Source organism: Daucus carota, chromosome 4 (genome assembly GCF_001625215.2).
Source record: "Daucus carota subsp. sativus chromosome 4, DH1 v3.0, whole genome shotgun sequence".
NCBI classification, from domain to species: domain Eukaryota; kingdom Viridiplantae; phylum Streptophyta; class Magnoliopsida; order Apiales; family Apiaceae; genus Daucus; species Daucus carota.
In genome coordinates, this window is record NC_030384.2 from 41822851 (window position 1) to 41961542 (window position 138692).

Below are 138692 nucleotides of genomic sequence, written 5' to 3' on the forward strand. Positions count from 1 at the left end.
GTATATTAGCTAGTGGTACATTGGAAATGATAAACAAAAGAGGTTGAGAATGGAAAATTGTTGATAAATATGCATTGAAAAGTGAGAGACTCAACTATTTTTGAGATAATATTTTTTTTTAAAAAAAAATCATCTAATTTGAGATGGAGGAATTATACCCCTACACCCGCGAAAGAAAAAATCCTTAATCAATTTGTCTTGCAGGAAGATGTTCCGTATGAATATGCTTTTGTATTTCTGGTGAGGAAAAGATGTTTGACATGAACGTAAGTATTTTTATTTTTTTATTACAAAAATGTCCATCATATATGAAATTTTCGGAAGCACGCGTTGAATATTTGGCGTAACGGATTCTAATTTCCTGCTCTACAGAGCCACCATACGCAAGTTGTTTACTTTGTCGTGGTGCGACGGCTACAGGCTCCACGTATCCGGGACATAAATACATGAGTATATTAAATTGTTGTAATAAATTTGTCATGGTTTTTTGGGAACCCGATCACGAGGGATTATATAATTTACTTTCAGTAGTAATTTGTTAGGAGAAAAAAAACAACAATTTATATTTTTAAGTTTTATATCATTTTTTAAATCTTCTACTTTAAATTATATTATTAAGATCGATATAAAATATTACTCTTGTGTTCATAACTTCTAACCAATATAATTTTTCCTACGATTACCCTTCAATAAGCCACCACCTAAATTTCGAAAGCTTAAAATGTAGTAATATAATAAGAAAAAGATCAATTAATTTCTAATAATTATTAGATCTAGTACAAATAAAATTGAAAATGCCGACAATTAAAACGGGAAGAAGAAAAAAGTATGATATGAAATATCACACGTTACCAATAATATTACAAAATTTATATGACAATTATCCAAAATTTTGAAATATCCATGATATACATCACTTCAACTAGTATTTCATTTAAATTATCCCGCTAAACTGAACTTGGTATACTATACCACCGACCATTTGTAATTTGTTCTTCTTTTAAATTATCAGGCTTGTAGAATTAAAATTATAATAAATTTAAACTTAAATAATCATATAAATTTAGTATATTTTAATCTATTTATTTTGATTTATCACCCCATTGATTTTAATTAAAAGTATTGATGTGAATAAAAAATTAACTAAAAGAACATTGCACAATTAATTAGAATCTTCATGGTTTATGTGTGTCAAATTATGAGATCTCTCAGTGCAATGAAATTCACATTCGGCTTGTTATAAATTTATAAACTTAATTCTAGACTGCTTTAAATGCTCATCTTAAAATCTTCATAGTTTGTCTTTGTCAGACAGATTATGAGACCTCTGGATCAGGATGGACCAAGACTTGGATTGGTTGGTTCAAGCACGGTAATCTCGCAACCTTCCCAGAAGTACCGTGTTGGTCGCAGTTACTCCCTCCTCATTTGATGATTTTTTTAATACAAATTTCACATATATTAATAAATATTGAATATGATATTTTTTTTTATTATTATCATCATTAAAATTATAATTAATTATACGAATATATTCAAATTTTCATTTATTTTATTTGAATTTCATATTTATTTGCTTAAAAAATTTTAAAAATTGTGTAAATTAACGGTAGTCAAAATTGATATTAATATGATATTGCATTGAACAAAGAAGAGGATAAATACTAAGAGCATCTCCAACCATCGAAAAACCCTCACCTAAAAACTTAAAATAAAAAAATTTAGCAAACAGCTCGAAAAATTCAACTTCAACCATACTCAACTGTTGTCTATAAATTTAGCCAACCTCTTAGAGCATCTCCAACCATCTAAAACCCTTGGCTAAAAGGTGAATTGACTTACTTAAAATAAAAAAATTTAGCCAACAGCTCCAAAAACTGAACTCCAACCATGCTCACCTGTTGTCTATAAATTTAGCCAACCTCCTATGGATGGCTAAATTTGTCGAACCTGTAAGAAAATCTGTAGGAAGATTGTACATCATTTATTACCATATTGAACTGATATATTCTATTTTAACAATTTAAAATATTAATAACATACTATTTTTAAATTATAGCCAACCAATATAGCCAGTACCATTGAAGCAAAATGTCTTGCAGGTTCAGCAAATTTTACATAATGTCTTACAGGTCCAATTTAGCCAACGATTATAGCCAACGCCGTTGGAGATACTCTTATGGACGGCTAAATTTGTCGAACATCTACAGGTCTGTAAGAAATCTGTAGGAAGATGGCATATCATTTATTACCATATGAACTGATATATTCTATTTTAACAATCTAAAATATTAATAACATACTATTTTTAAGTTATAAGAAATCTGTAGGAAAATTGCATATCATTTATTACCATATGAACTGATATATTCTATTTTAACAATCTAAAATATTAATAACATACTATTTTTAAGTTATAGCCAGTATCATTGAAGCAAAATGTCTTACATGTTCAACAAATTTTACATAATATTTTACAGGTACCATTTAGCCAACGATTATAACCAACATTGTCGGAGATACTCTGACTACCGATCAAGATTTAATCTATACTATCCGGTCATGTGGGGATTAAAGATCTATGTTCCCATATTAGTTTATTTTAATATTAACTAGTCGAGGTTCTCCTGTATATAATCCCAAACGCAGTTTTATTTTTTTGAACCGTGACTCTAGTTCTAAAATACATTTTTGATTCCCAACTTAGATGCTGAGTAGAAAACGCAAACACTTTTACTTAAAATATAACTAGAAAACAAACAAAAACACTTGTGTGCATGTTTAAAATACAAACTAGAATAGCACGATTGGATAACCCAGCGGTGGGTTTATCTTCTGTTGTCCCCGGAAATCCGGATTCGACTCTGGCTCACCCCGAGAATTATTGGAACAGATATTAATTTGTATGGCATATTAAGCATTCGTGAGTTTTTTCAAGAAATTTTTGGCCTGAGAATAAGAGTCTCGACGGCTTGGCTAGACAGCTAGACTTAGTTATTAGATCATAGGATATCAAAAAAGAACTTCATCTACATTGCTGTTAAAAAATCTACCTTGAATTGCTGATAGTAGTGCTGCCTATAACTTGCACTCTTTCATCGAATTTTGTCAATTCTAACCCAATATTAGTCTCACAAAAAAAATAAATTATTGACATGCATATTCTGCCTTCAGCTAGACTCAAACTATTAGTTATTAAAGACAAGGAATATCATCTAGCTGCGGGTCTTAAAAATTAAGAACGGGAGATCAATAAATTTTATTAGTGTAACAAGGGACTGATAGTGGTTTTTAGGGCAGCTAAAGAATTGATGGAATTTGGTCAAAAAGGTATAATTTGTAGCAAAAAAAAAAAATTTACTAATGCAAAGTAAATTTCTTAAGGCTATGAATATCTGAGTGATACTAGCCAAAAATTAAAGGACACTAAGTAGAATTAATAAACTCTCAGATGAGAATACAAAAAAAAGCTAATGTAGTCAAGAAAGGCTGTTGGGTGGTCATTGTTTCCTGTTGGTGACATGATTGCCCGGCTTATCAAGATAAACCATGCAAGATTGCAAGTTAAAATCTCATCCATTAACAAGGAATATAAGGATAAAGAATAGAGATAACAGGCGGTACACACTTGATGACTATGAATCTATGAGGATGTGTACGTAGGAGATGTGAATGCCATTGCCCCCATTTTTCAGTTGCACCTGATTTCTGGGTTCTCTAAAATAAGAAAAACTATTTCTCTGAGCACAACAATAAATGTCTGGAATTAATTTTGTAACCAATTACATATCCCAGTTCCCAACAAGATCAAAATAATTGAACTGGGCTCATATCAATAATTTACCATAGAAATAGTCCTACAGTCATAATACCACATAACTAATTTACACTAAAACAGAAATCATGTAATAACAACTTTGGCAATAACAATATATGGTTATTCCTTTATAAAAACTTACGTCTGCAATAAAACAAGCTGATGGCAATGAATGAAACCAACAACTATATATTAAAAAGAAAAACAGATAAATATGGTAGAAAATCAGCCTTTGCAGAAGTGAAAAACTATCACCCAGTTTTCATTTCTTGGACTGGGATGGTTGACTCATTTGCAAGGGATTGGCAGTAGTAGCGGATTTCTCCAAGATTTTTAGTGCTTTCATTCTCTGCAACTCTTTTCCTGCAAAGAGGAATGATTAAAAACTTATAGCATGCTTTGTTGGGTCATCATGCCAAGTTCTGTTCACTATAACATCTGTCATCACTTGGCCGAATTGTGAGATATGGTTTAAATGCGGAAGGAAAATAGTGTATTTGACCTAATGGTATCCAATAACTCGAATCACTAAACAAACTGGCCTTACTAATCTATGTTCAGGCAATCAAAATAAAATTCATATCCAAAATTGTCTGCCAGAAACAAGGTACAACAATGTCATCCAAATGCAACTCAATTTGTTAGGAAAATCATGGTAGCAGAAAAATTCAAAAAGCATGTAGTCAACCTCACAAATTACCCATATTGCACCATAACATTTGGTATTAGATAGATTATTCAAGGAGAAAAAATGGTAATACAATATCATAGAGTTGAGACAATAACAGCGAAGAATGATGTTATACATCCAATATGATATACTGACACTGTCATATGCGATTACATTAAACATAGATGGAGACTGCGCCAACTGAATGATGAAAAGAATCTAGAGTTCATTTTTGCTAAACTACCGATGGTAAAGGCTTCTGTAATATACTTGCTTTGATTTATACTTTCATTTTGAGTTGCTAAGGTCTGTCAACAGTTATCTGCATTTTTTATTTTTTTTATTTATTGAAGGACTTGAAGTTAATTCAGTTATTAGATCTTAGGCATATTTTATGTGATTCCTGGTCTTAAAGTGGAGATTATAAATTGTTTCAATTTAGGCATGAGAAATTAAGATGATAAAGAGAATGATTTCTTAGATTCTAGGCTATTTGTTGCATCTCTTCTGTTCTGCATCACTTGCCTCTATTGAATAAAAATATGATGCCCTACTTGCATATACATCTACCTAACAGCATGTTTGGAAACTTAAATTTCATTGAAATTCTGGATTTGATCAAATGACATGTTTGGATACACAAAAAAAAAAAGTTGGGTTTGAATTTCATTTGAAATTTAGGACATTCAAATATTAGTATAATGCTGAGAATTTAAAATGACGCCTCAAATCATGTCATTTGAAATCTAAAATTTGAAATGAAATACATGTTCCCAAACGCAATCTTAAGGAAGTCTACACTACGCTGCTAACTAATTTTGTATCCCAAAATATGCATACATAAGAAAACAGGAGTAAATACCTTCTTCTATTGTTAATTGGATTGCTCTTCTCTCCAGTTCAACTGCATATATGCTAAGTTCTGCTGGGGTAAGATGACGAAGCTCTGTTAAGAATAAAAGACAACAAAATGAGTACACCTTTCAAATTGTACAAAATAATAGTGCTTGGCAATATCTCGTCAACTAGTAATAGTAGTAGAGTATAACAACTCACTCTGAACGTGATCCCTGCAGATAGATTCGTCATCACACATTTTCAAGAAGTTCTGTAAATGAATGTACCGTTCCTCCCATTTCCTGTCATCCACCCTCCTAGAATGAGCTGAAATAGGTACCTTTGAGATGACTTTAGAGCAATCATTTTCAGCAGGTCCCATGCCATTACCAGGATTAGCAAGAGAAATGGGTAATGAGTCTAATGGTGAATTTAAATAAGAACATGTATTCTTTGGAATGGTGTGATTAGACGTAGCCATAGAAACATGATTTGTATTATCCTCCAACACCAGAGTTTGTTTTGGGAGAATTTCTTGCTGCATATTGTGATGAGGCTTCGGAAGAGGATTGCTTACACTTCTATCAGCGTTGTGCCCAGATTTCCCATTCCCTTGGACAGGCTCAAGTTTCTTGCTAGTATACACAAGATGCTCCTTAGTAGTTGTGCGATCAGAGAGTGGACGAAAAGGGTGGCTTGTAAGCGACTCAGGTATGGGTCTCTTAGTTCCGCAAATCTTTGATTTATCTGCGATGGGTCCTCCATCCGTAGAAAACAAACTTTCTCGATGATATTGCAACACCCTATTGTCATTTTGAACATCTGTCAACGCCAACTTCTTTGTTGATATAGGTGGCTGCTTGTGGGATATACAAGTGTCCAACTCCAACCCACTGTTGCCTAGCTGATCTTTTTTGAGTTCTGAATTAATCATTCTCGATTCCAGACCTAAGAACTACTGAATTAATAAATAACATATTTTAATGCACATTATAAACCAGCTAATATGCATTCAAGATTTTTATGTTAAAATTTATATATCTATTGTCAACAAAAAATAGATGTAAAAGTACGGCTGAAAATTATAATAGCAAATAGGGTGGAAAAGTAAGAAAGCTATGTTAAATTCTAATGACATCAATTACAACATAAAAATGCAGAGAATTTAAACTTATAAATTTTATCTCAAATTAGTTAACGCCAATGCCCAATCCTGACTATAACTAAATAATGTTTTACCAACTACTAATAATAGTTCAAGACAGTCAAATCTGACACACGTCTACTGGGGAGTATAAGTAAAGAGGCCAGAACCTAATAAACCTATTTCAGAGTAAATTACTGGATGACACCAACAGCTTACAAGCAAGCAGACTTTACCGGCATAAAAGCACCAGATGAAATATAACAAAGTTTAACAAATAAACATTCATAAAACATATAGGAGTTGAGACTCGAGGAAAACTGAAACTACTTTTTTTTCTTATCAGCAAAACTGAAACTACTTGAACTAAAAAAATTACTGTAGCACAATTCAACTCCAGGCTTGTAGACCAAGTGGCTACCCAGCCTACCCCTCGACAAGAAATGGAGCGTTCAATCCCCGGGTAGGGCTACTAGGCAAGCAAGTGTGAGTACAGCAGCATTTAATTTCAACATTCAACTTACCAAAACAAGGACCCATTAACCTTCATTTATTAATTTATTACGTGTTTAGTATAATGCTCCAGTGTTCTCCAGTTTTGTCAAGTTAGGCTCCAGTCTCCACAGGGAAACTAATCAGTAACCTAACATTGTATAACACTTCTAAACTAGTAATGAACACAAACAAAACTACAATATGATAAGCTCTCAATATTCCCCCAAATTCCAGATAAAGTAAAAAAATAAAAATTACCCAAACAAACATAACCATAAAGTAAATAACCACCGTCGATTAATCCTAGTTTGAACCACCCTATTTTACCGCACTAAATCATCCCCTTTATGAATTCAAGGTCGGAAAAACAATAAATAAACAAGAGAGATATTATATATTGATTCTGAGTGTGAATATTCAAGGAGGGGGTGTTTACCTTTTGAAGCTATAGGAAGATGAAACAAACAGATCTGTCTGGGACTCTGGGAGTGTGTATGTAGTTATTATATTATCTATAAAAAGTTAAAAACGCGGCGCGGGAGAGATGGGTAGGGGGGAGATAAATGGTGGGCTTTTTTCAAAAGAGGGAAGCATTTTGCCTCCAAAAATAACATCTTAGGGAAGGTTTGTGCCTTGTGGGCCGTTTTTTCTAGGCTTGTTGCGAGAATGGAGTCTTTTGTTTGTGAGTATGCAATTTGTTTAAACAAGGCTGGAGTCGGGGCCGGACGGATTTCCGGGAGAAAAAGACTTGAGTGTTGTTATTTTATAAGTAATGCTATTTATTTCAAATTATTCTAAAAAAAATGTTTTCAAATAGGTCATGTGTCAATCTCGGATGATTATACTGGTGATATTGCTATAATTGCAGGAGGCTCATGTTTGTTAAATGATTGAAATCTAATAGAAAGATAAAATTTTTATTCCGTAATTATGATGATAATCTTTTTTTCTAGTCTTGTCACTTGTGTGTGGGGGTTATTTTTGGATGAATCCAAATATTTTTCTTCTTTATATATGAGTTTACTGGCGTTTTCCAGACTAGCTTGGCTAGTCTAAGCAAAACTCGTGAAGGAGTAGATTATTTAGTCCGATTTGTTGTGATCCTGATATCGAAATGGCATGATATAAGCGAACTGCCAATACAAGCACCTATATGGACATGTCATGACCACGTGGACGATCCTCACATCATGTTTGGGGTTCGACCCTACGATGGGGAGCTGAGGAGCCGAAGAGAATTAAGGATCACAATTCGCGGAGAGTGAGCTGTTACATAACAGTCAATTTCAAAAGGCCGGAGAGTTAGGAACATTTGTAGGCAATCAAGAGGTTACATTAGATGTCTTGAATTCGATGAACATATTTAAACTTGAAGGTTATGTTTTAAGTTGCTCAGGAATGGAGGCAGAGAGCGAATCCACAAACTAAAGAGGGGGAAATTCGTTTATATAAAAAAATCATGTGATAAGTACTTTTCGTATAACAACATATTAATATAAAAAAAAAATAGTAAGGTAGATTAAAATTTCACAACGGGGCTTAAATATAAAATATTTTAAATTAGAATTTTTCTACAGGAGTTTAGATGTTTAAGCCGTAAGCACTTCTAAATCTGTTTGGATTGGAATAGTCCAATCAACAATCATAGAGGATAACAGAGCTCAAATCAACTTCCAAGCTGAGTATGACTATGGGACTAATCTGTTTGGGAGTGCTGTTAAAAATTGCTGTGCTGTCAGAAAAAGTGCTGGTAAAATAAGTGCTGTTGTAGAAATCAGATAACTGTTTGGTAATTTTTTGATATTTGCTTATTTTGAGTTATAATATTAAAAAAATAATGTTTTTGATGAGATTTGATAATGAAATCTGTAACAGCTTTCTGCAAAAGCTGAAAAGCAGATTTTTCTAAAAGCATGGGAGGACTTGCTTTCTCCAACAGCAGCTTTTCAGCTAAAAACTGCTGTTCGGAAAAGCTGCTTTTAGATTTACCAAACAGTTTTTCACCTGCTTTTCAGCAAAAAGCTGCTGTTGCTGTCTGCAACAGCAACCCCAAACGGTACCTAAAAAAGTTCATTTGCACATGCAAATTGTACCCGTTTCTAAATTTCAGTTTCGAAATTTCTGAAAAATGAAAATATATATGTATTTAGACTACTGCACTTTGAATTAGTTCATAGTCATCATCGTGAATGTACTAAGTGCTGTCGTGATCCATTCCAAAGCAACCTCATATGAGAGGTGTTGAAACAACAGTTACAAGAGTTCCCATTTCAGGCAACACATGTATTGCAAGTTTCATAATTCCGGTGTACAATGAGTAGCTTTCGAGCACAAATACTACCATTTTTTACCTTCACTTGAAAGAATTATCATATCATTTCCGGTGATGAGAGAGACACTTGTTGCGGATAGGGTGGATGTAACAAAAGAGGGGACATGCGTCCCCTGACTTTTTTTTTTTATAATATTTTTTCAGAATTTTGCATAATTATAGAAGTACTCTTAATAAATTTGAAAATATACATGTTTTTCATAAATTTGCTTGGTACCTCTAAGAAAGCAATCATAAATCTATCCACAATTTTAAAAGCTCTGTGAACATTGTGAAGTTCGAAACACCTGAAAACTGCATAAAGTTTTGGACATTAAGATTTAAGGAGGAGACATATAATAATTTTTTTGTGTTATATCAAGTATAACTAAATTCTGCATACAAGTCAACAATCACACGGTGATCTAGGGGTGTACACGGGTCGCTCAAACCGTTCAACCCGACCCAAACCGGTCCTATTTTTGGCCGAACCAAACCGAAAATTATAAACCGTTATTTGAATGGGTTGAAATGGCTCCAACCCGGCTTTAATGGGTTGGGTATGGTTTTAAATTTTATTAGGCCAACCCAACCCAACCAGAAGATATTATACTTATGTATTTCAATTTATATTATAGCCCACCTTAAAAAGAAAAGAAAAATAAAACTAGTCACTTTACATGCGATGGATAAGTGGTGCTGAACATCCTATTTTCTTCTGAACTAAGGACCTGCCAATTTTGTTTTCTGTTTTGGCTTCGTTTTAGTGAAGTTATATTAGAGTAACAAGTTATATCAGTAAGCATGGCATGTAAGGATGGAAACATTCAGTAGACTGTATAGCAAACTAGCAGTACTATATGTAAAAACAAAAAAAATAAACTAGCCTAAAACAACGGAGTATATGCAGAAGCGTTTGAGTGAGTTTAAAATAAGTATTTCTTAGTTACAGTGAGAAAAGTGAAGTATATGCAGGGGCCGTTTGGCTTAAGTCTGTTTTTCTTATAGAGCAGTTTTTTTATTTTTAGAGTTTAACAGTAAGTTAATAACCCGTACAAACCGGCCAAACCAACCCAACCCGAAATACGACAAATCAGGTTGGATTGGAAATTAATTTTAATGGATCGGGTTTAAAAATTGACAAACCGAATTTAATGTGTTCGGTCAGAAAAAAACTTAAACCGGGCTAACCCGGCCGCGTACACCCCTGCTGTGATTAGGCCTGTCAATGGAGCGGAGACCCGACCCGATCCGATCCGATCCGGGGTCTTTTTAGCGGATATGGATTCCTCGAAAAAAAAAACCGATCCGAAAGTTGATCTGATAAGAAAAATCCGATTATAAATAGAGCAGATATGGATTTAAGGTGATCCGATCCGTTAATGACCCGATCCGGTAGAATATATATAAATATATAAATATATATATATATAAATATATAATAAATATAAATAAATAAATATATTATATTTTTTTAGTTGCAGTAGTTATTTTTAGTTATAATAGTCCCTGATATTATTTATGTGAGTCGTGGGTTGTGATTGTGTTTGATTAATCGTTTAATTAACTAGTATGAATGAGTTGTAAAGTTATAGCAAATTGTATTGGTATCTTGAAAATTCTATCATTTTGTGTATTTTCCTTCTTAATTTGTGATTTTAATAGAATAAAAATGTAAGAAGCTTCTTTGATCACGACATCTCATTTCATCCTATCCTTCCTCTAAGAATCGCTGACATGATTTTTAAAAAAAAATATTTTTAAATCTAAGTAAAAAAAACTAAATGGATCCGGATATCCGATTCGTGATCCGTGATCCTAATGGATTCGGATATGGATCGGCCTGTAAAAAATCCAATCCCGATCTGATCCGAATCCGATAAAATAAATGGATATGAATATGGATTTAGGCTGATCCGATCCGAACCCGATCCATTGACAGGCTAGCTGTGATCAATCCTTGGTGACATTTGAATGGTTTGATCAGTTGCTTAAACATGAGCCGGTGCAATAAAAATAATTATAGGAGGCCATAATACAATATAAATCAAAATTTTAAATTTATAATTATTATAATTTTTACAATATCATATTTATTTTACAAGATATAATAATATATGATTTAATTAAAAATGATACGCAGTACAATGATCACAAGCAACCCCGTTATCTAACGAGTATCGCACAAAAAGCTGACCTCTTGTGTTATCTATTGTCTCTCCGCGTCTTTCTTCGATACAAACTTGATCGCGGTTGACACGTATGTAAATTAGCATCCATTAATTAAAATTTAAAAATAGGTTACTTATACACAATACACAGATACATACAGATCTCGTAAAAGCTTTCTCTTCGATATCATCACCGTCCGACTTGATGGCCAACGATTTCAAGTTCCCGCCGGTCGTTTTCCCATCGGGCGGCAACCCGGGTCCGGGAAGCCAACGCCGACCCGCGACGGCGCCGTTTCAATCCCCCCGTTCCTCAAACCCCGGAATCCCCTTTCTCTCCTTCGACGTCGGCGCCGCCGCCACGTCATTCCCGCCGCCCCAATTCTCCAGTTCCGGCAGTATCCCCGGCGGATTCGAAGACGAACCACCCCTTCTTGAAGAACTGGGTATCAACACCAAACAAATCTGGAACAAAACCATGTCGATTCTCAACCCGTTTAGAGTCAAACCCGATTTGCACGAAGATTCGGATCTTTCGGGCCCGTTTCTATTCTTAATGGCATTTGGGCTTTTCCAATTACTCGCTGGGAAGCTGCATTTTGGGATCATATTGGGCTGGGTCACTGTCTCCGCTTTGTTTTTGTACGTTGTTTTTAACATGTTAGCGGGTCGGAATGGGAACTTGGATCTTTACAGGTGTCTGAGTTTGATTGGTTATTGTATGCTGCCTATTGTGATTTTGTCTGCCTTGTCATTGTTTGTTCCGCAAGGTGGAGGTGTTATTTTGGGAGTTACCGGTGTTTTTGTCATATGGTCGACAAGGGTTTGTACGAGGCTTTTGGTTGAGTTGGCTTCGTGTGGAGATGAGCATCGCGGCTTGATTGCTTACGCTTGTTTTTTGATTTATGTTCTGTTTTCGTTGTTAGTTGTGTTTTGAACTCAAATGATTTTGTATGGATTTTTGCTGATTTCTAATAACTGATGATAGTTTGTTTTTCTTTTCGGTTATTGGCATTTATCATGTTGATAAAGGTTTTACACTGCCCGGTTAAAATTGTGATTATGAATCCGAGCATTCGACTAGGTTCATACAAGAAAGTAACTTCATGACGGGGCTTCTTGTTTATCGAAAGAGTTACAACTAGATTCACAATTTGTTAGAGCAACTCTAATGCACCCATTCCTTACCTATATTTGATCTACATGGACAAGATTTGAGAATTGAGAAAAAAAAGAGCTCCTCCAACGCAACTACCTATCCTTATTTGAGGGATGAAAGCAAAATAACTTTTTTGATCCCCAATATTTTAAATAACCATTAATATATATAATATTTTAGGGGTTGAAAATAGGGAATTGCATTGGGCTTGCTCTTAGAACAAGAAACAGAGTTACATAATTTGTTAGAATAACAAACAGAGTTATGCAAGTTTTTACCAGTTAATATTAAAAGGGTTTGTCTAGTGTGTGCCCATGGGCACATGTTAAGCGCGGATTTTGAGATGTTTGGGAGATTTTGATTGGTGTGGTTGTTGCATTTGCAGGGGGGGTCCACCATTATTAAGATAGGAGAGCCAATCAAAATCTCCTAAACTTATAAACTTCCGCGCTTAGCATGTGCTCATGGGCACACACTAGAAAAACCGATATTAAAAATCTTTTACGTTTTTTGGTATTATTTTTTAACTTATTATATTGGACGGATGTGCATGACCGTTTCTCAGTGTAATGAAAATGATGAAAATGACCAACGCATAATAAATTTTGCACGGTAGTTTCTCACTAGAATGAAAATGATGTGAACAGCGTACAATAAAGTTTAGTCTACACAGTAATTCACTAAAAATGATGAAAATGACCAAAGCACAATAAATTTTGCACGGTAGTTTCTCATTAGAGTGAAAATAGTGTGAACAGCGTACAATAAATTTTAGTCTACACAGTAATTCACCGTTGGACTTTAGGATAAGTCCCGACCAACTTTCTCACTTCTTTCACCGATTAACTATTATTTTTCTGTATATTTCAGTGAAATTTTTTTCCCCAACTTTAGCCAAATTTTTACCTTCTAACTTCACCCAAAAAAACCTCCTATAAAATAATATATATATATATATAGTTAAGTTTTATGGAGTAGACAAAAACATTTGAGTATTAGAGTACGAGTTATAATTTTTCAGTTTAATAAAAAGTAATATTTTTCATTATCCAAATTTTCATGTAATTTATCATTTATAAGGTGTCTTAAATAAAATTATCAATCAATCAGTAATATTTTTCAACTATGACAAATATTAAGATTCATGTTCAGCTTATTAGTTATATGGCAATACATAGTATTTTTTAATTTATAAAAATAATTACTATCATAGATACTTTTCTTTTAATTTTTTTTTACGAGTTTATCGTCGGTCTCGGGACGTATTAAATAGGGGAAAAAATGAAATGATCGTCTCTGATCGTCTCTGTTAACAACATAATTCACATGATATCGACTAAATAACAATTATTGTTAACAGTGAATGCTCACAACTTAATGATTAATAATTTCATTATTTGTTAACAATAAACGATTACACCTTAATGATATTATCATTTTATAATGTGTATGTATTATAAAACTATGAATAAAATCGCCCACAATCTTCTTTATATTTTATTTGAGACTAGTCTTCTTTATATTTAAAAAAGTATTATTCAAATAGAAGACATAATTATCATTTATAGATTTTTATATCTTTCAAATATCGCTACTTACTTTATCTTCATATTAATGTCAAAATTATTCCAAAATATTATTAATATCTGAAAAATCCTCATGATTCTACTTTTTCTTCTCCAGTGATATTAATATATTATTATTACATTAAATTCTCCAGTCACACAATAAATGATATCCATAAGATTACAAAAAGATAACAAATAAAATCTACAATATTTTGTAAAATTTCATTGATTGCAATATCGCAGATATCATAATAGACAATCTGGAGATATGATTCTATCATTAAGAATTAAATTCGATGATCGGACGGTCGTTATTTGTTAAAGTAGCCGTTCCTTTCAAATTGTGAAGAGGAAAGACATTTCACCGACCTCTATATATACCACTCTGCAGACAACTTAAGGCTTGTGCATAGAGAGAGAGAGACTGAGATCATAGAGAGAGTGTATCTTTGGATTTAATTGAATTTTGTCACCGTCTCACTCCGATTTGTTTCTCATTTACAAGAAAGGGTTATTAATTTCTTCCTTATTAATTTTGTTTCTGTAAATATGACACCGAATTTTGGGTTTACATATATGTATGTGTTTTTAATAATGATCTACATGGATTCTTCAAATCTTATAACTTGAGTTTTGTTTATGATGAAAGATATGTTTTGTTTGTTTCCATTCATTACGATTCTTGGCTTTTAAATTTCATGATGATTGATTGGTGATGTTTATATTTTTTGCATGGCCCTTTGATTTTATATGTTTTATCTGTTGTGAATTAATGTTCTTAGGTGATGTTTGGATTTTGTAGATAATCTCAATGGCTGGTTCAAATGAAAACTGTGTTGGTGACGTTAGGCCCTCGATTTCTCAAGGTAAAATGAACTTGGATTTAGATTAATGTACAAGTTTTCCGGTGTATTTATTTAATAACGTACAGTAGATATTTGTCTATATTCTTCCATGTGAACTCTATGCCATTGTAGGGGGTTTCCTAAAAACTGCCACTCAGAGGGCTGACGAGGGAATCGGCCCGACCAGGAGGGCATTGAGTGTAATAAACCTAAATGGTGCTAGATACGCTCCGTATGTGGCTACCAAGAGAGACGCCTTGCGCGAGTAACTTCTAAGAACTGATAATTTTTCTATGTTCTCGATATTCCTAATTTGAAAACCTAGTTTGATATCTGAATTACCTGTCTTGTAATTTTATACAGAAAGAATGCAGTTTCTAGTACAAATGTACTGCAGAATTCCAAGGTGCATCGACCACTGACCAGGTTTGTAAATGGCACTTAAGGAGTCTCATTTCATGAAAATAGTTTAATGTTGTGCTCTGTTATCTCGATGTTGAGACTTGTTTATATTTATAATAATTTGGTGAATTCAGGAACTTTGCTGCACAGCTAGTGGCCAAGCAGCATCAACCATTGGTTGAGGTATATTAATTTACCTATTTAAGTTAAAATCTTTGTTATCTTAGACAAGGAAGCTAGTTGTGTATAATCTTATAGTTTGATCACATTGACATAGGAAATTAAGCAGCCAGTCCCGTCACTTCCAAAAACAATGAAAATATATTGTTCTATGATTGATGTGGATGAATATAAGGCCAGAGACAATTTTCCTGACCAGTCTTTGTGCAAAATGAACTAACAATGAGATGAATTTTCATTGATTTGTTACTTTATACTTCTAATGGTGTTAGAGAAGACTTCATTATGACTTTTATCTATAGGATGACGAAATCGAGATGGTAGATGCTGACATGGACATTGATGCGGGTGAAAAGAAAGATCCCCTTGCCGAGTACAAGGATGATTTGTACGTGTACTGCAAGGATGTAGAGGTATATCACTTGTTAAGGAAACACGTGGTGCTTGTATCTCATATAGTTGTTCTTTCAGATTACTTGAGTTTAAGCTTTTTGGTCTGCACATAGTAGTTTTTTATCTTCCACTTTTTACTTAATTGCCAAATTGCAATTTGAACATGCATTATATATTAGTATGACTATGTTGCTCTTAATATGAATGTCGATACGAGAATTTGGAGCATATGCAAGCTAATTTTTTATGTGATAAGCTTTAACTGTTAAGTCATTTTCTTGATGTAGATTTCTTTTTGCGCTCCACCAAACTACATGAGCAGTCAACTTGATATCAATGAAAGAATGCGACGGGTTCTGATTGACTGGTTAATTGAGGTTAGCATCAAAGTGAAAGTTTATTACAATGTTAATTAATATGCAGCAAATATTATTAACACTTTGATGAAATGAGCAGGTACATGACAAGTTCAGTTTGAGGCCGGAGACCCTATATTTGACTGTCAATCTGATGGACAGGTTCTTAGCTGTTCAACAAATCACAAGGAAAAAGTTGCAGCTGGTTGGGGTCACCGCAATGCTTATTGCAAGCAAATATGAAGAAATCTCAGCACCTTCTGTCGAAGATCTCATCTCGATAACTGACAGAGCCTTCACCAGAACTGAGGTTCTTCAAATGGTAATATCTAAAACATGTTTTCCTTTGCTTATTATATAATTTCTGTTGTAATCAGCTTTAGATATTCTAACTTCCTACTCGCAGGAGATTTTGATGGTCAACAAGCTTCAGTTTGACCTTTCCATTCCAACTGTGTATGTATTTGTGAGGAGGTTCCTGGAAGCTGCCAAATCTGGCAATGAGGTTTGTTCTTATTTTCATAGAATTGATGTACAAACGTATTCTGTATTTAGTTTATAATTAAGCTGGACTTAATACGAGAAGCTTTTAACTTAACCAGATGGAGCGCCTTGCATTTTATATGATCGACCTTTGCCTGGTCGAGTATCAGATGCTCAAGTTTCCACCATCTATGTTAGCAGCAGCTGCTGTTTTCACTGCGCAGTGTACTCTCGGGAAGGCAGCTGAATGGAGCACGCTGAGCGAGCAACTTACAGATTACAAGAATCATGAACTAAAGTATTTTTAACATCATTACCGTCCTTGATACTTAAGAGTTGAAGACTAAGTAGCTGTTTACTTGTTTCTACAGGGAATGCTCGCAGCTGATGGTTGGATTTCATCGCAGGGCCGCGGCAGGCAAAGTAACAGCTGTTTTCAGGAAGTACAACTCGTACAAATATGGATATGCTGCAAGCGCAGAGCCTGCACATTTTCTGTTGGATCCTTCCATTTCATCTGTTTTGTCTAGCCATCGGGCGGCAACCTGAGTCCAGGAAGCCAACAACGCCGACCCGCAACGGCACCGTTTCAATCCCCCCGTTCCTCGAACCCCGGAATCCCCTTTCTCTCCTTCGACGTCGGCGCCGCCGCCACGTCATTCCCGCCGCCCCAATTCTCCAGTTCCGGCAGTATCCCCGGCGGATTCGAAGACGAACCACCCCTTCTTGAAGAACTGGGTATCAACACCAAACAAATCTGGAACAAAACCATGTCGATTCTCAACCCGTTTAGAGTCAAACCCGATTTGCACGAAGATTCGGATCTTTCGGGCCCGTTTCTATTCTTAATGGCATTTGGGCTTTTCCAATTACTCGCTGGGAAGCTGCATTTTGGGATCATATTGGGCTGGGTCACTGTCTCCGCTTTGTTTTTGTACGTTGTTTTTAACATGTTAGCGGGTCGGAATGGGAACTTGGATCTTTACAGGTGTCTGAGTTTGATTGGTTATTGTATGCTGCCTATTGTGATTTTGTCTGCCTTGTCATTGTTTGTTCCGCAAGGTGGAGGTGTTATTTTGGGAGTTACCGGTGTTTTTGTCATATGGTCGACAAGGGTTTGTACGAGGCTTTTGGTTGAGTTGGCTTCGTGTGGAGATGAGCATCGCGGCTTGATTGCTTACGCTTGTTTTTTGATTTATGTTCTGTTTTCGTTGTTAGTTGTGTTTTGAACTCAAATGATTTTGTATGGATTTTTGCTGATTTCTAATAACTGATGATAGTTTGTTTTTCTTTTCGGTTATTGGCACTGGCATTTATCATGTTGATAAAGTTTTTACATTGACTGGTTAGAAATTGTGATTATACGAGACATAATTCGAGCATTCCACTGTGTTCATATAATTCACAATTTGCGAGACCGAGTACGATAGTTATGTCGATTATTACTATTTAATAGTATCAAAAATCTTTTGGGTTCTCTGGCATTATTCTTCGACTTATTAAAATAGATGAGTGTGCATGGTAGTTTGTAGGTGGAATGAAAATGGTTGCAGGGATATGGCTCGAGAAGACGAGGTGATATTGACAGAGAGAGTTCCAGAATGATCAGTAAAGAATGAGTGAGATAGGCTAGTTGAAATGCTAATCAATGGATCATGATTTTGTTTCATTTTAATTGGAGATATTAATTTTATGATATTAATTATATTCAATCCAGATATCAAAAAAAGTAAAATTTGTTTTCAATCAAACATTATAATTTAGTATCCAGATCCAAGTAAAATAATATGATCCCACCCGATCTTAGTCAAATAAAAATTTGATTAAAATAATACTCCCCTCAGTCCCAATTTATTTCTCTTGTTTGACTTTTTAGTGTCTAATTAACCAAATTTTGACTAAAATTTATATATATACAACAATTAGAAAAAATTATGACAAAAAATTATTACTAGAATCTACATCTATTCAACTTTAATGTATTTTTTCGATTTTCAAGATCATGTAATAATAATTTTACCGATCAAAGTTTGGTCAATATGATCACAAAAAGTCAAACAAGACATATAAATTGGAACGGAAGGAATATAACTCAGCTTGTCTCGTCCATATAAAAGTTTAATTAAACTATTAAAATAATATGTCAAACTCGTATTACCCAATATAAAGTTAATTAAAATAATATGATTCAACTCGTTTTATCGAGATAAAAGTCCAACTAAAATAATATAGCACAATCACGTTTATCCAAATAAAAGTCCAATTAAAATAATATGGCACAATCACGTTTTATGCAAATAAAAACTCGAAAATTAATCTATACTATATTATAATAAGCCAACATAGGTATAATTTGTAGTCGTACAAATTTTTGGTTTGTTTAGTTTGGTACTCTTTCGATAGAATTAGAAGTCTACAAGTCTACAATATATCAAGATTGTTAAACAATTTTAAATACTAAAAACACTCTATCTTGTATTACAAGACAAAAACTTTATCATTATCTTCATTTATAATTATAAAAGCTAAATTTTCATTAGAAAATAAAATTAGTTGATTAATATAATTTAATTAAATCCAATTCATTAATCAATAATACTAAGATAATATTAAAATTTAAATTATAAATAATAAATTAAGAATTATATAGTCGCCCGTGCTTCGCACGGGTTAAAGGCTAGTATTAAATAAAATCTGACCTGAACGTTCGTTGTAATATAAGACTTTTTACATATTTCTGGTAAGTTTGTCATCACGTAAAGTAATCTTAATAAAATATATTACAAATGTTTAAAAATGTTAATCAAAATACACAATCCTAAGAATATAGGATATTGAGATAATTTATGTTGACGAACATTTTCACTGAATAATGCAATATATATAAAAGTGGTTAATATCATAAATAACTTCTCTTTTATAATCTTTTTCGAGTTTTTCATCATAAGTCTCACAATATGTTAAGCGGAAAAAAAAGTGAAATATCAGACTTTGTGGACGACATAATTCATACGATATCGACTTAATAATTTAGATTTTATCATTTTATAGCGCTTATGCACTATAAAATAAAATTCATTCCAAGATATTACTTTTATTCGAAAATTTTTCATGATTCTACTTTTTCATCTACAATGCGATTAATATATCATTATTACATCAAATTCCCACATCAAACAATTATAACATCGATCAAGATTATAAAAAGATAACAAATAAAATCTAGAATAACTTTTATAATTCTATTGATTGCAATATTCTATACTCAACAAAGATAATCCACGCTATCCTTAAACAATAGACAATCTAGAGATTCGATCATTGATTAAAAAGAATTAAATTCGATAATCGGACGGTTGTTATTCGTTAAAGTAGCCGTTCCTTTAAAATTGCGAAGAGGATAGACATTTCACTGACCTCTATAAATACCACACTGCAGGCAACTTAAGGCTTGTGCAGAGACAGAGTGAGAGTAACAGAGAGAGAGAGAAATTAATCATATTTTTGGATTGATTAATTTAATTTTCACCATCTCACTCCGATTTGTTTCTCGTTTACAAGAAAGGGTAATTGATTTCTTCCTTGTTTATTTTGTTTCTGTATATATGACACCGAATTTTGGGTTTAAATATATGTGCGTGTTTCTAATACTGATCTACATGAATTCTTCAAATCTTATAACCTGAGTTTTGTTTATGATGCAAGATATGTTTTGTGTGTTTCCATTTCTTACAGTTCTTGGTTTTTAAATTTTTATGATGATTGATTGGTGATGTTTATATATTTTGCATGGCCCTTTAATTATATATATATATTATCTGTTGTGAATTAATGTTCTTAGGTGATGTTTGGATTTTGTAGATAATCTCAATGGCTGGTTCAAATGAAAACCGTGTTGGTGATGTTAGGCCCTCGATTTTGCTAGGTAAAATGAACTTAGATTTAAGATTTATGTATAAGTTTTCCAGTGTATTTATTTAATTACGCACAGTAGATATTTGTCTATATTCGTCCATGTGAACTCTATACCATTGCAGGGGGTTTCCTAAAAACTGCTATTCAGAGGGCTGACGTGGGAATCGGCCCGACCAGGAGGGCTTTGAGCGTAATAAACCTAAATGGTGGTAGATACGCTCCGTATGAGGCTACCAAGAGAGACTTGCGCGAGTAACTTCTAAGAACTGATAATTTTTCTTTGTTCTTGATATTCCTAATTTGGAAATTTAGTTTGATATCTGATTACCTGTCTTGTAATTTTATACAGCAAGAATGCAGTTTGTCATACAAATGTACTTCAGAATTCCATGGTGCACCGACCATTGACCAGGTTTGTAAATGGCACATAAGGAGTCTCGTTTCATGAAAATAGTTTAATGTTGTGCTCTGTTGATCTCGATGTTGGGACTTGTTTATATTTATAATAATTTGGTGAATTCAGGAAGTTTGCTGCCCAGCTAGCCGCCAAGCAGCATCAACCATTGGTTGAGGTATTAATTTATCTATTAAAATGAAATCTTTGTTATCTTAGACATGGAAGCCAGTTTTGTATAATCTTATAGTTTGATTACATTGACATAGGAAATTAAGCAGCCAGTCCCTTCATTTCCAGAAACAATGAAAATAAATTGTTCTATAATTGATGTAGATGAATACAAGGCCAGAGACAGTTTTCCTGAGCCTGTCTTTGTCCAAAATGAACTAACAATATGATCATTTTTCCTTGACTTGTTACTTTATACTTCTAATGGTGTCAGAGAAGACTTCATTATGACTTTTATCTATAGGATGACGATATCGAGATGGCAGATGCTGACATGGACATTGGTGCTGGTGAAAAGAAAGATCCCCTTGTCGAGTACAAGGATGATTTGTACGTGTACTACAAGAATGTAGAGGTATTTCGCTTGTTAAGGAAACATATGGTGCTTGCATCTCATATAGTTGTTCATTCAAGTTTGGTCTGTACATAGTAGTTTTTTTATCTTCCACTCTTTACTTGCCAAAATGCAGTTTGAACATGCGTTCTATATTAGTATGCCTATAACTGCTCTTCACTATGACTGTTGATATGAGACTTTGGAGCATATGCAAGCTAATTTGTATGTGATAAGCTTTAACTGTACAGTCGTATTCTTAATGTAGATTTCTTTTTGTGCTCCACCAAACTACATGACCGGTCAATATGATATCAATGAAAGAATGCGACGTATTCTGATTGACTGGTTAATTGAGGTTAGTATCGAGTGAAAGTTTAGTACAATGTTAATTTATATGCAGCAATTATTATTAACACTTTGATGGAATGAGCAGGTACATGACAAGTTCAATCTGAGGCCGGAGACCCTATATTTGACTGTCAATCTGATTGACAGGTTCTTAGCTGTTCAACCAATTATGAGGCAAAAGTTCCAGCTGGTTGGGGTCACCGCAATGCTTATTGCAAGCAAATATGAAGAGATCTCAGCACCTGCTGTGGAAGATCTCATCTTGATATCTGACAGAGCCTTCACCAGAAATGAGGTTCTTCAAATGGTAGTATCTAAACATGTTTTCCTTCGCTATTTTATAATTTCTGTTGTAATCAGCTCTAGATATTCTAACTTCCTACTTGCAGGAGATTTTGATGGTCAGCAAGCTTCAGTTTCACCTTTCGATTCCAACTGTGTACGTATTTGTGAAGAGGTTCCTGGAAGCTGGCAAATCTGGCAATGAGGTTTGTTCTTACTTTCATACGACATGTTATAGCAGAATAGATGTACAAACGTATACTGTATTTAGTTTATAATTAAACTAGAATAATATACAAGAATCCTTTATCTTGACCAGATGGAGCGCCTTGCATTTTATATGATCGACCTTTGCCTGGTCGAGTATCAGATGCTCAAGTTTCCACCATCTATGTTAGCAGCAGCTGCTGTTTTCACTGCGCAGTGTACTCTTGGGAAGGCAGCTGAATGGAGCAGGCTGAGCGAGAAAATTACAGATTACAAGAATCACGAACTAAAGTATTTTTAACGTTATTACTCGTCCTACATACTTAGGAGTTGAAGACTAAGTAGTTGTTACTTGTTTCTACAGGGAATGCTCGCAGCTGATGGCTGGATTTCATCGCAGGGCCGCGGCAGGGAAAGTAACGAGTGTTTTCAGGAAGTACAACTCGTACAAATATGGATATGCTGCGAGTGCAGAACCTGCTCATTTTCTGTTGGATCCCTCCATTTGATCTGTTTTGTCTAGCCATCGGGCGGCAACCCACCCGAGTCATTCCCGAACCCCAGAATTCACTTTCTCTTCTTCGATGTCGGCACTGCCGCCACGTCATTCCCGCTGCCCCAATTCTCCAGTTCCGGCAGTATTCCCGGCGGATTCGAAGACGAACCACCCCTTCTTGAAAAACTGGGTGTCAACACTAAACAAATATGGAACAAAACCTTGTCGAATCTCAACCTGTTTAGAGTCAAACCGGATTTACACTAAGATTCGGATCTTTCGGGCCCTTCTCTATTTTAATGGCATTTGGGCTTTTTCAACTACTTGCAGGGAAGCTGCATTTTGGGATTGGGATGGGTCACTATTACCCCCGGTCAATAGTGTGAAGATTAATACAGACGCTGCCATTTTTGAGGAGACGAGCTGCTATAGCTTTGCTTTTGTAGTACGAGATCATATGGGCAATTTAGTTGAAGCCAGATCGAGGTGCCTAATTAAGAGGAGCTTCTAATCCAGATCTAGCAGAAGCATGAGGCCTAAAAGAAGTCCTAAGTCGGATAGCAAATGAAGACCAGAGGAATGCTCTTGTGGAGTCTGCCTGTTTGCAGGTGGTGGCGTGGTGCAGCACATCCATAGCTCTTGCAGTTCATATCTAGGGAGAGTGATTCAGGAGTGCCGTACCCTTCTTGCAAATTTATCTTGCAAAAACCTAAAGTTTAGGTTTGTCAAACAATCGGCGAACAAAGTCGCGTATTTTCTAGCATGACATAATTGTTCCATAGCTGATCGTGTTTGGAGAGTGGGAAATGTCCACTCAGATTTTCATTATGTGTTGTCGAATGATTTGAGAAATAATAAAATCTCGACATTTATTGGCAAAAAAATATATATATGTTAGCGGGTCGGATTGAGAATTTGGATCTTTACTGGTGTCTGAGTTAATTTGATTGGTTATTGTATGTTGCCTATTGTGATTTTGTCTGCATTGTCATTGTTTGTTCCGCAAGGTAGTGGTGTTATTCTGGGAGTTTGCCTATGGTGTTTTTGCAACAGACCTTAATAATTTTATGATTCAATTTTAAGTATCGGTTCTCTCTTGATCGCGACCGTGCATATGTATTATAAAACTATGGATAAAATCATCTATAGTCTTCTTTGTATTCAGGAAGATATTATTCAAATAGATAACATACATTCATCATTTATAAATCTTTATAATTTTTAAAATCACTCCTCACCTTATCATGTCAAAATTCATTCCAAGATATTATTATTATTCAAAAAATTCTCGTTATTCTCTTTTTCTTCTCCATGCGATCAATATATCATTATTACATCAAATTCCCTCATCAAACAATAATAATATCCCCAAGATTATAAAAAGATAACAAATAAAAATCTGCAATAACTTTTATAATTGTATTGATTGCGATTATTTCAATACTCTACAAAGATAATCCACGATATCCTTAAACAGATCAAGATAAGACAATCTAGAAATTCTATCATTCACCAAAAAGAATTAAATTCGATGATCCACGGTTGTTATTTGTTAAAGTAGCCGTTCCTTTCAAATTGGGAAGAGGACAGACATTTCACTAACCTCTATATATATATACCACACACCGCACTTAAGGCTTGTGCAGCGAGAGAGTGAGGGTGATATATAGAGAGAGAATTAATTATATCCTTGGATTGATTGATTAAATTATTTCATTGTCTCCGATTTTTTTCTCGTTTACAAGAAAGGGTAATTGATTTCTTCCTCTCTTTTTTTTTTCTGTATATATGACACCGAATTTTGGGTTTACATATATATGCGTGTTTCTAATACTGATCTAGGTGGATTCTTCAAATCTTAAAACCTGAGTTTTGTTTATGATGCAAGATATGTTTTGTTTGTTTCCATTTCTTACAGTTCTTGGTTTTTAAATTTTTATGATGATTGATTGGTGATGTTTATATCTTTTGCATGGCCCTTTATTTTATATAATTTATCTATTGTGAATTAATGTTCTTAGGCGATGTTTGGATTTTGTAGATAATCTCAATGGCCGGTTCGGATGAAAACTGTGCTGGTGATGCTAGGCCCTCGATTTCTCAAAGTAAAATGAACTTAGATTTAAGATTTTTGTACAAGTTTTTCTGTGTATTTATTTGATTACGTACAGTAGATAATTGTATATATTCATCCATGTGAACTCTATGCCATTGTAGGGGATTTCCTAAAAACTGCTACTCAGAGGGCTGACATGGGAATCGGCCCGACCAGGAGGGCTTTGAGTTCAATAGACCTAAATGGTGCAAGATACGCACCGTATGTAGCTACCAAGAGAGCCGCCCTGCGCGAGTAACTTCTAAGAACTGATAAATTTTCTATATTCTTGATATTCCTAATTTGAAAACCTAGTTTGATATCTGAATTACCTGTCTTGTAATTTTATACAGAAAGAATCCAGTTTCTAGAACAAATGTACTGCAGAATTCCACGGTGCATCGACCAGTGACCAGGTCTGAAAATGGCACTCAGGGATTCTCATTTCATGAAAATAGTTTAATGTTGTGCTCTGTTGATCTCGATGTTGAGACTTGTTTATATTTATATTAATTTGGTGAATTCAGGAAGCTTGCTGCACAACTGGCCGCCAAGCAGTATCAACCACTGGTTAAGGTATTACCTATTTAAGTCAAAATCTTTGTTATAGACAGGGAAGCCAGTTGTGTGTAATCTTATAGATTGATTACATTGACATAGGAAATTAAGCAGCCAGTCCCGTCATTTCCAGAAACAATGGAAATAAATTGTTCTATAATTGACGTGGATGGAATATAAGGCCAGAGACAGTTTCCCTGAGCCAGTCTTTGTGCAAAATGAACTAACAATATGATAAATTTTCCTTGATTTCTTACTTTATACTTTTAATGGTGTTAGAGAAGACTTCATTATGACTTTTATCTACAGGATAACGAAATCAAGATAGCAGATGCTGACATAGACATTGATGCGGGTGAAAAGAAAGATCCCCTTGTCGAGTACAAGGATGATTTGTACTTTTACTGCAAGAATGTGGAGGTATATCGCTTATTCGCTTGTTAAGGAAATACATGGTGCTTGCATCTGTTAAAGTTGTTCTTTCAAGTTACTTGAGTTGAAGCTTTTTGGTCTGTACATAGTAGTTTTCTATCTTCTACTTTTTACTTGCCAAATTGCAATTTGAACATGCATTATATATCATTATGACTATAAATGCTCTTTAATATGACTGTCGATATGAGAATTTGGAGCATATGCAAGCTAAATTTTATGACAAGATTTGACTGTTCAGTCATATTCTTAATGTAGATTTCTTTTTGCGCTCCATCAAACTACATGAGCAGTCAATTTGATATCAATGAAAGAATGCGGCGGATAATGATTGACTGGTTAATTGAGGTTAGTATCAAATTGAAATTTTATTACAAGGTTAATTAATATGCAGCAAATATTATTAACACTTTGATGGAATGAGCAGGTACATGACAAGTTCAATTTGAGGCCGGAGACCCTATATTTGACTGTCAATCTGATGGACAGATTCTTAGCTGTTCAACAAATCACGAGGAAGAAGTTGCAGCTGGTTGGGGTCACCGCAATGCTTATTGCAAGCAAATATGAAGAAATCTCAGCACCTGCTGTCGAAGATCTCATCTCGATAACTGACAGAGCCTTCACCAGAACTGAGGTTCTTCAAATGGTAATATTTAAAACATGTTTTCCTTTGCTTATTATATAATTTCTGTTGTAATCAGCTTTAGTCTCTAACTTCCAACTTGCAGGAGATTTTGATGGTCAACAAGCTTCAGTTTGACCTTTCCATTCCAACTGTGTATATATTTGTGAGGAGGTTCCTGGAAGCTGCCAAATCTGGCAATGAGGTTTGTTCTTACTTTCATAGAATTGATGTACAAACGTATTCTGTATTTAGTTTATAATTAAACTGGAATTAATACAAGAAGCCTTTATCTTAACTAGATGGAGCGCCTTGCGTTTTATATGATCGACCTTTGCCTGGTCGAGTATCAGATGCTCAAGTTTCCACCATCTATGTTGGCAGCAGCTGCTGTTTTTACTGCGCAGTGTACTCTTGGGAAGGCAGCTGAATGGAGCAAGCTGAGCGAGAAACTTACAGATTACAATAATCACGAACTAAAGTATTTTTAACATTATTACTTGTCCTTCATACTTGGGAGTTGAAGACTAATTAGTTGTTACTTGTTTCTACAGGGAATGCTCACAGCTGATGGTTGGATTTCATCGCAGGGCCGCGGCAGGCAAAGTAACGGCTGTTTTCAGGAAGTACAACACTTACAAATATGGATATGCTGCAAGAGCAGAACCTGCTCATTTTCTGTTAGTTCCTTCCACTTGACTTTGTTTTGTCGAGCCAGCGATCATAGCTCTTTTCTGGGATATTAGATATTATTAATATTGTTCTTAAATTTGATTTCATTCAATAGTTTGGTTTCGGAAACAAATACTCTTGTAGAGTTGTAGACGGTTTCTTTGATATATATATATATATGTGTATATATATATATATATGTGTGTGTGTGTGTGTCTCATTTTTGCTGATCTATTGGACGTTTGTGACTTTGCTGATTTGAAAATTTTTTAAGTTTAATAACTCAGTTAAAAATTCGTAATTAATTGAGTGACCAAAACCTTAGTTATTTAATCTCGTGTTGTTCATCACTGTGATATCTTAATCCATGCCTAAAATAGAATCATGGAACCACTAACGTTCTGCTGTTGCTGTTGAACCTTATATTTCACACAGATTTTCAGGATCTAAATCTAAATATATATTTTTTTAGTTCTGCTGCCGAACACAAACTAATACTAATAAAAATTCACCCAAACTAATACTAATAAAAATTCACCCAAACTAATACTAGAAAGAAGATAAGGATCCGTTCTAGTGGTTCTATGTGCAACATGATCCTAGGAATGAATACATATTATATATTTAGTGTAAATATTAGTTGGATATATGAACAAAAGATAATTATCACCCTCTTTATCCTGTAATTTGTCAATTTGATGAGACAAATTTTCTTACATTAGGAGGAGACGAGACAAGTTTAAAAAATTAAAGCAAATATTCTTGTGGAATACAGTACCCAAAATTAATAAAAAATATTTTAAGAAAATAATTATAACAAAAAATTTTAATAATAATATTACATAACTATATATTCAATTTCTTAACAAACGGAATGATAATTAAATATCACATAATATATCTATATTATTATTCAAAAATCATTTACTCCCTCTGTCCCTCTCATTTCTTTACAGTTGCTATTTTGGGATGTCCCTCTCATTTCTTTACATTACCATAAATAGTAAGTTTTTTCATCATTACACACATTATCTTCTCCCACTATCTCATATTTAACAATAAAAACTACTATTACACCCACTACTTTCCTCCACTATCTCAAATCTATTATTAAATATTGATGGGTCCCACCACTTTACTCATTTTTCATCTAACTTTACTCATTTTTCATACATTGTCTTGGTCTCCGTGTCCCCCTCCAATGTAAACAATTGAGGGGGACGGAGGGAGTATCAAACAACATCTATTCGTCCATAAATTTAATCTTTCAGAAACTTTTGATAGATTTAACAAATTTCGCTTTCTTTATTTCTAAAAATCGTAGCTTTACTTTATACGTACATTTTAAAAGAGTTTGGGAACCTCAATTTATCATTTTCAATTTTCACAAAAAAAATAAATTAATTCAGACGCGTTAAAATCAAAATATTAAATAAAATGGGTTTTCTCATAAATATCCAAGTCCAAATATATTTTTTTCAAAAATATTAAATCTTTTTTAAATATTTTGAAAAAAATATCAAATTTTTGAAAATATTTACAAAAATACTGTATGCAATCCGTCGCAATCATATGCAACTATACTTGCAATCCGATGCAACCATATCTGTAACCAATGCGGGGCAAATTAGTTGAAGTTGCATATGGTTGAATCTAGTTGCAGATCGTATTTTTACAAATATTTTTTAAAAAATTAATATTTTTTACAAATATTTTCAAAATACAGTAAAATAACAAAAAAAAATAATTTAAAGTTGCCGTATTAGTATTTGATATTGCATCAAAATCATGGGGAATTCGTACAATTTTTATTTTTCAACCCTTTTTTTCAAAAAAAATGTAGTTCATAAAATATTTGTTGCTTTCGAGGTTGCGTTGCACCGTATTCTTGAAAATATTAATCTACAAAGAGATATACATACAAATCCGTTTCACATCTTTCAAGAAAGATGCGGAGAGACAGTAAATAAAACAAGAGGCCAGGCTTCTGTGCAACACTCACTAAATGACACGTACCCAGAATTAATAATAAAATTCCAATAATATCAAATTCGAGGCTGACTAGACTCTATGTCATCTGTACTTATGATTCTCCAGATCTCAATCTTCAAATCTTTCTTTTATTAGACGTTTGTTAGTATGTCATTTTTAAGGTTCTTTCAACAGCTACCCACCTCTTCAATCTCTCCTGTTTTTTTCTTTCTAGTTGGAACTGTACCACGTTTTCTTCAAGAACTCTAATGGGGGCCTGAGCCCAGGTAGGGTTAGCAATATGTAAAGATATGGTTACATCATTCGATAATAAGGTGAGTTGAATCAATGAATCTCATGTGATTGTGTTTTATTTGTATAGATAGACTCTGAGGTGGGTTTTTTATATTTTGGGTAATAATTTGATCTTTTATGTTTTCTTGTTTGGGATTTTTATTGGGTTTTGTATTCATTAGCTGTCATTACATTGGAATATATGATTATATAATGCGATTCTGAATCTGAGGATATGTGTTAATTTGGTGATGAAGTTGGATAGGGATGTGGTGTAGGACAGACATGTCAAGTTGCTGATTTAATATATCAAACAGTTGCTTGTGGTGGGATTTGGACTCTTTGTTGGATTTGCGATTTTTGTGATTTCGAAAGTATGTATAAGATAGTGATGCATTTGAGTGTAGCAAGATTCTTTTCCAATTCGTTTTTTGTGTGGTCGAATAGGGCTAGGAAGGGGGTGCCAACATGTGATATTTAGCATGCGAAGCTGACTAATTTTGTTAGTTAATTTGATACCCTGAATATATGTGAGAGGGAGAGAGGCAAATTGTCTATATATTGAGCAAATTGTTTGGTCTAATAATAGAAGCGAGTTGACGTGTTCTTATTATGGTTTTTATTCCAGAATAAGGGCTAAGTGAGTCGAGTAAAGTCTTGATATAAGGTAAAGATGATGAAGCAGCAAAAAGCGTTTCTAACGGTTGCTCCCTTTGAATGTGCCTGGCGCGATGATTTGAGGTTCAGGGAAGCTGGGAGGGGATGCGTGTCATTTGAAGCTTTTGCTCTCAATGATGTCACAATTGTTTTTCGTGAGCATGTTGGCAGCCAGCAATACCATTACAAAAGGGACAACAGTCCTCACTATACCGTGATTATTGGTAGCCATAAGAACCGTAGACTGAAAATTGAAGCAGATGGAAAAACAGTTGTTGATGAAGCAGGGGGCGGACTATGTTGCTCTACTGCATTTCAGAGTTACTGGATAAGTTTCTACGATGGGTTGATCAGCATTGGCACGGGAAGGTACCCTTTTCAGAATCTTGCTTTCCAGTGGCTTGACACAAACCCTAGTTGTACTGTACAGTATGTTGGGCTTAGTAGCTGGGATAAACATGTTGGATATCGAAACGTTAATGTAATGCCACTAACACAGAACCACATATCCTTGTGGAAGCATGTAAACTGTGGTAAATATGAAGGAGAGTATGAAAGTGAAGGTGAAGACGGAACAGAAGATGAAAGGCGGTGTCATGAAACTTGGGGCCTGGAAAATTTTCTTGAGAGTTGGGAGCTATCTGATATATTCTTCCTTGTTGGCAAGGAGAAAAGAGCAATCCCAGCTCATAAGGTTATATTAGCAGCATCTGGTAATTTTGGTTTAAGTATGTCTGCCAAAGACATTATTGAGCTTGAGGATGTAACCTATTCGGTGCTGCATTCCTTTCTTCAGTTCATTTACACAGGCCGAACATGGGTAAATATTTTCCTCCACCGTACTTGGTTGCATATTACTTTTGTTTATGTATTTTGGTTTGAATATGCCCAGGTTCTGATATTTAGATGATAACAGCTACATGTTACTTTTGTTTATGCATGTTATTAGGAACTACTTACCTATTTTGGTAAAGGGAGAGCACTCATCTTCCTATAAGAGAGGATAACAAATTAAGAATAAGTAGGTTAAGACACTACACTTTGTAAAGATTACCTCAGGGAAAGACAGGATCCTCATTTTTCCTTGGAGTATTTTTTTTTTGCAAATATTTTGGATAAGTATAATTTTAATTTATTAACAGAGTATTAAGAATTTATATCCACACAGAACTTAAATACTTTGTTTATATGCTAATGTAGGTTCCAGTGTCACAACTGAGCACTTTGAGGACCCTAAGTTTGCATTTTGAAGTGAATTCACTGGCAAAGAAGTGTGATGAATTCATTGAGCGTTTCAAGATCAATAAAAGGTTGTTCGACTCAGCTAACAGCGTAGAAATATTATATCCAAGCTCTCGTCCCCACTGTGGGGTGTCCTTCCCTTCTGGAGTACCTTTAGATCTTAATAAGCTTAAAAGTTACTATATCAGTGGTGAGTACAGCGATGTGGAAATTCATATTGAAGGGCATGATCTCTTTTTCCGGTCACATAAAGTGCTACTCAGTTTATGGAGTGTCCCGTTTACAAAGGTGAGCCAGATTGATGCTTCTTGTTTTTCCAGTTGTCTCCTACATATTTACATGTATCTGCAAGTGTGAGAACACAAATTTTTTTATATTTTAATATAAAATACTCAACGTTTCAAAATCCTACAAAGGTTGCCTGTTTTAAAATATGTTTCTTGACTGGGACGCACTAAAATACAAACTTAAAATCTGTTTGTTGATATCTAATATTTTCTTTAAAATTAAATATCAATTAGTACACTTGGTTTAGTAATAATCCAGTGAGATGAACCGTAAATTGTAATGGTTTGCATAATAACTATTGATATGGAAGAAGCTGAATATGCTTTTATGACCTGTCCAAACATAAATTAAATGTACTACTGGTGAAATTCCTACTCACGCAGTAATAGAAGTCATATAGTCAAATCCATTTGCTCAAGTCCGCAGAATTCTTGTTTTAGTGGGGTTCCTTTTTAGAATATTACATGATGTACATTGTAAATTACTTAATTTGTGCCAAGTAATATATTTAAGCATGTATATTATAGTCATAATATCTCTCACAAAAATAATTTGGCAGATGTTTACCAATGGAATGAGTGAAAGCATGTCAACAGAGGTTTGCTTGAAAGATGTTTCACTTGAAGCTTTCAAGATAATGCTTGAATATATGTACAGTGGGGAATTCAATAAGGAAAACATCATGGATATAGGTATCTTGCTACTCCAACTACTTCTATTGGCTGATCAGTTTGGAGTTTCTGCCCTGCATCAGGAGTGCTGCAAAACTCTGTTGGAATGCTTATCGGAGGTAGTTTATTAATTCTTTAGTTGTCTAATGATTAGATTTAATTGATGTTGGAAGTGTTTTTCTATATTATTTCTCTCTTTTGTGTACTTCATTGTTCTGAAGTGCTACTTGTTGAGAAGAAATTAAAGCACGGAGACATATTGGATAACTGGTTTGTGTGAACAAAGAAGAAAAATCATTTAAGACCAATGAAACATTAGATATTGATACCTCTTATCTACATATCAAATGCAGGCATGAAGTCTCCTTATGGAAGAAGGTCAAACACAGAGTTTTTCTAATATGCACAAGTTTATATGGAAGACGAACCAAACAGTAATGGAAAAGTAATAGGGTTGATCCTGTAGCTAACTGATGAACTTTGTTGCAGGATTTGGTCTGCCCAATCCTTCAGGTGATTTCATCCATATCATCATGCAAACTTATTGAAGAAACATGCGAGAGGAAATTTGCAATGAACTTTGACTACTGTACAACTTCAAGCGCTGAATTTGTCTCGCTAGACGAGCAGAATTTTACCAATATTCTTCAGGTGGGTTCTTATTTCCCAAATATGAAGGAGTCCTAGTGTGAGTGATCCTGCATTACCTAATCATCCCTCTTAGAGAACATAGTGCAGGATAGATTATGCAGATATGAAGCTTCATTGCAACGAAAAAGATCATGAAACAAATATCACGAATCAAGATATACTGATATGATATAGTAGATATTCAGTCTTTCTAGAGTAGTTACCTAGTGTCAGAAGTATACTCCAAATAATCGGACCAAAGTTAGTGGAGTTGGGTGCTGTATATTTAAGTTGGAGGCTATTGACCACACCTGTCTATTGTGTTATTTTGATATTAATAAATATTACACCTATGATAGGCAGATCTGTAGATGTGTATCCCCCTTCAAATTGGAATACTTATTCCTCTGAGGTGCATATCAGGGATTTTCTGGTAATTGAGCATTGGTTTTGCAGCATATAGATTTGACAGTTATATCAGAAGAACGAGTCCTCAATGCAATTCTAATGTGGTGTTTGAGGGCAGAGGACTTGCATGGCTGGGAGTTAGTAGAGGAAAAGATATTGAATTCTTCACCTGAACTTCTTTTTGGGGACAGACTTCAGTCTTTGAATAAGTTCTTACCGCTGGTGCGCTTCTCATTACTTCCACATGCCTTGCTTAAAAAGGTAGGGATCATCTATATGAAGATTTTCAAGCTTGTTCTTTTTAAGATGCCTGCTCTTAAGGACTAACAATTTTTTGTCTTGATATTACAGCTCGAGTGGAGTATGCTTAGCAAACAGATTAGTGCATTAGATTATCAAGTAAGCATAATCTGTGTTGACTGTAAATTCGATTTTGTAACGTAGCTATCATTTCATCATCACATTATGATTTGTTGATATGTTCTTGTATAATGAATCAGGTGAAAGAGGCCATCAACTTCTTAGAACTTGGGATGGTCAGCCCAGGACAAGATCAGAAGTAAGTATATAATTATAGTGCTTATCTATCGTGTATTCTCATTCTGGTGTTAATTTCTTGTTTTACATAATCATATAGTTTACGTAAGAGTATGAATTTTGTTACATAATATGAAATATTGGCCAGTTAAGTGTGGTTGCTAGGGCTGAGCATTCGGGTCAAAACCGAACCGAACTGAAATAACCGAAAACCAAATCGTGATTTTGTTTAAAACCAAAACGAACCAAACAATCATTTCAAACCGGACTGATCCACCCTAAGCCGAACCGTATTCAGTTCTATATCACATAACAGAGCAATCAGTTTATAGTTCATAAATGTGTGTGTGTGTGTGTGTGTGTGTAACAGAGTACAAACAAACATCACATATACATTTATGCATCAGTAGTCAATACGGATAGATATTTGATGTGATGTTGGGTCATGTAAAATATACGATCATTTTGTATGATCGGAGAGAATAATTAATATTAACTCTTTATATGTTAAGGTTTCAACATAGAAGATCTAGTTTTAGAGAGTTCCAGTACATATGTGATGGGGATAGCAACGGAGTTCTGTACTTTGCTGGTACATCTTACGGGGCACATCAGTGGCTGAATCCTGTTCTAGCCAAGGTTGGGTCCTCAGCCCACTCTCCTGCTCTCTGAATTATTTATTCTAAAAATGTTTAATACTTTGGTCATTTTATTTATTTATTTATTTCTAAATAAAATTTGCACATTCAGAGAATTACAGTTACTGCTAGCACTCCTGTTTCAAGATACACTGATCCAAAGGTTTTGGTATCAAGGACATACCAGGTATAACATATAATGGATCAACTTGATGCTAATATGTCTCTCACTCTCTCTATGAAATGTTTGGTATCATATTATATGCACTTTTATGCATCAGGGAACATCTTTTGCTGGGCCTTTGATTGAGGATGGAAAAGTCAGTTCTTGGTGGATGGTTGACATTGGAAATGACCATCAGGTACATATATTTTTGCTCATTGAGGGAATGAAAACTTATTGAGTGTGACTTCCCATGATTTTATGTGTTGGATCTTTACAAACGAATTATGATTTCATCAAAATTTCTGGTTTTCTTTTCTCTATTTTTTGTCGTGCTGGTCTGTTTTTTAAGGAGAAGCTCTCGCCCATCATAATAATTGTATAAAATTAGTGCTTTTATTGTTTTTTGTTTGTTATCTTTTCTTACTTTGTTCAATGCAAGCCTGATTCAGAGGGAATTATTAGTTAAAGTCCAATCAAAGTATTTAACAAATTAGAAATAAACAAGATCTAAATTAGGAATGAGAACGGTTTTTTAATGCAAAATTAGTTATTTGCTTGCAATGAGCAATTTTTCTTCTTAATCTTTAAATAATTACTATTATGGGCTTGATGGCCCTGAGGTCACTTTTAGATAATTGCCTAAATGTAAGACATATTTCAATACAAAATTAAGGCTATTTTTGTAAATACAGGGGTGATTTCAATTATTACAAAGATGTCATCCAACTCTAATACACAAAATGCATATGACTTTAGGTAACTCCACTTTAGGAACCCTTTTCTCTACCATCACTGTTGGAGAAAATTAGCTAGTTTTTCTAAAGATAAAACTCAGCAAATAAAATGCTTGGAATTTGCACGTTGTTCCCACTTCTCCTTTTCATCATGATTTGCCGGTTGATGCAGCTCATTTGCAACCATTACACTTTAAGACAGGATGGGTCGAGGGCCTTTATAAGGAGCTGGAATTTTCAGGTGAAGTGATACTATCTCATTATTTACTCAGTGGGGGTGGACATACAGTCTTCATGAGCCAATTAACAGTTGAAATATGAAATCTGTAACAGGGATCTGTTGATGGGAAGAACTGGACAAACTTGAGAGTGCACGAGAATGACCAAACTATCTGCAAGCCTGGTCAATTTGCTTCGTGGCCTGTTACTGGTTCCAATTCCCTCCTTCCATTTAGATTTTTCAGAGTTTGTTTAACAGCACCCACAAGTGATGATACCAACCAGTGGTCACTTTGCACTTGCTTCCTGGAACTCTATGGCTATTTTCGTTGATTATAAGTGTATTAATTTTGGATTAGTTGCTTTTAGTTACCTCAGAGTTCGTCATGTTTGTCGTAGTTAATTTTGATGTTACATCATTTGGGTTACTAATATGAAAGACCACATTACAGAAAGAAACAGAATCAAGCTTTTGTTGGCTGATTGTTTTGAAGGCATTGTTCTGAAACAGATGCTGCGCGCTTGTCAACAATTCCTAACAAACCCAAACTGCACAGACAAAATGGTCAAATTAAGCATTCGATTACCAACAGCGGAACTATAAATCAATCCTAAATGGAAAATGTTAGGTACCCGATAAATATTCCCAAATTTTTTTCTCAAGCATAGTTGAAAATCCATGATTGGTTCCACTTACACTTCATGTATGCACATCAATTACTCAATTAAAATTAATTATCCGTCTGTCACGAAAATTAGGGATCCCGAGCAATGTAATTATTCAAATAGCTTTCAGTGAAGAGCTTCTCTTAGGTGGGTAGTGTAAATATAAAACCTTGGGTTGAATCATATAGTTATCTCCGACTCCGACTGTGGAGGTGCACCACCCCTCTAGTAGGACGAGCTCCACGACCACCTGCCTGCCCACCCTGCAATTTTTTCAGTAGCCACACAGAGTTCATTTCATTATCATATATAACTTTTTTTTTTTTTTTTACAAATATGACTTATAGCCTTACAAATCAGTATCTGTTCTGCGAAACTCTCGGTATATGGTCACCCTCTATGAATACCATCACAACAACTGTTCTGCACATGTATGTTACGGCTAGGGTTTAAGAAGGCAAGCACCATGGCAGTGAAGGTAACATTTTCGAGCACGCAGTTCCAGTAGTGTTCAGAATCAGTCAAGGTGCCTTTGTAAAGCTCTCCAGAATTTAATTCTACGGTAACAACGTGCTCCACTGCCTCGTGTAAAAGCTTCACCGGCATTCCCACACTCATGATCTCGACCCTGTCTCAGAACCCTAATAAATAAAATCTTGGCACATACGCCTCGGTTTAATTTATTTTATAGTCGGAACTGACTCGCGTTCGGACCATCTGGATATTCAGACACATTAATCTAAATTTAGCATCAGTTTATTTCTGCTAAAAGGTTCACCAGGTCATTGTATTATTCGTTACTTCCTTTACATGCAACAGTAATAAATCAAGGCCACGAAAGGTATCGACCAATATTCTTCTTGTCCCTCTTTTGATTTTTTCTTTTTTTTGGTAGAATATTTTGGATTATAATAAGCTTGTTCATTCCTTCCCTGACAGAACAGAAGAGTACTAAAAAGTACTAGTGTAATATCATCATCACACTTTTTGAAGTCCATTAACAAACACAATCAGAAGAGATGATGTAGAAGGAGACACAGATATTCAAGGAAGATGTACGGAACGTGGGCTATTCTTAGCAAACCTGCATTTGGGTCTTTAATCTCAACTCAGCTATATCACTCAAAGGTACATTCTTTCAATTCTGTGTTTTCTTAACCCAGATTATTATGTAGTCTGTTTTGTGCACTATATGTGTGCATAAATTATTCAGTCAACTCGTTCGAGATGATATTTGCTATTTGGAGGGTTTTTATGTTTATCGGTGCAACTTAACTTCTCAGCTGCTTCTTTAAGCTACTACGATGTTACATTTGTTGTAGTTTTGACAGGAATTGGTTTCTTTTGTCCTTCATGGTTCAGCAATTTTTAGGAATGATAATAGGGTTCAAATGTTGTGTTTCCTAGGATTCATGTCGGATTTTATATAATTAACTTAAATTTAAGCGTTTGGTCAGTAAATATCTCGCCTGTTAAGTTCTTGTCCTTATCAATTATGGAATGCTTTACTTTACAGAATCATCTAATTTGATGCAAAGATATTTTAAGAAGTAAAAAGTTTACCTATTATAATGGTTCTGATTTTTATGATTGTGACTGAATACAACTATTGTTTCTGCTTCATAGGGCATAACATTTATTTTTCACTTCCTAATTGTACTCATTACTTATCACTATGTATAACTCACAGCTACTTAACAAAGTGTATCATATACGTGTCTTCGACAGGGCAGGAATAAATGGTCTGTTGCATATGAACTGCCGCGTGGACAAATTTGTGGACCTAGAAATTCACTTAAGTATCGACAATTTCTTCACTTGTCAGGATCCTCAACAGCCAGGAGGGTATAATCTACACTGAACTATTTACTTACTGTCTTTAATTCTGAAATAGAATGGGCAGTGCATCTCTTTTAAAAATTTATAGATAACCCCAAAGATGAAGCAAAAGGATAGAGGTGCATTATAGTAAATTACCCAAATTAATTTTTTCCAATGAAGGCAATTATTTTCCATCTGTCTGTCATATTATAATGAGATATTTTGTTCTTTTAAAAAAAATTATCGCAGGAGCGCAACTGAGGTGATTTAGGGTGTCCTCTCATCTACAAGTGTTTTCAGTTGTGTTTGCACATCATCGATTGATTGGTTGTTAAACTTGGCTTGTCAAGAAATAATTTTGCTTTATCTGGGTGCATTCTCTATATCTGAAATATTTTCTGCCTAATTTATAATTGGATATCACACACACATAAATATTCCTCAGCAGGTTGAACAGAGGTCTTCCCTCTCAGCTGTTCTAACTGATGAAAACTCTGATATGATGCATATTGAGGAAGACACCGAGACTGTTACTGTTTTGGACCTTGACCCGGGATTGCAACCATATAAAGATCACTTTGGATACAGAATGAAAAGATATTTATCGCAGAAAAAGCTAATTGAACAATATGAGGGAAGCCTTGAGGATTTTGCACAAGGTAATGATGGAAATTAGAAGACACCCGGCAACATTGTTTTTCTTTCAAACCCTAGAAGGAATTTATTTTTACTCACATGTACCTATGAGCTTTCTGGAACTAGCTTCTGTGACGTCACTAATGAGTTATGACCAGTTTTGCTATTGTATTGCAGGTTATTTGAAATTCGGGCTTAACAGAGAAAAAGGTGGCATAGTATACCGTGAATGGGCTCCTGCTGCTCAGTAAGTATAGTGTTCTAGAGAAAGGCACATTAGTCTGAGATGCAGTTTTTCACCTCCGGGATGATTTTTTTATGTTGCAGAGAAGCACAAATTATTGGTGACTTCAATGGATGGGATGGCTCTAATCACAATATGGAAAAAGATCAGTTTGGCGTTTGGTGTATTACAATTCCTGATTTAGGTGGGAAGGCAGCCATTCCGCATAACTCAAAGGTTAAGTTTAGATTCAAGCATGGTGATGGAGTTTGGGTTGACAGAATCCCAGCTTGGATTAAATATGCCACTGTGGATGCAGCCAGGTTTGGTGCACCTTATGACGGTGTGTACTGGGACCCGCCACGCTCAGAGATGTATGCTTTACGTTTATTGAAAACAATTACCACAACTTGTTGTCTTCTGAAGTGCTACACACTGTTTACTGTCTGCAATTTTACATAGTTCTCTTTACTGAAGTGTTGTCTCTTTCGACCTTGCAGGTATAAGTTCAGATATCCACGTCCTCCAAAATCTGCAGCACCAAGGATTTATGAGGCTCATATTGGGATGAGTGGTTTAGAACCCCGTGTAAGTTCATACAGAGAGTTTGCAGATAATATTTTGCCTCGTATTAAGGCAAGCAATTATAACACAGTCCAGTTGATGGCTGTGATGGAACATTCATACTATGGTTCTTTTGGATATCATGTCACAAACTTTTTTGCTGTGAGCAGTAGATCGGGAACCCCTGAGGACCTTAAGTATTTAATAGATAAAGCACACAGCTTAGGTTTACGGGTACTGATGGATATTGTTCACAGCCATGTAAGCAACAATGTTACTGATGGCCTTAATGGCTTCGATGTTGGACAAAGTTCACAGGATTCGTACTTTCACACTGGACACCGTGGTTACCACCAGTTGTGGGATAGTAGACTTTTCAACTATGCCAACTGGGAGGTACTCCGTTTCCTACTATCTAATTTGAGATGGTGGCTGGAGGAGTACAAATTTGATGGGTTTCGATTTGATGGAGTGACATCAATGCTGTACCATCACCATGGAATTAACATGGAATTCACAGGGGATTATAATGAGTATTTTAGCGACTCAACAGACGTCGATGCAGTGGTTTACCTGATGCTGGCTAACAATCTGATACACAGTCTTCTACTTGATGCAACTGTGGTCGCGGAAGATGTTTCTGGTGTACCAGGACTAGGCCGACCTGTAACTGAGGGAGGCATTGGTTTTGATTATCGTCTGGCGATGGCTATACCTGACAGATGGATTGATTACTTGAAAAATAAGAAAGATGAAGAGTGGTCTATGGAGGAGATATCCTGGAGTTTGACTAATAGGAGATTCAATGAGAAGTGTATAGCTTATGCTGAAAGTCATGATCAGGTATACATGTTTAATCTGTGTCAGAAAGTTTATATTTCAATGGTAGCCTCTCATTTGGTCCTTTGTAAAACGTCACAAACTCGATAGCGAGTTCGGGAAGTATATTGAATTATTTATCTAATGGTCATGTAGTGTCTTCCACCATAGTTGTCATAACTTTTTGCAGTTTATATGAAAGCTATCTTTTCCATCCCCAAAACTTAGATTATCTGACCTTTTCAGCTTTAAGCGAGGAGGAGTGCTGAGGTTGGTCACTGAGAAGCGACCTTCTGCTTTATATATTGATTTTGTGGTGTTTAACTTATTTGCAGGCTATAGTGGGAGACAAGACTATTGCATTTTTACTTATGGACCAGGAAATGTATTCAGGCATGTCTGCATTAGTAGCCGCTTCACCAACAATTGATCGGGGCATTGCACTTCATAAGGTGTGTGTTTGCTTGTTCTTGTTCATTGTCTAAGGCCCTCAAGCGTACGAATTTACTATCACATTTGAAGTCCAGCTTAACTTGTATCTGCTAAGCTTTTTCACATGTTAGATGCCATCCAGATTTCTGTTTGGTTTCCTTCATTCTAAGTCTGACTTCTTATTTCGAGGGGCTGGAGATTGGTCACTAGGTGTCTATATCTATTTATATTAATTATTTTGCACTGCCTGCAGTTCTCACTTCAATAATTTGACTGCAGATGATTCACTTCATCACGATGGCTTTAGGAGGGGAGGGGTACCTTAATTTCATGGGAAATGAGGTAAGAAACAGCATGCAACGATGGTTAGAGCTCAGCCTAAATCAGGATATTTACAGAGACATCAGAATATGTACCAATTAGTGAACTCCCGTTATAACTTACAAGAAAATATCAATTTCCTGTAGCTCTTGATTTATCCATGTGAAAAGATACATAGACGTCCAGTAATTTGTTTGGGATATATCTTATAATGCTATAACTATGCGTGTCTCTATCTTTTTCTTATAGTTTGGCCATCCAGAGTGGATAGACTTCCCTAGAGAAGGCAATAATTGGAGTTATGATAAATGCAGACGGCAGTGGAATCTGGTCGATGAAGATCACATGAGATATCAGGTAGTGTCAGTAGTGTGTTTTTTTCCTGTGTGATAACACGGTGTCTCATCAAGAGAGTAGTAGCTAATTCTTATTGTGTTAACATAAATTTTTGCTTGGTCTTCACTTTTGTAAATGTAGTTCATGTATGCATTTGATAGAGCTATGAATATGCTTGATGAAAAATTCGCATTCATTGCATCGCGTAAACAAATGGTGAGCTGTGCAAATAATGTGGATAAGGTACATATATTCTTGAGCCTTATACTACTAAATATTTATTTTACTATGCTTGAAAGTATTCATACAAGAAGTTTATCTTTAACGATATATTGGCACTATTTACGTGCATGATGTTCATTACATGATTACTAGGACAATGCGGATAATTTTGCAGATTTAAGCTACTGGATTCACTATATTTTTGGTAGATATTGCATAGATCATGTAACATTGAATTTACATCAGGTCTTATGTGCGATCAGTATAACAAATTATCAATGTAGTTCATTTTTTTGCTTTTATATCCATCTTGTAACATACACTTGAGATACTGGAATTTTATTATCCATGTTCAAAATTTTGTGTTATTATCTTTTCAGGTTATTGTGTTTGAACGGGGAGATCTAATATTTGTTTTCAACTTCCACCCTGATTGTACTTATGACGGGTACATTTGCATTGATATTATCTTTTATATGTATAGGTGGAATAGTAACCAATATAACTGGCCTGACACCTGCTAGCAATGCTTATGAACAATAATTTTTTCCCGGTTCTAATTAAAATAATTCCTAAAGCTAGAAGCATTTTTGATGAATATTTAGAGATGCAATCATATCAGCTCCTAAATTCCATTTTAATCATGTATTGCAAACACTCGATGCAGGTACAAAGTTGGGTGTGACATGCCGGGGATATATAGAGTTGCGCTGGATAGTGATGCTTTGGAGTTTGGTGGGCATGGAAGAGTAATAAAACCCTTTCACATAGCATAATTACCATGTTCTGACTAAATAACAAATTAAGTCATGATTCTTGCGTTGCTATTGTTAATTGGTTCATTTGATATTTTGCGACAGAGCCTGCTTAATCTTGTACCTAGAGTTTTTCATGCAACTCAGGAACCTTTAATTCATACTGACCCCAGGGCCAGGCCCTTTATTATTTTTTTCTGCCGCAAACCCTCTATTGTAAACATATTCCAGTGGATATACTTTCGGTTCTGCTTCTGTCAAGTGTATGTGCTTACTACTTCTGTCAACTGTATGTTGTATTCTAGACTTCTTTTTGCCTTTGCATAGTTTTTAATGTCGCTATTTTATCAAATACCAAGCAGTGATCATAGTTTAATGACAAATTTGCAAATAATATTGTTTCTTCCTAAAATGTCACAGAATATTGGTATCTATATTCTGTAATTTGTGTGTGTGGCTGGGTGTATAATATCTTATTCCAGATGCTGTCAGGGTCTGCTGTGTGAGATTTTTATCCGTTGCTGGTGACCAAGCCATTCTGATTCTCTTCTTGTCTCCAATATGTGCGCAAATATTGGATCTCTTATAAATTAACTTCATTCCAAGTGGTAACAATCTTTATGACAGGTGTCCCATAACGTGGACCATTTCACATCTCCGGAAGGAATACCTGGAGTCCCTGAAACAAATTTCAATAACCGGCCCAACTCATTCCAAGTACTCTCCCCAGCTCGCACGTGTGTGGTATGCTTCCCTTTTATGAAACATCTGTAGGTTACTCTGCAATGTCGATTTAGTGGTCTGGTAGCAGTTGAAATCCACAGTGTTTCCTGCATCCTAAAAGCTCAAATACTACAATTTCAGGACTCTAAACCTTGTGTCATATTAATTCTTATCCCGCATTGTGTCCTTCAGTAATCTATAATATAGAATTTTGTTCAGTCAATCATCAAAGCATTAAGTGTTTACATTTGCAAGTAGCTATGGCCTCTTTGAAGTTGCAAAATAAGCCATCTATAAATACATTTCACTTTCATTTCCAGGTCTATTACAGAGTTGAAGAAAGCTTGGATGAAAGCATCGAAGAAAGCAATAGCGCTTTGTCCGTGGGTGTGGGTGTCGCCGAGAGAGATGACACAAATGCGTTGGACGAGTTTGAGGAACTTGAAGAAGCAAATGTCGTCGAAGATGAAGATCTTGGTCCAACTTTGTTGAAAGGCTTGTAAGAAGAAGCTAGTCTTAAAGGCATGTGAGATTACTGATCATCCCATGCAATAAAGAATGATTTGGTGAAAGAATATCAGATCACATAATACATATGCTACAACTGATAGATGAGATTACCTGTGACCATAAAACTATTAAGAGTCTTTACTCTAGTTGTATACTTTAAAAATAGAGTCTAAAACCTGCTAAAAAAAATAGTTGTTTGTTTCGAACAATTAAGTTTAAAAACCTGAGTATAAATTAATGAGTACATTATTATTATTATTATTATTATTATTATTATTATTATTATTATTATTATTATTTTCTTCAAAGATGAGAAAGGTCAAGCTAGAGTATGTTCTCATAATAACTTTTGGAATGGACAGAAGTTTAAGTCATAGGAGCGTGATAACGGAGCATAAACTTGTCTTATTAAAAATCAAGTAATTTGGAGGGATACGTGATTTAAGTATATAATCCGGCATAATCTCAAATATTAAGTTCATATTAAATTTTAGGGGAATTATCTTGTATATTGTTTTTTCAATCTTATTTTCAAAAATACTACCTTATCCAATCTTATTTTCAAATCTCTAAAATATTTTCAAAAATACTACCTTTTTGAAAATATTGTCCAAAAATACGGTGGTTGCATATGCAACCATATATGCAACTACAAATCCTGATTTCAAGTTTCAGTTTTCAAATGTCATTTTCGACCTCATCTTTGGAGTCGATATATATATATATATATATATAGGGTGAGGTTCAAATTAGAACCCATTTTAAATTAGAACTTAGAACTCATATAGAATCATTAGATTATTGTTAAATCAATGGTTATGATCAAATGCTGCATTTAATGTTAGTTATTTAGTATCTTTTTACTTGATTATAGGTAATTAATGAATGCATTAAATGTTCTAATTGCATGTATTAAAATTTAATTATTACCTTCTAATCAAATCGTTTGTTATATTAGTTGATAACATACTACAGCAGTATCGGTATAATTATTAAATCATATTAGTGTATAATATTTACGTGCTATAACAGTATTTGTATTTTTCTACAAAAATATTGCATTATAAAATAATTTTCTACTATATTAATATATGTTCGCAGCGGTATGACGTAGTGATTTGTATTTTTCTATAAAAATATTGCATTATAAAATTGTTTTTTATTATGTTAATATATGTTCTGCAGCAGTATGACGTAGTAATTTGCATTTTACTACAAATGTATTGCATTATAAAATCATTTTCAATTATATTAATATATGTTCTGCAGCAGCATATGCATAATTTGTATTTTCCTACAATTTGTAAAATCATTTTTAATTATATTAATATATGTTCCGCAGCAGTATGACGTATTTTCCTACAAAAATATTGTATTATAAAATTATTTTTAATTATATTAATATATGTTCCCCAGCAGTATGACGTAATAATTTGTATTGAAGATCTTTAACAAATATTCTGCAGCAGTACAAGCCTATAAATTATATGATTAGATTATATAATTTAGGAAAGTTTATATTAATCATGTAATTAAATATTGTCATTTAATGAAGGTTCTAAGGTTCTAAAATTATAAGGTTCTATGTGGAACCTGACCCTATATATATATATATATATATATATATATATATATATCGACTCCAAAGATGAGGTCGAAAATGACATTTGAAAACTGGAACTCGAAATCAGAAATTCAGTTGCATATATAGTTGCATATGGTTGTATTCAGTTGCATATGGTTGCATTCAGTTGATTCTATTGCAATCTAATGGCCCCGCCAGGGGCACCCATACTTCAGTTGGAACTTACGGTTTTCAGTTGCATTTAGTTGCATATGAGATTGCATTTAGTTGCATATGAGGTTGCATTCAATTGATTCTATTGCAATCTAATGGCCCCGCCAGGGGCACCCATACTTCAGTTGGAACTTACAGTTTTCAGTTGCATTTAGTTGCATATGAGGTTGCATATGAGGTTGCGTGCAACCTCATATGCAACGGAAAACTGTAAGTTGCAACTGATGTATGGGTGCCCCTGCGGGGCCATTAGATTACAATAGAATCAACTGAATACAACCTCATATGCAACCATATATACAACTGAATCCCTGATTTCAAGTTCCAGTTTCCAAATGTCATTTTCGACCTCATCGTTGGAATCGATATATATATATATATATATATATATATATATATATATATATATATATATATATATATATATATCGATTCCAACGATGAGGTCGAAAATGACATTTGCAATCTGAAACTTGAAATCAGGATTTGTAGTTGCATATATGGTTGCATATGCAACCACAGTATTTTTGAAAATATTTTAGAGAAGGTAGTATTTTTGAAAATAAGATTGGATAAGGTAGTATTTTTAGAAATAAGATTGAAATCGTGGTTATGAATAAAAAAAGCCCTAAATTTTATCAGTTTTGACATGTAGTGCAAATAATACAAATACAAGCGAAAATTCCTAGATTATACGGAACAGCATATGAACTACTATCATGGCCTTGGTTGGATCTAACCCAACGTTGTAACCTACACTTCACTGGAGCTGATCTAAGTTACAGTGTTTGATTTTGTAACTTTTAATTTAAGTCATGTAACTCAGACTTTCTAGGTACTCCAACTTGCACCAAAACACGGTAACCTAGTTTCTGAGCTTCAACGTGGTTTTTGTGAGTTATTGTGTTGATGTCTTTCATTTAAACTTTTTTTTCCAACTTTTCAAATAAGATATAATATATAAAAATATATTTGTATATAATTATTTTTATATATATTGATTTTACTTTAATCTTACTTAATATTATATGGTATTTGTCATTTATAGATTATCCGTATTATATATTAATTCATATGTATATAAATCTATAATTTAATATTATTTTTCAATATTAATAAATTGTAATAATTTTATGTTACAACTTTTATATATGTCAATTATATTTAATTTTATTTTCAGCTATATGTATATAATATCTTATTTTTATATTCTTTTAATATGATTATAATTAATATTTTATATATCTTCTAATATAATTATAAGTATGATTAATTATTTTTTTGTTTATAAGTTGTTTTAAATAATGTACATATATATAATTTTAATTTTTACTAATTTTAATACAATTATAATTATATACAACATATTTATTATATAATTAAATTAATATATCATAATATATAAATTTTTACAAGAAACATTGAATATAAGCGTGGTTACATAGTTTATAGAGTACCAAACACGTGTGATTTAAAATTTCCAAGGAAGTGTGCGCAGTAACCTAGTTCCAATGAATTTCAACTTACATGCGTAACTACAAAACTCGTGTACCAAACGAGGCCCATGTTTGTACTATATAATCTCCGGCACTTATTCCAATAATAATTACATATCCGATATGCCGTGGACGAATTTTCAACACTTTGGGCTTAATTTTCATACATAATAAAAATAATCGAATATTAATTAATAATTAAAATTTAAATTTATTATTTCAAAAATAATAATTTATTTCACGAGTTGAAAGAAAGGAATGGAGAATAAAACTAAAAAAAGAAAATATCGTACCGAAGACTCTCTAATTTATTTCAATCATAAATTTCTCAAAAATGGAAGGTAATAATTTATTTTCCACTTGTGAAACGTTATCTGCGCACTAGCAAAGCTGTGGGGACAGTAAAAGCTGCAGAGTGCAAACACATTCATCGTATCACAAGCTGCAGATTCACACAATCATCGTCATCATATTTCATATCACTTGCAATTGTGACTTGTTTTTTGTTTCTTTGTCACTGAAACAAAAATTGAATCAGAATGGAAGGGACGAACAGATGCTCTGCAAATTACGTTCCATTAACACCCATCAGCTTCTTGAAAAGATCAGCGATTGCTTACAGAGACAGGCTCTCTATTATATATGGTGAAAATGTCAAGTTTACATGGAAGCAGACTCTTGAGAGGTGCACTCGACTCGCTTCGGCTCTCTCCCAACTCGGCGTTTCACCCGGTGATGTTGTATGGTTTTTTTTTTACCCTTTTTGGCTTTTTTCATTATTATTGATGATTTTGGTTTATTTCTTTGTTGTGTTTTGAGTTTTAATTAGTGAATTGGTGTTGTTAGATGCCCGAATTGCAGATGATTGTGTTGTGTTTTAACTGCTGATGATTTGTAGTAGTTTGACTGTGTGATCAGTGTGAATTGTGATGGGGATTAGTTGTACTTGACTTGTGATTTGGAGAGTTGTTACGAGCTTGATTAGAGTTCGGGACAAGCTTGATTTAGAAGTTGGTAGTTAAACTAAACAAACAGCCCTGCAAAGCTGAGATTAACATGCTTTAAGTCGATTATATTGTGCACATTTTGCCTATGCTTGTTAGAGATGGGTTGACAGAAGATGAATATGGAAGACTTTAAAGTAGTACTGTGGGGGAACATATGAAGTAGAATTAATAAAAGGGCTAGACTGTAACAACTTAGCAAAATGGAATGGTTGAATTTTGAAATAATAAAATAAACTTGCTCATGAAAGCGGAATAAACATGGCGAATCAATGTAGAAGAAAAGGGAACCATTAATTGGACGTGTCTATGCAAATAGAAAAAATATTTAAGGTTTATATAAGAAAAATGAAATTTTCATTCCATTCCTTAAAACTTATAAGTGATGAATTAAAAGACTATTTTGAGAGTTTTATACTACCCTCTATTCTTTTGTTTCTTGAATAAACATAAGTAACATCTAATTTTGTTCTCGGTCGCGTGTATTGTAATTGATATCAATATCATTTTTGAAATAAAGTTTATAGAAGTTTTTGACTTTTGCTTTTTTAGTAGAATTCACTCTTCATCCACAGATTCTATTAGTAATTCGGAATTTTATCTCCCTAATTTACCTTCTGTGTTTGAAAGAATAACATCTATAGTTCTTTTTACTGATAGGAGGTAGAGGGTAGAAGTGAGCATTATAAGACTGTTAAGTTCTTTGTAGTTTTCCTACTAAGGCTTTTGTATATATATCTTTTTGGCCGGATTGCTGCTTTGGCCCCAGATATTCCCTCTATGTATGAGCATCAATGTCTTTAAAATACTCTTTTGGTGTTTTAGTAATCTTAAACCCGCGAATACACAAACAGTCTATCCACTCCAACTTCAATTTTTTTGTGCTCCTAGTTTTACAAGTTTGAATCTTACAAAGAAAAAATTTAGTAAGGACAGTGATCATTTATTAGTTCATGTGCTTTGGTAGATCTTATTATAAGCCTTTTTACCATTTGTGTCTGAAAGAATAAATTCCCGAATAGAAAAGGCTAGAAGAGAAGTGTGTGTGTGTGTGTGTCTGTGTGTGTCACTAGACTGTGATGTTCTTTGTAGTTCACATATTAAGCTTTTTATATGTATTTATTTTGGCTAGATTGCTGCTTTGGCCCCAAATGTTCCCGCCATGTATGAGCTACATTTTGGAGTTCCTATGGCAGGAGCAGTTCTTTGTACACTTAATATACGTCATGATTCAGCTATGGTTTCAGTGTTACTGAAACATTCAGGTGCCAAAATCATAATTGTAGATTACCAATTCCTTGATATTGCAAAAGGAGCACTGGAAATTCTATCAAAGACTGTCACTCAGCTGCCTCATCTTGTAGTCATCTCTGAGTCTGATAAACCATCAGACTCTAATACTGAAATCTGTTTCTCAATAACCTCGGAGTATGAGTCTCTTTTAGCAACGGGAAGCTTGGATTTTGAAATACGACTTCCGCATGATGAATGGGATCCCATATCACTTAATTATACTTCAGGAACGACATCAAGCCCAAAAGGTGTGGTATATAGTCATAGAGGTGCATATCTAAACTCTTTGGCCGCCGCCCTTCTTAATGATATGTCTTCTATGCCTGTCTACTTATGGGCGGTTCCTATGTTTCATTGTAATGGCTGGTGTCTTACTTGGGCTATTGCTGCTCTAGGTGGAACAAATGTCTGTCTAAGAAATGTCACTGCAAAAAATATTTTTGATAGCATAACCTTGCACCATGTTACACATATGAGTGGTGCACCTACAGTTTTAAATATGATAGCAAATGCGCCACCTGAAGTCAATAAAGCAATTCCGGGAAAGGTGATGGTGATGACCGGTGGTGCACCACCGCCTCCTCAGGTCATTTTTAAGATGGAGGAGCTAGGATTCAGTGTCACTCATTCATATGGTCTGACAGAAACATATGGTCCTGGGACCGTTTGCTCCTGGAAGCCAGAGTGGAATACCCTGCCTCCTGATGCACAAGCAAAGATCAAGTCTCGTCAAGGAGTGCATCATATTGGCTTGGAAGAAGTTGACGTCAAAGATCCTACTACTATGAAGAGTGTACCTCCAGACGCGAAAACAATAGGCGAGGTTATGTTCAGAGGCAACACTGTGATGAACGGGTACTTGAAAGATCGTCAGGCAACAGAAGATGCTTTCAAAGGTGGGTGGTTTCGAAGTGGTGACTTGGGTGTAAAACACGAAGATGGTTACATTGAACTAAAGGATCGCTCGAAAGACATCATTATTTCTGGAGGGGAAAATATAAGCACGATAGAGGTAGAAGCTGTGCTTTTTAGTCATCCAGCAATTCTTGAAGCAGCTATCGTGGGAAGACCTGATGATCATTGGGGAGAAACCCCTTGTGCATTCGTGAAGCTGAAGGATGGGTGTGATATTACTGGTAATGAGATCATCAGTTATTGTCGGAGTCGCTTGCCTCATTACATGGCTCCTCGTACTGTGGTTTTTGAGGATCTGCCCAAAACTTCAACAGGAAAGACCCAAAAGTTCATACTTAGGCAAAAGGCTAGAGCTATGGGAAGCCTTCCAAAGAGCACTACCAGCAAATTATAAGTTCCTAAATGAAGCTTGTCGCTTCAACAATTCAGAAGAATTTGTGCTGTCACATGGCAGCTAAATATACAGTATCCATATGTATTGTGCTGTTAAGAAGCATCTTTCATGAATGTATAATAATGTATTCCTGTGGAGTATTGAAGCTTGCTGAAATACATGGACTTGGACTTCCTGTCTTTACTGTTTAGTGTGGATCATTTAGCAAATAACTAGTGTTTTCTGCAAGGTATCTCTGAGATACTATCTCAGATGGATTTGCAAGTCAAAAACGTTGTATGTATGATAAATCCTCATGTTAAACTAGGTAACTGTGACATAAGAATGGCTTCATAACAATGGAATTAATTAAATGGTTATACATGACATTATTTTCTCTTTTTGGTACTTGGGTGATTATTCAGCCCAATTAAGGCAAGAATAAATCAGCTCAAACCATATAAATGTTAGAGCTAATCAGGTATACTTTTCCAATCAGTCAGCAAAAGCAGAAGCGATTTTTTAGTAAAAGAAGCCATAAACTTCCTTACCCAAAGAGGCATGTAATCACGATCCAGGGACCTACGTGGATTATTTTGTTAAAAAGAAAGGAGATTTGTTTTAGCTAAACTGGAAAACCAAATAGTAGACATTTTAATATATGTAGAAGAAATATTTGTTTCATATATTTAACTCATCAAACACATTTATATTTTATACACATTCAAAAGAATTAAAAAAAATTTGAGTCCATACGTGACCGTGTGTGATCGTCACACGTCTACGAAACCCCACAGTAATGTTATTCACTTTAGAATGAAGAAATATAATAAATAAAAACGTTTCATTGTAGAGAACAAGGAGAGGGTATATTTTTATCCTTTAAATAAAGGATTTAATAAACGAGATGTTTCGGTGTGGTAACCCAGTTAAAATGTCTTATAAAAACACTCCGTTTCATAAAAAACGGAAGATAAAGATAATTCAATTCGTTTTAGGGGGAAAACTGAAAAAATAAAATTAAAAATTAAAACGTTTGGTTTTGGAAATCGCTTGGAAACTACGAAAGACATTCCGTTTTAGCGCAAAACGGGAATAATGTAAAAGGTAAAACATTTTTCCAATCATCAGACTTTTATTTCTATAAATTAATCCTTTTATTTAATAATATCTTAACTAATAAAACATATATTTCTTACAAACTGCATGTCGGTTTAGCATAAAACGGAAGAAACGGAATTGGAAAAACTAAAATAAAGAACATTTTATCTCAACAAATAAAAATGAAAAAAAAAAAAAAAGACGTTGCATTTCGGTTTCCCGAAAACGGCAGGGATAAAATATTAAAAACACGCGCCGTTTCGATTTGAAATCTGCTAGAGGCTCCTATAAAAAGACATCTCATTTCGTTTGATTAACACAAACACAACAATTATCTAAATCCATAGATCAAAAGAAAAATGGAAGGCACAAAAAAATGTCCTGCAAATTATGTTCCTCTAACACCCATAAGCTTCTTGAAAAGAGCTGCCATTGTGTACAGAGACAGAGTCTCTATTGTGTACGGTGAAAACGTGAAATTTACGTGGTCACAGACTCTTCAGAGGTGCACTCAACTTGCTTCTGCTCTCTCTCTGCTCGGCGTTTCACGCGGTGATGTGGTCAGTATTCATTCCTCACTGTCTTTTACGTTCTGCATGTCATTATTATAAATTACTAGTCGATGACCCGTGCCAAGCACGGGATTATATAAATTTTTTAAGTTTATTATTTGTTAGAAATTTAATATTTTTAATATAGTTATTTAAATTATTATTGTCAAGATACAAAACTTGTTACATTAATATACTAATATCTTATTATGTTTAAATTTTACTTTAAAAAAAAATCTCAGAATACATGCTATGGGATGAATATATTTAACGTTTTATTTTGATAAAATCATTATGTTGTTTTTATCCATAAATTATGTTACTCTGACTATTCACTTTGCCTCGAAGTACTCATATCTGACACGTATGACCTTCTGGCTGAGTCCGACTAACATAGATTATAAACTTACAGTTCTTTCGGGATCTAATTTGTGATTTTTCTTTTTGGTCAGGTGGCTGGTTTGGGCCCGAACACTCCTGCTATGATTGAGCTGCATTTCGCAGTTCCTATGGCAGGAGCCGTTCTTTCTACACTCAATACTCGTCTTGACGCGGATACAATTGCAGCATTACTGAAACAATCTGGCGCCAAGGTCATATTCGTGGATTACCAATTCCTCGATTTCGCCAAAGGAGTACTGGACACTCTGTCGAAGACAGCCACTCAGCTGCCTCATCTCGTGGCCATCTATGACACTTATAAGCCATCTAATAAGCCAGTCACATCGGAGTACGAGTCTCTTCTGGCAACAGGGAGTGTGGACTTTGAGTTAAGGCTCCCGCGTGACGAATGTGATGCTATTTCGATTAGTTACACTTCAGGGACCACAGCCACGCCGAAAGGCGTGGTGTATAGCCACAGAGGCGCCTATCTCAATGCTCTGGCTGCTACGATTCTTACGGAAATGTCTGCTATGCCTGTGTACTTGTGGTCGGTTCCGATGTTTCATTGTAACGGGTGGTGCCTCGCGTGGGGCGTGGCTGCTCTAGGCGGGACTAATGTTTGTCTTAGAGATGCGACCGCGAAGGTTATTTTTGACAGCATTGTCACGCACCGTGTCACGGATATGGGAGGCGCGCCAGCTGTGCTGAACATGATTGCGAATGCCCCGAGTGAGGAGAGGAAGGCTTTTCCAGGGAAGGTGAGGGTCTTGACAGGAGGCGCGCCCCCGCCTCCTCAGGTGATTTTAAAGATTGAGGAGCTGGGGTTCTTGGTGACTCATGCATATGGTCAGACGGAAACCTATGGCGCTGCCACGGTTTGCTACTGGAAGCCGGAGTGGAATGCCATGCCTCCTGAGGCCGGGGCCAGGATGAAGTCTCGTCAAGGAGTGCAGCATACTGGCTTGGAAGAAGTTGATGTCAAGGATCCTGATACTATGAAGAGTGTGCCTGCAGATGGAAAAACACTAGGTGAAGTCATGTACAGAGGCAACACGGTGATGAATGGATACTTCAAGAACCGCGAGGCGACAGAGGATGCCTTCAAGGATGGGTGGTTTCGGAGTGGTGACCTGGGGGTGAAGCACGAAGACGGATATATTGAAATCAAGGATCGGTCTCAGGACATAATTATTTCTGGAGGGGAGAATATAAGCACAATAGAGGTGGAAGATGTGCTTTTCAGTCATCCAGCCGTTTTCGAAGCAGCTATTGTGGGAAGGCCTGATACTCTTTGGGGAGAGACGCCTTGTGCATTTGTCAAGCTCAAGGATGGGTGTGATGTGAGTGATGATGAGATTATCAGCTATTGTCGGAGCCGCTTGCCTCAGTACATGGCTCCTCGTACTGTGGTTTTCGAGGATCTGCCCAAGACTTCCACAGGAAAGACACACAAGTACGTGCTCAGGCAAAAGGCCAGAGCTATGGGAAACCTGGCAACCAGCATACCTAGCAGATTATAAGTTCCTGTATGAAATTTACCTGCAATCTAGAACAATTTATGACTGTCATTTCATTTGGCAGCAAATAATTGGTATCCATATTATGCATTGTGGTTTTAACCATCATCTTTCTTTATTCTATCATAATGTATGTTGTCGGAGAATTAAAGCTCTCTGAAATAACATGGGCTTGGATTTGGAATTGCATTCTTCACTGTTAGTCTAGGCCGTTAACTAAAATAACTCTGACTAGTTTTTCTGAACACTAACAACTTAACTTATTTTGTTAAGAAGTTTCATTCTGTTTGCAACTGGTACCATAGACAGGTCTATTTATGCACAGTTTTAGGTTTATGACAGGGTTTAATAATATTTACTACGTAAATAGTTTTAGATGTAATTGAAGGTTTCTTCTAATATAACACTTATTAACAACCTCCCACTTACAATTGAACAACCATGTGAAGGTTCACTGGTCGGTTTTTGCTTGTTTACAGTAGTAAGTCCAGTATCATATGTGCACTTCTTAAATATTCACTGCCCCTACTAAAAAAACTGTGTCAATACTTTGGCTATGGACATTCTCCGTCTCTGCGCACTTCATCCTGGAACTTGAGTTGCATCTATATTCCAATGACAGGATGATACCTAGCACAAACCACAAATCAAACTAATACATCTGACTTGGAAAGAGGACTAATTGCGGTAGGATATGGTGCTGATCAAGAAGATGGCCGTAGATTTTTTTTTTTTGGTGGCATTAGAAGATTGAAGTGCAGTCTAACCAGTTTATAGCAACATTAACCTAACATCTTGAACTTGTGTTCGTGAGCAACCACTGGCAGTCAAGCTACTTCTCATATTTGATGCTGGAATAACATTAGACTGACCTTACCACAACCCTCATCTCCTGATGATGCACAATAACTAAATCTGCAGGCTGGCTCTGCCAATTACATGAAAATCTGTTCCGTGTAACTCATGCCGCCATCTATGATCTCAGTGTCTGCTTCATGTATCTAAGAGCAGACCGTAACATTGCTCTAGCTTTCCTGTCTGGGTGGCACCCGGACAAAATCATTTCTTCGTATACAGCTGGAACCTGAATTTCAAAGTAGTCAGCATAACATAATATAATAGTAATCCTGAAAGTTGGGAAGAACATTCAGACTAAAAGTTCAACTCAAAAAAAACTTCTTGCACTTTAACTGTATTTGAAACCATACGACATAAATATATCAATTAAAATTTTTAGATGAATTATAATTTTGACAAATAAAAGGTAGTAGCAAGGAAGTTATAAAATATATTAAACTACAGTTACATGTGTGTTGCCTTCACAAATTACAACACCATGTCCTGGTTTAGTTGCATCGATTTTTTTAAGGACCTGGGCTCTTATTTGTCTCAACACAGTAAGTGCCTGACGCAGTTGTATGACACTGACACCAGACACATTCTGAGATATATCAAACCCGATATTTTCATATACGTCACCAGAAAAAATACCAGGTGAATGACCATAATGAAAAGTAAAACAATGATAAAAAGCAGATCAAGGTTTTTGCAAAAGAAGCATCTAGCTAGTCCAATTATGAAGCTATGGGTGAGGGTGGACAGCTTCCCCTAACGGACACGAGGTTTGATGATAAACAAATTTTGTTGATACAGTGTGAATTAGTTGGGCTGCAGATCTTACAAGAATCAGATGTATGAGATCCGCTTGAATAGGGTTTTTTTAGAAGGGCAGGAAGTAGGACTGGCACAGTGAAAGTAAGGTGATCCAATGTGAGAAACACTACGCGTGGCTAAAGTCCTATTTGTCTTGTAATGTGCAAAATAACACTATCCACACTTTTACCTCATTAAATTTTTCCACACGAATCAGAGCTTTCATTAGTGTAGTGTAGGTGACAACATCAGGCTTCAGGCCCTGCAATTAAAAACAGAAAAACTGAATATCCTATATTATAGTTACAAGAGGTGGTAAAGTGGTGCCTTTTCGTGTGTGATTAGAGGGAGAGGGAGGGGATTATAGATGTAGTAGAGCAACTTGCATTTTCCTTCATGTATTGCAAGACAGAAAATGCTTCAGTGTCCCGTCTATCCTCGCCAAAAGCATTGATCAATGAATTGAGAGCTAGATTACTGGGCTTTAGACCATCTGCTCTCATGACCCTAAATGCATTTACTGCTTGCTCCGATAAACCCTGTCGATAAATGGCGTCAAAACAGTAGTGATCATACAGGTCTATCCTATCGGAAATCAGAAATTCACTTGCATAAACAGGTATCATAAATTCCACTCAGGGTAGGTAAACATACTCTATGAATCTCATGGTATTATGCCAGGATGTGTACAGGAGTAGGTTGTGCAAATCTTCTTGGTAGTAATTATTCAAACAGAGTTCATATATTAAACTCAGATTAGGAGATATGTAGTCATTGGCATTAAAGTAACGAATATATTTTAAAGCCTTACTTATAAGTTATGATCTGCAGTGTATTTTATTCAGAGTTAGCAACATACCCTTTGTGCGTAGGCGTTAATCAATGCATTATACATGGTCGGGGATGGTTTCAAGCCTGCAGATTTCATGACCTCCAAGCACTCAATTGCATCATTAAATCTCCCAGACTTCCCATATATATCAACTAGTGTGGTATACGTAATAACGTTAGGCAGTAGACCCTGACTCTGCATCTTCCCCAGCAAGTTTTTCACTCCATCCCATCTCTCCTGCTCCCCGAATGAATTAATCATTATGTTATATGTTGTGGTGCAAGGCAAACATCCAATTTCTTGCATTTCATCAAAAAGTTCCTCAGCCTTGTTGTGATGCCCGGACTTGCAATGGCAATCTATAAGTGTATTCCATGTGACAGTATCAGGTTCAATCCCTTCCTCCTTCATTCGCTCCAGTGTGGCCATCGCATGATCAAGACAATTATACTTCCCAAAACTATCAATCATCACATTATAAAATTGCCTATCAGGCTGCACTCCACACTCCTTCATTTCTTTAAGAACTTGAAATGATCTTTGCCACTCCCCTCTATCACGATAGCTAGCTAAAATTCTACTGAACACAAACGAATTTGGCTGAACATCATTAGCTTCCATTTCCTTCAACACAATTCTTGCACTTTCCCACCTACCTGCATTGCCATAAGCATCAATCAGCAAACTATACGTATGCTCATCTGGCGAAACCCCACTACTCTCCATCTCGGAGACAATCCATTCAGCATCCTTCAACGCTCCCGTCTTCACATACCCTTTCAAAAGTGCATTATAAGCCCTTGTCCTCGGCTTCAATCCACCTTCTTTCAACTCCTCAAAAACTGCTTCTGCCTCCTCAGTCCTCCCCGAAGTCCCCAACACCGAAATCACATCAACCAAAGTCGCCGTCTTGGGACTCAACCCAATCCCCTGAATCATCCCCAAAAACAACATAGCCTTATTCACATCCCCGGCCCTCGCAAAACCAACAGTTATATCATTCAACAATTGGCCATCAACCTCAATCATATCCCTCTCAATTTCCTCATACAATTTCAACAGCATTGCCGAATCAATCTTATTACTCCTCGTAAGCGACTGAATAACCAAGCTATAATTCACAAAATCAGGCTGATACCCGTCCCTTCGCATCCTTGCCATCAAATTCAGGGCTTTTTCCAAATCACCATTTCTCGCACACGCACCAATTAGAGCATTATAAGTCAACGGCGTCAACGTCTGCCGCTGCGACAACAAAAACGCTTCATAAAGCTTCTCAGAACGCCCTAGAGCATGAATCAAAATCGAATAAAGCAACTCATACGAAAAACAAAGATTATGCTTTTTCAGCCACATCACCAGCGCATACGCCTTCGAAATCGACGTCGTTTCGGAAGAGAGCGATTTCAACAGAGTGTGCCAGAGCGGAGCTGGCACAGCTCGGTATGACTCAGCGAGCTCGAGTTCCACAGGTTCTAACTCGGTCGGGGAATCAGAAGAAGACGAGTCGAACTCGGAGGAGTCGTGATTGGAGATGAACTGGAGCAAGGGAGTGAAGTCGTAGCGGCGGTTTTGAAGCGAAGCGACGTCGTTCTGGTCGTAGGATAAGGAAGAGGTTGTTGCGAGAGGTGGAGATAGGAGAGAGTGGTGGTGGCGAGTAAGGTGGAGAGATGGGGAGTGAGTTGAAAATGAGCGAGTTGGAATCGGTGGGTGGAGAGGAAGCGAGTTCATCCTCTTCTTCTGCAAGTTCTGGTGGAGGGAAAGCAATGACGATGGTTCTATCCGCTAGATTTTCCTCTTCTATATTTCAAATCATTAATTTAGTCAAAATATCTTTAGTTTATCAATTATCATTACACTTATTTAATAGTATTGAGTATAATTATATGAAATTTATAGTATTGAGTATAATTATATAAAATAAATAAAATAGCTTACAATTATATCACACGAATATTTGAAAAAATATTTTTGTATATAAAAATAAAATACAAATAATAAATTATGGTGTAGCTAATATTAAAAATATTACTCCCATGATCTCGGATTATTACTCCCCATATTTAATTTATCTCTATTAATAATGGAATTAATTTTTATTAAATAAAATTATCATAACAAAATATATTATTCATATATTTTCATACTTTTGAGCTGATTTTTGAAGTTTAATTAATTTATTAAACAAATGTTCGTAAGTTTAAAATTTGCGTTAATTATTTAATTAGTCGCTGAAGTGGACTTAATGTATGAAACTGGTCACTGGACTCAAAACGGTATCAAATAAGTACCTTGAAATATGTGTTCAAGCAATAAAAATATTATTTATGAGTTTTGCACATCATTTTTAAATGTTAACTCAACCAACTAAAAGATTATGACTTCTAGTATTTATTATAATATATTTAGATATTTAGATTTTATCAAGTTTATTTTAAATATAGTTTTTATTATATAGTTATTTTTTATATTATAATTTAAAAAAATAATAAATAAATTTGATAAAATCTAAATATATTATCATAATTACTAGAAGTCATAACTTTTTATTTGGTTACGGTAACATAAGAATAATATGTAAAATTTTACAAATAATATTTTTACTGCTTCAACTCATATTTCGAGGTACCTGTCTGATGACTTTATTGAATACCGTTTTCAATTCAGTGACTAAGAGCAAACCCAATGCTATTTTGCTCCAACGGTGTTCCCTATTTGATTCCCTATATTTTAAATCTATATATACAACTCAAGGAGAGAGAAAGATTGCACTAATAAATAACAGAAAAATAAGAGGAAATATGAGCTGCTGATGACATTGGAGCATATAAGAGCATATAGGGGGTTGCTTTTCCATCCCTCAAATAAGGGGTTAAACTTTCTCTCACCTAAAATTAATAGGGGATAGGGAGTTGCGTTGGAGGAGCTCTTTTTGTTCTCAATCTTCAAATCTTGTCCATGCAGATCAAATATAGGTAAGGAATGGGTGCATTAGAGTTGCTCTAATACATTAAACTCACAACCAACTAAATAATTAACCTTTTAAAATTTTATGAATGGCAGGGATTAAAATCAAGCCAAGCCCCCTCTCCCGGCTGCTGAGGTTACAATTTACATCAAATGAGATCATATATGTACTTAGCAAAAACAAGAAAAGAAAAGGAGATGTAAACAAAATTCCTACAAAATCCAACAACTACAGATCTACAATCAGGGAAGTGAATAAAAATTATATATCCTGAATTATTTTGAAAATATTGTACTGACAAATTTGGACAATACAGTCTATACGTAATAGAGTAAATTAGATGCAAGCATATAGATACAAATACTCACTGCCTGCTCAGACTTACTCAGCTTCTCTCTCTCCCTCTCCCTCTCTCTGGGGAAAATACTGTAGTTCAAGTAGATAATTAATTGACAATCACTGCTCTACACATAAATTTAAACACAGTTGCTCGCCGTATAATGGCTATCCAACGGCGGCGACGGAGCTATCACACTCGATTCCGTCTATTGATTCCGGCAATTGCTCTAATCTCCGGCCTTATCCTCCTCTCCGTCTTGCTCTTCTTCTCTTTTCTCGCTCCTTCTCCCTCACACAATCGCCATCTTCACCGCTCATTGGTACCGACACATATCTAACTATTTAACTTTACATTTGTCTCTGTTGTTACTCTACTTACTCCACTGTTTCATTTGATTTGATTAGATAGATACTCGCGGCGATGTGGATGCTCGTAAACTTGTCGAGTTTCGTGTTCCGGTTAGGGCTTATGTACTCTCTGTGTGTTGTGTGCTTGTATTGTTGTAATTGTGTTGGTTTAATTATATTCTGATTTTGCGCTTAATGCGATCAGGATTATGTCAATGTATCTGGTCGTAATATCTGGAGATCGAAGATGTCTGAATTCTACTACGGTTGCAGTACCGCGAGTGACAAGTTTGCGAGTCAGTGTTTGTTATATTTGTTAGGTTGTATTGATTTGTTATTTAGGTAAGATTGTTGATATTTATTGGTTTGCTTGAATTACAGAGGCTGACGTTGTCACGAGGACTAATAGGTACTTGTTGATTGCAACTAGTGGTGGTTTAAATCAACAAAGAACAGGGGTATTTTCGCTCACTTTGATTATTACATTAGTGTCATATTTGATAAACTAGCTAATTGAGTCGAATATCACATGTTTAATCTTAGCTGGTTAGCTTGAAAAGGATTTGAGTTTGTGCAAGATTCAGCCGAATTTGATGTAATTTATTAGAGATTGTTTGCTAGAACTCATTTGATTTCGAGGCCAGCTTTTTTAATACTTATTTTAGAAATGTCACTTGCATCTCCTGTCTTAATCAAGTTGGTGTGCTTAATCTCAATTGTATAGTTTTGTCTATATGTTGTTTGTCAAAGGTACTCATCAAAATCTTTTTGTATTTTAAACTTTTCCAATAAGTTATACGACTCGTATCATCTCCAGTTAGTTCATGTATATGGATAATTTAATCTCAAGAGTTCAAGTATTGGATGTTCTAAATCTTTTATGTGTGCTCAAATTTTTTTTATAAGATAACTAAGTTCCTTATTAGTAATATAAATTACATACCCCTCTATTAGTGGTTTTAGTCAGTTCAATATATCATAACAATATAAGCAGCAACTAGCAGACTTATTAACCTAATTAGGTGCCTCCTTAATAGTTAATTCATATGGCGACCGGAGTTATTTGAAGATGTGAAACAATGAATCCCTCAGGCCTAGATAGGCTAGGTTGTAAAGTTCACAGGCTGCAGGACTGATAAATTGTCAAATCTTTAATTTCATACATAAGTCCTGTGGGGTTTAAAACCATAATGACAGAGTAAGATTATATCTAGCATTTAGAAAGGAAGTATGATGTTTTGTTGATAATTTGACTTCGAAATTCATAGATGAGTATTAGGTGGCCAAATTATCTGGTTTAGATATATGTACTGTAGTCTTTACATTTTTGCTTCTCTACTTGATAGGTTATTGATTCAGGACAGGAATTAACCGCAGAGAATTAGATAAATCTTGGGTGAATTAACCGCAGAGAATTCACTACCCCGAGGGTTTCCCAACCGCATAACAGAGAAAAACCTATGGATTGCAACCCATAAAGAGAGCCAATTCAAGATTTAACGATGTTTTCAATTATCAAGTCTCATTCAATACGTGTGGATTACAATGCTTATATAGTGAATAGAAGCCTTAACAAAATATTCAAATGGACCAAGGCCTGTAACAATTGGGAAAAAATAACCGACACGACTAATAAACTACTAGATCTAGATAAAACATATAAACAAATAATTTAATACTCTCTAAACTGTATACATATAGACTAACTAATAACTTCCTCATCACTTATCATCATTAACATTTTTTGAATATGTTGGCACTTGGCAAGCTAGTCATTAATTATCGGTTAAATTCTTGATACTTCTTTTGCCAGATTACAGATGCTGTTGTTGCTGCTCGCATATTAAATGCTACTCTTGTTGTTCCAACACTGGACCAGAAGTCGTTCTGGAAGGATTCAAGGTCAGTCTGGAGTATTCATTGCACTTGCATTTGTGATAGTTTTTTTTTTTTTTTCTTTTGCTCTAGTTAAAATAAAGAAATTTTTATCTAAGTGTACAAGTGTTGATAATAAAAGAGACTCTTCTTTATGTGCAGTAATTTTTCGCAGATTTTCAATGTAGATCGGTTTATTTCGCATCTAGCTAAAGATGTTAAAATCATAAGAGAACTTCCAAAAAGGCGAGGCAGGACGTGGGCTCCATATACCATGCGTGTCCCTAGAAAGTGTAGTGATAGATGCTACATAAGTCGTGTTCTACCCAATATATTAAAAAAGCGGGTAAGATATTCGATTCCTGAAATAATGAAATTCATTATAAAGCATGGGAATCTTGATTGATTTTGTTTAAGCCTTCAGTTTCAGTTAGTTCTCCAGATTTTACAAATCATTGTTTACCCTCTGAATTTCTGCTGTGTCATACTGAACAATAGATCGACACTCCTTGTTTGTCTGAGATATTCATTTGGAAAGGTTTTAAAAATATTAAACAAAGATGAAAGTTTCAGCTGGCCATAATTCCACCCTACCGCTGTTCTATTGATCTAATTTTTTTCATTCTGATGTAATATAATTGCCGTTCTTGTGACAGGCTGTCCGGCTCACCAAGTTTGACTACAGACTAGCAAATAAGTTGGACAGTGATTTACAGAAGCTTAGATGCAGAGTAAACTATCATGCCTTACACTTTACAGATCCTATTATTGAAATGGGTAAACAGTTGGTTAATCGAATGAGGATGAAGGGCAAGCATTACATTGCCTTACACCTGAGGTACTTTGGATAATGTCTCTACCAGTAATTTCAGATCTTGACTTTTTACCTGTGAGCTTAATCTATGATCAGTTTTAACTATAGTAAAACTGCTGGTTCAATAAGCGATATTCCAAATGTTGTTTTAATATTAATCGGACTCTTTGAAAGTTGCTTATGAGAATCAATAGTTGTTGCTTTCTAGAACATCAAAACCAATCATATCAAACGAAGCCTGGGTTTACACTTGTACCTATGCTGCTGGATTAATAATGTAAGGTATGTAATAAAAAATGCAAAGAAGTCATGACAAGTTGATGAACTGACCAAAAATGGATTTTGATGAGAATATAACTATCTTTCCTAATATGGTTACCAATTGTGCTCGAAGTGTTATTAACGCCTTGTTCAACTCATTCCCGCCATTCTACTCGATCTTTCCTTTTCTATTTTAATGTTGCTTAAAGCACTTTGGTTTTCATGCACCTGGTTAGTTCGTGAGTAGTTATCTTCACACAACAATATGTTTTCTTATATCAGGTTTGAACCCGATATGCTTGCATTCTCAGGATGTTATTATGGTGGAGGAGATAAGGAGAGAAAAGAACTGGGTAAAATACGAAGGAGGTGGAAAACTTTACATGTAAAGCTCCTTCTGTCTTGGTTAGCTTAATCTAATATTTGGTTACTACAGCGTGCAGAAACTCCGTAGAACCTAAATCACTAAAATTTTCAAGAAAGTTTGTATTTCTATTTCTTTCTTATTAATGTCTGAATTTCAAGACCATTAGTTGACACTCAAGATGCGACTATTTTTTTTATTTTTTTTGCTAAACAAGATACGACTATTTATAACCAGGCAACCAAAAATATAGCAATGACAATTTGTTACTCTCAAAGTAATAACTGACCTGCTTTCGTTTTTTGTATGGACCAATATCAGGGTAACACTTTTTATATTATGAATTATTTTACTTATGTTCCCATTAATTTACAGAATATCAACCCAGATAAGGGAAGACGGCAAGGAAAATGCCCACTGACACCTGAGGAAGTAGGTCTGATGTTGAGAGCACTTGGATATGATAAAGATGTTCACATTTATGTGGCTTCCGGTGAAGTTTATCGAGGTGAAGAGTCCTTGGCTCCCCTGAAGGCACTCTTCCCAAACTGTTACTCAAAAGATACTATAGCTAGTGAAAGAGAGTTGGAACCATTTGCTGGTTTTTCATCACGCATGGCTGCACTGGATTATATAGTTTGCGATGAAAGTAATGTCTTTGTTACAAACAATAATGGTAACATGGCAAAAATGTTAGCTGGACGGAGGTATGCTTGTTTCAATCATTTTTTTCTGTATCTTGTACTGCAAGTGACTTTTGGAAGCGCTGATTCATGCTGGTATTACAGGCGATATTTTGGTCATAAGCCTACCATTCGGCCTAATGCTAAGAAACTGTCAAGATTGTTCATGAACCGTAATAACATGACTTGGGACGAATTTTCCTTTGAAGTTCGTAAGCACCAGCAAGGCTTTATGGGTGAACCAAAAGAGGTAAGGCCTGGCAGGGGTCAGTTTCATGAGAATCCATCTGCCTGCATATGTGAAGATTCTGTGGCTAAAGCAAAAGCGGAATTGAAACTTGGAATATTTGGGACTGGTAACAGCACCACAAACATGCACGTGTCTGGTTCAGTTGATGTTCAAAATCACCCTAGCGAGCAAGAGCAAGAGTGGTCTGATCAGGAAGAAGAAGAAGATGATGACATGAGTGACTTTCAAACTATAAGTCAGTTAAATGGAACAAGTAGTGATTATGATGGTGGCTCCTCGGAGGAACCTGAGCTGGAAGAATTGTTATCAGATTGAGCATCAGATCCTTTTGGTTGTCAATAGTTCTCTGCTGCACAATCCTACATTTTGTAAGTTCCAGTTTAGTTGTACTTCTGTTCCCTTGCTGTAGCATGTTGTACCAGCAGGATGTGATATAGCGCTCTTTCCTAGAAGAAGTTTATACCTGAGTATATTATGCAATCTGAAGAAATTTCTTCCCAACCTTAGCTTTCATGTTCGTGGTTGGATTTCCGATATACATAAGCCTAAGCTTGTATACAATTGTGGTACCAATCTTTTGCTGGAGGGTCACTTAAAGAATTAAGTTTGCAGAGAATAGTATCCTAAAAAACAATTCTACAGGGCAGCGAGTATATATATCTGCCAGTTAAATACATCCAACTGTTGTTATATCTGTATTCTTTATACAAGTACAATTTTCTAGGTTTTTTCCTCAAAGAAAATATTTGGACACTGGGTGGAGCCAATGGGTGATTTTATATTTTTTAGTAGTGTTTCCGTTGAGAAAATCTTCTCACCAAAATACTATCTCACCTTTGCCCTTGGAAACTTTGCTAGAAAGTTACTATATCCTTGTTTTACTTTGGAACAGAGCATCTCCAATGGTGTTGGCTATAATCGTTGTCTAAATTAGACCTACAAGACATTATATATAATTTGCTGAATCTACATAGTGCTTCAATATTATTGGCTATATTGGTTGGCTATAATTTAAAAAAAGTATGTTATTAATATTTTAGATTGTTAAAGTAGAATATATCAGTTCAATATGGTAATAGATGATGTGCAATGTTCTTGCAGATTTTTTATAGACTTGTAGAGGTTCGACAAAGGAGGTTGCCTAAAATTATAGACAAAGGGGTCAATGTGGTTGGAGTGTGAGTTTTTGGCAGGTTGGCTATTTTTTTTTTAATTTTGGTATGTCAGCTCACATTTTAGCTAAAGGTTAGCGTTGACTATAATCGTTGGTTAAATTGGACCTGTAAGACATTATGTAAAATTTGCTAAACTTGTAAGATATTTTGCTTCAATGGTATTGGTTATATTGGTTGGCTATAATTTAAAAATAGTATATTATTAATATTTTAAATTGTTAAAATAGAATATATTAGTTCAATATGGTAATAAATGATATGCAATCTTCCTACAGATTTTCTTACAGACCTGTAGAGGTTCGACAAATTTAGCCATCCATAGGAGATTGACTAAAATTATAGACAACAGCTGAGTATGGTTGGAGTATGAGTTTTTAGAGAAGATGGTTAAATTTTTTATTTTTAGTATGCCAACTCACATTTTATCTAAAGGATTTTGATGGTTGTAGATGCTCTTAAGGAGTATTTAATATTCTGAAATCGGTAAAATCTTATGGTGGGGTGTGGACGTGTGGTATAGGATTGGAATTATAAATGAAGGTCAGGTGGTATGGGTTTAGGATATTTGATATCATGCGTTTAGTTATTAATTTATAATAATTAAAAATATTAATAAAATTATTATTATTATTATTATATATATTTACATCATTGATTTTTTTGTATGAAATATTAATATCTAATTAATTAAATAGAGATAAAAAGAATTAAAAATGAAATTGATTATTCTTGTATGAAATATTAATATCTAATTAATTAAATAGAGATTAAAAGAATTAAAAATGAAATTGATTATTCTTGTATGACATGTATTTTGCTTTCCGAATCCGAATTCCTAACATTCTCGTCAGCGGAACGGATGACTTATAGACCAGATTATATCTCTCTAGTCATTGACGAATAATATTAGTTAACTTCGAGTCCACACTTTTGTATTGATGTCAGAATAATATTATTAGCCTTCTTTCCACCTTCGACAACTTGATTAAATTTTTTGAAAGTTAACTCGAACTAATCTGGATATAGATAAGAACTTGGGTAATCTACAACTCCAACACGTACATATACATATGCTCTCACAAGATCACGGTTCGTTGATTAAATTTGCAGCTGTCCTTTTTCTTATTACAGGCATGTATTCGACTTAACCTGCAAGTTATTTTGAGCAATAAATTATTTAAAAATAAAAATCAAATTTTAGTTTATCTATATAAATTTATTATATAAATTTGTCTATATAAATTATATTCTTTCAAAAAAACAATATAATTAAAAATATTAAAAACAATTTCTTACGACGTCTAATACATTTTTAACTAGCGTAGAAGCCCGTGCAAGGCACGGGCCCGCATCTATAATATATATATATATTATTTATTTCAAATAATAATTTTGTTTGTTTTTATAATATAATTGTGTTTTTATTAAATTTTTAAGTATAATTTTATTTTGAAACCAATTAATAATACCAATAATTTCTAATTTAGGATAGTAAATCTATTTTTATTTACTCAGACTAACACTAAATAATCAGTACATGAGAGATTTTTACGATCAGTGAAGTCTGGTGGCCTATTCAATCCAATCATAATGACATAGGTACAACTTTTAGACGCAAATTATATATTTCAATTTATAAAATAGTTTAATAGTTGAAATTGATTTAATATGTTCACAATTTGCGGTCACCTTTAGTGATACGATCGAATTCAAGCCATGAACATACAGTAGTTTAACTATACGAGTCGATCAAAGTTCACATAGTTGTGATCTCTTTCTGTCTCTTTCTCCCATTTTTCTCAATCTTCTTATAACCGGTCTACACATAATTATATGTGTTAGGTGTCAGCCCATTACAATGATAGCATGGACTTTGGTGATCCCAAATATATAAGGATAATAATTGTATGTTTAGACAATTATTATAAAAGATATGTTTTGGTCACAAAGTTAGAACATGCAGTTGGTGGATTTTGATTTGAGTTGAATATTTCAGAATTGGATTCCAATTGCAGTTAAGTATTTCAGAGTTAGAGTTAGATTCTAATTTGTCTAGTTTGATATGGCTATATATACATAGTCATATTGTGTTTGATAGGTGTGCTCAAGATGTAGACTTAGGTATTGCTTGCGGGCGGATGCTTAAGTAGTAGGCTTGAGTATCAAAATTTGGTTAATTGTATTATTGATAACAGTTTTGATTAATAATACAAGTTGGGACGTGGGTTTTCTGCATCAAATATATTGTTGTGTGCGTGCTTTGCATTAGAAGTTGAATCTCGTGTTTTTATCCCTAACAATATGTTGATCAATACTATGATCATCAGCCGGTCGAACAATCATTTGCTACCCTATTACTATCTTATCATGAAAGTTTATCAATATTTAATATGGTGAACTAAATTTATAAAATCATATGTGATTATTTTATTTAATAGTCAATTGTCTAAAGTTCGACTGATATGAGTTGTAATTCGGTTGAGTACCTGCACTCGAACTCTTTTCCAAACTAATTTTATATTGTTTGGATGATAACTCAATTTTGAGTGCCACTCGAGTAAAACTCGATTTTTGTTTCTTTTTTATAATATAATTATGTTTTTATTAAACTTCTAAGCATAATTTTTTTTTAACCAACTAATAACATCAATAATATCTAACTCGAGATAGTACATATATGTTTATTTACTCAGACTAACACGATATAATTTTTATATGAAAGATTTTACCATCAGTGAAATCTAGTGGGCTATTCAATCCAATTATAATAACACATGTTGAATTTTTAGGCAGAAATTATATATTTTAATCTATAAAATATATAAATAGTTGAAATTGATTTAATATGATCACAAGTTACGATCGCCCGTAGTGATATGACTGAATTCAAACACATGCGCATATAAAAGTTTAACTATACGAGTCGATCGAACTTCAGATACACATAATAATTGTTGTCTCCCTTTCTCTCCTCTTCTCTCTCATCTTCTTATAACCAGTCTACACATATTTATATGTTAAACAATACTATGATCATCAGTTGGTCGAACGATCATTTGCTACCCTATTACCATCTTATCATGAAAGTTTATCAATATTAAACAAGCTCATTTATTTTTTATAAAATTATATGTGATTATTTTATGTAATAGTGAGTTGTCTAAAACTCGATTGATTTGAGTTGTAATTCAGTTGAGTAGTTGCACTCGAACTCTTTTCCAGGCTAATTTTATATTATTTGGATGATAACTCAAATTTAAGTGTCACTCGAATAAAACTCGATAAAAGCTTGTGCCAACTTGAATTAGACGTTAAGAAATTTAATAAATGAAAAAAGTTTTAAAACTAAAAAGATTGAATATAATGACATAATTATTCAAGACTCGTGAAATTGGATATAGTATTATAATATATAATATAATTTATCGTATAATATGCACATGTTAATAATTTAATCTCCAAAATTAATCTATAAATAAATCCAATTTTTCCCGGTACTTCAATATTTACCCGAGCACTCATTAGTTGATATAATCACTGAGTCAAATCATAATTTGGTTTTTAAACAGTGGCTACAGAATTTTAATTAAGTTGTCGCTTGAGTCCATTATATGTAAATAATTTTTATTTTTTAATTAAATGAGAATTACAAGATCTTAATCTACTTCTATATATTAAATTGCAACCAAGGGCAAAAAGAGCAAAAGAATTAGGCGTGAAATGTCCATTATAGAATTACAAGATCTTAATTTAAAAGAGTAAAAGAATTAGGCGTGAAATGTCCATTATAGAATTACAAGATCTTAATTAAAATCTATAATTAAAATGATAGTTTGATTAAATGTTCCAAAATCAGTTCAGATAAATATTTCTTCTGTAAATTAGCTAACTATTAACATTTAATTTTTTTTGTATGAATATATTAATTAAAATTTTTTTGTAAATGAGGAATCATAAATAAGTGGAAAGTGTAATTAACATAAATATTAATGTGCAAATACCTTAATAAATGATATTTAATATGTTGAATATAATAAATGAATCATATTGGCATTCTTGTAATTATAGGTTAAGTAGGGGTATAATGGACATTTCACGCCTATTTTTTTTGCTCTTTTTGCCCTTGGTTGCAATCAATATACTTATATAAAGGAGAAGCATGGGACGTTCAGGTGGCGTCTCTCAGAGAGCTCCGTTATATTTTTCTAATTTTTTGAAATTTATGGATGAAAAAAATATCAAAAATAAAAACTGTCTTTTTTAGTTTTGAATATATTGAAAGAAAGTTTCAGAACTACCTTTTTCAAAATATCAATATTAAATCAGAATTTGAAAGTATCATCATATTTTTGGAAAAGGTGTATATCAAAACCAGTTTCAGAATTACCTTTTTCAAAATATCAAAATTAAATCAGAATTTGAAACTATCATCATATTTTTGGAAAAAATGTATATCAAAAACAGAAAGTAATTTTGATAAACAGTCTTTTCTCAAATCAATCCCTATAAATTGAGGTCAGACATCATAAAATTTAACATACAAATTTTTTTTTGAGCTTATGTGTCCTTTCTATCTAATACAATAATGAGTTACACTATGTTAGATGATTTGAATGGTGATAGAGATGATTGGCTGATAAGAGTAAGAGTTCGTCGGATGTGGGAGTCGACAAATCCAAACGGAAGAACAATATAGTCTTGATGGATGAAATGATTAATAAATTAACTGTTAGAGATATATGTTTGTTCGTTATTCTTTTATAATGTTTGTTTTGTTCATCAGACATGTTTTTTGTTTTTATATGATCTACATTGTATACAACAAAAGATTATTCATGTAACACCTCCCCAATATTTGTTTGTTCAGTTCAAGCACTTTTTAAGTGAAGGCTGTTTATACAGTATCAAAAAAATAAATGTTGTTGCAACTTGCAAGCAAGGGTTTGCAAAAACATCAATTTAATTTATTTTATAAATATTAATATTAAATCATTAATATAATTTTTATAACCCGCCGCAACGCGCGGCTTCTCAACTAGTTTAATATATAGAAGTAGATTTTAACTGATCTCGAGAACTTATGAACCCTTGTCTTAAAATGTCTGGTCTGTTCTGTTGTATACAAGTAAACGTTTAATAAGAAAAAGAAAAAACTCTGCACTCGCCTCTCTGTGATATCCAAACTACAGGAATTTTTCACTTTGATTGGGCTTTAGGCCCAAAAAGAACAAGACAGGAAACAAACGAGGCCTTCCGGATCTCAACTCGTCACTGCCTACCAGTGTTACAGAGACTACCTCCATCGGCATCGATATTGAACATCCGGTGTAGGCAAAGATGCAAGGAGGATCAACGGGCATTGGCTATGGTCTCAAGTATCAGGTGAATAATAGTCAACAACACACACACACAATTAAGCAAACAGACTCTAATTTGGACTCTCTCTCTCTATCTCTCCCCCTCTCCCTCCCTCTCTTGTCAGGCTAGATGCATTGCGGATGTGAAAGCAGACACAGATCACACCAGCTTCATTACTGGCACTCTCTCTCTCAAAGAGGAAAACGAGGTTAGCTTATTTCTCGATTTCTCAATTCGATTCGATTCAATTTTATTTGAGTTATTGTCATCTGCGTTTTGTATAGGTGCATTTGATTAGGCTCTCTTCCAGTGGCACGGAACTTGTATGCGAGGGTTTGTTCTCGCATCCTAACGAGATTTGGGATCTTGCTTCCTGTCCTTTTGATCAGCGTATTTTCTCTACCGTCTTCTCTTCTGGTAATTCCCTCGTGCATTCTCCCCTTGGCCCTTGTTTGCTCATTATATTTACCGCTTCATTTGCTATATTGGATTTGTGTTTTAACTATGTGTAATTAGCTGATTACCTAAACTAATAAATATTGCTATACTGATTGGACTCAACCACAGTTACTTGAGAAATGTGTTTTAGTGTATAAACATGTTGCATGATGTGCTAATTTTAAACATAATGACTTGACTGGTTTCAAATATAATCGATTGATCGTTGTTACTAAGGTTGATCTAGAAGATTAGTTTCGAAATGGTAAATCATTGGAATTTGTTGTTGTTGTAGGCGAGTCACATGGAGCAGCCATCTGGCAAATTCCCGAACTTTATGGCGAACTAAATTCTCCACAGTTAGAAAAAATTGCTTCTCTAGATGCACACAAGTCAAAGCCTAAATGGTAAGTCACCAGTTCATTGCTTCTGGCCTCATTATCTACTCCTTACAACTGCTTTAGCTCATTGAATTTGAGATTGTGTGGACTCTAATTATTGTTTACCGAAGAATGTGCATGGTGCTAAGCGCCAACACAGAAGCAGAGGGTATTGGAATTTCATAAAAAAAACTTACAAATGACTACAGATTACAATGTCTCTGTATAGGGTTCTGCTCTTTATATCCTTTTGACTTGGGAATTTATATTTCTCTAAAAGTGTAAAATCACAAAGTTGGAGGGAGGCAGGACATGCAACTCACAGAGGGATAAGAATGTAAAATTGTATGTTGAAAATTTAGCCGTCTCATCTGCCCAGACTTTAATGCCTCAAACATTGCCAACCATTACTGCACCGCCAAAGTAGTGAAACACCTTATTCTCTGGCATGAAATGAAACCGGTAAGATGTAACACTACTGCTTCCACTTTCTAAAGAGAAATCTAGACGTAGCCGCACACCTCAAACAGTGGACAAAATTGTGTTAAAAGATTGGAAAAAGGAGAAACAGATGGGAATTAGTCTCAGTAGCCCATAAAACAAGTTTAGCTTATATGCACGCTCATTTTAATGTTACAATAATTACAGAGATAAACTATCTTCACTATAATAGAGTTTTTTAGTATTTAAATGTACTTTTGATTGCTTAGAGTTGTGCATCTACTTAAATGATATTCACAGTCACAGGGCACTTTATTTACAATTGCGTTCATCACAAAGCTAACTCGTTTTAACTGCACATTTATAAGTGTTCGAAGAATTTAAACAGATTTTTGTTCCTTGCATGTTTTCTGACTTAACATGCTGGACCTTCATGACAGCATACTATGGTGGCCGACTGGGAAACATGACAAATTGGTTAGCATAGATGAGCAGAATCTCTATCTTTGGAGTTTGGATACTTCAAAGAAGGCTGCACAGGTATTGTTTAGGGTAAATGTATTATTGTAGCGAGTACACAATTTATTCCTGTGCAATTTTATTATGGGAATTTACCAAGTATACTACTTTTTGGATCTTATTTGCAAATGTACTACCTTCTTTAAAATCTTGCAAATATACTATCTTCTGGATCTTATGTGTAAATATACTACCTTCTCTAATTCACCTCTAATACCACTAACATCATTCCCATCCACATGCTTCCCTAACCTTATCCGGCGCCGTATGCTGTTTTGATGGAGTTATCACCTACCATCACAAATCTATGTTTTGGCTGCTTAAACAACGCATTAACGCCGTCATTATACACACTCATTTATAAAATAAACCACCTGAATAACCTGCCGGAAAATAAAAATGAACACTTCGAACGACACCGTTTCAATACCATTCTCCGACTTCCCCGAAGACGTCCAACTCAGCATCCTCTCGTTCTTGACCCCATCAGAAATCACAGCTTTTTCCTGCACATCAGAACGATTCGTCTCGCTCTTGAACACCAATTCAAAGCTCTGGTTCTTTCTCTGTGACCGTAAGTTCGGCTCAAAAACTCAAATCAACAATTGGGGTTCAGGGAATTGAATGCGCGTCGATCTATTCTTCGATATGTTTATTTGAGTTGGTTGATTTTGAGTTAATTTGTAATTTGTTGTTTTTGTTGCTTTTTAGGTTGCAATGTTCATATTAGAAGTGGCCCCGCAGGGGTGTTTTTCTGCCTTTGCAACCAGTTGCAACTTATTATGCAAATAAATATAATTTTCAAAAGATTTTTTCAAAGTTGCATTTCTGGTTGCATATATGGTTGCTAACAGTTGCAGATATGGTTGCATATGCAACCACCGTATTTTTGCAAATACTTTCAGGAACATAGTATTTTTGCAATTTTTTTTAAAAATTGACAGTATTTTTACAAAAATTCTTTTAAACTTGGTTGTTTATAAAAAAAAGCCCATTTATTATTCCAGCGTTGTTAATATTTGCTGCATTAGTACTTAATCATATACATGTGTTCATGTTACATACGTTGGTCTTGATTCTGGTTTGATACAACTTTTTATTGGATGCACTTGCTACTTTTACATCAAATTTATATTTAAGTGATAGGCACTTCACCCGAATATTGTGCTTACCCTTATTCAGGTCTTACTGCAAAATCTAGGTACTGTCCCAAGAATCATCTGGAATACTACATTACTTATCTGGTGGAGCGTGGGATCCACATGATGTAAATGTGGTTGCATCCACATGCAAATCCTCAATACAGTTCTGGGATCTTCGAACAATGAAGTAAATTCTTATTTACTACTTGAGTTGTCACTTGTGTATATTTTACTCAGCTGATTAAAGTGATAAACATTATTCTGATTTTGAATTCATTTTAGGTTGCTATAACTTGAAATTAGTTGAGCCTGTAGAGCTGGTTTAAAATTCTCATGTTTGTTTGGTTTACAGGAAAACAAATTCTATTGAGCATGGTCATTTCCGTAGTCTAGATTATGACAGCAAGAAGAAGCATATGCTAGTGAGTGTCTTCCTTGCTATATAAAGCAGAACACCTTTTTAATTTTGAAACTATACCATCACTTTAGCACATAAGGACAAGTTTAATGTGTCCCGTTTGCAATCAACTAGATATGTCATGTCCTCTTATCGTTAATTAATTGATCTACTATCGGTTTGTGTGTTTTACCTGCTATGGCATATAATTTAAAATTATTATTCAATGTGTAGATTCAGTTGTCATGCTGTTTCCTCATTTTCATCTTGTAATTCAGTAAAGATGCAGATTGTGGTATCCTATTCACTGATTTTTTAAAGAACATATTAATAGTTCCTGCACTTCCACTGTCTGACATTTCTCCATGATAGTATGTTGACACTTACTAGGTTGAACTTATTTGTACTTTCTTACTTGAATAACATTATATTAAGAAATAATACATTTGACGGAGATGGTGCCAATATGAGTTTTATTTATAATTACTACCCCCAAGTGGAATCTGAAAGAACAGAAATCTTAATGTGTAGCATTATTTAGTCATCAAACTTGCAATTTGATATTATATTGTAAAATATTACAGGTTACTGCCGAAGATGAATCTGGAATACATATATGGGATCTAAGAAAGCCAAAGGTTCCTGTTGTAGATCTCCCTGGTCATGCACACTGGTAAGCTTTGCAGATGATACCTGTATGGTTTTGCATCAATGCTCCCTGTCCAAAGGAGAGGATAACAATTAACATCTTGGAAGGATATACTAAGATGAAGTACACTTTTTAGGACAGAAAGATTCTAAATAATATAGCGTTAACACTTGTCACATATGACTGGTGTAGCTTTCAGCATGCATGTTACTTCCTACATTAATTATTTAGTCTCAATCAATAATCTTTTCTTCATATTTTTGCAGGACATGGGCAGTTAGATGTAATCCTGAGTATGAAGGGCTTATTGCGGTCTCTCCCTCCTTCCCCTCCCCCTCCCTCTTCCCCCACCCCTCTCTCTCTAATTATGCATGCACACACATGAGTTTCTAAAGATCGGGGCATAGCCACATGTCCAGCTGTGAAGACACTTGCTAGTTGGGGAAAATTGATAATATTACATAAGTAGCTAGTAAATAATTAATCAATTTAAATTTTTGACCACACATTTTTTTTCATGGCTTTGCATATGTCTAAGGACAAGGACACAACACACATGCAAACACATGCTCCATTTGTTGAGCACAAAATCTTATGTCGTCAGATTGTTGGAAATTTAGTTTTCGTCATTTGCTTACCTGATCTCCAGTCCCCCCCCCCCCCCCCCCCCCCCCAAAAAAAAAAAAAAAACATGATCAGTGTCTTCTGCTACTCTGTTCTTGTCCTGCCATCCTATCCCTGATGCCACTTCTGTAATGACCATATCTATTACATTTTGCTGACATGAACAACTCTGCAGAGTGCAGGGACAGATTCGACTGTCAACTTGTGGTTTGCTTCTCCTAGCAGGGATGATTTATCTGAGAGGTCCTTCATTGTATGCAATCTCGAAGTTGGCGCATATTTTATCCATGTGAAGTCTTGATTTATGTTTTATGGCTTTGCAGCTTTACAGAGTCACCTTTGAAGAGAGTCGATCCATTGCTAAATTCGTACAGTGACTATGAAGACAGTGTGTATGGTAATTGAGACATATACTCTCTCTTTTTGTGAGGTTTATACTTGCTTAGCCTAACTGTTGCACCTCATACTGCAGGCCTGGCTTGGAGTTTTCGAGAACCTTCATTGTTTGCTTCTTTGTCTTATGATGGGAGGGTAAGTACTCTTGTGTCATACACCAGTTTCAAGTAGAAAAGTAACACATGGAAATATGAAAATATAATTTTTTTTTAATAGTGCTTGTTTCTGAAATATTGTACATCTTATGTCTATATTTGCTTGCTGGGAAATATTTTCTTATAGATTTATTTCTATAATATTAGTACCTGTTTAGAATTTTATTTTTTTTAATTTATGCTGGGTGTTAGTGTAGTGCATGGATACTGTTTATCATACAGGTTATGACAGAGCATTAGGTTTAGCAGTACCAGCTTCTTCAAATTGACCCATTTTATTACCGCCTCTGGACTGACTTGAATAGGGTTTGTACTGAATGTCTGAAACTGTAATATATGATTATACGTTACATTTAAATATTATTTCAATTCAAATATTATAAATGAGTCAGTATAGAGTTTGTGGAAACCACATCTAGACAGAGTTTGTGTTACTTGCTTGCCTTGTAAAAGCTTGTCAAATCAGGTTGTCAAAGTTATTATAGACAAGTTGAGCTTGGCTTGTAAATGCAAATTCTATCTTGTAGCCCTAATTCTTACTAGTAAAAGCAAGTGCGCAATTGGAGCTATATTGCATTTTGATAAATTTTATGCTTTAATGATACTGTTTGGTAATATAAAAGTTTGTTTGTCCATGTTCTCTATGCATGCACAACAGGTGGTTGTGGAATCTATCAAGCCCTATCTCACCAGGAAATGAATTTAAATGGTATACTGGACGCAAGTCTAAACTTCAATTTCCTTTGTTACTTGGTCTTCGATGTCAACTCCCTTTTTGCTTTAATATGTATGACCTTGCATCTGTCTATCAGATTGTCGGTGGGCAATCAAGTTGGAAGATGTAATCCTGCCTTATTATCGGTGGCCATGTTGTGATAACATTATGTTCAATTGTGTGAGAGGGACTTTCATTCTCTTCTGTAATGTGACAAAATTTCGATCACTTTAAGAAACTATCAACTCTGTTTTGTTAGGATCGCTCTCTTGTGTTGCACAAAGTTTTAACTACATATATGTCTTTTGGTTGGTGTAATAAAGTACAGTGGTTTCTGTAGTAGTGAACTCTACTGTCACTGCGCGCTACTCCCTCCATCCCAAATTAGATGAGCTAGTTGACTTCAGGCACACAATTTGAGGTTCATTGACCGCATAGCTATATTATTTATTTTTAAAATATTTTTTTGCAAATAAAAATTAATATATGAAATTTTTATTTACAAAAGAAAATTTTTAAAAATTAATTTCGGAACTAGACGGTCCATACACCTTAAGTTATGTGCCCAAAGTCAACTAGCTCATCTAATTTGGGATGGAGGGAATATTATAAGTCTTGAGCGTCAATGTAAAGGCCTCGACTCTTCAGTTTCACTACTTTTAGGTTAAGGCCTTGAGCATCAATGTAAAGGCCTTATATTTGAAAGAAAAGCAGACTTGAGTGTCGATCTTGTTCCATATATAGAGTTTATTCAGTTTCACTACTTTTAGGTTAAGGCCTTGAGCATCAATGTAAAGGCCTTACATTTGAAAGAAAAGCAGACTTGAGTGTCGATCTTGTTACATATATAGAGTTAAGTTATTTTATCGTAGATTGTGGAGATCATGTATGTTTTGTTTTGCTGCTAGAAAATATTAAGAAATGTATTATATGATCGGAGACTGTGGATATCAAGTATGTTCTGCGTTAAAAATATTACAAAATGTATTATATTATAAAATATATATTCCGAATTATCTTGTTTTTGTGGGGTTTTCCCCAGATCTAAGGATTGTTTTAGTTTAACTAATATTTCATTTACACATTTGCAAATCTAAGGTTGTTAATTTGTCACTCTTAGTTCGTGTTTGATTTTAGGATTTTTGTTGTCTCACCGTTTGTGTGAGTTTTCTTATTTTCTCATTGTTTGTGTGAATATGATGCTTGATTTATAAAAATAAAATCAAAAATCATTAGATGATTGCATTCTTAGTCGATAGCTCAAATTGGCATGGCGGAAGCGAAAGTACATCTTCAACAAATCACGTGATTTTATCTTTAAAAAGAATAGACCACGTGATTTTATCTCTAAGAATGGATTATGATATGATGATTGTTTCTGGAATTCGTTTGTTTGAAGCAAATGTAGATATCGTATTATTTTTTATTATAGAATTGACTCATTTATCAAGAAAATAAGTGAGTAAAACTTGTACTCCCTCCGTACCATTTTAACTGCTTTTGACTTTTTTACACATATTTTAAAGTGTTAAAAAAATCACATCTAAACATAATATTTTTTTATAAAATTTATATCAAATAAAAGTTTAGATTCTGAACTTTTATTTGATATAAGTATTGAATTATTTTATTGAGTATAGATATTATTTTTTTACACCTCAATGTGCGTGTTAAAAAATCAAACATCAGTTAAAATGGGACGGAGTATCATCTTTCGGTCAAAACAAAAACCTTGGTATCATCTTAATCAACTTCCATCTTAGTCAACATCTAACGTGCGAAGTAGTAAATGATTTCTTCTATTGAGAAGAGAGAGAGAAAGAGAATCTATCAAATGAAATTGATTATTTATCTAAGGAGGTTTAAAATTGACATTTTAACTAAAAATTTTGCAAAGTCAAACGTCGTACGCGATTATTATATAAAAACTAGTGTGCATGTTAAACTATACAACAAATCAATACTATAAATATAAATTATGTTTTAAAGTATAATCATTGTACCAAAAAAATATAACAATTATTCTTTATAAATCGAAAAAATTATGTGTGACGATAAAACTCATAAATAGAATAATGATAGAACAATGATGTGAATGATTGTTAAAGTTTAAAGATATTATTAGTTAATTAATAATAATATTTAAGACTGCTTGCAAGTTGTAAATGATGAAGTATTTGGATGATAGAAAAGAAAATATATATGATTAAACTAAAAATTATGGCTCATATTCAATACTCCAGCTTAGATGTGGATTTCATAAAATCTAATATATATATATAATATAATGTTAAAATATTTTGATTCTTTGATGTAAAAAAATTATCAATTTTTTCATATGATCAATTTATTCAATTATTAAAAATATGATTATTGTGCTTATATTCATCTAAAGTATTAGCAATTTGTTATGGAGTATTTGTTTGTTTTTTTTTGCTTTCATACGTATGAATCTCGTAATGAGAATTCTTGTAACACTCTCTTGGGTCCGCTCCTTCATAATTTCATTCAAGTATCATCATCATCTCACGTGTCTGACTCATATATATCCCATGTTTTTTTTTTTTTTTTTTTGACAAAATGCAAATTCAATTCATTAAATTAAAACAAGTCTAGTCGAGACAAATCCCCAACTGACAATGCAATCAGGTTGATAAACAATAAAACGAGCTAAACAAATAGCCGCATTGTTTCCAGACTGCTTGACACATTGAATCCAAGGATTCTTGAAATTGAAAATGAATACAAAGACTTCTCGAGTAAACCAGCACACATCAATCCCGAAAATGATAGCTTCACAATTGACCTTCACAATAGTTCCATTGCTGTTGCGGTGTTCAGACGACTCAGTTATAAAAACTAAGAAATGAGGAACAAAAGTCCTCGAATAATGAACAACTATAATTTGTGAAAGGTGAGCACATGCGATCGCCACCGTTCCAAGCATACCCCAGCTATCTACATGCCGGGAGCCAGCTACAGACATGCCGAAAGTATTAATGATGCGATAAGCCAGATCTCTCAAAACTCCATCCCAATCATTTTCATTAATAACACAGAAACACATAACAATCACAAACATAACAACGCACAATCACCCAAAAATTGGGTACTAAATCAACACACGCCAAAAGGCGAGACGGGAAAACACAATCAGACCTTTGATTTCAAAAGATCTGATTTATTCAGAAAACAATCAATTCCAAGCTCAAATCTGAAACAGATCCGAGAATAAAACTCGATTGTATTCTTCGAGGTTTAAGCAACACTCGATTTTATTGAATAACAAAAAACTGGTAAATAATGGAGAAGATGGGAGAGCGAAAAGGATTTGGTGGATGAAGAGGATGAAGATGAAGAATGAAGAAGCGACGGCTAATTTTGGGAGTCGACTCTCAAAACCCTAATTTGAGAGAATAATGCGGCTCCATATAAAAGCTAAAGATAAAGAAGCATAAGTTGAATTTACCGGAGACTATATATATCCCATGTTAATTCCTCTAGATTTCCGTAATTAATCCCTGAATATCCTACAACGTTACAGTAGACTTACCTTTGATTTGTTATACGCTACGTAATATTTATATCATGACCTTGGACCAAATACATCGTGACCTTAGACCAAATACATCGTTCTAAACTAGCAACAGCCAACAGTAATGCTAAGGATTTAGGATTAGTATTTTTTTTTTTTAAACGAGGATTAGTTTTAAAATAATACTCTTCCCGTCTCAAAATAAATCTCCTTTTCACACGTAATTTGAGCTGTAAATATACTCCCTCCAGCCCATTCAATTGTATATGTTGCACATTTTTTAAAACTTATTTAAAGTATAACTTCATAATATATTTTTAAATTATTTTTTTGAATAAAAGTTTGATGTTTAAACTTTTCTTCAGAAAAAGAAATTTTAAAAAAATATTATGAAACTATATTTTATAAGAGCATCGAAATGCTTGCAAACAGTGAACGCATACAATTCACCGGGACGGAGAGAGTACTTCTACAAGTTATTTTACATATTTTATTTTCCAAATAAAAATTTAACATTTATATTTATATTCAGCAAAAAGAATTCAAAAATAGTATATGAAAATAAGTTTTTTATAAATCTCAACTTACTTGTAAAAAGTCAAAACGACACTTATTTTGAGATATAGAGAGTAAGATAAATAATGTTATAGATTATAAACCGGATATAATATTTATTGTAAAGTAATGTGACATCAACAATATGATTTGGCAGTTAAAATTTTTTGACCGGAGATATTAATACAAATATGAAGATTAATTGTTATTGTCATTTTATTCCCATTTTTGTACCGTATTCAATTTCCTTAGTTTTTTCTAATTACCTGATTACATTTAGTTATAGTCAAGTTTTCTTTTAATTAATAAACTAATCTCATGTCTCCATTGTTACATTTTGTTTAATGGTTAAAATGAAAATCTTATTTCTTCGCTAATCAAATGTTTTTAGAGGCTGCGGTGATGATAAAAATGACTCTGATATTTTATCATTAGCCTTTTACAATTATTCAATTTTTAGCTATTTATTTGAGAAATACAAATTATAAATATCCGATTGCTGAAATGATAAGCAAAGGCCTGTTATTTATAGCGAGAAAAGAAAGATCGATATCTTTTTAATGGAAGGATATCGAAAAGATTCTTAAAAGTCAATATCTTTTTTTAAACGTAAAGCAATAAAAAATACAGCTTAAATTGGCTGAATAGTTGTATAATGACTCTGATTAGAAGGTGTGATTACCGCGGTTAAAGCAAAGCTAATTAAGCTCTCTAGCTTCTTCTTCTCTATTGAATTTTCAAAGGCCTAACATTCAAAATCTCTCATTCATAGCTATACAACTTATACACACGCCTATACATACAAATATATGAAGCAGCTTCAATGATGATGATGATGTTCAAAAATCCGCAGAAACTAGTGGTGCAGATAACGAGAAAGGTTATGGATCTCGAATGGCGTCTCCTCCTCCTCCTTCTCCTGCCTCTCTCTCTCATCGTCTTCGTCTCTCTCTCGACGACATCATCTCTCTCGTCTCTCTCGATATTCGGCGGCAACTCAACTCGCGAAAACGACGCTGCCTCGTCGCCAAGACATCCGTACGTTAACTTCGTGGAGTCGCTGAAGAACAGGAGAGACGAGAAGCGCAAGGCCGAGTTGGACCGGTCGAGAATCGCGGTGTGCTTGGTTGGGGGAGCGCGGCGGTTCGAGCTGACCGGAGAGTCGATTGTGGAGAAGATACTGAAGGTTTATCCGAGCTCTGATCTCTTTTTGCACAGTCCGTTGGATCAGAATTCGTATAAGCTGTCGATTTTGAAAGACGCGCCGAGAATCGCCGCGGTGAAGATTTTTAAACAGGAGCGTGTTCCAGAGACTGAGTCACAGGTCCGAGTTTTAACCGCGGACAACTCACCAAACGGTATACAGGTATTATCATCTCAATTCTGGAGAATTTCTGTTGAATTCTGTTTGGTTGTTGGAAAATTTAAATTAAATTAGTTGATAAAAACATGATAATTAGATACTGTTTGATGCATAACTGGTTACCAGAAAGGAAACGTAATGCTAAAAAAGGAAGCAGCTGTGATTTTTTTCCATTTAGCTGAGCTGTGTTTGGCCAATGAGATGAGAAGATGATGATCTTTATCTTATCTACGGCTTTTGTCGATATACTGTAAGGATGAGTTTTCGTTTTCACTAGCCCTTGTGTCACACATTTGCGCCAATGCCTGATCTAGAATTTCTTACCTCATTTTAATTTCCCCTACAAATTTCTGGATTTTTATATTCGGTAGAAAATATTAAGAAAAAAATCAGTGAAAAAATTAGAGGTAGCTATGATGTGGATGAGAAGATAGATAGTGGTTGCTTGCACTTGATACTGTCGAGGTAATTATGGGGTCAAGTGATCATTTTGGTAGAGTTTGTTGGCCTTTTGATTGATTATGATTATGACAATCTATCTATATTGGTGGCCATATGAAACCTACTGTATATGTTAGTAGTTTTTTTATATTGTTTTAGAGAAGATGTTACTTGAATCATAAATGTAGAAGAATGGTTTCACAAGTACATAGCACGTTTAAAGATTTTACTTTATGCTCCCATACATTATTTACTCACGAAGAATGTAAGTGTAGAGATGTAGGTCCAGTCTTGTTAGTTCTGATAATGTTGGCAGGTGTTTGTGGCATGCATGCTTATGGTAGGTACTCACTGCTCATGGGATACATATGATTGTTCTCGCCTTGTTGAACTTGCATCACTCACTCTTTCAGTGTTTTACAACCAATATGTTTGCAGAACACCGTTGAGGTAGATTATAGTAAATAATTGAAACATTCCACGTCGGGCTTTTATAAGCACAGGCAAGCAATGAATATATACCGATTTGCTAGATATGAATCTAGTTGTGGGGTTGAGATGTTATAATAATAATAATTTATTTTGAGTTGTAATAATAGTAATTTATACCCAGCGTAAAGAATGTCTGACTTACGTATAAAATAAATTTTACTGTTCATATTATCACTATCTCAGTATTGCCAGGAGCATTATATTATTGATTTGAGATAGAAGTAGTAGTATTATATTTGCCAAGAACAAGAGCGTGACAGAGGTTGTTTTGATTTGGAGGCCTAACGACCTAACTAAACTCAGCCTTCTATCTTGGATGTGAAAGCCAGAGAGATACTTATTGATTATATAGTCATTATAAAATTAATGTTATCCATGTTTATCATTTATCGGGTTATATAAAAGTCAGGGTTAGGTGATTTTTTGATGGTAAAGAAGTAGATTAAATATAGAAATGTGCTTAGGTTTGACCTCGTCTCTTGTATTAAAAAATGGCAATTTAATGATTTATACTTTTTCTTCAGGGGCTGCTGCAGTACTTTAATCTGGTAGAAGGATGCATCACTCTGATCAGATCATATCAGGCCCAAAAGAATTTTACCTACGACTGGATAGTCCGAACCAGAGTCGACGGCTACTGGTCTTCCCCGTTAAGCCCTGATAATTTCCTAAAGGGTCAGTATGTGGTTCCACCAGGCTCATCTTATGGTGGCCTTAATGACCGTTTTGGCGCTGGCGATTTCGACTCATCGGTTGTGGCTCTGTCTCGCCTCTCTTTAATCCCTGAACTCAATTCCTCTGGCTTTTATCAACTCAACTCAGAACGAGCCTTCAAGGCCCAGCTTACTGTCAGAAAAATTCCCTACACATTTAAACGCCTACCCTTCTGCATTGTTACTGACCGCCGCTATGATTATCCTCCAGCTCGTTTTGGAGTCCCAGTGGCAGCATTGTCCAGCCATGGACCGCTCAGCGGCGCGAAGTGCAGGCCATGCACAGTTGTTAGTTCTGGGCCGGATGTGGGCAATGTGATGAGTAAACTTGACAGGGGTTGGAGCTGGACAGAGTGGGCTAATGGAACAATGGATCTCTGTGATGCTAGTGGGGAGTGGGAAACCGGGTGGCAGAGACTATTTGATAGGACTGCTGGAAAGAAGTTGGCGGCGGTGAGGAAGAGAGCGGAGGTCTTGAAAGTGAAGGAATGTGTAGCTAACTTTGAGGATATGAGGCGGAGGTCGGCCATCTGGGAAGCTCCACCACCGTTAAATATTTGCGAGTTAGGACTGAGTACAAAGTCATAATATACAACTATAAAATACAGTTGCTTTGGTGACTAAACACACATCGATTTAGGTTAGCTGATTAAGGGCTGTGGATAGGGAAGAAGGTATATTTCAGAACGAGGCAAAATTAAATATAGCAGTAAAATATATGAATTTTACTTGTGGGATATAGAGAAGTGACGTTGTGCATGTCACAAAATAAATTTTGAGATGCAGGGGTGAGCAATTACTCCCAGAAACAAATATTCGCCTTTATAATTTGATAGGTGTACTTAACATTCCTTGTCTGAGAATTAAGTAACAAGTCACTAATTATCAGAGAGAAATATTGATGAATGACTTATTTTCTCTCCGGATTACATGTGAGGATACATCCTCCTATCCCTCCCATTCTCCGTGGAAACATTTTCTGTATTCTGGTCTGTTTTTACATCCACTTAACATGATAACATGCTAAACAAGTGAGTGAAGTCGCAAGTGAGGAATACAACACACTAGGGTGACACATGGACATGGTGCATGGTTTGGGCCATGTGATGTTGGACAGGCTTGTTTTGTGTACAAAAGAACATTACATGTATATTCTCACACTGGACTGGTTGGACCGTGCCCAGATGTCCAATTCAAGGATGTACATGTTAAACCCAACCCCAACCCATCAGGATCTGAGAGGTGAGGGTGAGTTATGACTAAATATGTAAGAAAAAACCTTTCGAGTTTGGCTCCACTGAGGCTCGTTTAAATTAACGAGGCTCTGTTTATTTAGTAGTCACATGATTCACACTGTGGCCTGAGTTATATATATATATATATTCGGCTCGAGTTTTATCAATTAATTAATAAGTAAATAAATAATGTAACTTAGTTAATTAAGTTGTAAAACGTAGTATACGTGTGTTATGATTTTGACAATTTAGACTATGTGCCTTAACAATTGAGGATAAAATCAATCCTGCTTATGTCTCCTGTTATTGAGTTTTACTCTATCATCGAAAGGAAATGTACAAAATGTGACAGAGTCCTTTTGCATGTAAAAAAGATGGTGTTTGATTCCCTACGGCCGGCCCTACATGCATGATATCTTTATTTGTATTTTAATTAAATAAATGTTATATATCTGTATGTAATATTGTAAAGAATGGAAATCATACTGGATAACTGTATGTATCTGCATGTAATGTTATAAGAAACTAAAAATCACACTTAATTGATGAAAAAATGTATAAAAATGATTAATCAAAAATAATCATACAATTAATTAAATATTTAAATTTTGACGAGTTCCCAAATTTCAGAACATGTGCGTGTGATAGGGGTGAGCAAAAAAAACCGAAAAACCGAAACCGAGCCGAATAACCGAAAAACCAAACCGAAAAAAACCGTAACCGACAAAAATCCGAAAAAAACCGTAACCGAACCGAACCGACATAACGGTTTGGTAACGGTTACGGTATTACCCTAAAAACCGAACCGAAAAATCGAACCGTTTATATAATATATAATAAAAATATAACATTTATTATATATAACATATTATATACATATATGTGCTACAATATACTAATTATATAGTTTATTAAGAGATATTGATATTATAAGTATGTAAATATTTTTCTAAAATTAATAATAGTATTAAATTTGTATACTAGTTTCTAACTATATAAAAACCGGGAAAAACCGACGGTTAACCGAACCGGAAAAAACCGTTTGAAACGGTTCGGTTACGGTTTCTACCTAAAAACCGAACCGAACCGAAATACACGGTTCGGTAACGATTTTAGATAGAAATCGAACCGAACCGACCCGTGCACACCCCTAGCATGTGAGATAATGAGCAGGAATTGTGATATTATGATCCACGTACATATGCTGAATTATGAAGCAACTGAAACACTGAACCTTGTGAAAGTGTTCGTATTGTAATCACAAGTGGCCTTCCCATAAAAGTATATGACAGCTACACCATCCACGGCCAACACAGTGCGGTCAGAAATCATTTTACTTGATAAGATTTTTGCCATCACAAATTTACAAACAGAGTCAGATCGGAGAGATCTCTCTGAAAAACTTAAAACTCCCTGCCCCACTTATAAAAGATGTATAATCCCAATTATTTTTTCTTACAAATTTCATCATAGTCAGTAATGTGAGTTTTATATTTGTTAGATCAGTGAGAAAAATGTTGGAGTAAATGTATGAAGCAAATTCGAAAATAAATACAAGTCCAGCAAATGTGTACGAGTAAATTTTATCATTTTATGGTACGCATAACGCATGTAGTAATGATTTAAATCGCATTCGATTGTGATCCAAAAGAGAGAGAGAGAGAGCAGAGCAAATGGGATTCTCCAGCTCTAAAGTAAGATTGTATAGGCTGTCAAATTTGTACGTACTGCATCTTGCAGTCACTTCTGTGTCCATGAAAAGACCTTGTGAATATGAGGTATCCTATCCTTTCCTTCTTCTCCAGCTTTTCTTTTCTTTTTCTGCATTTTATTTATTGAGTAGTTTCATATTCCATCTTTTTCCTACATCTGTGTTTCTCAGCACTGACTTTTTTTAGTGTATGTTTTTTCTACGACTCACGTATTCTACATCACACTTTGTCGCGTACTGGCGTTCTTTTCGGTCTTCTTCTGCTCGGGATTAATTATTTTGATGTAATTATCGATTGAATCTTTTCTTATAATAGTGGAATATAATGAATGAGCTGACAGATTCACACCCATACACACAGGGGTGTTTGGCTGTGTTTTTAAGCCCAGCTTCTGGATTTATAAGTCATTTGTTTGTATCGTTTCTGTAAAAAGTCAAGAAACACTTATAAAAAGTTAGAAATGTTAGTTTTTGTTTCATAACTTTTACTTATTTCCCAAACACTTTAATCACTTTCCAAACTTGCTTCTCACTTTTACTTCACTTTTTTACTTTAAATAAAGGCAAACCCAGCACTGATCCAAATATCCAAATTTGGGGCAGATTACCCCAAATTTTCCTCCAGCAGTGATCCAAAAAGTGATCCAAATTTGGATCAGTGAATAGTACTGATTCAAATTTGGATCACCACTGTTCACTGATCCAAATTTGGATCACCTACTTTATGATTATTAATATTTAATTAATAATAGTTTATAGTTAATAATTAATAAAATTAATGTTTTAGTAAAAAATTAGAATGATAGGGAAGCAAATTTCATTGAAATTAAAAAAATAGTACATTACATGCATAAAATAAAAAGTACATAAAATGCATAAAATAAAATTACAATACCGGGAAATGACTAGAAAACATTACGATAAATATAAAATTTGATTTAGTCGAACTGATTATTTTTGCTTCCTCCGAGATAATCAATTTATTGTCCGTAGCTATTCATATCATTTGGAAATCCTTGAGCTTCATCTTCATTTCCTTGATTTTGAGATACTTTGATCGATTTTAAAAACAATAATTAAATTAATCAATTAAATATAATACGAGTAGTTAATAATGATTAAAAATTAAATTTAAGATTATATAGTTTAATATAAAATTTATGTAATCTAATATACAAAAAGTAATTTGGATCAGAATTTGGATAAAGCTGCTGGAGTTGGTCTCTAATTTGGATCAGTTGGTGATCCAAATTTGGATTTTTGGATCACAACTACTGGAGATGGCCTAAGAATCACTTATTTTAAGTTCAATCAAACGGCTCCACAAACCGAGTTGTCAATAAAAAGCGCACTAAAAATAGTTAAACTTCGTTATTTTGAGTAAAAATAAATCAGTAATCTCCGAGCTCAAGAAGTACTCCTACACATAAATGTGGGCATCTGGGCTGAATAAAAATATGGACGGAGTTGGTGTCAACTGTCAACCGTAACGTCAGGCGTGGTTGCGCACAGGAACGGAACAACGGGATTACGTAAGCCAAAACGTCCGAGGTAAGTATGAATTGTTTCAAAATTCAAAGAGTCTAATCTTTATTGTCGCAAGACAAAACGTCGGCAAGATAGTGAAAGATTAATTCCTGATTAATACATAAACGCTGATTAACATCGATCCTCTCCACCTCTCATTTGACTAATTGCGTAACAATGCAATATAATATCCATACTGTACATACACACTGTCTCACTCAAGTATCTACGCTGTCTTCCAAGCTTGATTTTTCGAAGCTTTGCTGCTGCTAGTGGATGGTCGGACCACTAGCATGTTTCTTTATTTTGTTTTCATATGTAAATATAATTTATACATCATATATCACGTTTGTGTCATGTTCACCAGGTCATCGCATCATTTTGATTTTCCATTCGATCCCGCAAATTCTATATATGTACAGGGGACCTGTAACTGTAAGTAATTTACAGTTTTATTTTACTTGTTACCGTTTTCAATATCAGTTAAACCCCTCTTACATTTAGGGTTCGTTAAACGGAAAGATAAATAGTTGGTGTTGTTTTGAGTTATTTTGAGTTATAATACAAAAAAATAATGTTTTTGATGAGATTTGACGGTGAAATTTGTAGCAGCTCTTGCAAAAGCTGAAAGTCAGTTTTTTCCAAAAGTATAAGAAGACTTGTTTTTTCTAAAATTAACTTTTCAGCTAAAAATTGTTGTTCAAAAAAACTGTTTTTTATTTATCAAACAGTTTTTCATATGTTTTTCAGAAAAAACTGTTGTTGCAGTGTACAACAACGCCAAACGATATTATATTAAAAATTGTAATCCTCCATATAATAGATGTCAATCCATCATCTCATTTGTAGCCCCTTCTATAACTTTTCTTGTTAGAAATTCATACCTTAACTTATTTAAATTAAAGGAAAATATATTTCCATACAAAAAGGCTAATTAATGCTTAGTTGTTATAATAATGCTGCAATATACAAAGTTGGCACTCATTAACCTGAAGAGAATCATTGCAAAAGTGAAAGAAAAAAGGCGTTTCTCAAATGAAAATATAAAACAGGAAAAAGTAAAAAAGGATAGAATAGAGAAACACGGGAAGGATACATAGACAAGCCACACACGCATGACATTTGAGTGCGACTGCACAAGAACAACAAAGACGACGAACACGCTTGTTTCTTGCTTGTCTCTTTTGACCATAATACCCTCACTCTTATTTCGAAATGACTCCTCACCCGTACGGCCTACACTCCTACTTAAAATTACAATCAGGTAGTGCTACAGTAGTTTCTATCACTTATTCATATATGATGATATATGATATGATATATGATATATACTTCTAAAATATTTTCATATAAATCACAAGTGACACGTTCGATTTTATACACGTCAAATTATTCAATTATTTCATTTAATGTATTTCAAACTTAAAAATTTAACTGAATATAAATAAACGATAAAATTTAACTCGGTTCGGCTCGGTTCAGAGCAGAGTTGCACATGCATAGAAAACATACATGTACACACACAACGCGCAAACTATTATTTTTATTTCTCCTTTTTTCTCCACCTATTTGCAATAATAAGTTAATGAAAGTTGTATGTATCTAGTTGTACTTGTATATTGTAGGCGTTGTTTGGTTATGTTTTTAAATTAAGATTTTCCATCACCACCGAGTCAACTCACTGAGTCATGGGTTGCTGCGAGTCATCTTGTTGGAAGAAACCAGCTCGCCACCGCAAAGACCAGCACCACCAAGTCCAAACGCAGCCTTACTCCTCCAACGGCGCTACCACCACCGCCGCCGGAATAACCGCCGCCGTCACCGACGGAGGAGTTCCGGCGTTCTCGGAATTCTCACTCTCCGACTTAAAAGCGGCAACTAATAACTTCAGCTCTGAGTTTATCGTCTCCGAAAGCGGCGAAAAGGCCCCAAATGTTGTGTACAAAGGGCGCTTGCAGAATCGAAGATGGATTGCTATTAAGAAGTTCAGTAAGATGGCCTGGCCTGATCCTAAGCAGTTTGCGGTATCGAAATTGGCTTTAATTTTAATTTTGTCGAAAATTTAAGTGTTTCCGGGTTTCGAATTGAATTAGGGTTTGTGTTTTTGTGTAGGATGAAGCTTGGGGAGTTGGGAAGCTGAGATACAAGAGATTAGCTAATTTGATTGGGTATTGTTGTGATGGAGATGAGAGGCTACTTGTTGCTGAGTACATGCCAAATGATACACTTGCTAAGCATTTATTTCACTGTATGTTATTTATTTTTCGGATTATATGGTAGTTTGTTTTGACTAATATGGTAATTTTTTTTACTAATTTAGATTATGTTATGACCCCTTTAAAGATAATTAGTTGCATAATGTGTTAAGTTTGGTTAAACTTTATTGTGGTTTGGATTTCTATTTTTGGTAGACTATGATCTCCTGTATTATGTACTGAAATTTTTAGTGTTGTTTTTGATATAGAGAGATCTAGGGTTGTTTGGTATCATTAGTGGTTGGCATCGGATATTTTGTATGAAGGCATGAAGCGATGAACTTATAATTTATTTGCGCAGCAGAATTAGTCATTCCAAATGATGTTTCTAATGTGTGCTAATGTTCGATATGAAAGACTTATGTTTGGTGTAAATTAGTGTTGGACTTGGACTAAATCGAGAGCTGTAGAGCTAACTAGGTGAGCTGGTGTAAAGTATTAACAGTTATTTTGGAGTTACTATGCATCTATGCCCATGCCAGGTTGGTGGATTAATAAAATGGATGGCAGCACTAATCTGTTGCATTATAGCTTATGGCCTAATATCCCCAAATTTTACATGGAATCTTAGAATCATTAGCATGTATGCTTATGAAAGTCCGCTTTCTATCTCAAAAATATGCCCTCTTTAGACAGCAAGTTGTCTTGTAAAAAAAATAATGATAATAATTTGACCCATTGTGATTTCATGTACCTTTATTAGGCGATTCACTTGATCCAACATATTAATGATCTGATTTAATATGAGTATATGTTTGTAAAGAAGAAAATAAGCAACTCTTTCTATGTGTTCTACCTCTCCTCTTTCTATACACCATTTCATTGCATCTAATGTATGATCACATTCTAGCCTTCAGTTCATATCCAAAGAGCTTAATCCGAAAATTTTGTCACTCGTTCAATTAGAATTTGGGAGTACAACATTTTTTTATTCTTTCAAGTTAGTAGTTGATTCTTTGAAAAGTTTCTCTGGAATAGGGTTCGTAAATATTGTACTTATTTTCTTTTTGTTTGACAGGGGAAACTCAAACTATTGAATGGGCTATGCGCTTAAGAGTTGCGTTTTATATTGCTGATGCTTTAAATCATTGTAGTGCTGAAGGACGTCCACTCTATCACGACTTAAATGCATACAGGGTTCTATTTGACGAGGTTTCTTTTCTAGTCTCCTGTTTCAAAAATCTAAACGTCTATATTCTATAAATCAACACACAAGTTTTACTATGCATGTATATGCATATGTTTTTTTTTATCAGACATGTTAATGTCAATTAGACAATATCAATTTAATCAATCACCTTGTGCATGGTTTTGACAGAATGGTGATCCAAGGTTATCGTGTTTTGGCTTTATGAAAAATAGCAGAGATGGCAAAAGTTACAGCACAAACCTGGCTTATACACCTCCGGAGTACTTAAGAAATGGTAAATTACCCCTTTCTTTACTATGTCATGTTGTTTGAGGTGAAATTACTCAGTGTTTCCAGTCCAGTGTTATAATGATACTTTTGGTAGTTCGTATTCATGTCGCTATTGCTAATAATGTATGTAAAGAATGTGTTTTTTTAGCTCAAGACTAAATTGAATATGGTGAGATTTAAGCTTGAAGGAAGCAACAGGTAAAATGTATAAAATGAATGACATGTCAAACCGTTAGAGTTGTCTTATCTAGCATATTTTGAGTGTACTAAAACGGGTTTTATGTAGTGGTGTATTTGGGACGAAGAATGAGGTTGTGCCATTATTATGGAAACAAGTGCTTAATCGGCTTAGAGTATGTGAATTTATCTGGCACTTGTGGTAACTTTTAGCTAGTATGCTTAAATAACCATCCACTATCCCTTTTAGGGAGGGTCACTCCAGAGAGTGTTATCTTCAGCTTTGGAACTGTTCTTTTGGATCTTCTAAGTGGAAAGCATATCCCACCTAGCCATGTAAGTTTATTTCTGTTACGGTTTGATCAACTCTTATACTAGAATTTACATTTAACTCAGCCAATTTTTTTTCCTTTTTGGATTATAATAATAAACCAACAAGCAAATTAGCAACTTGACTACATAGTCTAATAATTGGTACTGTGATAATTAATGTTTCTACATTCCTCTGCTGTTAAACTATATGTACGTACATACTTATGTAATATTTTTTAGGAAAGAGAATATGGTCCCCTTTTCATTTATTTGCCTTGAACATAGTGATTGTTGGCTGATAGTAAATACTGACTCGTGAATAAAAGGCAAGGGTGTTTGAGAATGGTGCTAAAGGCAACCAATGTCTTTTTTTGGGGGTTGGAGGGGAGGAGCTTAGCCAATAATAAATTCAATAATGTTAGCTACTTATAAATCCTGGTCCCCCTTTCCGTTTTCTCACTTAACGTGACTACACATGTTCTGAGGACGAGGAGGTCTTCTTTGCTTGTATTATTAGTTACAAATGCATGAACCAAGGAGAGTTTTGGTTACTCTTCTCTTAATCCGTGTTTGGCAAATCATTTCCAGACCCTTGAATACTTAATTAAACTTCATTTTTTGGAGCTGATTATGTTATTTCAGAGTTTCAGTTGCAAATTTACAATAAAAGGGTTGGTTAAGAAAGTGGAAGAAATGAGGCATGCTATCTTTTTTATGCTTGTGTATCATAGGATTAACGTATGTATTCTACTTTGGATTATTTAAGCAAGTGTGCACTCAAAATGAATTAAGTATGCAAGTAACAACCTAATCCCTCACAACCATTTTCTTAATTTATTATAGCAACTAATCTGGATGGTTGAATAGAATCTTATTTGAGGTCTGTTGTCAGTTCCTTTGTTCACCAAGTAAAGATTAGTTCTCGTTGGAATAGAGAGAATTTCAACACGTATAAAAGAAATTTTGAAATATGTAATACTTTTGAAGAATAATTATTTATTGTATTTGTTTTATTAATACCTAAGAGCAAGTCCAACAGCTGCCCTATTTAGTGTCCTAAGTCATAATATAAGGCACTTGATTAAAAATATTGGTCCAAGAGTGTCCTAGTGATGCCTTAAAACACTAGGACATCTCACAAGTGCCTTATAAATGAGGCACCACTAGGCATCATATTTTATTATTTTTTTAAGGCACTCACTAAGACACTCTTGGACTTGCTCTAAAGACATCCTGTTATGATGATAGTTGATTGAAATTGTCTTTGAATCCTATGGACTAGTAAGCTTCTGAAAAGCACAACTAATTGTTTATGTTCATGCAGGCACTTGATATGATACGTGGGAAAAACATTCTCTTGTTGATGGACTCACATTTGGAGGGGAACTTTTCGACTGAAGAAGCAACTATAGTTTTTGATCTTGCATCAAGATGCCTGCAATATGAACCAAGGGAACGACCAAATACCAAGGATCTCTTTGAAACACTTGAACCCCTGCAAAATAAATCTGATGTGAGCACTCATCCTTACCTAAATTTCCATGCTTTTAATTGACAGTAGTGTAGATTGGTCTTTTTCGAAAGTAAAATTGTTAATGCGTTATTTGCTGCTTGTTGACATTGTTAGCTTCATTTTAGGCTTTTAGCCAGCATTTATTAGCATGTTTACTGCCTCTTTCCATACTATTATCTTCAGTTTGGTTAAATTACTATATTGCGAAGAACTCTTTCACTGAATCTTGACCTTCAGTTTCATCCTCTAATCATGTCTGTTGTATCAATATCACATTTCTTGAATAAACAAAATTAGCATTATTACCTGAAGACAACAAATTTCATTTTTTCCTGCAGGTTTCATCTTATGTTATGTTAGGCATTCCAAAACACGAGGAAGCACCTCCTACTCCGCAGCACCCGCTATCTCCTATGGGTGATGCCTGTTCACGGATGGACCTTACAGCAATACATCAGATTTTAGTGATGACACACTATAAAGATGATGAAGGAACAAATGAGGTATCAACATTGAGGTTGCTTGCAGCTTGAAAGTTTTTGTGTCATATTTGTGCTGAAATATGCTATGCATTGTTTTTTAGTTATCTTTTCAAGAGTGGACTCAGCAGATGAGGGATATGCTAGAGGCAAGGAAGCGTGGTGACTTGGCATTTAGAGACAAAGACTTTAGAACTGCCATTGATTGTTATTCTCAGGTATGAAATTCAGGTGGCATGTGCATGATTTTTCCTTTAATGATATAAGCTATTAACAGAATCTGTAAAGTCCCCATAGTTAAATGGCCCTAGTGGAAGCCCCACCCTCTCTATAAACTATCAACTCAGGATCTGTGAAGTCCCCGTAGTTATGTCATATGTGGCTCTGGTGGAAGCCCCACCCTCTCGCAAGTGTTAAATTGCCCCTGCTTTAGGGAAGGTGTGGATGGCCTTGCCAATTTATTCTCTTCTGTAGATTTGATGGGTAGAAAAGGAGGAAAGGGACATGTTTATGGATCCTCAATGCTTGGCTGACATAAATTTCAATTATGTTCTCAGTTTATTGATGTGGGAACCATGGTTTCACCAACTGTCTTTGCCCGGAGAAGCCTCTGCTACCTACTTTGTGATCAACCTGATGCAGCACTTCGTGATGGAATGCAAGCACAATGCGTATACCCAGATTGGTCTACTGCCTTCTATGTGCAGGCAGTTGCGCTTGCCAAGCTCAACATGCAGAAAGACGCAGCTGATATGTTGAATGAGGCTGCTACACTAGAAGAAAAACGGCAACAACGAAGATGATTTCAAGGAATCTACTGGGCTTCATTAATATCTGTATACAGTTGTATTAATTTTGTGGGGAAGAAAGGCACCAGTTAGTATGTGATCCATATTAATAAACTACGTAGAAGTAATTGTATAATAATACCAAGGGCTGAGTAGTTTGGTGGAAATCCATAGCTGTACCATAAGAAAAGTGAAGTTTGTCTCTCTTGCCATTAAAATTACTTCATTCTTTTACCGAATTTGACCTCTTTTACAATTTTGTTCTTCTGAAAGCTCGTTTGCTTTTCAGTATGATCACGTCTACTTGCACACTTTTATTCTACTTGCATTGTTGGACTCCAATGAATCATCTGATGTATGCATCTGTATCATCATATGCACACAGCCACACTTGAATTTCTTGAATATTCAGTCTGGTTGCATTAATTTCATTAAATTATTTTAAAATACCCAATTCGCTAAAAAATTCCTAATTAATTCATGATTTATTATTAAAAACTATTTTATCGATTACACTTTGATTTAAATTTAAAATTCCTGATTTATCAAAAAAATCTCTGATAAATCTTGAATCAACATATCAACTATTTTCGATTTCTACAACCATGCACGCACATGCTAGATCATTCATAAGTTTTCAAGATTTGCTTTTCAATATGAGATGTTTGGGCCTGATGTATTTCTACAACTGTTATATGATTACACTGTCATTTCATGTACCTGTACGGATCAGTATCGACATATGTTTACAATACCTCATGAATTGCATATGTTATGAACAAAGTGGAATTATGCAACATATAGCTCAGCCTTGCCATCAATGAAAAGGCTCATGAACTCTTCCCCGTCAACACTTTCCTTCTCTATAAGAAGTTGGGCAAGCTTGTGTAGTATGTCAATGTGTGTGTTGATGATCTCTGTGGCCCTTGCGTATGCCTTCTCTACCAGCTCTCTTACTTCTGAGTCCACCACATCAGCGGTTGCCATAGAGTAATCTTTCTGGGAAGACATCTGCATTTACATTAATGCATAACAAGTCAGCAATATCCAAGTTAACTATGTCAATGTAAAACAATTCTACGGAAGAAGTCGAACAATTTCTGGGTGGCGTGACAAATTTACCTGCTGCCCTAGGAAGGGATCTCCTCCAGATCCACCTACAGCTACTTGCCCAATCTTTTTGCTGAACCCGAATCTCTCCACCATCTGACGTGCAACTCGTGATACTTGCATAAAGTCATTTGATGCCCCTGTTGTTACATTCTCTTTGCCAAAAATAACCTCTTCCGCAACCCTGACATCATACTAAGGTCAGGAACACATTTACTAGAAGTATATAAGGAATCCATGGTGGTGTTCCAAGGAAATGTAGTACTAGGGTCCATAGTCAAGAATTATAAAACATTCCATGCGCATGTGTTAGGGTGTAAGGTGTATGCTCTACAACTGTTTTTATGAACTGAGAAATTTGAACAAGTAGTTTACTAGATGAATATGAAGTTTGTGCAACTAACCTTCCACCGAGGGCTACAGCCATCTGATTCTCAAGGTAACTTCTGCTATACAAGCCAGATTCAAGCCTCTCTTCGCTTGGGGCGAAAAAGGTAAGCCCACCAGCTTGGCCTCGAGGAATGATAGATATTTTGGCTACTGGATCATATTCAGGCATGAGTGCTCCAACCAAAGCATGCCCAGCCTCTGTACGCGCAGACAAATATGCATTAATACAAATGTAAAGATGACTAAAACAACAAAGAACAAAAGGAATCTTGTGCTAGTTTGATCAGAACAGACCATGGTAAGCAACCAATTTCTTCTTCTCTTCTGAGACGACAGCATTTTTCTTCTCTGGACCAGCAATTATCCTCTCAAGAGCATCAGCAATCTCATCTTTGCTGATTTCTTTAAGATCTCGTCTGGCAGCGAGAATGGCTGCTTCATTCATCAAGTTTTGCAAATCAGCTCCAGTGAAACCTGGTGTTCTCCTTGCAACCTTATCAAAATCCACATCCTTTGCCAAAGACTTTCCTCTGGAATGCACCTAAAATTTACAAAAAATGGAAAGACAAAGTAAATACTGGAGTAATCGCAACAACTCTTGGTTATCACATATTAACTACCGGAGTCAATACATGAAGATGCAAGACCTCGACGTAAGGTTTCTTTATTAGAATGTACATCAGTAGTGTCGTACTATACATACAAGCACGGAAAGCTCCTCACTATTATTAATGGGACATGTACTCGCTTTCACATAAACACTGATAGTTATAGGGATCATATCGAATTAGCTACAATTTTACAACGCATATATGCAATAGATATTTTTGTTCTAAACTAACATATATCTATATATTAAGCCATAATTCAATTCTATCAGAATTCTCATGATCTTATTTATGGAATTTTTTATACCAGAAACTAATTTACCATCCTAATATTTATCTATTGTAGTTATGAACATGCATCAACTTATGAACACTGAAAAAGAACAACATAACAAAGAGGTTAGCTGTGTATGGTAACCTGAAGGATCTTGACTCTACCAGCAACATCAGGCCTGTCCACTGTAACCTGTCTGTCAAACCTTCCAGGCCTTAGCAATGCTGAATCAAGAACATCAGGCCTGTTGGTAGCAGCCAAGACAATAACCCCAGAATTACCAGAGAACCCGTCCATCTCTGTCAACAGCTGGTTAATAGTCTGCTCTCTCTCATCATTTCCACCTCCCATTCCTGCTCCTCTCTGCCTCCCCACAGCATCAATCTCATCAATAAACACAATGCAAGGAGCTTTCGCCTTTGCCTTCTCAAACAAATCCCTCACTCTTGAGGCACCAACACCAACAAACAATTCCACAAACTCAGAAGCAGCACATGAAAAGAATGGAGTGCCAGCCTCACCAGCCACCGCCCTAGCCAAAAGGGTCTTCCCTGTACCCGGAGGTCCAACCAAAAGACACCCTTTAGGAATCTTAGCACCCAGAGCCGTGTACTTATCAGGATTCTTCAAGAAATCAACCACCTCCTGTAATTCCAATTTAGCCTGATCAGCCCCTGCAACATCAGCAAACGTGACACCAGTCTCAGGAACCTCCTGAAACTTCGATTTCGACCTCCCAAAATCCATAGGCCCCCCTAACCCCCCAGGTCCTCCAGGCCCTCCCTGAGACCTCTGAAACAAAAAGAACAACCCAGCAAAAGCAAGAAACGGAAACACCAAATTCCCAATAAATCCAAGCAACCCATTGCTTGCTTCACCCTCAGAAACCGAAATATCGACACCATTCATTGCCAAAATATCAATAAGATCAGGATCATTAGGCACAACAACACTAGCTCTCCGCCCATCAACAGCAGTCAATTGCAAAACCCCTCCATCTTTATTAAACCTAACCCTCTCAACTTTCCCCTTTTTAACCGCATTCAAGAACTCACTGTACCTCCACTGAGTCCCATCAGGAATATCAGCCACAGCCTGTGGCTTAGGAGCATCCAATGAAAGACTCTGAGCAAAAGGTGAAGACTTTGAAGCAGCCTCAGCCTGAATCACCTCAGGAGCGCTTGGTGGTGGAACAGTGTCATCCAAAGCAATAGCTTGTGGAGCCACTGAGGAGAAAAGCAAGGCCGCCAAAGCAGCATTAGAAGTCAAATTCTGAACAAGATTAGAAGACTTGGGCTTCTTGTTGTGATTGAGAAGTGAATGGGCTATCAAGAATTTGTGTTTAGATAGAGAAGGCAAGGAAGATGATCTAGTTGTCTTGGGAGTTGGGGGTGAGAGTAGTACTAATTGAGAACCAAAGAATTGCTTAGAAGATGAGAGTATTGAATTGGTTGAAGAAGCCATGGATTTATGTAAAGAAACCCAAGATTAAAATTGAAGAAATGAGGTTGGTGTTTATTTATATTGATTTGGGAAGGAGAAGAGTGAATCAGTGTGAATCAGAATTGGGCACTACATGCATCAACCAAGACCATAAGCTTGAGGAGTTGCTTGGATAGCATCAACGTGTATCAACACATGTCCCTCATCCACATTTACTTTTCAGCTTAATCGTCGACTAAGAGCATCCATCATGTAGAATATTAGTTTTAAATTATTACTAATATATATTATAAATACAGAATATAGAAATTGTTTTAAAAAAATATAATTGGGATTAGGTAAATAAAATTCAACTCCAATAATATTTTTCTCTTATTTATATATATTAAATTTATCATAAACAAATTTATTATTATTTAAAATGATATATTATATAGTAACAACTTAAAATATTAAAAAAAATGTTATTTTTAAATATAGTACACATATCATCAAAATACAATTTCTTGAAGGTTTACTAAATTCTATACAAAACAAATTTTCACCCGGTATTTGAATTTAATAAGATTCAAACTTCAAATGGAGACCCGTGACTATGATAATTTTCATCATGATTTCATGGATCATTTTCCTTTTTAAACATAAGGAAGTTAACTGCCGTAACTAATTAAAGACGTATTATAATCACCACCTGGGAAAAACGTGTGTATATACGTAAGCAGAGCCCTAGGAACCGCGATAAAAGTCCTAATCCAAAAATTTAAATTTGGAGTAGTTCTGCTCCAAATTAGTTGAACTGTGTACTAAAAAGTGATCTAAATTCAGATCGGTGATTAGTATTGGTCCAAAATTGGATCACTACTATTCAGTTATCCAAATCTTTTTAACACTAAAATATTATTATTTTTATTATTTGATTATTTTGTTGATGTTATTAAAGATAGATTAATTAAAATTAAAATATAATTAAAACAATGATTAATTATAAATAAAAATTTCAAAATACATAAAATTTCAACAATTTATCAATCTCTACAGAAAAATCAAAGATAAATATTGTTCCTCTTGAACTTTGAAACACACTTATTGAGCATTTGTAGTAAAAATATACTAATTCTGAGAATTAGTATTTTAATGTAATATTTTAATACTTTTAATTTATTTTTATGTACCGTTTTAACTTTTTCGAATTATTTGTAATATTTTAACTTTGTGTAGTCGTTAATTATATAATTAAAATTAATGATGAGATTAGTTAATTATTTTTTAAAATATTTAAAATCAAAAGTATAGGAATATTATAAGAATGAGTGGATTTGGATCTATATTTGTTCGAATAGGATTTGGATCCGTCCTAAATTTGAATCATTTGGTGATCCAAATTTGGATATATGGTTAAAGTTTGCCTAAGCGAATTGTAACTAGATATTTCAATACAGAATTTATGAAAGAATTAATAATCTTAAAGAAAAATGTTACTAATCAAATACTTTGATCGATTATCATCTTTTAATAATTATACTGAATTAAATTGAGTTTATGTAAATATTATTTAAATATAAAAATTATTAAAAAAAATTTAAAATTTTGTTTTGAATAAATAATCTTGCGTCTATCACATTTTTCCTGAATAATACTTCAAATCTCAGTGTCTAATAAAATACTTCTAATCGAAAAAACAAAATCTTCTAGTGTTATTTTCTCCTTCACTTCTTAACTTCATCTTTCATTTCTTAACGGGGTTCGGGGATCGTGTGAGAAAGAACCTGTAAAAGGAGCGCACAGCAAGTACTGCAAGTCAATTTGTAATCTGAGATGAGGTACAAGATCTAATGAGAATTTACTAAGATATCATCAAATTCATATAGCCTTGTGAATATACAGAAAAATCCACAGTCATTCTCTGCATAATCCAAATTTCTTGTTATCAACATAATAAAAAAGTAATTAGCTTCTTAAACTCACTAGTGCACTCCCACATGGTTTTCTTTTCTACATCTGTATTTCAAATGCTGGTACACAGTACACTGCTAAGTGCTAATACTCCTCTGCATAGATCCTCAAGTACACGATTACTATTCGTACTACGGATTAGGATACACACTCTGATGCTTCTTATCAATTCTGCATGTTTGGACCTGCTGCAAGCACGCGGAACGCGTAGTCTAGTTGTTTAATTAGCCTTGATTAATCTTTCAGTAATACTATAAGGTAGCATGATCCACATTACTAGTTTCAGATAGTGATTCATATGATTTATTCAACTCTTGTCCAATCTTGTTTCTTGGAGTAGTGACAAGAACCGCATGCATGCAATTTTTAATTTCCAGCAAAATGGTTAGACATTTGAGGTGGATGAGATTCCTTATGTTTCATAGTTTCATTCACTTCTTTTGTATAAATAGTCTTGGTTTGATATGAGATAGTCACAACATCTTCACAAGTTTCAGACTTCAATAATATACTCTTGAGACTTTCTTCAGGTCTAAAGAAAGATGGCTGGCTCAATTGCAGTTTCTAAAACAACCTTTCACTCTAGATCAAGCAGTTTCCCATCTAAGTCTCATCCTCTGACCACCAGCGTCGAGGATCAGCTGAGCAGATTAAGGGCTTCTGCTGCTGCCTCCACTTCGGCATCTGCAGCATGTACCAACTTGGATAGCCTTCAAGATTTGCATCACCGCGTCAATGAGATGATTCACTTGCCATCATTCCAGAGAGCCTTTTGCCAGAAGAGGTCTGCATTGGATGAGATTCTAGAAGGTTCTCTGAGGTTGCTGGATTTTTGCTCAATTGCAAAGGAAGCTTTGTTGAGTACAAAGGAATCTATCCAAGTGCTCCAATCATCTCTGAGGAGGAAAAATAGAGAAACTGGCTTGGCACAGGAAGTTATGAGCTACATGGCCTCAAGAAAGAATATCAACAAATCTGTTTCCAAAAGCATAAAAAGTTTGATCAATTTTGAGAAGAATATCAGCCTACCACTCCTAAATGAAGACAGTGACCTTGTGGCCATTGTAAACATGGTCAGAGAACTACAAGTTGTCAGCTTTTCGGTTCTGAAATCAGTGTTGTCTCGTGTGTCCAAGACAAAGGCGGTTACCAAGCAGAGTGGATGGTCACTGGTTTCCAAATTCATGCAACCAAAAAAAGAAACTGAAGGCCATGAAGTCGAGAAGATTGATGAGATCTTGAATGCCTTGGCTACTCAAAAATCCTGCAAAGACATCAATGCTGTGCAAAACGTGTTGAAGCAATTGCAGACACTAGAATGTAGTATTCAGGAGCTTGAAGAGGGATTAGAACCTATCTTTAAGTGCTTATTAAACACTCGAGTATCTCTTTTAAATGTTCTGAATCATTAATTTTGTATCACAGTGATGTTAATAGTACACGAGCTCATACAAATTTTGTTAGATATCTTGTTGTAAATGATTGCAAAAATTATACAGTGATAAATTGACAGTTCCATACATATCTTTTTCTATATGATGCTTCCTTTCTTTCTGTATGAAATCAATATTAAATCTTTAGCAGCTTCTAATTTAGTGATTACAAAACTTCAATATCTCTGCATGGATAATGATCATGCAGCTATGCCTGCTTGCTAAAAAGTTAACAGTCTCTTTATTCAGATTTGACTTCTACACATAAACTTTCTCCATGAATTTATTGTTATACTTAGACATTGTGTTTCAAATTTACTAATCACAGTAAGAGCCTCATGAAGCCACAAAAGTTATCAGTAAAACAGTTAAAATTAACAGAAATCAAGTCGTTGATTATGCTTTGGCGTGGATTTAATTAAATTAGAATCTTGTATAGCTGTAAAGATTCCACTTGTTTGCAGATAACAGACCATAGATTGTGAGATCTGAGAAATGTTAATAATGACATGTAAGATCATGTACACGCTGTGGTAGAGTACTCGTGTGCATTACAATATCTTTACTCCTCAGATCTTGAGCTTGCTGCAATGTGCATCTACTTATATTTAATCAAACCGACGAGTAATCCTCTATTAACGTGTTGCAGGCACATAAAAACACCTGTCATCAGGCCGTGTGCACAATTAGTTTAGACACAGACAGAATAGTGATCAATAATTTCATTTGCCTAAGGAAATTGCTTGATATCATTCCATCTTTTAGGTGTTTTGTGAAAGACAGTGTTGGTATTTTTTTTCTTTTAATTTTCTTACTATTGATTAAAAGACATGCATGTTAGCCTTCATATATCTCTGTAAATTCTGATATATATGTTTAAATTAGGATAGTAGTAATTGTCTTCTTCCGTGCACCTATTTACATATACGTACTACGGACTAATTAAAACAGACATTGTAGTGGTTCTAATATAAATATTTAAGCTCCAACCTGATGAATGCACGCGTAAAGATCAGAATATGAGAATGGCATTTGGTAATATACAAGAAGTTGAGTTGTTTGATTTAATCTCATTTAATTTTTCAGTCTATAAGTAAGGTGGCATGATCCACATTATTAGTTTCAAAATGGTGGTTCATATGATATATTCAACTCTGGTCGAATCTTGTTTCTTGGAATAGTGACAGTAGCCTCATTGAAGTATTATCAACTCCAGCAAAATGGTGAGACATTTGAGGTGGATGAGATTCCTTATGTTTCCCTCACTTCTGTATATATACTCATGGTCCGCGATGGGATAGTCATAACATCTTCACAAGCTACAAACATCAATTGTACATTCTTAAAACTCTTTTCTTACCAAAAGAAAGATGTCTAGTTCTATTGTAAATTCCAAAACAACTTTCCACTCAAGATCAAGCAGCTTCCCATCTAAATCTCACCCTCTGACCACCAGTGTTGAGGATCAGTTGAGCAGATTAAGAGCTTCTGAAGCTGCCTCAACCTCAGCGTCTTCTGCATGTAAGAACTTGGATAGCCTTCAAGATTTGCATCAACACATCAACGAAGTCTTTCAATTGCCATCATTCCACAGAGCTTTCTCTCAGAAAAGGTCTGCATTGGATGAGATTCTAGAAGGTTCTCTCAGATTGCTAGATTTTTGCTCAATTGCAAAGGAAGCTTTGTTGAGTACAAAGGAATCTATCCAAGTGCTTCAATCATCTCTTAGGAGAAAATCTAGAGAAACTGGCTTGACACAGGAAGTTATGAGCTATATGGCCTCGAGAAAGAAGATCTTACAGCTAGTTTCCAAGAGCATGAAAAGTTTGATCAATTTCGAAAAAAATATCAGCCTACCATTCTCAAATGAAGATGCTGATCTTGAAGCAATTGTAAACATGGCAAGAGAAGTACAGGCTGTAAGTTTTTCGGTCTTGAAGTCAGTGTTGTCTCATGTGTCTGACACAAAGGCGACTTCAAAGCAGAGTGGATGGTTAAAAGTTTCCAAATTTATGCAATCAAAACGTGTTTCGTCTGACACAAAAGACACTGAAGATCATGAAGTGAAGAAGATTGATGAGGCTTTGAATGCTTTAACTGTTCAAAAATCCTGCAAAGACATCAACACAGTGCAAAATGTGCTGAAGCAATTGCAAACACTGGAATGTAGCATTCAGGAGCTTGAAGAGGGATTAGAGCCCATCTTTAGGTGCTTATTAAACACTCGAGTTACTCTTCTGAATGTACTCAATCATTGAGTTTTTTCGACAGTGCTCAGATCATAAAATTTTGTAACATAGTATCTTGTAAATCATGGAAAATATTATACAATGATAAATCTATTGTTCTGTACATATCTCTCTTTGTTTCATAAATCTCCCTTCGCATAGGAAGAAAAAACTAAATCTGCAGTAGCTTCTGATTTAAATGATAATGAAGGATGCGATAACTTCATACTTATGAAGACATTAACAAACTTGATTCCATACTTTTGGCCCTAAAACTTTCATCTGGTTTATGATGATGAGGGCTGCACCTGTGCCTGCTTGCAAGGACTCTCACGGTACCTTAGAAATTGTGTTCCCTTCTCATTAAACCACTGGAAGTTTAATTAGAATATTTATTTTCAAGATTAAATCAAGGTGGCGTTCATGCTTTGACGAGGACTATAATAATTAGAATCTTGCATAGCTGTTAAGATTCCACTTGTTTGCAAATATCAGACCGTACCTATTGAGATCTCAGAAATAATAGTAATCCATTGTAGGATCGAGAAGAGAACACATGGCGGTAGAGTACTCGTGTGCATTATAATAACTTTACTCGTCGCACCTTGAACTTGCTTCAATGTGCAAATAATTTATTCATCAAAGCAATGAGAACACCCTGTAGTACATGTCGCAGACTATAGCATATGAACAACTTGATCAAAAAAATGTGTCATCAAGCTTGATAAGCCTACTGAATTCTCAGTTGGAGCACAAGTGTGCATACTTTATTTAATTACTTTCAAGGCTGCCATTTTTTCCCTTGTTTCATACATCTTTTTAGTACTGCAGATTGACACTATCATTACTCCCAAGATCCTAAGCTTGATTCAATCTGTCCAGTCATTAGTTTAATTTAATTAACCCGATGATAACTCTACGGATTATTATATACGTGAATATCTTGATCACCTTAAGCAATCAATATAATTGTACATGAGGAATACAAATTTAATCTTCCAAAGAAAGTTGCTTCATATCTTTCTAATTTTGAAAACACCTTACCTGTACATTAAGCTAGTGGATTTGGATTTAGATTTCCCATGTCATGATTGTCGTCATACTACATCTTTTGGGTGTTCAATGAAAAACTAATCTTGATTCATATAATCTTTCCCCTTGATTCCTAAACCACTGCAGTATGGTGGATTGGTAGTTAGATAAATTTTATGCAGTCGACATGAATGATAGTCTTCAATTCATATATATTCTAAATCCGACATAATATTTCCATGGAGGATACCTGAAATTGTCTGCTGCTGAGAACCTGTTTTCATATTAAAATTTGTTTGTCCAGACAAAATTTTAAAGTGATACCCTTTTCTCTATGTCTTCCAGCACCTTTTGGCCTACCCTAAAGTGATATCTTAACTAGATCATCAAGGTATTGCAGGCTGGTAACATCCTCCTATCCAAATCCAAACCATCCCATAAGCAAAATTTTACTGCATCACTTTAGATTCCAGAATATGAATAAAGCAATAATGGCCACCTATTCCTTGTCTACAATACATGGTGACAACTGGCAATCCATCCGTGCAGTTATTTTGTTTATTTAGTTAGTTTTTTTTTTTGTGACAAATATTTAGTTTGTTTTCATTATCAGCAAGATGAATTCAGCAATAATGGCCACCTTTCCCTTGTCTACAATACATGGTGGGAACTGGCAATCCATCCGTGCAGTTGGTTTCTTTATTTAGTTTGTCTTCATTAGCAGCAAGATGCATAGAAGGAGGCAATGTATGCGGGATAAATGAAGCTTTAGTATATGACACATGGAGGGAGCTGCAGATATTATGGGGATTATCTTTTTGTCTACTTTCTTCTGTATAAATAAGTTATTAAACTTAACAGAAAAAACACCAGCTAGACCCTTTGAAATATATATTGCTTTACGAGCTGCAAAGGTTCCTTTTGTCCACAGACACTCTACTATTATTGAGATCTGCGTTTCCTGAATCTTAGCAAGTTCTGAAGTCCAGCACATGAAAGCAAGTAAGTTATGATAATATGATTCCTTTTGCCTCCCATTACCCTATATATATAGTAGTACCAAAAGAATAGCTTCATCAAACTAAACTAGCATTTCATTGGCAATTTGGCATCTAACCCCCATACAAAGAAAATGGCTCCCTCTACTACAACCACAAAGGTTAACTTCCATTCCCGTTCCATCAGCTTACCATCTAGATCTCATCCTTTCACTGCCAGTGTTGAGGAGCACTTGTGCAGATTAAGGACCACAGAATCCAACAAATTATCCGCGCTTAAAGACTTGTACGAGTGTGTGGACAATTTGATTCAATCACCAGCCACACAACAAGATCATTTCAGCTGTGGAGAAGAAATTCTTGGCGGTTCAATTAGATTATTGGATTTGTGCAGCACCTCAAGAGACGCTATCTCACAAATGAGATCTTCTGTTCAAGATCTAGAGTCATCTCTACGAAGAAGAGAAACTGATGTATCAAGCAAAGCTGGAAGCTACTTGATCTGTACCAGAAAAGCCAACAAAACAATTTCCAAGTGCTTTTCTAATTCTAAGAAATTGAAGACTAACAAAAACACTGAGACTCCTGCTATTGTTAGCCTTCTGAGAGAAGTTGAAGAAGTCAGCATAAATGTATTTGAGTCTATTTTTTCATCCATCTGCCCTGCAAAGGAAACATCAAAGCAAACCAGATGGTCAATGGTTTTCAAGTCAACACAGTCCAAGCGTGTACAATGTGAGGGAGACAACCAGATTCAGAAAATGGATATGGCTTTGGAAACCCTGTACAAGAAATCAAGCAAGGAAAACGATATCATGGGAACTCAAGAAGTCCAGAAATGTCTGATGGCATTGGACATGAACATGCAAGAAACTCAAGAAGAACTAGACTGTCTCATTCGATCATTGATCAAGACCCGAGTATCACTTCTCAATGTGATCAACCACTAGTTCTTTTTCAAAAAGAAAACCATGTATTAGATAGAATACAACTGCATCTCCAATTTTTTGTGAGGGATGAGTTGTTGTATATGATAGAACAGAAATTGTATATGAGGTATATTCAAATCAAAGTGAATACGTTATGAGAAACAACTTTTCTTATCAACTTCCAAATTTCTTATTTATTTAAGCACAAGATGACAATTTAATACTTCCCTTTTCAATTATCTTCAAGAAAATAATGCAAAACTTAAATATATATTAGGCATATGGCTTTAATTTACATTTTAGCTTAGAGATGAAAAGAAAATGGCCAGGTCACAAATTTAGCTGTGAAGTTGTGAGCTGGAACATTCAAAGGAAAAATAATACAGACAAGTCTTCCAGATAACATCTACAGTGATTATGTGCATATAGATTTAGCATGCAAATAATTCAGATTAATTAGTTACACTTTGATTTTATACCAGCCTAATTCTGTGAAGCATTGCTAGGTAATTTACCAGCCTAATTCATGTTCCAACCTCTTTTTTTATATCCAGGAATTCGTGTGCTTTTATATTCTCAGAAAGTTATCGTTTTCAGCAATAAAATGCATAGTATACAAAGTAATGACAGCTTTTAAATAAAACACATGAGAGGCTAAAATTATTATCTCCCTTGTCTCCTTTTCCTTCATAAGAATTAAGGCATTAAATCGGCACCAGCTCTGTCCACTCTAATTATGAAGGTGGTGCAGAACCACTGAAAAGATTCTTAATGTTCTATAGGCAGGCTACAGAAGTTGGGTTTCTCCATCAAGATATGTTATAAACATGATTATAAAAATATCAGATATAATTTTGTCCTCCCTATGCCTACGCTTAAGAAGCATGGTTCTCGTGGTCATCACCACTTAGATTATAAAAATTGATTTAGCTAATTGCTGATAAGCATGATCTTCATATATGGATCACGGTCATCGTTAATTAAATGACAGGCTATCAAGGTTCCTTCTGTCTGCAAAAACTATAGTTCTGTTGATATATGCACATTTTCCACAGCAGAACTTTGATTTCAAGAAATAATTAAAGCCTTAATGGTAGTGTCATGTCTAGAAGACTTCAGTAATCTACTGGTAGTTGATCATATAAAACGATAGACCATTTTATGATTGAACTCTCTGTGTCTGGGAGACTTTGATCCCATCGTGTTTGATTATGTAATTTTTTTTTATTAGCTTATAATGCAAACAAAGTTGGAACGATCCTGAATTACAGCACGGTATGGTGTACAGAACATGAAAGGCCAATATGATTCTTTTTGTCTCCTCATCTTTATATAAGAGGTGCTAATGGCAAAACTAACATCAAACCAATATCCCGGCTCAGCATATTTCATCAAGCTATTCTCTTTATCCAATATATAACATGGATGCCTTTAATGCAACCACGAAAAACATTGGCCATTCTCGTTCAATCAGCTTACCGTCCATACCACACCCTTCAGCCGCAAATGTTGAGGAGTTTTTGTGCAGGCTAAGGTCGTCAGAAGCCACATCCACTTCATCACTATGCAATAAATTAAATGGCCTTAAAGACTTGTATGAATGTCTTAATGATTTGGTTCAATTACCAATAATGAATTCTGGCGATTCTGAGGAGGTCCTTGGTGCATCTATTAGGCTGTTGGATTTGTGCAACACAACAAAAGATGCATTTTCACAAATGAGAGCCTCAGTGCAAGATCTTGAGTCAGCTCTTCGAAGAAGAGAAACTGATATGTCAAGCAAACTCAGAAGCTACTTGATATGTATGGAAAAGGTCAACAAAATGGTTTCTAAATGCCTGGATAATTTGAAGATATCACAAAGTAAGAAAAGCAATCTGACTTCTACTGCTGTGAGCCTCCTGAGAGAAGTAGAAGAAGTCAGCGCAGCTATGTTTCAGTCCATTTTTTCATCAGCTAAACAAAATCGGTGGTCTTTGGTTTTCAAATCAACGCAATCCAAACGTGTACACGAAGTCAGTGAAGGCAATAGCAATGAAGCTCAGAAAATGTTAATGGATATTAAAGCAATTTACAAGCAGAAGATAGACGTGCAATCTGATTTCTCGATGATCCAAGAAACACAGAAGGGTTTGATGGCACTTGACATGAACTTGCAACAATGTGAGGAGGACTTAGACTGTATCTTTAGATCTTTGATCAAGACTAGAGTCTCTATTCTCAATGCCCTCAACCATTAGCCTCGATTTGTGAATATTCATTTTGTAGTAGGATTACATAGCATCCTTTATCTTTTAACGAGGGATCTGTGTTTTGTGAATGATATGTAAAGATATTATTACAGCAGTATACTGAGATTGAAGCTAGTTTTGTTTAACAACCTAATATTATCTCCAAGTTCCAACTACTTCAAATATTATTATCAACCAAAACAATTACAGAAAACAATATAATTCCTAAACACAACTATTTGTGCTTAACCTCTTCCCGACTACAGTCATGGAGTTTAAGGAAATTAAGATGATCAAGCACGAACATTCTTTTGCAAAAGATAAGTAAATGAGTAATACACTAATTTCAGGGCACCAGAACTAAACCATTTGATTTGTTAACTAAACAATAATCCGTGTAAGTGATCTTGTTGCATAACTACAGTACATTTTATTCATCTGCAATGCACCAGTGGTAATGAATGTGGTAAACTGGTAATGACTTTTTTAAGCAATCCTATTAATCCCTTGCATTCTTATCACTGTTGTGCTGTCAGTTAACCGTTGATGCCTCTATTTTTCAAAGATGTCCCTACTTCTGTGCTAAATTCCCTATCCTATCTAGAGTCACAGAAGTAAGGAGATCACCAGATGCCAGAAATTTTTTTTTACTACTTCTAGCGTCGGTTAAACATAAGGCGATGCTAAAGGGTTACTTTTCAGTTGAGTAAAACCGACGCTTAAAGGGTCAGTTAGGCGCTGGACCGACGCTATAGGATCGATTTTATGCGTCGGTTGAGTAAAGACCGACTCTGCAGGCCTTATTTTAGGCGTCGGATGATTAAAGATCGACGCATTAGAGTCTGTTTTAGGCGTCTGTTGTTTATACCGACGCTAAAGGTCTGTTTTAGGCGTCGAGTGAGTAAAGACCGACGTTAAAGAGTCAATTTTAGATGTCAGTTCTTCATGACCGACGCGGAAGATTCAACACACATGATAACGACACTTAAAGTATGTATAGGCTACGGCTCTCTATATAAACGACGCTAAAAGTACGATGCTAAAAGACAATTTTGCATTATTGAATGATAAAGGTTGAAAGGGTACTTTTTACCTTGTCGCTTTTAAAACCTCTCTGCGTGATGAGATGCTAGTTATTATCTCAGGAATATATTATGTCAATTGGAAGAAATCTGAGAATTGTACCAGCAAATAGTTTACATGTGGACTGGACAACAATACAAATTCATTAAGGAGCCGGCTTGTAGAAATTGTACAGCACAGACATAGCATTGCAGCTTCTGAGCTTCTGTCCCTGGTACGTAAGCCTACACAATTACAAACTGGTTGTCTGAAAATATTAGAAAACAATAATATTTTTAATCTAATAATTTAGACCTCCAAAAAGGTAGAAACAGCAAGAGTTTTGATTCCTAATAAAAGGCAAAATTTATATTAGTCAGATTTAGTAGTTTTTGTTGAATAATATGTGATCCTGTTGGGGCCTTTCTTTAAGACCTTAATGTATTAGATGAGTTGCTTACTTAAAACAGTATTAGTGCTCGGTTCAGGGAAGGGTCACGGGTTTAAGTCCTCCCACCCCAATTGTTTGATTTAATTATATGTTCGTCCTGATCCATATATGAAGCAAGTATGCAAACCATGAGCTAAGTGACCTCTTTTTAAAATCTTTAAGCCACAGGCAGAAAATGTTTCAAAATTTAGAAAAAGTGCAAATATATTAATTTAAGACAAATGAACTCAGATACATGATGGTCCTTCCTGATCTGCATAATAAGCCAAATAACCATTTGCTAAGAGACCTTCTCTTAAAAATTCTTTGAGCCACATGCAGAAAATGTATCTAAATTTAGGGAAATGCAAATATTTAAATTTAGGCTACTCATGATTTTGTAATGCGCTTCATTCTAATTATAAATGTATGTCTGGATTAAAAGACAGAGAAAAGATGAAATCGGTTGTTTATCATATTCACTTTTTATAAATATTGGAATTCTTCCGAGACAACTAGCAAATGTATGATTGCTTACACCTATATAAATTATCCCATATATGATTTGATGTAAATTCATTGCTGATGAGGCTGATCTTTATATCAGGAATTTAACTAATGACAGGCTGCCATGGTTCCTTCTGTTCCCAGACACAATTTGATCATTGAAATATGCAGATCTTCCATTGCATTTATACAGTGTTTATAAATATAAATCAAGCACAGTGGTACTCTTCATGTCTGGAAGACTCTGGCAAGCCACTCGTGGTTGGTTATATAATAGGAAAAACCATGCTATAATTGCATTCTGTTTGTATGCGAATCATTTAGCAATCTGCTCGTGTTTGATTAAATAAAGATTATTATATAGGTTGAAATGCCAACAAAGAGGGACAATTCCTGAATTTAAGCAACTTTAGGTGCCTAACACATGAAAAGCCAATATTTAATCATGTCAATAGGATTCCTTCCGTCTCCTCTGCATATATAAAAGGTCTCAAAGGCTATTTAACTCACACCAGACTTTGAACTTAACATCTACTTAAGCTCTTCTCTCTTTTAAGTTACAAAATTAACATGGAAGCCTGTACTGCAACCACAAAAAAGATGAACCATTCTCGTTCAATCAGCTTACCGTCCAGACCTCATCCTTCAGTAGCAAATGTAGAAGAGCATTTGTGCAGAGTAAGATCATCAAATGCAGCATCCACTTCATCACTGTGCAACAAACTAACTGGACTCGGTGACTTGTTTGGCTGTCTGGATGACTTGCTTCAGTTACAAACAGTGCAGTCTTGTGATTCTGAAGTTGTTCTAGGGGCATCTATTAGACTATTGGATTTGTGCAACTCAGCTAAAGATGCATTTTCACAAATTAGAGCTTCTGGTCAAGATCTTGAGTCAGCTCTACGAAGAAGAGAAGCTGATGTATCAAGCAAAGTTGGAAACTACTTGATCTGTGTGAAAAAGGTCAACAAAATGGTTTCTAAGAGCTTTGTTAATTTTAAGAAATCTCAAGATAAGAAAAGCAACGAGTCTTCTGCTATTCTGAAAGTCCTTAAAGAAGTTGAAGAAGTCAGTGTATCAGTATTTCAGTCCCTCTTCTCATCAGTCTTTCCTGCAAATGAAACATCAAAGCAAAACAGGTGGTCAATGGTTTTCAAGTCAACACAATCCAAACGTGTACATGAAGCCAGTAAAGACAACGAAGTTCAGAAAATACACTTGAATTTGCAAGCTCTATACCAGCAGAAAAGAAATAAGCAATCTGATCTCTTGAGAATTCAAGAAACACAAAAGTGTTTGATGGCATTGGACATGAACATGCAACAAGTAGAAGAGGATTTAGATTGTATTTATAGATCTTTGATCAAGACCAGGGTCTCTGTTCTAAATGTTGTCAACCAATAGACAATTAGGCCAAAATAGCTTTTTTACGGAATCTACCAGTGTTTTTGTACATGAATCAGAAGTAAATGTGTAAATGATTGAAATCAAAATATTATGATAGAAAAGTTCACTCCAGATTCAATATATTTATTATATCCATCATTTGTGCAATATTATAAAGAGAAATTTGTTGCTGTTTTATCTTGATTTAAAGGAAAGGTAAAAAAATATAAAGAAGTGAAAAATTCGTCAGTAATAATATGCAGCTACATTTAGCTGGACATAACTACTACATAAGTACTAAAAATTATATGATGAATCCATAACAGAGTGCTTTCATGCAGATGTTTATCATTTCCTCAACCAGGTCAACTTATCTGGTTAGCCTAAACAACTCTATTATGAGCCACTGAAAAGATTCTTAATGTTCTATAGGTAGACTACACAGTCAGCGCTCCATCCAGATATATTATATACAAAATTAAGACAATATCAGATAAAATCTTGTCCTCCCTATGCCTACGGTTAAGAAACATGGTACTCGTGGGCATTGCTACTTTAATTAGAAAAATTGATCTCACCAATTGCTGATGAGCATGATCTTCATATATGGATCACGGTCATTGTTAATTAATGACAGGCTACTAAGGTTCCTTCTGTCTGCAAAAACTATACTATCATTGATGTATGCACATCTTCCACAGCAGCAGTTTGGTTTTTAAGAGATAAACAAAGCCATAATGGTAGTGTTGTGTATAGAAGACTTCAGTAATCCACTCGTGGTTGATCATTTAAAAAGAAAAACCATTATATGATTGAACTCCATGTCTGGAAGACTTTGATCCCATCGTGTTTGATCATATTAAAGTTTCTTATCACATTATAATGCAAACAAAGTTGGAATGGTACTGAATGATAGCAAGGTATGGTGTACATACAGCAAACAAAGGCAAATATGATTCTCTTTGTCTCCTCGTCTTTATATAAAAGGTGCCAATGGCAATTGTAAGATCAAACCAATATATCCAGACTTCACATTTCATCAAGTTATTCCTTTATCCGATAGATAACATGGAAGCCTTTACTGAAACCACAAAAAACAATGGTCATTCTCGCTCAATCAGCTTACCTTCCATCCCAACCCCTTCAGCCGTAAATGTAGAGGAGCTCCTGTGCAGAATAAGGTCGTCAGATGCCACATCCACTTCATCACTATGCAACAAACTAAATGGCCTTAAAGACTTGTATAAATGTCTTGATAATTTGATTCAGTTACCAATTATGCATTCTAGTGATTCTGAGGAAGTTCTTGGTGCATCTATTAGGCTGTTGGATCTGTGCAACACAACGAAAGATGCATTCTCACAAATGAGAGCCTCTGTGCAAGATCTTGAGTCAGCTCTTCGAAGAAGAGAAACTGATATGTCAAGCAAACTCAGAAGCTATTTATTATGTATGGAAAAGGTCAACAAAATGGTTTCTAAATGCCTGTATCATTTGAAGAAATCGCAAAATAGGAAAAGCAATCAGACTTCTACTGTTGTGATCCTCCTGAGAGAACTAGAAGAAGTCAGTGCAACTATGTTTCAGTCCCTTTTTTCATCAACCGTTCCATCAAAACAGAATCTGTGGTCAATGGCTTTCAAATCAACACAATCCAAGCGTGTGCACGGAGTCAGTGAAGGCAATACCAATGAAGCTCAGAATATGCAAATGGATATTAAAGCAATTTACAAGCAGAAAATAGACATGCAATCAGATTCCTTGATGATACAAGAAATACAGAAGGGTTTGATGGCACTTGACATGAACTTGCAACAATGTGAGGGGGATTTAGACTGTATTTTTAAATCTTTGATCAGGACTAGAGTCTCTGTTCTTAATGCGCTCAACCGTTAGTCTAATATTCACTTTGTAGTAGGCTTACATAGCATCCCTTACCTTTTAACGAGGGATCTATAATCTATAGATTATGTAACGATGGCATTACAGCAGTATATTGATGTTGAAGCTAGTTTCTTTTGACAAACTAATCTTTCTTTCAGCCTCTTCAAGTATTATTAACAACCAAAACAATGAAAAAATTTATAATATTTTTAATTTTTACCTCCACAATGTGAGAAACTATTTAAAGTTATATGTTTCCGACAAACAGGTGAAATTCAAATTAGTCAGATTTGGTTGTCCTAATCTGTAATAGTAAAATAGACAAGATCTACTCAGATATAGATGATGTGTTAAATAATAACTAACCGCAAGCGCACGGTGTCTATTGTAGTGTAGACTGGCAAATGCGGGTCGTATCCTCAAGGAGACAGATGTTATCAATTCTATTTAGTCACATTCAATTGTTTCCAAATCAAACGATGATTGAAAGAAATATTTTTAACTAACTACTACAACTAAATAACACTAGCTAAAAAGACAAGAAAATAATATATTAAAAATCCAGGGCAATCAGGTCTACCATGCTTACACAATGACTGGCTCTAAGCTAAAGCAATTAAAGTGGTCAAATAACAAGAGTATGTTAATCTCTCTCAAGTATCAACACTCTCGAAACATGATTACACGTATAATCACTTTTAGTAATTCGATTAATCAGGTAATTAAAACAAGGTTAATCTCTCTCGAGTATTAACGCTTTCAGAAATCCAATGATGCTCTCGCACTCAAATTCAATTCTGCTAATTGTATGTGTGCCTCTAGTAGTATATCTCTCGATTATACTCCTATTCGCATAGAATCAATTCATGATATCGGCCGATTACATAAATCAATATTAAAACGTATCAATTAGAATTAACCAATCAATCAAATCACTGTTAAATCATGCCAAGATCATAGCACAAACATGGCTTCCCCTTAAACCCTAGAACACACTACTCGATACTAATTAAACAACTAGAATAATTAAAAGACATAATTAAACTAACAAGTAAAGAGAAGAAAACTATAGAAGAAAACCTTTATTAACCTTCATTGTTGTCATCCAAAAAAGAGTCATGGCCTCTCCTCTAAGTTTCTCTCTAACCCTAACCTACTCTAATATTGTACAATGATAAAACTAATCCTCTCTCTAATAATATATGTCTTTTAATATTTAAAACTAATATACAAATAAAACTCCAAAACCAAGTAGGATTTAGTCTCAAAATTCGCAGCTTTCTGTTCTGTCCAGTTTTCGGGCCTTTACAGTTGGACTTTGCTTCTTGGACTACTTCTGAATTAAAGAGAATTTCAAGGGCTTCGCGTGGGCTGTAAGATCGTCCAATTCTGACACCCGGAACTCAAGATATGGCCCAAACAGTGTAGAAATCGGGTAAAACCCAATAAATCCGAATTTTAGTAGAAATTAGCTACAAAATAGCTATTTTAGCTTCAAATCCTTCTCAACTTGGAATTCTTTATTTCCTACAATAAAACAATAAAATCTATTAAATAAATATCCAAATCAGTGCAAAATATAATTAAATATGAGAATAAAATCATATAGAATATATATAAAAATATATTCTATCAAACATCCCCACACTAAGCTTTTGCACGTCCTCGGGCAAATAAGCGAAATAAAATCTAAGTACTAACTAACTAACACCACTTTCGTAGATGAGACGATTGCATTGAGCATATGCAACAAGCCGTTAAACCCCTAGGCAGCCCTAGTAGGACGAGTTTTGTCTCGTGAGGGTTTATAGTGAATCTACCCACAAAATTCATTATTTTCTACCAAGTCTCAAACATGCAACTACTATGAATGCAATCTAAATGAATAAGACTAAAAACAAATCATGAAAACATCAACCTCGTCAATATATAATCCTCAGAATATGCAACAATCAAGGAATTCATCTATCTCACATACTAGTCATGCAACTTTTCCACTGCAAGTACGGAGTGCATCGTGTGTGCTCAACATGCCCTCTAGTGAAACAAAACAGAGACCAACAAACTTCAACAGAGTCTTAATCATGATTCGTTTATCAGAATAATGCTTAAACACTTCGTTACATTAGAGTCAACTACGGCTTAGGGTCACAAGAGAATTTCTATGCCTCTCCTATATATTTCACTTTTTTTTTCATGCTCGGTCTAAGGTCGGGACGCTTCTCAGGGTAAGTAAGTTACGACCACCATAAGACTTTGCTAGCTCATTTTTTTTTTCTATTTTTTTTTAAGTCAAGTAATTCTCCAGTAACCAAGGGTTGTGAAAAGTCACCAAGAAAATTTATTTCTAGTACAATTGCACTTAATACCAGCACAAGTACATGGATCGTCCCTTTCAAAATTTACCACCCGTTGATCTCAAAAGGAGTATTCGATACTTTATTTGCAATATTCTATTTTTTTTTCAATTTTTTTTTAGAAAGGCATATACATCCTAAAGTTCCCCTAAACTTAAGAATTACATACTCTAAGCTCAAAAGGGAATAGTCAAAATTCTACGTCCGACTCATAACTAAGACTCAAGAATTAAGCTAGTCTAAGTCTTGTCTCTAGAGCATCAAATAGTGTAAATAAAATTTCCGCACAAGCAATTTCTAAGCATGCAAGACATCGCACATGATCAAGATTACTAGCCAAGAAATTATGCAAATAAACTCATCATGAGAAATTAACTTGGTATTATTTACTTTCATGAAATATGCAAGCTAAATGATATATATATATATATATATATATATATATATATATATATATATATATAAAACTACTAAAAAAATGCATACAAAATTAATAACTACATGTTCTAATTTAAATGCAACTAACATGAATTTCCTAACTTTAAGACATGGCAATATACAATTTTTTTTTTAATTTTTCTATTTTTTTTGAATTTTATAATATATAATTTTTTTTTTTGAATTTATAATCATTGAGAAACCATCCCCACACTAAAGTGGTTCATTGTCCTCGATGAACAAATATGACATGGATATATAAATATATTAATATAATTATATAATATAAGTTAAGAAGAAAACTCCCCTGAAATGTCTTTGAACTGTGAATTGGCTCTTGACTCCTCAGATTTTTATTAAAGTGATGCACTTCCCAAACAAACGCATTAATTGGCACAACGGCGGGAAGGTGACACTTAAAGTCTTCCTTGTAGAGGTGCAAGGATCAAATCCTACCATCCTCATTTCTATATTTTTAAATAACACAAGCATCTTCCAATCTTTCAAATCTGTCCAAGAGACTTTCACAGGAATGAGCTGGACTATGGAATGGACACTGGACGCAGCACTGTTGGACTGGGCTTGGAGCATGGGCTGAATGAGAACCGAGAGTTGATCACAGAAGGCTAGGAAGTGACGTGCTCCTCCTAGGCAATGTGATGTGTGATTTGCGGGCTGACAGCAACTCTGATGGGCTGGATTTCGTAGAGCAAGTAATGGGCTTGATAACATGAACTTGGAGAGGCAAATGGGCTTGAGGCCCATCTGCCTTAAAGAAAGGTTAAACGCGTCAATAGCTATTGCACGCCCGTTCAAAATCTACTGGGCACTGTGCACGTTGGCAGAAGCTCCCGCACTGCCGGCACTGAATCAAGTTGACCGTGCCAATACATCTGCTCCCTTCTGTTTTTTTTTTCCCCTCACAGACAGTTGCATCCCATATAGTAGCTGTTTTTTTTTCTTTTTCAAACCCATTTCTTCTTAATTTTTACAAATCATTGCGGTGTCTGCAAGCTCAATAGTTTACATTTCCATATCTGAAACACTTCACACGAATTCATCAAGGCATCTTATGGGAGTAAAAAAAAATAAAAATAAAAAATTTTAGCTCCTAAAAAAAATACAAAAATATATTATATAAATTAAATAATAAAAACCTTGGGTTGCCTCCCAAGAAGCGCTTTTTTAAAATCATTAGCTTGACTTCTTACCTCCACCTTCTCGAACAAAACCTCGCCATCACTAATAATATCATGAATATAATTAGTTGTTTTGATCCGGCAAAAATTCTCCAAACAAGCATTATTAAATTTAATTGTCACATTAAAAAATAATAATCAAGCAAGAGATTTCAAAATTTTGGAGAAATTTGTGACAAAACAACGATAAAATTCACAGCCAGAAAAATGAACTCCCTGAATATTCACACGAGGTGGAGGCTCAGGTGGCGGCTTTTCGAAGCTCCTCACTTTCTCAGGAGCTAGTTGAATTTCTTGGCTTCTCACATCAATGAATATGGGATTAGTATCACTTTGCCCATCTTCCGAGAATTGAAGTACAAGAGCCTTTTGGAATAGATCACCCACCAAATTTTGAGAAAGATTTCCTAGGACAATTCTTGACATCTCTTCAACCATGAAACATGTATTCTCATGTACAAGAGTAGAGGTTGGAGTAAAAGCAAATTTATCATTATCAAACCATTGATCCACTTTAGTCATGTCATCCATCCGAGTAGGCATTAGTATTTCAGGCACATATGTTGGAATAGACACAAGAACCAATTTTGCATTGCTTTCCTCGCTAACCCCATCATCAAGCACGTGGTCTACAACAACAACATCATCAATTTCATCATAAATGGCACGATCCTCCTCTTTATCCGTAAGCACATCATCAACACAGATCGAGAAATTATCACACTCTTCATCACTTGCAAGTATGACAGTATTTATGCCCATCTCTGGTTGAATAAATGAAGAGGGTGAGAGGGATTCGGTTTGCCATGTAGTGGAAGAACTAGCCAACTGTTCAATTTGAACCTCCATCATTAGATTTTGAGTTTTTAGCTCATTGATCTCCTGCATCACTTCTTTCAACATCTCGTTAGTTTTTTCAGCTTCCATAGCCACATCAATTAGAGAAAATTGTGGCTCTTCCGGTAGAGAATATTGATATTGTTGCAGTGGCTCATACTGCTCTTCATAATATTGTTGTTGAAACTGCGGTTGATCATTATATGAAAAATTCTGAAAACCATTGTCCGTGTAAGAGAAACTTGGTTGACCCATCCATTCTTGATCACAAGAATTAGAATACTGGTTGTACTCATATTCTTCACGATAATCATTCATCGGTCCCAATTGAGCATTCTGAGAATTGAAGACATTGTACGAGCATTCATAAGCATAATGACCCTGAACACCACAAACTTGACAAAAGTTGTAAGTTTTCGGGGCAACTTGTGACATCTCATTAATACTCATCGGACGCATAGTAGGCTCTGTAGCATTCAGTGAGGCATTTCCACGAGTATATGCCTCGATCAGGGAAGATAGATGTGCAAAGTTATCAGCTCCCTCCATTGTAAACCTGAAAGAAAAAAACACAAGCCAAGAAAACACAGTAAAATCCGCCTCAATCGGAACAAGGGTTCCAACGAGGCAAAGGAAACAATCTAGATAACCAAACAAAACTAATAGAAACTAGCCGTCTCCCCGGCAGCGGAGCCAAAAACTTGATGTGTTAAATAATAACTAACCGCAAGCGCACGGTGTCTATTGTAGTGTAGACTGGCAAATGCGGGTCGTATCCTCAAGGAGACAGATGTTATCAATTCTATTTAGTCACATTCAATTGTTTCCAAATCAAACGATGATTGAAAGAAATATTTTTAACTAACTACTACAACTAAATAACACTAGCTAAAAAGACAAGAAAATAATATATTAAAAATCCAGGGCAATCAGGTCTACCATGCTTACACAATGACTGGCTCTAAGCTAAAGCAATTAAAGTGGTCAAATAACAAGAGTATGTTAATCTCTCTCAAGTATCAACACTCTCGAAACATGATTACACGTATAATCACTTTTAGTAATTCGATTAATCAGGTAATTAAAACAAGGTTAATCTCTCTCGAGTATTAACGCTTTCAGAAATCCAATGATGCTCTCGCACTCAAATTCAATTCTGCTAATTGTATGTGTGCCTCTAGTAGTATATCTCTCGATTATACTCCTATTCGCATAGAATCAATTCATGATATCGGCCGATTACATAAATCAATATTAAAACGTATCAATTAGAATTAACCAATCAATCAAATCACTGTTAAATCATGCCAAGATCATAGCACAAACATGGCTTCCCCTTAAACCCTAGAACACACTACTCGATACTAATTAAACAACTAGAATAATTAAAAGACATAATTAAACTAACAAGTAAAGAGAAGAAAACTATAGAAGAAAACCTTTATTAACCTTCATTGTTGTCATCCAAAAAAGAGTCATGGCCTCTCCTCTAAGTTTCTCTCTAACCCTAACCTACTCTAATATTGTACAATGATAAAACTAATCCTCTCTCTAATAATATATGTCTTTTAATATTTAAAACTAATAATATACAAATAAAACTCCAAAACCAAGTAGGATTTAGTCTCAAAATTCGCAGCTTTCTGTTCTGTCCAGTTTTCGGGCCTTTACAGTTGGACTTTGCTTCTTGGACTACTTCTGAATTAAAGAGAATTTCAAGGGCTTCGCGTGGGCTGTAAGATCGTCCAATTCTGACACCCGGAACTCAAGATATGGCCCAAACAGTGTAGAAATCGGGTAAAACCCAATAAATCCGAATTTTAGTAGAAATTAGCTACAAAATAGCTATTTTAGCTTCAAATCCTTCTCAACTTGGAATTCTTTATTTCCTACAATAAAACAATAAAATCTATTAAATAAATATCCAAATCAGTGCAAAATATAATTAAATATGAGAATAAAATCATATAGAATATATATAAAAATATATTCTATCAATAGAGTATAGTGATTATGTTCATGCAGTTATTCTAAATTTATACTTTAGCTAGGGCATGCAAGTTAGTGAATCGCGTAGCTAGGACAACTAAGCGAGTTAGCCTTAGCAGTTGAAAAAATTGAATACCAGTCTGTCATTATTCTCAATGTTTACAATCTGTAAGACAAATTATTTAGGTTTTAAAGCAAAAAAAGCTTGGTTAGATCAGTAAGACAAACACCACTATATATGATGTTTTTCCTGTTCAGCATATGAAGCACGCATGCATGTTACTGATAGCTAAGTGACCTCTTGTTAATTAATCTTTAAGCCACACTCAGAGATTTATTTGAATTGAGGATAATGCTAGGCTACTTATGAATCTGTAATGCATCTCGTTTTAATAAGAAATGTATGTCTAGTTGGAAAAATACAAATTACATGGATTCAATTGTTCATCATATTCACCTTTCAGAATTATGTGATTTCCTCCTAGGCAACTAGCGAATGTATAATTGCTTACACCTAAATAAATCATCTAATATATGATTTGATGTAAATTTCATTGTTGATGAGGCTGATCTTTAAAAAAGGGATTTCGGATCATATTGATTGTTAGATAATGACAGGCTGCCATGGTTCCTTCTGTCCCCAGACACAATATGATCATTGAGATATTCACATCTTCTATTGCATTTATTAAGTTTTTAGAAATATAAATCAAGCAATAGCGGTACTCTTCATGTCTGATAGACTCTGGCAAGCCACTCGTGGTTGATTATATAATAAGGAAAACCATGCAATAATTGCATTCTCTTTGTAAACGAATCATTTAGCAATCTGCTCGTGTTTGATTAAATAAAAATTTCTATATAGGTTGAAATGCCAACAAAGGGGAAACATATACGAAATTTAAGCAATTGTAGGTGCATAACACATGAAAAGCCAATATTATTATCATGCCAGTAGGATTCCTTTTGTCTCCTCTGCATATATAAAAGGTCTCAAAGGCTTTGTTAACTCATACCAAACTTCGAACTTAACATCTCATCAAGCTCTTCTCTTTTTCTTTCTAATTACAAAATTAACATGGAAGCCTGTACTGCAACCACAAAAAAGATGAACCATTCTCGTTCAATCAGCTTACCTTCCAGGCCTCATCCTTCAGTAGAAGTTGTAGAAGAGCAACTGTGCAGAGTAAGGTCATCAAACGCGGCATCCACTTCATCATTCTGCAATAAACTAACCGGCCTCAACGAATTGTTTGAGTGTCTGGATGACTTGCTCCAGTCACAAACTATGCAGTCTTCTGATTCTGAAGATGTTCTCAGGGCATCTATTAGGCTATTGGAATTGTGCAACTCTACTAAAGATGCATTTTCACTAATGAGATCTTCTGTTCAAAATCTTGAGTCATCTCTACGAAGAAGAGAAGCTGATGTATCAAGCAAAGTTGGAAACTACTTGATCTGTGTGAAAAAAGTCAACAAAATGGTTTCTAAGAGCTTTACTAATTTCAAGAAATCTCATGATAAAAACCGTGACTCTCCTGCTATTCTGAGCCTCCTAAAACAAGTTGAAGAAGTCAGTATAACTGTATTCGAGTCCCTCTTCTCATCAGTCTTTCCTGCAACATCAAAGCAAAACAAGTGGTCAATGGTTTTCAAGTCGACACAATCCAAGCATCTACATAAAGACAATAACAACCAAGTTGATAAAATACAATTGAACTTGGAAGCTCTGTACCAGCAGAAAAGAAATTCGCAATCTGATCTGTTGAGAATTCAAGAAACGCAAAAGTGTTTGATGGGATTGGACATGAACATGCAACAAGTTGAGGAGGATCTGAATAGTCTTTACAGATCTTTGATCAAGACCAGGGTCTCTATTCTAAATAGCATCCTTTAGTTTTTCTGTATGGGGAACAAATGTGTAAATGAATTGAACTCAAAGTCAATATACATTACATAAAAATAGTTCAGCTTCATATCCAGATCTGTTATACTCTCTTATTGCAGTTATTTGAGCAACATCTAAAAGTTGAAATTTCAGGTCTATTTTCTCATGATTTAAAGAAAAAGTGTGCAGCTATATTAGCTCGTAACATCTTGGGTGGCAATGTCAGACCCCAAACCTAATTGACCCGAAATCGACCCAAAATATCGAAAAAGAATTTCATTCCTAAAAAGATTATCAATTTTACTAAATTTTAAGTGATTTTATCTTGAGCCAAAATCGACCCGTTTATCGACTTACCCAAACACCACTGTTGCTGCTTCTATGCAGATGTTTATGATCTTAACCAGGTCAACTTTGCTGGCTAGCTCAAACAACTCTAATTATGAGCGAGGTGATGCAGAACGATGAAAGATTCTTAATGTTGTAGCGGTGGGCTACATTAGATAGGTTTTTATTGGACAATATCTTGTCGTCCCTGTGCATATGGTTAAGAAGCATGCACTCGTGGGCATCACTAATTTAATCACAAAAATTGATCTAACTGCTGATAAGCATGATCTTCATATATGGATCATGCCCATTGTTAATCCAACACAGACTGTTAAGGTTCCTTCTGTCTGCAAAAATTATGCTAGCATTAATATATGCACGCTCAGCAACAGCAATTTGGTTTTCATGAGATAAACAAAGCCAGCGTTGGGGTTTTAATACGAGTTTAATGCCTAAAAATATTAGCTTCCTGGGCCTGTGCCCCAAGAGGAGAAGCTGATCTTTTATAATTGAAATAAGACCTTCAATTTAGATTGATAAACTGAGTAGAACTCCCAACAGATCCGTTGTAGTCTAGTTGGTCAGGATACTCGGCTCTCACCCGAGAGACCCGGGTTCAAGTCCCGGCAACGGAAATCTTTTTTACTTCCCTTTTTCTTGGGCTGGTTTTTTGAATCTCCGTAGTATACTAGTAATCTAGTATGTAGCCCTCAAACTTTGTCCAATATAAAATTGGGCCGAGTTTCAGAATTTGAATTCATGGTACCGATATGAACTCAAACTTAAGTTCATCAAAGATAACTGGGCTGGGCTTAGGGCTGAGCAAACGGTCGGTTCGGTCGAAAACCGAACCGAAATAACCGAAAACCGAACTTTCATATTTTTTGAAACCGCACCGAACCGTACTTATCATTCAAACCGAACCGAACCGAACCGAAATTACTTCGGTTTTTCCGGTTCGGTTCGGTTAAAACCGAACTTGCAGCTTCCGGTCTCGAAGACTCGAACTTGCAGCTTGAACTTGAATCGGAAGTCTGGTGCCGGTGGTCAGGTGGTGCGCCGGTGCGATGGTCAGGCGCTGGGGCTTGGGCCGTGGCTTATAGAGATAAGGTTAAGATATGTATTCGATTAGCCGATTAGATCATAGTAACTCATAAGACTGTAATGTATATGAATATTATTTATATATTTATATAAATATAATTTAATTTTTTTAATTATATATATAAAACTTCGGTTATTTCGGTTAAACCGAAGTTTTGTTTTTAAAAACCGGACCGAACCGAACTAAAAGTTCGGTTATAACCGAAAACCGAACTAACCGGAATTTTAAAAAATTCCAAACCAAACCGAACCGAAATTGTACGATTCGGTTCGGTTAATTCGGTTTGGTTCGGTTTTGCTCACCCCTAGCTGGGCTTAACCATGATATGCGGACCAAAGTATTCACGGGCAGTGGCACCACAATTTCCAAGCATACGAACTTACGGTGATCAAAGAAAGAAAAATAAACGTGAAATAATTCTGGGTGACGAATAAAATAACACATTTTCTAAATTATTCCCGGTGAATCTTATCAGCTTTGCATAAAACTTGAAACTTTGCTTACCATAAAATTGTGATTATTTTTCAACAAAGGGAAGGAGAGCGATGAAAATGAAATGTTTTCAAATCATATTATATTTCTCTACTTCTCATAGTTAACTACTCCCTCCGTCCCACCAGATTCTTTACAGTTTTCTTATTTGGCTGTCCCACCCATTTCTTTACATCACAAAACTTTCCTAAAATAGTTAATGGGTCCCACCACTTTCTCACTTTTTCTTCCCTTTCACACTACTTTTACTTCACCAACTCCCTTTTATATATTAAAAATCAATGGGTCCCACCACCCTCCGTGCCCAAACCCAATGTAAAGAATTGGGTGGGACGGAGGGAGTAATTATTGATCAGAATTTAGATACTCTTACCATGTAATCTGAATTTCCTGGAAGCTCCGCAAAGAAGCGTTCCAGCTAGCCACAAGCTGAATTCAAGATTTATCGTTGAATAATACACACTCGTGTTTGTCAATAGATAAAGAGAGTCAATCACGTACATGAGTACACACACATGAAGATTATATCAGTAGTTTATGCACAAGTTTGTGATCACTACTGATAGAGCTTAGCTCAGACTTTGCAACATATTGTCTGCTATACACCAGATTACACAGCCTGTAACCTCTCACTCTCCTGCATGCATCAGCTTACTCTGTTAAACTCTGTCCGAGACTAAACGTAAGTTCCTGCAAACAATAATAGTATCCCCAGCTGTTCTCATTTATGTCAACCCCGTACACAAATGGATACTTCGTCCCTCCTTCCTTAAAATCTTAGATCTCATGTTGTGCACCGTACTGTCCAACGATGTAATCTTACCGTACATGCCTATTTATAACTCATCAAACAAGTGCATAGTCATCTACTCATCTCAAATATTTCATCCAGTCAAGTGATGTCGCATTCGGGTTTTGAAGCTCTCAAAGAAATTCACGACATAGCAAACAATTTGCTGCACTCACCAGCCATCAAACAAGCCCTTGTCCAGAACCAGCAGGAGAAACATGTGCATGAGATATCCGAAGAATCTCTGTGCATGTTGGATGCCTGTGGAACTACTAAAGATGTTCTTTTGTTAGTCAAAGACCATCTCCACCAGCTTCAATCAACTTTTCGCAGGATCAGCATTGGTGAAACCACGGCCACTGAGAACAAGCTTGCCGGCTTCTATATCCACCGAAAGAAGTTAAAGAATGAGCTGCTGAATTGCTTGAGGTCATTGAAGGGGTTGAAGAACAATTGTATTACCAACAGTGATAGCGACGGCCCCATTGATCCCAACCTTGTGGTGGTTGTCAATGTGCTCAGAGAAGTGAGAGTATCAGCTATTTCGATTGTGGAATCACTAATGTCATTAATGTCCATGCCGAGTCCTGTTTGTAAATCAAACAGAGGGTCATTTAGGTCAAAATTCATGCGAGTGAATAGCCTAAGCCTGTGGGAAAATTGTGACAGGAAAACATTCCAAACAGGCAACAAAATATTGGAAGCTGTAGAGATTGCTATTGAGGATCTTGAAGCTGAATTAGAATGTATTTTCAGAAGGTTGATTCAAACCCGAGTTTCCCTTCTCAACATATTCACCACCTAACCGAAAAATAGTCAATTTAACCAATCTGTTATATACTGTTCTCCTTACACCTCAAGTCAAAGCTTTTAGAAGCGCACACAGTTGATTACTTATAACTATACGTTGATTCTTTACATTTCTTTCAGCTAATTATTCTTTGCATTGTTATATGTTAAGATAAATAATATTCATTATTTTGAACTTCGTCAAACAATTCTTTCATTGCATGTATATTTGTCCTGTCGGTTCCTACAATAATAATGCTTTTTTCACTGGACAAGCTTGGTAACAAATCCGACCTTCAGTAATCATGTATGGTCAGTTTGCAACAATATACTAACATTAAAGTGACAAGATGTTTTATAAGTTGTATATAGCCAGTAAAAAGGCTATTGCTGCTATATAGTATGAACATAGTAAGAAGTTCCGGTTCAGCTCTTGTATACAGGATTCTGGACTATCACAAGTTTGGTTCGTCCCATCTAGAAACGTAAACCTGTGGGGGTTTTTTAAGCTTTTCTTTCAACAGATGCTAAAATGAGATTGAGTTTCATATTATGGCATCAAGACATTGTCATGCCATCTGTCACTTATACAATTACACACGTAAAAATCTTAAGGAATGAAACCAACAAATAGGAAGTACAAATATTTCAGGATCACGCAGTTGAATGCTTCTTGAATAGCTCCATAACAAGGTTCAGAGGCAGCTTCTACCTTAATTGTCTTGTTCAAAAGTTGACAAGGTGAAGATACATAAATAAATAAACACACTTAGGGACAAAACAAGTAATAGCACAAACAGATTTTGTATAGTTGTGCACATTGAAAAAAGTCACCAAAATAAGAACAAAAGGGTCCAACATTGAGTAATACAGCAGTTGATTTATTCAACACAACTACAAGTGCAAATACCAACTGTACCAAGGTCCTCCGGCAGAACACTGTATTGTTTTGTCCTTGAGCAATTTATAAGGATACCTGAAACCAATGTAAGAACACAATAATAAAAAATCTTAATTTCTTAGATTCCCCAAAAAAAAAAAAAAAGCAGCTCAGTTTGATATTGTTCTGTTTCGAAAAGAACCATCGAAAAAAATATTTCACGCTTCATTCAACTGCAAGTTAATAGTTATTTGGGTAGAATAGGCCCAATAAACCAGGACTATATCCCTGACGAACAACAGTTCAATCCTAGCTTTCTGTCCCCTCTTTCCAATACACAAAACCTAGGTAATAATGGAGGTAGGGTTCCTCACTCCTGAGTTGAAGTGTGAAACTTAGATAGGGATTATCGGGGTACACGTAACTTACAATGTTAACTTGTTTATCACAGGATCGAGAGATAGGGATGGTCAAATATTAGTACCTGTCCCCTTAACTGACAAAACAGACCTTCAATGCACAGCTGAGGAAGCTTAGGGTGACTATAGGAGAAAAATCATTCTACAATATATGATAATGGTTAGCCTAGGCACCTTCTCTATGGTCGTTTCATGTTTAAGTAAACAGCCATGCTCATCAAGAATTAATTAAGTTCCTTTAATTGGTATGACTATAAAGGAGAAGAAGGGTAGTGATACTTTGTATGCAGATTGCAGATTTTTGCAGACTTAAACTACACTCTGTTATCTTTAAAACTACATATGTTGTACGGCTGCAGACGGGTCAAATGGTCGGCTTGCTAGGCTAACATTTTTTAGACTCTCTTATAATATATTTGACACGGTAACAGATGATCATGCCGAAGATGTAAAATTTAAATGCACCTTAAAATAAAATATTCCCAACAGGAATCATTCAAGACATACCAAAGCTAATGCCCATGGCTACTGGAATGATCGTCATGGCCTTCCCAAGGATGTCGCCAGCCCTATAAGATATTCCAATGAAATTAGAGAGAATGATAACTAAAGGCAACAAAATCGAAGCTGAATGAAATAAGTTGCTTCTACTCACCAATACTACAGGACCATCCTGCTTGGCCCTGTACAAAATCCAAAACCTGAAGCACAGACACACTAAAAATCTTAGTACCTATTATAGCAACTGATTTTATATTTACGCCCAAGAAAACTGATACTGAGTATATCATCCAAACAAACAGACAATTATGTGAAAATGAATCATTTTGTGTTCTATGCAAGTCACTTGGTGACGATATGTTTTTCAATTCTATGACCACTATAATCTGTCCGTCAGAAGCATCACAATCACACTAGACCACAACTCCACACTACATAACAAAAATGCCAAGTTTTCGGTTGAGGAGGTTGCCAAGTTTTCGGTTGAGGAGGTATGAGATACAGTATGACATTAAAATGTAGTGGAAAACCAAATGAACAAATCGTAGATATCAGTAGCATAACAATAGGCTTCCTAACAATACAAAGTCAGTTCCTTCCCATAAATTATAAACACATAGTAAAGTGAAATGCTGAAGTGCTAAACACAAACTCGAAACTTCTAACTCATAACAGCTGCGCTTATCAATATATAGGTAAATTAACACCACAATCGCCCTATCAGCAATAGATCGTCACAATTAGAGCTTTTAACATTACTAAATTAACGATCCTAGAATCTATTTCATATATATCATAGTAGAATTTTTTTTTAAAGGATAAAATTAAATAGAGGGGAAAATGAAGAAAAGCTACCACATCATGGCGCACATGCCCTTGCCAGTAACAGTGTGCCAGCGCTTGGGTTGATGTATAGTTACACCTTTGTATGTAACGCCACCGTGTCCTCCGCCTCCCATTTCAACCAATTACACCACTCCTTCAATTGTCGAGCCCTAATTTTCAATTTCTTTCGTCTCCCGATTGATACACAGCAAAACAAAACCGGTCTTCTTGTTTTAGCCCTTTTGATTATTTTGGCTGAACCGGTGATCAAGGTAACTTTGTTTTATCTCCTTCATTTTTATTTTCTTTTAAGCTTTTTGGTTAATCTCCTATTGCTTTTATAAAATATTTATTGATTTGATTTTTAAAATTTATTGTTGTAAGAAAATTATCTAATCAAAATAATTTATCATAAATACATTAAATATATGAATACTATTATATTATCTGAAATATTTTGTTGATTAATAAATTTTTATTATGAATTAATTAATTCTAATTTATAAATTTATAATCATCAATAGAACTTGATTATATAATCTTTAGGATGAATCATAAAATAAAACAATCATACAACAGAGACATAAAATCTAGAGATTTATTTCAACCCGACATCCGTAAAAATTGTTTATATTACAATCATACAATATAAATTAGACAAGGGACATCATATTGAGAGATTGGTGTCAACCGAAATTCTCAAAAATTATTAATATTTTTTTATATAAAATTTTATGGGTCATTTGAACTAAATACTGGATTTCCTATTGGACCGAATATATTTCAGTGCAATTTACAAATACAAATTAAAAGGTTGGGCAAATATAATGGTGAATAAAACAAAGATATATAAAATAAGTTGAAATTATATATTTTTTATCTTAAATTAAATGAGGAAAATGGACAAAATTATTTCACTTACCTATATTAATCGAAGACTCGAAACAACTTAGGAGTTGATTCGGTTGTATGAAAAATAAGGTACGGGTATGAAATGAACCAAACCCATATCTAAATGTTTGGTTGGATTTTTTTTATCTTCTTATCCATACCTTCATACTTTGAATCTCCTGATTATGACTTCTTGAAAGTCTAAGTGTTGAGGTGGATATATGATGATGGTATGGATATTATTATTAATGTTCTCTCTTATTTTTCAAATAAATAGTAATGACAAAAAAATATTTTTATATAAAAATGAATGTTATTAATAATAATAATAAAATTATTTATATTTCTTTATTTAATAAAATAATTTAATTTAATAAATAACATGATAATATTTTAAATTAAATAGATTCATTTCAACATTCAACCAAATATATGATATTAGAAATGATATCAAAAAATTTAGTGTATACATGATATTAGAAAATGATATCAAAATTCAAAAGATTTATGTTCGGTTTTTAGCATGAATATGTAAACACAACAGCCGCATGGATAATTTTCATGTCATAACCAAATGAACAGAAAACTGTTATTGATGCTTTTATTTATTTATAAAGTTTAGAAATATAGAAAACTACCGACAGCAAAAGGATAAGAATGTTTATTCTCGACAATTTATAAATCCAAATAGCAGCCTTGTTGTCTCGATGACAGATGCGTAGTGTATAAAATATATAGGGAAATTATGAATGGTACCATTGTGTAATTGGCTTTTACAAGTGGTACCACTTCGAGTTTTTGACTTACAAGTGGTACCATCGTGTTTAAATATTAAAGCTACGCAACCATTCCGTCGAGCAACCGTCAAGTAAACGTTTGTACAAGTGTATTAAATGGTGTATTAGCAGTTGAAAATAAATAAAGAATACGGTCTGAATACAGAGACACGTGTTGAGCAGCCGATAAAAACAAAAAGCCCAAAAAAGAAACATTTTAACGGGCAAAACCCTTCTTCTTCTTCTTCTTCTCTAATTGAACATAGGGTTTAAGCGGAGCTGTGTGTGTTTTGTCGTTGCGTGCATCCTCTGATCTCTCAACCTCGATCACAGATTCACAGGTATTGATTGTTGCTCTCTTCTTGCTCGTGTAATACATTTGTGACTAGCCGTAGAGATTGTTTGAAAAAAGATGCATGCACATATATATACATATCTGTTCTTGTAGGGATTTGTTTGTGTTTTCCTCGTTATTTGTTAGTTTATTGTTAGTTTTTCATATATTTGCAGAATGGGTGATAACAAAGTGTTGAGATTCTTTTGGAGGGCCAGTGTGATTGAAATTAGAGTAGATATAGATGAGTGTAATATTATGGATGTTGTTATTGACTATGAAGATGAGGCTAAAAAAAGAGGGGTGAAGTTGGATTTTGCATTTCCAACATTTAGATATGCTTATAAGGGCGAACACCAACTGCTTGTAACAGATAAGGATTTAATGAAAATGTTTGAGAGATTGGCTGAGAAAGAGGTGATACATATATGTGTTGGGACTACTGTTAGGCCTAATGAATTGTACAAGACAGTGTTGAATTTTAGGAGAAGAAGTGAACTTAAGGAGAAGCAAGGGGAAACAGAGGGAAATGGGGAAAATGAGGGAAAGCAAGGGGAATCAGAGGGAAATGGGGAAAATGAGGGAAAGCAAGGGGAAACAGAGGGAGATCCTTTTTCTCAAATGTTGGATAATGAAGGTGATGCACAAGTATTTGAGCCTGGGCCTTCCAAAACCAAGGGGAAAAAAGGTAAGAAAACCCCTAAAAGACAACAGAAAACAAGAGCTAAATCAGCAAATGTTACACTACCAGCACCAATTACACCCAAAACTGCTTTCAAGAGTTTACCTGTAAGGAAGAGTCCCAGATTCTCTCCAGTCCAAACCAACGCAGCAACAGCTAGGCCTACAGTTGTGACAGAACATAGATTGTTCAAGAAAAAAGTTCCAAAGACAACAGCAAGAAGGAAGGGGTTGAGTACTACTCAGGATGATGATTCAGCAGGACAGACTGGAAATGAGGAGAATGCATTTGAAGAAGAACAAGCAAGTGACAGAGTGGAATCAAGTAAGAAGAGGAAAGCAGTCAAAAGGAAGGTATCATTTGATGATTCTGAAGAACAAGCAAGTGATGGTGATACAAGTGATCATGATCTTGATGGGGTGGACACAAGTTCTGATGGAGTAACTTCAGTGCCTAAAGTGAAAGACAACTGGTGATACTTGTACTATGTTTGTGGTATGCTTGTGCTATGTTTTTTCTCCTAATGTTTGCTATTTTTTCTCCGAGCAGGAATCAGGAGAGTGTGTATGGTTAGGATGGCAACTAGAGCTGAAAGAGCAAGACTTTGGAAGGATGATGATCTATGTCCCAAGATTGGGAAGCTGCTCAAATCTATAAGCAAGGACATCATTACCTGCAAGGCTTTTATGTCTAGTCCTGGGGAATATGAGATTCATGAAGGTAAATCTCAGTTTCCATTGTCACTTAATAACAAGATATGTTCTTGTGGAGCATGGCAGATCTCTGGGATCCCTTGCAGGCATGCAATCAGGGCAATGATTCATGCAAAGATTGATCCACAGAAGGTGGTTAGTACTTGGTTTCATGTCAGCACTTACAAACAAATCTACAACTACAGTATTTCACCTATTCCTGATAAAGAACAGTGGCAAACCTATGAGGACTTACCTGTTCTGAGTCCACCTACTATGAAGAGAGGTGTTGGAAGGCCATGTAGAAACAGGAGGAGGGAAGAGGGGGAAGATCAGAAAGGAAAGAGATCCAAGACTGTCAAATGCAAGAAGTGTGAATGTTATGGACACAATGCTAGGACCTGCAAGGGGGGGCTAACTGAGAAGCAAAAAAAGGAAATGCAGGCCACTGGAAAGCCTCTACTGATTCGAAATCCTAGGGTGAGGGATCAAAGTAATGCAGCTAAAGCGGCAAAGGCGTCAAGGGACACAGCAACTCAGGCATCGCAGACCAATACCACACGCTGCACTCCTTCACAGTCTCAGTCACAGATTTAGTTTCCATGTTGTTTTTCATGTTGTTATTTAACATGTTTTTGATGTCTGGTAGTTACTTTTGTTGGATTTGAAACTATTGCATGCTTGGTTTTTGTTGGAGACTGTCTTCATATATGTTTTGTTGGATTGTTGGTTAAAAGCCCGGGAAATTTGAAGTTTCCTGTACTTAACATGTCTATTTCTAAGATTTAACGGCTGTTTAAACGTTTGCTTCACAGAATGTTATTTTTAACAGGTTGTCAAATACACGATGGTACCACTTGTAAGTCAAAAACTCGAAGTGGTACCACTTGTAAAAGCCAATTACACAATGGTACCATTCATAATTTCCCAAATATATATGTTGATTATATCAAGAGATACAAAATTATACTCATGGCTCTCGTGACACGAACTGAAATCAGAATAAACCTATAAAATATACTAGGCATCAGGCATTATTCATTTAAACAATTCATGTAGCTTATATAATATATCAAATTATATAGTACTTTATAAAAAAGTTTATTTATCTAAATATTTTCAAAATGTTTATTTATTAAGATACACCAGGGAATTATACTCGCGCTTCGCGAGCTCTCATTAAAATTGTTTTAATAATTTCAAAATTTGCATAAAAGTGGACACATAATATATTATAAAATTAATATGTGTTAATTTTTTATTAGAATAAGTTGTGGTGTTCATACATATGGTACCAACTAAAATATTGCATCTCAGATATCATTTTCTTTAATTTTATGTCCAATTTTAAATATTTTTTTATAATTATTTAAAATATTTTAGAGGCTCAACAAATTTTATTTAAGTTTAATTTAACCCATGACACTTTGACACTCTCGGGAGGGGCAATTTAAATATTCAATCAGTTTTCGTTCAAATGGCCCCGTATTTTGAGGAATAATTTACGATGCATTTGAAGTTTAAACAAACAAGCCACCGATATATATAATTCGAAATGATAAGTTGTTAATTTACCTGCAAAGAAAGTCTAGTTGATATATGGCTGCTGAGCTTATCATCGACCCCAATAGTGGATTCTGTAAATCCAACTCTACTTTCTATAGCAAACGGGGTCCAATTTCATTACCGGTTGATGAAACCATCAACCTCACCACCTTCATCTCCTCCCATCCCCACCACGGAACCACCGCACTCATCGATGCCGCCACCGGCCAACACCTCTCCTTCCCGGAGTTCTGGACCTCCGTCGAAGCCCTGGCCACCTCACTCTCCGTCGATCTCGGCATACGTAAGGGTCACGTCATCCTCATCCTCTCCCCAAACTCCATCTACTTCCCTCTCATCAGTCTCTCCATTATGTCACTAGGCGCTATTATCACAACTTGTAACCCACTCAACACCAAATCCGAGATTAATAAACAGATATCCGATTCGAAACCCGTTCTCGCTTTCACGACACCCGAACTCGTACCGAAACTCGAGGATTCGAATCTCCCTATCGTATTAATCGGGGACCCTGAATCACCACCTCCCACAAAAATCAAAATCATTAGCACTCTAACCACAATGATGAAAACAAAACCTAGGCAATCCCGAGTGGCCGAAAGAGTCACGCAGAGCGACACTGCGTCACTCTTGTACTCCTCGGGCACTACAGGAAATAGCAAAGGAGTCGTATCATCTCACGGGAATTATATAGGCGTAGTACAAACAATAACAAGTTTATTGAAATTAGCTGAAGGCGAGCTAGAATTAGGTAACAAAACGTTCATCTGCACCGTGCCGATGTTTCACATATACGGCGTCGCTTGGTTCGTCGCGACGCTGCTAGCCTGCGGCACAACCGCCGTGGTGCTGCCGAAATTCGACATGCATGAAATGTTGAAGGCGGTGGAGAAGTACAAGGTGACGCATTTACCATTAGTGCCGCCGATTGTGGTGTCCATTATAAACAGTGCCGATGAGATAAAGAAGAAGTATGATTTGAGTAGCTTGACGGCGGTGTTGAGCGGAGGAGCGCCGCTGAGTCGGGAGGTGGTGGAGGGGTTCGTGGAGAAGTTTCCGGCGATGAAAATCTTGCAGGGGTATGGGTTGACCGAGTCAGCGGGGATAGGGTCTTCGACGTATTCGTTGGAGGAGAGTCGGAGGTATGGGTCGGCGGGGTTGTTGGCGTCGAGCATGGAGGCGAAGATTGTTGATCCCGAGACCGGAGAGTGTTTGCCGGTGAATCGGCAGGGGGAGCTTTGGCTCAAAGGCCCCACCATTATGAAAGGTATGTTTATGAAACATTTTTATAATATTTTGTTAATACTGTATTTTATGCATGTAAACAGTAATTAGCAGGGATTGATTAATATTTCTTGTGGCAGTTAGTAAGTAAAAGTAGCGAAGCACACAAACCCCCATGTCACATCTGAATAGGTCCCGTTTAAAGTAAGAGATTTGAGTAAAAATTAGAGGTTTGAGATGGTTCAGAGGTTTGACCACTAGAATCCGTCAATTTTAGTGTTTGGTAGTTAGCGGAGAAATAGAGGTTTGAGTCCAAAAAATTAATTTTGAAAAAGTTATCTTGAGGAGTTTTTTTGATCAGAGGTTATGGTTTGTGTCAGAAAAAACTAATCAATCAGCTATTTACCAAACAGTTTTATGAGAAACAGCTAATCAAATCCGCTAGTCAAAACATCTAATTCAATCGGCTAGTCAAAATATCTAATTCAATCCGCTAATAATTAACCGTTAATCCCCAAACAGGGTTTTTTTAGTTGGAACCGGTAGAAGTGATGAATGCATTATTTGAAATGGAGCTACCAAACTCGGTTGAAACCTGACTTGGCTTCTGTAATAAACACATGTGCCCCGGGCCCCGGCCACTAATGGGTTGTCGTGTGCTTAAGTATATAGAGTACTCCCTCCGTTTCTTTTTTCTTTTCCTATTTGTGATGTCGGTACTGTTCATAACATGAGATAAATTACTAATTTACATCTAATCTATAAAACTAAATATAGTCATGAGTGATCTTGTTAGATTCGTATTCACGAGTACTTTAATACGGTGAAGTTTTTATATTTAATGCTACTACGAAATGAAAGATATGAACGATCAAAAGTGTGTGTTGGCAAACGTGAAAAGTACAAACAAGAAAAGTATTTAGAGACGGAGGGAGTACTTTTTTACACATAATCCTGGCAAGTAGATTACAAATAATTATGTTAGATTAGTGGAATTCGGAGGGAGCCTTGTACTAATCTCACATAATTATATATATACATTTGTACTGGTCTTGTTTGGAAAGGTTTATTAGTTTAGTAGTTTACTGCTTGGAAAGGCATGTTTGTAGAATGTTTTCCGGCAGCTTTCGCGTACTGTTTGTGCAGAGAGGCGATGAGTCAACTTCTAATTTATAAGATTGAAAATCATAACTTCTTTGGATGGCTTAGTTTTTCCTTAAAACAAAACTGACTTTGTAAAGAAAGGTTGATTGCTCGTATTCAGTTTTTGTGCGGCAAAATTGTGTGGGCTCTCAGTTGAATCAATCCTGAGTTGACTTATAAGTAGTTTAATAAAATGGTAACTTGATTGATAAATTACTTTTTTGATTCTGCAAACTCGAAGTCTCGATCTTCATAGTAACCTGTACAGCTTGAATTGATGCGTAATGTTTTGCAGGTTATTTCAGTAATGCAGAAGCAACTGCAAATACTCTCGATTCACAAGGTTGGTTAAAAACCGGAGACCTTTGCTACATTGACGAAGATGGTTTCATTTTTGTGGTTGATAGGTTGAAAGAGCTCATCAAGTACAAAGGCTATCAGGTAAATTCATATGCTATCTGCGTCTATGGACACTGCACCCATTTATAAGACATGTTTTTTACATGTTGAATCTACATCACAAGATTGTTGCTTCCCTTTAATTTTTACCCGAAACTTTATGTTAATATGTTAGGTTGCTCCAGCGGAGTTAGAGGCTCTGTTATTAGCACACCCAGAAATCGCTGATGCTGCTGTTATTCCGTAAGATGTCTCAACTGATCATGTGGATATATACGAATTGTGAAGATTGTTGCTCGTAAATTTATATAAGATAATGCAATATTTAACAAATTTCCACTGCTAAATGATATGCAACAAACTTTCAGATTCCCGGACAGGGATGCTGGGCAGTTCCCAATGGCGTATATTGTACGAAAAGCTGGAAGTCATATATCAGAGAGTGGAGTCATGAATTTCATTGCTCATCAGGTACTATACACAAGTTTCTGTATATGATGAATTGGTTATGATGTCTCGCGCGGTTTAGCATAATAAGCAGGTTATAAGTTAATTACACGTTTCACTAATCACTGAAAATGTACTTTAATCTGAAATTTCTTACAGGTTGCTCCATAT

The 138692-nt window shown here is 35.0% G+C and overlaps 24 protein-coding genes, 1 non-coding gene and 2 pseudogenes across 38 annotated transcripts in view; 23 read left to right on the plus strand and 4 right to left on the minus strand.

Moving 5' to 3' along the window:
• Window positions 1-3813: 3813 nt before the first annotated feature.
• On the minus strand, window positions 3814-7712 carry LOC108215609 (uncharacterized). 3 transcript variants are annotated; one of them, XM_017388121.2, is made up of 4 exons: window positions 7400-7712; window positions 5544-6272; window positions 5350-5433; window positions 3814-4180 (listed from the first exon to the last, which is right to left on the minus strand). In XM_017388121.2, the coding sequence occupies exons 2-4, from the start codon at window positions 6256-6258 to the stop codon at window positions 4080-4082; spliced, it is 900 nt and encodes a 299-aa protein (XP_017243610.1). In that variant the 5' UTR covers window positions 6259-6272; window positions 7400-7712; the 3' UTR covers window positions 3814-4079. The 3 variants fall into 3 exon arrangements, with proteins under 3 accessions (XP_017243610.1, XP_017243609.1, XP_017243608.1); XM_017388120.2 differs by having other exon boundaries at window positions 5544-6279; XM_017388119.2 differs by having other exon boundaries at window positions 5544-6282; window positions 7400-7711.
• A 3918-nt stretch (window positions 7713-11630) lies between these two features.
• Window positions 11631-12537, plus strand: LOC108215610 (uncharacterized). The gene has a single exon (XM_017388123.2). The coding sequence runs from the start codon at window positions 11651-11653 to the stop codon at window positions 12380-12382; it is 732 nt and encodes a 243-aa protein (XP_017243612.1). The 5' UTR covers window positions 11631-11650; the 3' UTR covers window positions 12383-12537.
• A 3213-nt stretch (window positions 12538-15750) lies between these two features.
• On the plus strand, window positions 15751-17452 carry LOC108217392 (G2/mitotic-specific cyclin-2). The gene is given in 7 exon segments (XM_064092571.1): window positions 15751-15803; window positions 15874-16012; window positions 16280-16369; window positions 16449-16670; window positions 16755-16853; window positions 16951-17129; window positions 17203-17452. Coding segments are annotated over 7 exon segments (960 nt in total). The 3' UTR covers window positions 17381-17452.
• Window positions 17453-21645: 4193 nt separating this feature from the next.
• Window positions 21646-23054, plus strand: LOC108217393 (G2/mitotic-specific cyclin-1). The gene is made up of 6 exons (XM_017390228.2): window positions 21646-21726; window positions 21974-22063; window positions 22142-22363; window positions 22446-22544; window positions 22658-22836; window positions 22910-23054. Exons 1-6 carry the CDS (start codon window positions 21646-21648, stop codon window positions 23052-23054), a joined length of 816 nt encoding a protein of 271 aa, XP_017245717.2.
• Window positions 23055-23074: 20 nt separating this feature from the next.
• Window positions 23075-24101, plus strand: LOC108217394 (uncharacterized; annotated as a pseudogene).
• A 990-nt stretch (window positions 24102-25091) lies between these two features.
• Window positions 25092-27483, plus strand: LOC108217395 (G2/mitotic-specific cyclin-2-like; annotated as a pseudogene).
• A 1984-nt stretch (window positions 27484-29467) lies between these two features.
• On the plus strand, window positions 29468-36358 carry LOC108218563 (BTB/POZ domain-containing protein At2g30600). Of its 2 annotated transcripts, none has more exons than XM_017391553.2 (13): window positions 29468-29681; window positions 30317-31165; window positions 31546-31875; window positions 32435-32665; window positions 33036-33197; window positions 33633-33845; window positions 33936-33983; window positions 34085-34143; window positions 34634-34760; window positions 34872-34946; window positions 35041-35121; window positions 35832-35900; window positions 35993-36358. In XM_017391553.2, the coding sequence occupies exons 2-13, from the start codon at window positions 30362-30364 to the stop codon at window positions 36209-36211; spliced, it is 2418 nt and encodes an 805-aa protein (XP_017247042.1). In that variant the 5' UTR covers window positions 29468-29681; window positions 30317-30361; the 3' UTR covers window positions 36212-36358. The 2 variants fall into 2 exon arrangements, with proteins under 2 accessions (XP_017247042.1, XP_017247041.1); XM_017391552.2 differs by having other exon boundaries at window positions 29469-29729.
• Window positions 36359-36700: 342 nt separating this feature from the next.
• LOC108218561 (1,4-alpha-glucan-branching enzyme 1, chloroplastic/amyloplastic) lies at window positions 36701-44011 on the plus strand. 6 transcript variants are annotated; one of them, XM_017391547.2, is made up of 15 exons: window positions 36704-37385; window positions 37484-37672; window positions 38273-38389; window positions 38811-39024; window positions 39179-39248; window positions 39329-39598; window positions 39725-40631; window positions 40943-41059; window positions 41319-41381; window positions 41610-41717; window positions 41838-41939; window positions 42299-42366; window positions 42586-42667; window positions 43301-43417; window positions 43717-44011. In XM_017391547.2, exons 2-15 carry the CDS (start codon window positions 37598-37600, stop codon window positions 43897-43899), a joined length of 2493 nt encoding a protein of 830 aa, XP_017247036.1. In that variant the 5' UTR covers window positions 36704-37385; window positions 37484-37597; the 3' UTR covers window positions 43900-44011. The 6 variants fall into 6 exon arrangements, 5 of the variants coding, with proteins under 5 accessions (XP_063947139.1, XP_017247036.1, XP_017247037.1 ...); XM_017391548.2 differs by having other exon boundaries at window positions 37489-37672; XM_017391549.2 differs by having other exon boundaries at window positions 36706-37385; window positions 38814-39024.
• A 3527-nt stretch (window positions 44012-47538) lies between these two features.
• LOC108219184 (butanoate--CoA ligase AAE1) lies at window positions 47539-50996 on the plus strand. The gene is made up of 2 exons (XM_017392489.2): window positions 47539-47940; window positions 49337-50996. The coding sequence occupies exons 1-2, from the start codon at window positions 47740-47742 to the stop codon at window positions 50804-50806; spliced, it is 1671 nt and encodes a 556-aa protein (XP_017247978.1). The 5' UTR covers window positions 47539-47739; the 3' UTR covers window positions 50807-50996.
• Window positions 50997-52196: 1200 nt separating this feature from the next.
• LOC108219217 (butanoate--CoA ligase AAE1) lies at window positions 52197-54527 on the plus strand. The gene is made up of 2 exons (XM_017392538.2): window positions 52197-52446; window positions 52890-54527. Exons 1-2 carry the CDS (start codon window positions 52246-52248, stop codon window positions 54339-54341), a joined length of 1653 nt encoding a protein of 550 aa, XP_017248027.1. The 5' UTR covers window positions 52197-52245; the 3' UTR covers window positions 54342-54527.
• A 190-nt stretch (window positions 54528-54717) lies between these two features.
• On the minus strand, window positions 54718-58630 carry LOC108219216 (pentatricopeptide repeat-containing protein At5g42310, chloroplastic). Of its 2 annotated transcripts, XR_001806559.2 has the most exons (5): window positions 56851-58630; window positions 56378-56530; window positions 56182-56253; window positions 55211-55422; window positions 54718-54968 (listed from the first exon to the last, which is right to left on the minus strand). XR_001806559.2 is itself a non-coding variant. In XM_017392537.2 (4 exons), the coding sequence occupies exons 1-4, from the start codon at window positions 58552-58554 to the stop codon at window positions 55312-55314; spliced, it is 2040 nt and encodes a 679-aa protein (XP_017248026.1). In that variant the 5' UTR covers window positions 58555-58630; the 3' UTR covers window positions 54718-55311. The 2 variants fall into 2 exon arrangements, 1 of the variants encoding a protein (XP_017248026.1); XM_017392537.2 differs by having other exon boundaries at window positions 54718-55422.
• Window positions 58631-60088: 1458 nt separating this feature from the next.
• LOC108215666 (O-fucosyltransferase 16) lies at window positions 60089-65553 on the plus strand. Its single transcript, XM_017388205.2, has 10 exons — window positions 60089-60450; window positions 60536-60589; window positions 60684-60774; window positions 60860-60936; window positions 62292-62380; window positions 62516-62699; window positions 63010-63191; window positions 63711-63813; window positions 64168-64499; window positions 64581-65553. The coding sequence occupies exons 1-10, from the start codon at window positions 60292-60294 to the stop codon at window positions 65038-65040; spliced, it is 1731 nt and encodes a 576-aa protein (XP_017243694.1). The 5' UTR covers window positions 60089-60291; the 3' UTR covers window positions 65041-65553.
• A 5510-nt stretch (window positions 65554-71063) lies between these two features.
• Window positions 71064-77456, plus strand: LOC108215686 (WD repeat-containing protein DWA2). Of its 4 annotated transcripts, none has more exons than XM_017388230.2 (14): window positions 71064-71282; window positions 71383-71466; window positions 71543-71675; window positions 71992-72103; window positions 72958-73057; window positions 74238-74365; window positions 74531-74600; window positions 75160-75248; window positions 75491-75536; window positions 76024-76091; window positions 76172-76245; window positions 76321-76379; window positions 77058-77108; window positions 77212-77456. In XM_017388230.2, exons 1-13 carry the CDS (start codon window positions 71238-71240, stop codon window positions 77097-77099), a joined length of 1050 nt encoding a protein of 349 aa, XP_017243719.1. In that variant the 5' UTR covers window positions 71064-71237; the 3' UTR covers window positions 77100-77108; window positions 77212-77456. The 4 variants fall into 4 exon arrangements, 2 of the variants coding, with proteins under 2 accessions (XP_017243719.1, XP_063948397.1); XM_064092327.1 differs by having other exon boundaries at window positions 71109-71282; window positions 77254-77267; XR_010291374.1 differs by having other exon boundaries at window positions 71122-71282; window positions 76024-76101; window positions 77254-77267.
• Window positions 77457-81882: 4426 nt separating this feature from the next.
• On the plus strand, window positions 81883-85026 carry LOC108215756 (uncharacterized). The gene is made up of 2 exons (XM_017388322.2): window positions 81883-82570; window positions 84025-85026. Exons 1-2 carry the CDS (start codon window positions 82028-82030, stop codon window positions 84799-84801), a joined length of 1320 nt encoding a protein of 439 aa, XP_017243811.1. The 5' UTR covers window positions 81883-82027; the 3' UTR covers window positions 84802-85026.
• Window positions 85027-90217: 5191 nt separating this feature from the next.
• On the plus strand, window positions 90218-95869 carry LOC108219010 (serine/threonine-protein kinase BSK1). Of its 2 annotated transcripts, none has more exons than XM_017392235.2 (9): window positions 90218-90710; window positions 90799-90934; window positions 91960-92093; window positions 92260-92365; window positions 92789-92874; window positions 94175-94363; window positions 94702-94866; window positions 94947-95060; window positions 95400-95869. In XM_017392235.2, the coding sequence occupies exons 1-9, from the start codon at window positions 90375-90377 to the stop codon at window positions 95643-95645; spliced, it is 1512 nt and encodes a 503-aa protein (XP_017247724.1). In that variant the 5' UTR covers window positions 90218-90374; the 3' UTR covers window positions 95646-95869. The 2 variants fall into 2 exon arrangements, with proteins under 2 accessions (XP_017247724.1, XP_017247725.1); XM_017392236.2 differs by having other exon boundaries at window positions 90228-90710; window positions 92804-92874.
• Window positions 95870-96241: 372 nt separating this feature from the next.
• On the minus strand, window positions 96242-99701 carry LOC108218894 (ATP-dependent zinc metalloprotease FTSH, chloroplastic). The gene is made up of 5 exons (XM_017392051.2): window positions 98157-99701; window positions 97425-97671; window positions 97145-97328; window positions 96753-96924; window positions 96242-96641 (listed from the first exon to the last, which is right to left on the minus strand). Exons 1-5 carry the CDS (start codon window positions 99474-99476, stop codon window positions 96420-96422), a joined length of 2145 nt encoding a protein of 714 aa, XP_017247540.1. The 5' UTR covers window positions 99477-99701; the 3' UTR covers window positions 96242-96419.
• A 1971-nt stretch (window positions 99702-101672) lies between these two features.
• LOC108217396 (uncharacterized) lies at window positions 101673-102923 on the plus strand. The gene has a single exon (XM_017390229.2). The coding sequence runs from the start codon at window positions 101951-101953 to the stop codon at window positions 102818-102820; it is 870 nt and encodes a 289-aa protein (XP_017245718.1). The 5' UTR covers window positions 101673-101950; the 3' UTR covers window positions 102821-102923.
• A 1288-nt stretch (window positions 102924-104211) lies between these two features.
• On the plus strand, window positions 104212-105099 carry LOC108217397 (uncharacterized). Its single transcript, XM_017390230.2, has one exon. The coding sequence runs from the start codon at window positions 104212-104214 to the stop codon at window positions 105097-105099; it is 888 nt and encodes a 295-aa protein (XP_017245719.1).
• Window positions 105100-107233: 2134 nt separating this feature from the next.
• Window positions 107234-108049, plus strand: LOC108218242 (uncharacterized). Its single transcript, XM_017391150.2, has one exon. It carries the CDS (start codon window positions 107234-107236, stop codon window positions 108047-108049), a length of 816 nt encoding a protein of 271 aa, XP_017246639.1.
• A 1261-nt stretch (window positions 108050-109310) lies between these two features.
• LOC108217398 (uncharacterized) lies at window positions 109311-110385 on the plus strand. The gene has a single exon (XM_017390231.2). It carries the CDS (start codon window positions 109450-109452, stop codon window positions 110266-110268), a length of 819 nt encoding a protein of 272 aa, XP_017245720.1. The 5' UTR covers window positions 109311-109449; the 3' UTR covers window positions 110269-110385.
• A 2443-nt stretch (window positions 110386-112828) lies between these two features.
• Window positions 112829-113662, plus strand: LOC108218147 (uncharacterized). The gene has a single exon (XM_017391065.2). It carries the CDS (start codon window positions 112829-112831, stop codon window positions 113660-113662), a length of 834 nt encoding a protein of 277 aa, XP_017246554.1.
• Window positions 113663-114712: 1050 nt separating this feature from the next.
• LOC108218258 (uncharacterized) lies at window positions 114713-115540 on the plus strand. The gene has a single exon (XM_017391159.2). It carries the CDS (start codon window positions 114713-114715, stop codon window positions 115538-115540), a length of 828 nt encoding a protein of 275 aa, XP_017246648.1.
• Window positions 115541-123426: 7886 nt separating this feature from the next.
• LOC108217399 (uncharacterized) lies at window positions 123427-124475 on the plus strand. The gene is made up of 2 exons (XM_017390232.1): window positions 123427-124218; window positions 124356-124475. Exons 1-2 carry the CDS (start codon window positions 123427-123429, stop codon window positions 124473-124475), a joined length of 912 nt encoding a protein of 303 aa, XP_017245721.1.
• Window positions 124476-125128: 653 nt separating this feature from the next.
• TRNAE-CUC (transfer RNA glutamic acid (anticodon CUC)) lies at window positions 125129-125201 on the plus strand. Its single transcript has one exon. It is a non-coding gene; the product is annotated as a tRNA-Glu (tRNA).
• A 1721-nt stretch (window positions 125202-126922) lies between these two features.
• On the plus strand, window positions 126923-127894 carry LOC108216272 (uncharacterized). The gene has a single exon (XM_017388984.2). It carries the CDS (start codon window positions 127063-127065, stop codon window positions 127756-127758), a length of 696 nt encoding a protein of 231 aa, XP_017244473.1. The 5' UTR covers window positions 126923-127062; the 3' UTR covers window positions 127759-127894.
• Window positions 127895-128388: 494 nt separating this feature from the next.
• Window positions 128389-130610, minus strand: LOC108216273 (NADH dehydrogenase [ubiquinone] 1 beta subcomplex subunit 2). Its single transcript, XM_017388985.2, has 4 exons — window positions 130398-130610; window positions 129697-129742; window positions 129549-129610; window positions 128389-128718 (listed from the first exon to the last, which is right to left on the minus strand). Exons 1-3 carry the CDS (start codon window positions 130499-130501, stop codon window positions 129554-129556), a joined length of 207 nt encoding a protein of 68 aa, XP_017244474.1. The 5' UTR covers window positions 130502-130610; the 3' UTR covers window positions 128389-128718; window positions 129549-129553.
• A 4631-nt stretch (window positions 130611-135241) lies between these two features.
• Window positions 135242-138692, plus strand: part of LOC108216092 (probable CoA ligase CCL5) — a 3772-nt gene continuing 321 nt past the window's right edge. Inside the window, exons 1-5 of the mRNA XM_017388768.2 lie at window positions 135242-136575; window positions 137971-138116; window positions 138250-138317; window positions 138443-138545; window positions 138681-138692. The exon at window positions 138681-138692 is cut by the window's right edge and continues 321 nt beyond it. Of these exons, the coding sequence (XP_017244257.1) occupies window positions 135342-136575; window positions 137971-138116; window positions 138250-138317; window positions 138443-138545; window positions 138681-138692 (1563 nt within the window). The 5' untranslated portion in view covers window positions 135242-135341. The remainder of the gene's footprint in view (window positions 136576-137970; window positions 138117-138249; window positions 138318-138442; window positions 138546-138680) is intronic.

Excerpts from the sequence above, each read along its gene's own strand:
- LOC108215666 (XM_017388205.2), top strand. The coding sequence starts at position 60,292 with ATGGCTATCCAACGGCGGCGACGGAGCTATCACACTCGATTCCGTCTA. Across the intron at positions 60,590-60,683 it reads TTGTCGAGTTTCGTGTTCCG|GATTATGTCAATGTATCTGG; the intron begins GTTAGGGCTTAT and ends TAATGCGATCAG. Across the intron at positions 62,381-62,515 it reads TCGTTCTGGAAGGATTCAAG|TAATTTTTCGCAGATTTTCA; the intron begins GTCAGTCTGGAG and ends CTTTATGTGCAG.
- LOC108216272 (XM_017388984.2), top strand. The coding sequence starts at position 127,063 with ATGTCGCATTCGGGTTTTGAAGCTCTCAAAGAAATTCACGACATAGCA.
- LOC108215686 (XM_017388230.2), top strand. The coding sequence starts at position 71,238 with ATGCAAGGAGGATCAACGGGCATTGGCTATGGTCTCAAGTATCAG. Across the intron at positions 73,058-74,237 it reads CTTCAAAGAAGGCTGCACAG|GTACTGTCCCAAGAATCATC; the intron begins GTATTGTTTAGG and ends TGCAAAATCTAG. Across the intron at positions 74,366-74,530 it reads TGGGATCTTCGAACAATGAA|GAAAACAAATTCTATTGAGC; the intron begins GTAAATTCTTAT and ends TTTGGTTTACAG.
- LOC108217398 (XM_017390231.2), top strand. The coding sequence starts at position 109,450 with ATGGATGCCTTTAATGCAACCACGAAAAACATTGGCCATTCTCGTTCA.
- LOC108216273 (XM_017388985.2), bottom strand. The coding sequence starts at position 130,501 with ATGGGAGGCGGAGGACACGGTGGCGTTACATACAAAGGTGTAACTATA. Across the intron at positions 129,743-130,397 it reads GGCATGTGCGCCATGATGTG|GTTTTGGATTTTGTACAGGG; the intron begins GTAGCTTTTCTT and ends TCTGTGCTTCAG. Across the intron at positions 129,611-129,696 it reads AGGATGGTCCTGTAGTATTG|GGCTGGCGACATCCTTGGGA; the intron begins GTGAGTAGAAGC and ends AATATCTTATAG.
- LOC108218147 (XM_017391065.2), top strand. The coding sequence starts at position 112,829 with ATGGAAGCCTGTACTGCAACCACAAAAAAGATGAACCATTCTCGTTCA.
- LOC108218561 (XM_017391547.2), top strand. The coding sequence starts at position 37,598 with ATGTACGGAACGTGGGCTATTCTTAGCAAACCTGCATTTGGGTCTTTA. Across the intron at positions 41,718-41,837 it reads AAGATCACATGAGATATCAG|TTCATGTATGCATTTGATAG; the intron begins GTAGTGTCAGTA and ends TTGTAAATGTAG. Across the intron at positions 42,668-43,300 it reads AGTTTGGTGGGCATGGAAGA|GTGTCCCATAACGTGGACCA; the intron begins GTAATAAAACCC and ends TCTTTATGACAG.
- LOC108218242 (XM_017391150.2), top strand. The coding sequence starts at position 107,234 with ATGGCTCCCTCTACTACAACCACAAAGGTTAACTTCCATTCCCGTTCC.
- LOC108215609 (XM_017388121.2), bottom strand. The coding sequence starts at position 6,258 with ATGATTAATTCAGAACTCAAAAAAGATCAGCTAGGCAACAGTGGGTTG. Across the intron at positions 5,434-5,543 it reads CTGCAGGGATCACGTTCAGA|AGCTTCGTCATCTTACCCCA; the intron begins GTGAGTTGTTAT and ends TATTCTTAACAG. Across the intron at positions 4,181-5,349 it reads CCAATTAACAATAGAAGAAG|GAAAAGAGTTGCAGAGAATG; the intron begins GTATTTACTCCT and ends TCCTCTTTGCAG.
- LOC108215756 (XM_017388322.2), top strand. The coding sequence starts at position 82,028 with ATGATGATGATGATGTTCAAAAATCCGCAGAAACTAGTGGTGCAGATA. Across the intron at positions 82,571-84,024 it reads ACTCACCAAACGGTATACAG|GGGCTGCTGCAGTACTTTAA; the intron begins GTATTATCATCT and ends CTTTTTCTTCAG.
- LOC108219010 (XM_017392235.2), top strand. The coding sequence starts at position 90,375 with ATGGGTTGCTGCGAGTCATCTTGTTGGAAGAAACCAGCTCGCCACCGC. Across the intron at positions 90,935-91,959 it reads TGCTAAGCATTTATTTCACT|GGGAAACTCAAACTATTGAA; the intron begins GTATGTTATTTA and ends TTTGTTTGACAG. Across the intron at positions 92,094-92,259 it reads ACAGGGTTCTATTTGACGAG|AATGGTGATCCAAGGTTATC; the intron begins GTTTCTTTTCTA and ends TGGTTTTGACAG.
- LOC108217396 (XM_017390229.2), top strand. The coding sequence starts at position 101,951 with ATGGCTGGCTCAATTGCAGTTTCTAAAACAACCTTTCACTCTAGATCA.
- LOC108217397 (XM_017390230.2), top strand. The coding sequence starts at position 104,212 with ATGTCTAGTTCTATTGTAAATTCCAAAACAACTTTCCACTCAAGATCA.
- LOC108215610 (XM_017388123.2), top strand. The coding sequence starts at position 11,651 with ATGGCCAACGATTTCAAGTTCCCGCCGGTCGTTTTCCCATCGGGCGGC.
- LOC108217399 (XM_017390232.1), top strand. The coding sequence starts at position 123,427 with ATGGAAGCCTGTACTGCAACCACAAAAAAGATGAACCATTCTCGTTCA. Across the intron at positions 124,219-124,355 it reads GATCTTTGATCAAGACCAGG|TTATTTGAGCAACATCTAAA; the intron begins GTCTCTATTCTA and ends CTCTTATTGCAG.
- LOC108219217 (XM_017392538.2), top strand. The coding sequence starts at position 52,246 with ATGGAAGGCACAAAAAAATGTCCTGCAAATTATGTTCCTCTAACACCC. Across the intron at positions 52,447-52,889 it reads GCGTTTCACGCGGTGATGTG|GTGGCTGGTTTGGGCCCGAA; the intron begins GTCAGTATTCAT and ends CTTTTTGGTCAG.
- LOC108217393 (XM_017390228.2), top strand. The coding sequence starts at position 21,646 with ATGGACATTGGTGCTGGTGAAAAGAAAGATCCCCTTGTCGAGTACAAG. Across the intron at positions 22,064-22,141 it reads TGATTGACTGGTTAATTGAG|GTACATGACAAGTTCAATCT; the intron begins GTTAGTATCGAG and ends TGGAATGAGCAG. Across the intron at positions 22,837-22,909 it reads TACAAGAATCACGAACTAAA|GGAATGCTCGCAGCTGATGG; the intron begins GTATTTTTAACG and ends TTGTTTCTACAG.
- LOC108219184 (XM_017392489.2), top strand. The coding sequence starts at position 47,740 with ATGGAAGGGACGAACAGATGCTCTGCAAATTACGTTCCATTAACACCC. Across the intron at positions 47,941-49,336 it reads GCGTTTCACCCGGTGATGTT|ATTGCTGCTTTGGCCCCAAA; the intron begins GTATGGTTTTTT and ends TATTTTGGCTAG.
- LOC108218894 (XM_017392051.2), bottom strand. The coding sequence starts at position 99,476 with ATGGCTTCTTCAACCAATTCAATACTCTCATCTTCTAAGCAATTCTTT. Across the intron at positions 97,672-98,156 it reads GTAGAGTCAAGATCCTTCAG|GTGCATTCCAGAGGAAAGTC; the intron begins GTTACCATACAC and ends TGTAAATTTTAG. Across the intron at positions 96,925-97,144 it reads GCTGTAGCCCTCGGTGGAAG|GGTTGCGGAAGAGGTTATTT; the intron begins GTTAGTTGCACA and ends GTATGATGTCAG.
- LOC108218258 (XM_017391159.2), top strand. The coding sequence starts at position 114,713 with ATGGAAGCCTTTACTGAAACCACAAAAAACAATGGTCATTCTCGCTCA.
- LOC108219216 (XM_017392537.2), bottom strand. The coding sequence starts at position 58,554 with ATGAACTCGCTTCCTCTCCACCCACCGATTCCAACTCGCTCATTTTCA. Across the intron at positions 56,254-56,377 it reads TGCAATACATGAAGGAAAAT|GGCCTGAAGCCTGATGTTGT; the intron begins GCAAGTTGCTCT and ends TTTTAATTGCAG. Across the intron at positions 55,423-56,181 it reads GTGTGGAAAAATTTAATGAG|GTTCCAGCTGTATACGAAGA; the intron begins GTAAAAGTGTGG and ends TTTGAAATTCAG.
- LOC108218563 (XM_017391553.2), top strand. The coding sequence starts at position 30,362 with ATGATGAAGCAGCAAAAAGCGTTTCTAACGGTTGCTCCCTTTGAATGT. Across the intron at positions 33,984-34,084 it reads TTAGTGCATTAGATTATCAA|GTGAAAGAGGCCATCAACTT; the intron begins GTAAGCATAATC and ends ATAATGAATCAG. Across the intron at positions 35,122-35,831 it reads ACATTGGAAATGACCATCAG|CTCATTTGCAACCATTACAC; the intron begins GTACATATATTT and ends CGGTTGATGCAG.